The sequence below is a fragment of the Netta rufina genome, assembly GCF_964035555.1.
Source record: "Netta rufina genome assembly, chromosome: 21".
In the NCBI taxonomy this organism is placed as follows: Eukaryota; Metazoa; Chordata; class Aves; order Anseriformes; family Anatidae; genus Netta; species Netta rufina.
Genome location: NC_140145.1, coordinates 1704467 through 1848645, shown reverse-complemented (window position 1 = coordinate 1848645; position 144179 = coordinate 1704467). Strand labels below are relative to the sequence as shown.

General features: G+C 45.2%; 1 protein-coding gene across 1 annotated transcript; it reads right to left on the bottom strand.

Annotated features, from left to right (window-relative positions):
• Positions 1-23588: 23588 nt before the first annotated feature.
• On the bottom strand, positions 23589-133521 carry CALN1 (calneuron 1; the record flags this gene model as incomplete). Its single annotated transcript, XM_084299871.1, has 5 exons — positions 23589-23716; positions 29236-29407; positions 76764-76876; positions 94303-94446; positions 133404-133521. 5 exons carry the CDS (start codon positions 133519-133521, stop codon positions 23589-23591), a joined length of 675 nt encoding a protein of 224 aa, XP_084155997.1.
• Between the last annotated feature and the right edge of the window lie 10658 nt (positions 133522-144179).

Genomic DNA, 144179 nt, shown 5'->3' with positions numbered 1-144179 from the left:
ATTTTGCCCATGATATAAAAGATTTAATGCTTTTTGTTGGTGGTGGGTTTTTGTTGCTCGTTTTGGACTGGCTTTTGCTGTGTGATTGTCTTCTGCTGCTGCGAGGTGGCAGATGTGAGCACACAGGCACACACACGGAGTGTGTCCCTCACCTGCACTGCACACTGCCATTGGGTCTTTGCTTGTTCAACTCACTGGTGAAAAGAGCTTGTTCCCAAGCTCTTTGCAGATAAGTGGGGAAATTGTCTTTATCTTCGTGCACACCAGCATAGCCTTGGCCATCCTTACTGCATGGAGGAGCCATGGGAGGCTTGGTCACCCCCTGCCCGTCCATGGCAGGAGCACAGGCTCTCTCACCATTGTCCCCTATGCCAGAGAGATGCTGGTTGGTAGAGAAATATCCATCCTGACCTTTCTTTTTGATAAAAACCCTTTGGCGTTACTCAGAACCTCATCAAATGATATTAGGATGGATTTCTCTGGGGTCATGATTGGTTTCAGCTCATCAGCAGGCAAAAAGTGAAAGAATCTTTCCTTTTAAATGTTAATAGAGACCTTTCTCATTCTTATCTTGTGGGCAGACTTGGTGATGCGTGATTTATTCCTCTTGCTCTTTTCTGCAGTGCTGCCTGAATACTGCACATGTATGTGTATGAATACTCTGTATTTTATATTTTTCTACTTAGTCATACTCTCTGGTCCCTGTATATACTTTACATCTCTAATGAATACTCAAGACCCATAGGTACCTCTGAGGCATGCTTACAGAGCTGGCCAGTTAGCCCCGCAGTCTGGTTGTAGAGGGCCAAGTCCCAGGGCTCCCATGCTGAGATGATGAATCATGTCAGGCTGGGTCACTGTGGCACCAAGCACCTCTGTTATGGACAAAAGCAAGAACCCCCAGCCTAGGGCTCTCCAGGAATCGGTCATTGTGTTGGGTCCTCTGGCAGGTTGTGTTCTCTGCTTGGTGATGCACATGGAGATGATGGATGTGTGCACAATGACCATGTCTGTACCTGATAGAGCAGAGGAAAGTGTGTGTGTGTGTGTGTGTGTGTTCTTAACAAAGACTGTCAGAAGAATGCTTAAGAGGAGCTCTGACCATGATGGCTTCAGTCCATCTGTGATCAAATCAAAAGAGGTGCTGGGACTGGAGTTCAACTGGTGAACTGAGGAGTAATTATAGGGTTCCAGTTAATGAAGGGACAGAGTTTGTTTGGAGCCTTTTTCTAATGTGGTCAGGGACTGACAAGCTTGGTGTTGCCTGGGCAGATGTGGCTGGTGAGGAAGATGATCATGGGCATTAAGGACAGTGTAACCGAGGGAATTTCTGGGAAGGAAGTTAGAAAGGAATTTGGGGTCAGACACCAGTCCACAGGAAAACAGTTAGCAAACACAAAATCCTCTGGCCCTTAAGTAGGCACCCATATGTCTCCCTGGGAAAGGAACCAGGTCAATAAAAAATAATACTTTTCTGCTCCAGTCCACTCATTTCAAAACCCTTTGCATGATTTAGTTTGGTGGGGTTAGGTTATTGGTATAAGCCCTCAACCACAGCAAGATAACAGTGCAAATGAAGTTTCAGAAGGGAAACTGGGAACTCAGTTATTCCTTTCAAGGTGGCATTTCTCAAGCTCTTGAAGTGAAATTGCTCCTGACTAAATCACTGAGCTTAAAGTTGGAGCTTGCCTGCAAGAAAAAAAGGTAGTTTAAATGGAGAGAAGAGAGTTTATCTCAATAAGAGTTACCCAGGTAAATGAAAAAAGTCAAGTTTTTGCTGGGATTTGGCTGTGAAATGCTTTGCCAAAGGGTTCCAAATCATTGGTGAAGGAACTCCAATATTTACCAAAGGAATTCCATATTTACCAAAAATACTTCAATTTACCCTCCTAGTTACCAGCCCTCCTCCATTTTTGCCCCCTCATTTTAATTAGTCACCAAATATTCAAGAAGTATTCTGGTTCTCTTATTAGATGAGCAGCTCTTCCTTTCCACCTCATATGGAAAACAAGAAGAGCCTGTCTGGCTCCCACCCCAACCCTTTACCATTCTGCTTCTTTTCTTGGATATGGCCTCTGTGAATGGCAGAAGGCAGAAGAATGGTTTTCACTGTAGTGTCGTAATCTGTAGCTCATTAAACAGACCCTGTTCTCTACACTGACTCTGAGAAGGTGAAAAAGTCTCCAGTGCACCCAGTGGCTGTTCTTACAAGAGGTGCCTTGTACATTCCCCTAGGAAAATGCTTTCCCCCTGTTCTCTGTACTCCACACCCTGGAAAATGCACCATGCTTCGTGCAGAATGGGCTCAATTTCATCCATTAGCAACTGAATCAGCAAAATGCATGGACCCCATAAAGTTCTTGTGCACTTGCTTTGAAAGAAGATGTTGGATCACAAATAATATTTGTTCTTCACTGAAGAGAGGTGCTTCATGGACAGTCTTCTGTAAGACAGTGTACAATCTCTGAGCCCACTTAATTATCTGAGTTATCTGCTTCATTGCAAAACGTTGCAGGACCTGGTGCTGGAAACGTGCAAACTCTGCAGCAGCCCCTGCAAATAGGATTTGGCTGTTGAATTTGCTCAAATTCCTGTTAAAGGCAATGACAGTTGTGCTGGGAAAAAAAAATGGGTTCAAATAAATGTTGGCCTGGAGCTCACATTGACAAGCTGTGTGACTAATGCACTACCTAGAGGACTCCTAGCAGGAAGCGTGTGGGCATTAATGCCAGGCTGAAAGCAAGAATGGTTCCAGCATGGATGGAGGAAAGGGGGACGCGAGAGGTACCAGTGCCTGCGTCACCTCGTCTAACTATAGCTGCTTAGCGGGGTGTCTGAGTACCGGATCCAGTGAAGGGACTGTCTGATGAGACTTCCCTGGAGGCCTCCAGTAAGTTATGCAAAAATCCTCTTTGAAAGAGACCTCTCCAGTAAGCCCTGGAGCAAACACTAATACAAGAGGAAAAGCTTGTGAAGATTAATGTTATTGGGTGGTGGTGGGGAGTGTGGAGGGATGATTCCTTTTAAACAGTTACAAATAGATTTTCTCTTGGCATTTAAAACCTTACATTTCTTTTTCGTTGGATGTATTCTTTAACAGCAACTTTATACATGTATGAGTTCTGCAGGCAGCTCTGCGTGTCAAGCTGCTCTTATTGCTCTCCAGAAATGGAGCCTCACCAAGCCCATTCAGCACATCACCACCACAGCCTTCAGGGCTTTCCTCTCTTTTCATGAGATTTTATTCCAAAATCTATTTTTCTGCAGTTCCAGCCCATTGCTCTTGTCCTTGCCGCCATGCAGGAGGAGAGAAGTCTCCCCACATGCAGACACTTTTTTGCATCTTAAAAATAAGATGCAAAGCTGTAAGTATGTTTTTTCATTTCTACTTTCATAATCTCCAGTTCCCCCAGTCTTTTCTCACAGGGAATGTTTTCTAGACTTACATTTCTCTGTGGAGGCTCTTCCCAATAGGTTCTTGCTGTTTTATGGGAGCAACACCCTTCAGCAAATGTCCTTCTTGTTGATGTAGAGGGACAAGTTTGTGTGAGCATAGCTGACATGTGGTGAGCTCTCCTGAGCATCCTCAGCTGCCTCCTTTGCATCCTTCCTCTCTCTTTTTTTTTTTTTTTTTTCTTTTTTCTTACCCAGAACTGAGCACAGGTTATCCCCATCAGGGGAATTAGCAAACAGCAGCTTGTCTGGATCTGACAGCTGGCTGGGAGGCTGTGTTACTCCATCTGGAGTGATGGGACGTGGATGGCCATTTGTCACTTCTGTCCCCACTGCATGCACCAGCCAAGCTACGTTTCAGCATAAAACATGGTCAGGGGATCTCACTGGGTGATATCCACTGTGCCAGCTCCAACAAGCTTTCTGTGACTGTGCTTTGGGTTCATTTAAACTCACCCCTTGATTTCTTTCATTACTTCTTGGTGCAGAGAGGGGATGTAAGAAACCAATATTAACCAAAAGTCTTTTGTGACCATCAGGTGTTGAAGGATGTGCAATATAAATGAAAAGACTGTGCTACTGTGCTGGTGAAGTCATGCTGCCTTCTCTTACAGACTGTCCTATGATGGGAGGGCTTAGTCTCCTGCATCTTGGCAGAAATGGCAGAAGCACACTAGAACCTGCTTTTTATCTGATTTGGCTTAGTTTATTCATATTCAGCCTGGTCCCCCATGATAGCTTTAGATAGCACTGAGGTCCTAGGGAGCAGTGTCAGCGATGTACCCACTGCTGTGTCACCTGATAAAGTCCCTCTGCAGGCATCCCATCCTGCCCCTGGCATCTAGACAGATTCCTGGGCTTAACAAAACATTGAGCCTTAAGTCTAAAGCAGGAACTGTAGTGTTTTTTTTTTTTCTTTTTTTCTTTTTTTTTTTTTTTCTGCTATTACAGTATGATAGCTCTTTAGACAAAGGGTTTCTAGCAGTAAAAAAGCAGGCATTTCAAAGTTTTTTTATTAGGTACTTTTATAGTTTAAAGAATTGCTTTAAAGGCAGCCAGGGACACAGCTTATCCTATGTAAACATTAATATTCTTCTAAATTGATTCTGGTTAATTCACTGTGGACAAATCTTAATTCAGTGTTAGGTTATTTGTGCTGAGTTATTAGGTAGAACAGTGTGCACTTCAGCGGCACCATCAAGTTGTGCAGTAGCTAAGCATACATGGCAGTGTTTACCTTCCCCCACTAAAAAAGGCACATCCGCACTTTTCTTCATGGGTTTCCTTTGGGATCAAGGGGTCCTGATTCAAATGTGCTGGACATTATCACCAGCCCTCATTGTTTCTACTTGCTGATCTTCCAGGTGTATCACAGCAAGACCAAACTGAACCCATGTTCAAATTGGAAATTCAGCTCCCCTGGCCAAGAGGTGCTGGGCACCTCTGAGCATGTGGTTTCAGTGGTATGGATGCTGTTATTAGGAGGAAAACTCCACACTCAGGTTCTGAGACACATGACGCATGCAGAGCAAGGAGCTTTTGTTCCCACACCTTACAGACCGTGCCCTTCTCTGGCAAGTGCTCTTAACACCAGCCTGCTGAAGCAGAGAGCAGCAGGAGGAGTTGACTGCCCCAGCTTTGGTGGTGGCTGTCAAGCAAAGGTTCAGATTTGCATCAGACCCCTGGAGGGAAGCACACTGACACCCTGCTGCACTGCCAAATTAATTCTGTCAGGGGCTAAAGCAGTGCTGTAGCAGAGGCTTTGCTACTGAGAAGGTCGATTGAGGTCCGTGGGGTTTCTTCCAGCCGTGGACTCCTGCAGGGCTGGGGCAGCCCTTATGTGATGGAGGGAATCAACAAATGACCTAGAAAAACTGAATTTATCCCACATCCAAAAGCAGCACTGTGTTATGATCACGTACTTTATACTTCATACGTATACTTCATACATATGTCTAAAAGAATACCAATAATTGGTTATTTGGAGATCAGGTTGGATATAAAAAGAATGAAAGAGGTATTTTTGCACTAAGGTGCCATCTCTTGTTTCTGCAATAAGAAAAAAGGAGAGCAACACAATTTCATGTGCGTTGGGATGTGCTCTCTGCTCACATTGCTTGAGCAATGCTTGTACATGTTCACTTCAGAGATCCCGGGTGCAGTTTCAGTAGCTTTTCTCATTCTGGCATAGAGATTTTCCAAACCAGAAGAGTAAAGGATGCAGCCAGTCATCATTTCTCAGAAACCAGTGACAAGGTTTATAATAAAAGCTCACATATATCTGGGTTTGAGCTGAAGCTATCTTCTATTGTCAGTATGATATCTGCCTACGCAAAGGTCTGTTTTTCCATGTGCAGCATAGTTGGCGGTGGAACTGAAAGCACTCATCCGTTACATGTAGTGCATTGACTTTTGATAGACCTGCAAAGAAAGAGTTTGCACTTTGCACACAGATTATTGTCAAGAAGTGCAGACGTAAGTACAGTGAATTTGCTGCCGAAAATAGCCTGGCTGTCATGACTGGCATACGAGTGTGTCTTGTAGGGCTTCATGCAGTGATAGTGCCTGTGTGCACATCATCTTTTACCACTAGATGTCATAAACTGTTTTGTTGTGTTTTCTGTTTTTTTTTTTGTTTTGTTTTGTTTTGTTTTTGTTTTTGTTTTTGTTTTTGTTTGATTTTTCACTTTCTGAAAGTGCATTTAGTGCATGAGACATCACTTGATGGAGACAGTCACGTTGATAATCCATCAATAAGCATTCATTTTTGGTTTTGGGGTGCTTATTTATTTATTAATATTATTATTTTAAACTACCTAGTACAGGAATATGACATGCAATACCTTGTTTTAACAGCTGACACATGTTCCAGAGCAGTATTTCTGCCATGCTGCAAATCACACTATGGCATGCTTGCTGCAATCTCAACGCTCATTTGGCCTTTGATTTGCATTTTTAACATTAAACTGCTTCCATGTCCTTCCTGAAAGCAGTGATAACATTTATGTACCCTTGTTTGCTTGAAGCTCCTATCTCAGAGAAAAACTGGGACAGTTTTAGGTTGCCTTAGTCCAAGTCTGGCTCAGAGCTTGCTGTGTATCCACTCAGTAGCAAGGCTTAGAGGTTAAAAACAAAACAAAACAAAACAAAACAACAACTCCTTCTTTTGGATGCTGATTAATGTGGTGTTTTTGTTTTATTTTTTGTTTGTTTGTTTGTTTTTGTTTTTTGTTTCTTTGACAAGCTATGGCTCACAAAAGGGGAATTGGGAAGTGTCCCAGCATGTGAACCAACCTTCCTGCAGCCAAAGAAGCTGCAATTACCAAGTTGGACAAAACAGCAATTTTTCAAACTTCACCTAAACTTTATCTGAAGGCAAGGGTTGTAAAACCTCTGCTCTGAACTATGCAGCAACATTAGGCATTGAGAACCAACAAGACTACACTTCTGTGTTTTCAGATTCCTGTCTAGAGTCCCAATTTGTGTGTAAGGTAAGCTCTGTTCAGAAGGTGGAGGCATAGCCTGTGAGTATGCAGGGAGCCAACTGCACACTTGGGAGAGATCATATGTTCTTGCAGACCCAATTAAGGATCCAATGCAAATGCTGTGCAAAAACAGCACTAGAAAACCTACTCCTTCTCTCGCTTTCATCTATGCTTCTTTGGTGCTTACTTCCTAGCTGTTGTGTTTCCCAAAAAGAAATGGCATAGAAACGTTATATCATAGGGGAAAAAGAAAAGGCAAATGAGGCCATGCTGCTTCTTCAGAGCAAACAGCCTGCAAAAATCTGAAGCACAACCCTGTTTCTTCCAAAAACAACTATCTGTCTTGCAGCCAGCATTTAGAAATGTCTTGATAACCTCAAGGACGGGTTTGCTTTCTTCATTCTACACAATTTCTGGGTTGGGCATGAGGCCTCCTCCAGGCTTTCTGATGTTCCCAGGCATTACCTGAGGTTTGTGCTGGGGAGAGCCAAGATCCCACTGACTTGGCTTCAGTGCTTCCCAAGAAGAAGCATCTCCATGGTGCTTGGTATGGAGGGAATCTCACAGAAATCATCTGCAGCACTATGCTGGAGGAATTGCATCCTATAGCACCCTTGTTCGAACTTCATTTGGTGTCTCCCTGGTGCTCTGCACCAGCAAGGAGCAGCTCTGTGAGGACAGCCAGGCCCTGTGCAATGGGGTGCTGGTGCTCAGCCTGCTGCACGGGGGCCTCCTTGCATGATGGGGGAGGCGTGAGCCTTGGAGTGAATGTGCTCACGATTCACCTGTGGTCGTAACTAGACATCATGTGGCCTTCTGAATTTGGAGTGGCAACAAAGAAGAAATTTCATATGGGGGAAGAGAAGAGAGAAGCAGGTGAGCATGGCCACCTGAGGCTGAGGAGCACCAAAACTGGGTTTACTCTGATGAAGGGGGGATTGCTCATCTCTGAGAGAGGGAACATGGGGGTGGCTGGTCTGGCTGGACACCTCCAAGCCTCCTTCTGTATCCTTGCCTTCACTACACTTTCTCCCCAATTTTTCCTCCATTGAGGAAGGACCTCCCTGATGCTCTTGTGCAGGTAGCAGAGAAGTTTGACTTGCATCATTTAATGCTGAATATTGGTGTCTGGGTTGCTTTCCCCATCTGTCCTGTGTTTTCTGCCTCAGGCTAGACCCTTGAGGGTCAGTGCTTCCTAGAGGTTGCTTTGGATGTTGCAGTAATGTTTCTGTAGGTGGCTGGGAAAGAGGAAGGGCAAATGTCTTCACTAAACAGCAGAATGACCTTCAGTAAATTTGGGACGAAGTTACTGACTTGACCTAGCTAAGTTCATTAACAAACTCACAGTGGACACTATCTGAAGGAAAAATGACTTTTTATAGATGTAATAGATTTCTTAATTTCCAAATATAAACACAATTACCAGAATGCCTCATTACCCATAAATTATCTTCATGGAATATGGTTCCGTGGGATGGAAGATCTGCTCTGTCAGAAGTTTGGGAAATATCAAAACAAACAAACAAACAAACTCTGGCAAACAACAAAGAAAGCAAAAGTAATATAATTAAGTCCCAAGAGATGCTTATGCAGCTTGATGCAGAAATTAAGTCAATACAATTGAATGGTTAAATATTGACTGAATTGTAATATTTAATCAAGTAGTATTCATATTGTTCCCCTTTCAAAAGAGGTTTAGCTGGTTGTTTTATTGGCTTTTTAATCAATGCTTTAATTACATTGGTGCTCTAATTTCATAATAAGCTTGCATTAATTTAGGTAGCTCTTCTATATGCAGACACTAATAGGAAAACCAAACCAAATGAAAACAATATGCTTTTCTCACTCTCCACACGAGACATAAACTGTACTATTTATACTCATTTACTCTTGCAAAGGAAAAAGACACCAGGAGTTCTTTATTTGTTGCTTAGGTCAGCTCTGTTCCTGAGAAGGATTTGTGAAAATAAGTGCTTGGGTCAACAGTGTGTCATCAGGTTATTCCTCAGATTCTGAAAAACAAACTGTTTGGATATGTTGGAAGATAATTGGGGGTCAACATAGAGAAATACCTAAGCTTACTCTCGGGCAAGTCTTTATCCCATCTGGTGTCATTCACTTTTAATATCAGCTCTTACCAGAAGGGCCAGGGTGAGTGGTGAGAAGAAAAAATTGACCTGTTTGTTAAACAGGAGGATTTATCTTGGTGCTTAGGATGCTCACAGATTCATAAACCTTGAGGAGATCTGCCTCTCATTTTTTCCTAATGGCTTAATACATAGAGATTGGTGGTTAAAGATAGATGATTAGATTTTAGATGCTTGCACCTGAGCTACTCTTTCTGTATGAGCAGCTGTAACTCAGGAGGGTCTAGAGCACCATGTGGATGAACAGCTTATTAAACTTCTTATTAAGCCTGCCTATGCCTCTTATGTCTTGCTGTAACCTCTCCTAATAACCAGTGTAACCTGGGTGACAGCGGTTAAGATGAACCCCAGATAAAGATGTTTTGCACCACAGCTGGGAGTTGGACCAGATGATCTTGGAGGTCTTTTCCAACCTTAATGATTCTATGATTCTAAATCAGTGAGGCTGTCTTCCATGCTGGCTACCTTCATGCTTTGACCAACCCATCTCCATGGCTGTAGCTTGGTGGGACCAGGGACATCATGGGGCTTTTGGCAGCCTACAGGGTGCTCTGCTAGGCTTCTTCTGTTTGCTGTGCAGCAGACCCAACTCTCATGGGTGCGCATGGGTGCCTAATTCCTGCTGTGACTGCTAATGAAAAAGTAATTCCTAGCCCTCTTCTTCCCCTCCCCCCCTTTTTTTCAGAGACAAAGCAAGAAGGCAGATGACTATTTCTAAGCATATCTTTGCAGTTTCTCAGTAAATGCAGGCAGCTGCTCCTGGTTCTGATTAGCACAGAGGTGTGAATTGCAAGCTCTGCTCCTGAAACCCTACCTTAACATGCCAGAAAAGTGAACAATTTCCCTGGGATACAGAAGAAAGCATTGTTTTAGCAAATGTCAATAAAGCCTAGTGGTGAGGTCGTGTCTTGGACAGGTGCATGCTTGGAAGGCCATGAAGATGCTGTTATCCCAAGACTTCTTTGTCATGCAGTAAGACCTTTACAAAGCTAGACTGTTTCAATACAAAGGATTTTCATAATGAGGTCACTGTGACTGGGAGGGTTCTGATATCACCACGGTCACAATAACTTTAATAACATGTTGCTTCACACTTAGAAGTGATGCAGACATAAATGGATTTGTTTAGTCAATGAGATAAGGTGTCCCAAAAGTATTAAGAAATGTGTATGAATATATAAATCAGATGGTTTGGACTGTAAAAGGATGTGTTACACGATGGCTTTTTGGAGCTGCCCCCAGCTGATGCTTCTACATCTGTTGCTCGTCATCTGCCAGAGCAAGGAGGCTGTGAGCTGTAAAAGGATAACAGTTTGCCTTGTAAGAATGCTTCATTGATTTTTATTAACACAGGTTGTTAACTCTACCTGCTGGTATCTGCTTAGCTCAGCCTGGGGCATTCTCTTGCAATTTCAGAGCAAGTGTTCAGAGCTGAACTTAAAGAAAGGGATAAGTAAATAAACATTACTGAGCTCCTGCTGCATGCAGTGGAGAAGATGTCTTTATAGCTTATTGTGAAGGCACCAGCATGTCAATATTTCATAAAACAAATTGAGGAAGAATTAAATGTTAATCCTTCTTTGGGAGTGTGGAGTTGGCATGATTGCAGCAATAACAACCTTTGTGCTTCAGCAGGGCTTTCTGCTAGAGCAGGTTAGTAGTTCAGCAAGTCTTTTAAAGAAACACAGTGTTTACCTAGGCTGCTGGAGGTTGCTTTGGGTTTCAGGAAGGCCAGCAGTGGTTTTAACCTTTTTATTTGCTCAAGGTCACTTTCTGATTTGGTTAAAAAAAGTGAAGTAATTGCTATTGTGATCTGAACTCCAGCTTCCTGCCTGACAGATGTCAACAGTACGTACCCTGAATTCTCCGAAGCAATTTATCACGGCGGCACTGTAACTACCTTCCCAAGAAATCACAATGATTCACAGTACCCCTAATATGCTATCTCTCTCTTTCTTAGAGCCTTTTACTGAGACCAACATGAGCAAATCCACATGCTCCACATTTCTTCCATTTTGGCACAGTGTTGTCCCTTTTCAGTTGTTTCTTCACTTCTGTCCTCTGAACTGATGCTTGTTTTTCCTATTTATAGGAGACAAACATTTTAAATTAATTGCTAGTTTGATTTGTCCAAATACAATGAAAGTTCTGCTTGGTCTCTGAATAGGACAGTAGATAAATGATTTTTAAAATGCTCCCTGAAATTGTGTTTAAGTAATAAAAAATATTCAGAGTGGGTGGTGAAGGTCTTCAGGATTAAAGTGTGGGTTATACACTTGCAAATGTGTTTACTTTTGGCAGGACTGTGTTGGCAGGGCCTAACCTGGAGCCTGTTTCTGGTACCTGGAGCTTCCTTTCACCACAAGAAACAATTCCCACTTTCAGCATTTTTCAGGCTTTTAGATCCTTTCTGGTTTGAATTGAGAGCAGACACTAAAATTGGCACCAGCAGAGCAGGAGCTGGCACAACACAGTGAGAAGCAATATCCCGTCTACCTCAGCTCTGACAGTCATTAGCTTCTTCATGCATCTCCCTTGGTCAGGCTGTTCACAAAGTCTCCAGGCAACTTCTGGAACACAGAAAGTCTTCTTTGGAGATTGCAGGAGTTGGAATTATTTATTTTGGGGTGCACAATTGCTCTTTCTGACCATATAATTTGAGAAACTAATTATCCCTTGGCTTCTCCTAGCAAGTCTAACCTTTAGCTCAGGGTCAGAAAATCCATCTTGGTGGAGGCAGGAGAAAGCCATGGGTTTTTCAAACACTTCCCGCACTCAGGATGCTCACAGCTAGTCCCATCCATACTGTACCATGCTGCTGCCCAGACATGTTCTGAAAGCTGGAGATGACAACCATTTCCTGGATCTTTCTTTCAATGATCTTTCGGATTTAGCACTAAGGCTTGTACGATATGATGTGGAAGAACCTCTGATGAAGAACCTCTTCTTAATCCTATCCAGGATGCTTGCTGATGCAGAATTGGCCCCGTATCATGTATGGTTTGTCTGGTTACTTAATGGCAAGGGCACACAGAGTGCTTAAACCATTGCTGAGAACTGGAGCTGGGTTGGCAAGAGAAGCATTTAGAGAGATCAAATGAAATGAAGACAAGCGGCAGTAACTGGTAATGAGGCAGTGAAAAGACAGGGAGCTTCATCCTTACCTTTCAAACAATGTGAGGGTAATAAATTGCTTGTTCATACTCTATCTGAAATCACCTGCATGTGAGTGAATGTGATTCTTTTAATTTTGGTGACATGCAGACGCCAAGGTTGCTGGTGCTGGCCCAGAGCACAGGCAGCAGCTTGTGTACGCAGGCAGGGCGGGCCATGGGATGAGCTACCCAGACACACCACCGAGCCAGTGGGGAGGATACTCTTGCTATTCAATTCACATATCTTGCTGAACATGCAGATGAGTTTAATTTATATTTAATCAGTCTCTGCAAACAGCAATCACTTGAGAGGTTTTCCATACAACATGCAGTGATTACCCTTATTACAGTGGTACCATTCATACTGCCAGTGCTGGGGTCTCTCAGCCCCTCCCTTTGAAATCCTTCACTTCTGGAGCTTTAAATGCTTTCTGTAGAATGCTTTGCAGGCTGGAACTTGAAAGATCAGGAGATGGCTCAGTAGCAGCCACACTTACAGTCATGTTTTCCTTGGGACTGAGCATTGGAAATGCCTCTGAGAGCCCCACTTTGTCCCTGCAGCTGGCTGGGGAGTGCAGGTGCACTAGAGGGAGGTGACCCTGCCTGTAACAAGAGACCCCCCCTCATGCCAAGTATTTATAGTTGTGGCTTTGTCTCAGGTTTTCTGGGTGTGAAATTTCAGACCTCCAGTCTTGCAGAAGATGTGATGAACTTTGACTGTTGTCTTATGTGTCAAAATCAGCCAGTTGGGGCCTATCCTTATGCCTACAGAGGATGTTTTTGGCATCTCCACTGGAGCAGCACATTGCTGGCAGATCAGATTTGATAGCTTCAGGGCAGGGGCTGAGGCAGAAACAAGAATTTTTGCAAAACTAACTTATGATGTAAAAAAAGAAGAGCAGGCACATTTGAACAACTTCAGCTGGTTCTTTTCCATTAGAGCTTTCTCTATCTGTCCATGCTTGTATTTTAGCTGAAACCTAGGAGTACTCCACCATCAGCAAGCAATCAAGGGAGCACTTCTGGATGCTTGAAGAGGTTCTTGGTCCTGTCTCTGTGCCAGCCAGAGGACACTGAAAATGTGCTTGCCCGCACCATCAGCATCATGCTACAGGCTGCTGACCTGTGGTTATGCTGTTGCACTGAATTTGTCTCTGTAGTGACATGTTTGGTTGGCCTGTGATTATCTTGGCTTTCTGTCATTATAAGGAGAACTATTTTTGACAGCTTATTCTAAAGCCAGCTCATTATGGACAAGTAGCAATCTAGACAGAAATTGGGGTTAAAAGACATTTATTACGGCATGACATCTTCACTCTGATACTTCCATGGTGTTATAATAGTGTAGGTGCTGGTGGCGGTTCCAGGGGATTTATTGTCTTGCCTTTCGGGCAAGCAGTGATGGGGCAGCACCTTTATTAATTATAAATGGTGTTGTAGATACAATGAAGTGGTCATTCCTTTTCAGCCAGTGACAAGAGGGACAGATGGCAATGGAATCACCAGCTTTCAGCCATTCATTGCTGATCCTTGACCAAACCTTGCATCTATAAAAGTTCCTTAATTGTATCTCCTCCCTTTCCCTCCCCATCCCCTTCTTCCCTTCCGAATCTCCCCTATCCTTAGCAGTTGTCATGAAAGCATACCAGCTCCTGAACAGACAGCCTCCTTTCTGAGCAAAGACTAAGAATGGAAACTTTTAGTACAGAATGTGCTGTTTCAGAAAGTTGCAAAAAAAGTACAAGTTGGGAGACTGATGTGTTGCATTCAGCAGCCTCAATGCTAGCAGCAGCGATCAACATCTGCTGTAATTACTTTCTTTAGAACTTTACAAATGTGCTGATAATTTTGGTGGAAAGAAGAATAAATGGGAAAAGATCTGGAAGATATTCTTTTTTACTCTGGAAGATACTCAATTTTTTAATTAAAATGTTTTTGATTTAAAAAAAAAACTCTTAAAGAAGCAATTAAAACAAGATGGTATTACTCAATACTTACATGGAAAAGCCTTGCCAGGATTAACTAGCTTTCACCAAATAAATTACTGCCCTTGGATTTGCATTAGCAAATACTTTCTATAGATGTTAATCAGGAGGAAGTTTGTATTGAGTAGGTGAGATCGAAGCAGGAAAAGCAGCCTGCAGGGTCATGTGCAGAGTACCTAACTGGGGGAAAGCATTGTGTCTAACTGAAACCACTTCCTGCTGTGAGTTTTGATCTCCAGGAGACCAATGTTGGAAAGAGGTTTTAGGTGGAGCCATGTCTGAATTTTATTCCGACTACAGAAAGCTTTATTTTTTCACTATTTGTATTTCAGTAATTAAATTTGAGGCCTTGGCCAGACTCCATTTAAACAAAGCAAAGAGCCAGGGTGCAAAATGCTGTGCTGTATGATGACCTAATCCAAATCCCACCAAGTCTGGGAATGTTTCCACCAACTCCCCAGGAGCTGGATTGGACCCACACAGTCGTTTCTGCCCCTTGCCAGTGCCTGATCTCCCAGCAGCTGGCACCTGAAACCTGCTGGTGGGCACAGCTGAAGGATGGACGTCTGGGCACTGTTGTTCTCTGCTGAATGGACAGCACTAAAATAACATGTGAGCTAAATAGGCTTCGGCAGACCTGGAGCAGTGGTCATGTTTGTGGGCTCGTCTTATGGTGGGGAAAATGCAGTTTGGTCTGAGTCTGAATGTGGCACGTTTTTCCTCTTTTAAAGTTTGTTTTCTTCCTTCAGTCAGTGAAGATTTCTCAATGGTTTCATAGTCACTGCTTTGGCACTGTGCTTCTCCTCACCAAAGGCTGCTGGACAGAGAAGATGTGTGTTAGTGATGATGCCAGTGAATTTTAACTCCTGAATAGTTTTGGTGGCTGAAACACAAAACATGTGGTTTCATTGGGGACAGGGACTGCAGTGGTCTGAATATGAACACTGTTGGCAAAGACCTGAGTGGTATAGAGCTGGTATCTCCTCCCAGCAGTGCATTTCTTTGATTACTCACTCGTTCCTATGATAAATACATAGGAATTTCTATAATACATTTGATTCATTCCTATAATGACTTCAAGCTTCTTCCTAAGCCATTCATTAAAATGCTCTTCACTTACATAATATAAAAGGTCAACTAGAGTGTACAAGTGTACAGTGTCTTTTTTTTTTTTTTTTACTATTGGATCACAAATTTTGTAAACGTTTCATGCATCAGTTGTTTTTCAGTGGTAATCCATGCATAGATAATTGCTCATACCAAAAGTTGTGATGGTTCCAGGAGTAAGGAACAGTATCTGAGCCACCAGGCTGTTGTCCAAATGCTTACAATTAATAAATAATGTGAATCCATGAAACGGAGTGTGATACATAGTGTTGTCTGGGGAAAAATACTAATTTTTTAGAATTTAAATGAGGGAACCAGAACTGCTATTTTTGCAAAACAGGTCTAGGGAAAGCATTACAGGCCTGTTCCAAGCACAAGGTAGAGGAGATACTCATAGGGGCACAGTGGGAGCTTTGAGGCTTGCACTGTTTCTCCCAGCAGGCTACCCACTGTGATCTGGGTCCACATGGATGAAAACTACTTACCTGCATCAATTGTTTCCTTTAAAGCTTTAATTTAGTTACCTCTACAAGCAACTTTGGGGACAATCATTATCTTCATACTTATCTCCTCCAGCCAGATGGTTTGCAGCACATGGTGGACACTGAGCACCAGCAGCTGTGTGGAATGGTCTACAGTGAAAGGGAGAGCTGTGGATTAGCCAAGGGAGCATCTGCTCTTCAGGACATGCGAATGTGGCTTAGCTGAACAGCGCAGCTCTCGTGGTATGAAGCCTTGGTGTCAGCAGAGACAGGATTAAAATCTGTGGTCAACATGCTCTTTCCAGAAGGACCCAGGCCCATCTGAGCTCAGGGAAACAGGCCCTGAATCTCTGGTAGGTCTAATAGAAGTGGTTCTGAGTCTTTAAGCAAGTGCCATGGAAAAACACATGGCATGTTCTGTCCCTTCGCTTTGAGATCTGCATGTGGTGCCCACCAACCTCACCAGTCCTGATTTGACTTCCACCACTTCCAGAGGAGAAGTGAAATTCATCTCTTTGTCATACTAATGAGTCCTGTGCATCTGTTTCACTCCTGAAGCGTTGATCCTGGCTCTGAACAGCCACAGCATCTATTCAGCCAGGAGCTCTTTCTGTAATAACAGGCTTTAAAATATGTAAATCTATTTTCAAAGCAAAATATAAACCTCGAATGTTCATGTATCCCTCAGAAGGAAGAAGGGGTCTCTGTCCTAATATTTTATGCAAATCTAGCTTTTGCTGTTGTACTTGGGCATGAATAAATATCAATGACTGCTTTAAAATGAGGAAAAAAAGAAACTTCATCCTTCATCAAAAGAAAAAACAACTTTATTTCTATTGCATAAATAATGGTAAAATTAAAATCTTTTTATACAGAGTATATATTTACAGTAGTGTTTGGTTAGAGGAAACAGCCGATACATATGGCATTCGGTTTTCCTTTTATACACATCTTTATACACTTGGGTAACTTGCAATAACATAGGATTTATTTAAGTTGCATGCCAAGTTAATTTATATTAATATTTACAGTGTTTTGTACAAAGTATTTTTTTTTTTTACTATTATGTTGCTGACTTTGTGAGTTGTTGTCTTTAATTAAAATGCCATGTCTTCTGTTAACAAGCAAAAATGGTCAATTTTTAACAATGAATAGTAAATGGCTTGAAAACAGTTGGAGATGAAATGATGACAAAAATGAGATGGGTGCATTAGTGAAGAACTTAATTCCTACAGATGAATCAGGACGCATTGGTTACTTAGATCCTAGCACGGATTAAATGGTAACAGGCTGGATTCTGTTTTTTTTTTTTTCCAGCTTAAGCCAATTAACTCCAATGAGTTACTTCTTATTTACTCCGGAGTCCGAGAGGAACTTCAGCTTTCTTCCTCCCGCCACCCCAATTAAAATCTGAGAGAACACGAGCTGCTGCATGAAGCTGAAATAACTTTGGCTCCTCTGACAGAGATGGTGAGAAATGTCATGCCACTCTTGAATAGCTGCAATATGAAAATATGTGCACTTTTTTGAAGATTGCTGTCAAATGGCAACCCCAGGGGCCTGATGCTGCAAACACATCGGCAGCATGGTTTGAGTGTGGTGGGACTGCTCACAGGAGAGACAACATGCCTGAGTGTTGGCAAGACTGGAAGAGTAGCTACTAGAGCAAGCTCGACAGCTTTATATGGGATGGTCAGATGTCTACTTGTTGGCCAATGCAAGCTGATAAAGGAAAGTTGCGTTATGGAACTCACCTAAAGTGATGAGTGGGTTTGAAGATGCTTATTCATGATGCTGGCAAATATTGGCCATGAACAGCTGTAGAAAAATAATTGTATGGAAAATGGAAATTTCATTTAGTAATAGTCTTCAAGGCTACAAAGTATTTTGTTCTGTCTTGACAGAAAATAATAAAAAATTAAAAAAATATTTTCATGGTCGAATTGCCAAGAACTGATCACTAGATTCAGAGGAATTCCTTTTTCTCCCTTTTCCCCTCTTCTCATCCATTTTGGGGCTGAAATTCTTTTCTAGTGAAGATGCCAAACTGAGGAATTTTTCAGACTTTTGCCACTGGAACAAAAGTCTGAAAAACTTCAGACTCCACTTCATAGAGCTGCCTAAAACATGCTACTTGAACTGGAGAAAAACAAGATTCGTTTCTGATAATAACCAACAACACAGAGAGATTAAAATGTTTTGAGCCTTTTGTTTTTCTGTATTAAATTCCTTAGTTCCTGGGAAAGTAATAGGTTTTAAGTGATGCCAGGGAAATATAATTGCACTGTCAGAACTCAGTACAGTAAAATAATAGATTGAAAACCAGCAAGTTCTGTACATCTCCATCTGTGGAATGTAAGCATGATTCAGAGCCAAGAAAAAAAAAAAAAAAAGATACTTTATCAGATTCTCATTTTAGAAGAGTTGGTTTTTCTTCTTTCAAATAGTCATCCATAAAGCAGAAACTAAATAATTTATTACACGGGTGGATAAAATAGGGAACTTCATTCTTAGTGATCTTAATGTATTCCTCCTACTGCTTCTCTCTTTGCAGATCTAAGTCTGACTCGGGACTGTGAAACTTTTGCTTTTGTGCAATGACAGCCCTTGGCAGTGCGACTTGCTCTGGGCACGTGCACGCTACGTGCAGGGAAAGAGAGTCTTTCATGGATAAAAGCTGAAAAGTACCGGGCACCTCACAAAGCAATGTGTCATCTCGAGCAGAGCCAGCACTGGACCTTGGATAGCCTTGCATTGTCCTCTGGGTGTCCCAGGAGATGCTTTGGTCTTTTGGAGCAGGCAGAAAGATGCAGTACGTTCTTTCCATGGAATAAACTGTTTGCCAGTAGGTACTTTGCTCATGCAAGTCTGTCAAAAAGACTTCATCCATCTCAAGTAGCATCTTTAGGAATGCTTCCTACCTGTTCTTGATTTACTTCCTCACTATTCTATTACTTATGGGAGAAAGACTGGCCTCAGCTTAAAACAGTGCATATATCTTATATATCTTCTTTTCTTTTTTTTTTCCCCCGAGTTCATGGAAATCTTTAACGTAAAGCAAGTAACATCCAGCTCTAACAGTTCATCATATCCAAAGTGAGTGCCCAGTAACCACCAAATAGCATGTATGAAGTCTCTCAGCAGGTGATAACCCCAATATCCAGCTCTAGTTCACCTGGGAGCGGGGGCATGTAGCCAGGACTCCTATACCTGCTCACAGGTGACCCCTGTCCTGGGGAGGTCCATGAGTACCTCCACCAGAATGGGGTGTCCTCTAACAGTTACCAGCACATTTATAGGTACCCATCAAACTGAAAAATTAATTACTTCTTTCTTTTCAAGACTTTTCGTCCTTTGTCATCTCTATATGACCTCTACCAGCATGAGGACCAAATGCCCCCTAAAAGAGTGTTTCCAGTTGCCCACACTGCTTGTGGTTTTTAGTTCTCTATACTACTGCCAATACTGCACCTGATTATTAAAGCCTTCTCAGCGGTGGAGCCAGGCCCCAGTGAGGCCCTGAGGTGGTGCAGCCTGTTGTGGGCAAGTGCCTGCCCCTGAGGTCCAGCACCACGCTGCTCTTGGCCTGCACAGTAACGCCTCAGCTGAGGCCTTTGTGGCTGACCTGATGGTATGGCTTCAGATCTGACAGGCAATCCATGCTCCCAAAGCAGCTTTTTGCTGGAATTCATTTCTCTGTGGCCTCTGAAGTGTCACATGCTTGCTGCTCCCTCGTTGGCTTCTCCAGGTGCAAATGCCTTGTGGTGCTTGAAAATCAGGCTGTGCCTTCAAAGTTAAAGCCACAAATGGTTCTCAGCAAAGCAGCCCTGCGCTGTGCCGGAGCAATAAGCCAAATCCTTCCCATCAGGACTGGTCCCTCCTTGATGGATGTGCCCAACAAGCCCAAAACAGCCTGTGTTGAGCAGCACGTACACTGCCTTAATTTTATTTGCTCCCAAGCCAAACCAAACTAAAGCCTCTCTCAAGCTAAAATAATCACGGCCACCTTAAATCTTTCCCTCTGTGCCAATCTGTTTAATTGCACACCTTATTTTTATATTTTGTGACTAAGCCAACAGAGTCGTCTTCAGGGTGCTCAGAATTTGCTGATAATTTGCTAATCCATGAGCTGAACGGCTGTCCTGGGCTGCTGGGAGTCATTTGTCCAGCCTTGGTGTGGCTGGGAGCATGTTTGCAATTGCTGTGTGTCGCTCCAACTTGTGGCACACATGTCACGAACAGCGAGGGTTGCCATAGCAATATCCTTTTCATACAGAATTGCAGTGCTGAAAAGACACTTAAATTCTCATGTAACTGGCAAGAGCATAAGTTTAGTGCTTTTTCTGACAGCTCTACCTAGCCCTGCTGCAGTCTGGGTATTTTTTAAAGTATGTTAATTAGCACTTAAATAGTGTTGTTTTTTTTTTTTTTTTTTTTTTTTTTAAGTATGGGATGTGTTTTTATTTTTATTTTTATTTCTTTGATTCTTCTACTTTCTTCCCCCTAAACCTTTGCCATCAGGTTCCAATTGAAATTTTACTGCTCTATTTTTACCTACTCTCTGTAAAAGCAATAAAAAGCCCCTTTTTCCATCTCTTATGTAGAAGAATTAAAAAAAAAAAAAAAAAAAGGAAGATAAATGGCTGTTACATAAATGGAGCCAGGGAGGGAGGGAGGTAGGAGACAGAGGTCCAGTGCTGCTGGCCAGGAAGGATGGGAAGGTGTAACTAGAAAGGTGGCTGGAGGTTGCTGGGAGTGAAACAGCTTGGCCTGATCCATCCTGCATTGCCACTCACTACCAGAAGAGCCTGACAGATTAAAGAAGGGATATCTTCAAGATGCCTTTAGATGAAGAAAGGCTGCTCTAGGAAGGAAGAGGAGACCTCTGGCAAGACATGGCACTGATTCATAATGGATAAATTGGGTTCCCCACAGAAAAAGCAAAACCAAAAAATCCCCAAATCCCGTACCCAGTAAAATCAGTGGGGAGTTTTGCAATGAACTCTACTGACCCCAGGCTATGGCTTTTACCAATATATTCATTATAGGTTTGGTTTTACAAATGGACCTTCAAGACGAAGAATTGTGCTGAACAATGACTGTATTTACAAAGTTTTTTTTTTTTTTTTATGGAACATGCATGTAGAAATTATGGCGCCTCTAGAAAGCTTGGAGGAATGGAAAAGATTATCTTGTCTGTAAGGTAGCTGTTATAATTGGAGTCTGCCTGGTGTTAGCTGTTGGATGAGTGAGAAGAACGTGGAGAAAAGCCTGGTGTATGTTTTACTTGTCTTTCTGTGCTAAGTGAAGAGGCAATGCTCTGCCCCATGGAGCTGCTGTGCTGAGTGGGGCTGGTGGGTCAGTGCCCACCAATGCTCCATCTCCGTCTACTCTGCTTCCCACATCCACTCCAGCACCATCCCAGGAAAAAAAAAATCTTAATAAGTACCACTCGGTGGCAAGTAACATTTACACTTTTTTCTGCTGCCCCCACCAATTCATGTGCCCCTGAGACCTAAAAATGTGGATAACAGTTCCCTCAAAAAGATCTCCAAGCTCATTATCTGCAATATCCAGCACAGTGAGTGTTGGGAGCACCCCTGATTTTCCCCAGCAGAGTGAAACCTTTGCTTGAGCTTGTCTATGATTTTCTGCTGTTGGTTTGAAGTCTGCACCTGCCCTATAGGAAACACAAATCCCTCTATCTTCTAGGAGATGTAAAAATTTTAGCAGAATGTTTTGTGGTTGACCTCTATTAGTCACAGCAGAACAGAAATACAGAAGTGTGTGTTTGTGGAAGGCAGAAAAACAACTCAGCTGCTTTGGAAATGACAGCTGTCATCTTCAGATATGGAGGGGGGCACCAGGAAAATGGCAACATGGAAGTGGGCAACTACAACACACACCTAAAGACAAAATCCTAAGCAGTTTAAAAGGCTAGTGGGAGACAGAAAAATGAGAAACACATTTTCAAATTAGGCTACAAAAAAGAAACACAGGTTAAATATTATCAATTGAATTTGTAACCAAAAAAAAAAAAAAAAAAAGACAAAAAAAAGACCTGAAACAAGTCTTTGAGATGGATCCAGGCTGAAGCCAATAACTGCTGTGTAGGACAAGGGAAGCTCATGGTTCACAATCCCTCTGGGAGCCATCCTGCCCCCCTCTCATGACACAGGAAACAGTCATCTACGTTCCAGGAGCAGGATCTCACTGTTCCTTGGTGTTTCTGGAGCTTGCCAAGCTGGCAGCATGAAGCCACCGCGAATGCTTCCCGCACTGGCTCCGCATGTGCTGGCCACAAATATCTCCCACGAGGTCAAGGAAACCAGATCTCTCCCAGGGGTGACACACAGATGCACAGTTCATCTGAAGCTAAGTGCAAGGATTTGTATCATGTTTAAAAGGAGAAACACTTTCCGATGTAATCCTGGCTCCAGGAGTGTGCAGTCCCTGCACTTTCCGCGGGATGTGTTGTGTCTCTTGTTTGCATCACTCCATCTTCTCTTTGCTGCACGTTAAAATCTCTTCCAGGAAAAATAACTAACACTTGCGGGATCTGAAAGTCTGACACACCACATAACATATGGCGGTATGCTCAAGTTTGATTCCTTCTTCTCTTGCTGCAGCCTGCTTTCCAGCTCATCCTCTCTTGAGCCCATCCATGGGATGGGTGGAGCGGTGGCAGCGGTGGTGGGATGGCTCCAGTGAGGGTCTGGAGCAGCTGGTTGGTCAAACCCCACATCACCACACAGGTGAGTATGTAATGTCTCTCATGAGAAGGTGTCTGACATGGAGGATTCACTGCAGATTACAACGACGGCAAATGAAATTAAATAAAAATTGGGCAGATGAGTAGCAGGAAGAAAAGCTGAGAAAGAGCTTTCCTTATGGTTTTGGTCTCAGATAAGGTTGTTGAATACCAATATAGTGAGAGGGCGAGACTTCTGGAAAGAAAATGTTGTTGAATACGCAGGTGGGACCAAAGAGAAGGCTGGTGCTGGTGGTTGCAGGGTTGGCTGGAAGACTGCACAAATCTCAGGAATGCCCATGTGTGAAAGCGGGTGGTGGTTCTTAAACCCTGATTTGCGGTGGGAAAAAATGTCAGACAGACTCATGCTACCCCACAGTCTGGTGTCAAAGGCGGTATTGTGAAGCAAAAATAGACATTTTGTATGACGCTGGCAATTTCTCCTCTTTTTACTTTGAAAATACTGTACAAGGATGCTCTAGCTCCCCTCTAATGCCGTAAACTCAAAGGCATGGTCATAAGGGAAAAACAAAGTGAAGCTGAAGTACATGAAATAAAATGAACAAGACTTGCTTGTGGCAATGCTACGATCAACTTCCTGGGAATGTGGGCCCGGCGGAGAGCTATGCAAAATAGTCAGTTGGCCCCTAGGTTAAAAGACAGCCCTGCTGCAATGAGTCACGAGGCTGTGCCTCCTTGAAACTGCAAAACAGACCGCTGGATGAAAGTGTCTTCCAAGTTACCATTGCTGTTTTGAAGCAATAATTCAGGACTCCTGTATATTTTTTTTATTGCATTAGGAAACAAAACCTTTAAAGCATTAAGACAGCCCTTTTATGTCCCTGCCAAAAGGATGTAGTTGATTCACAAGACACGTTACGCTGCTGGCCCCAGGCTCCTTGTCGAATGGTGCGTTATCTGCCTGCCTCTGTCTCTTTGCCGTGTGAGAGTCGGTTCAGGGGAAGCTCACCCGGTGGCATGCGCATGCATGGTCAGTTTGGTTCACAGTGTCATGGCGAGAGGCTACTCCATGCCGCTCCGCAGGATCTGGTTGGCCGCAATCAACATCACACTTATAATAAAGGCCATGGCAAATGCGCAGATAAGGCTCTTCCGTACACAGGTCTGTCTGTTCTGCTTCTGGGCGTGCACTGCAGGAAAGACAAGAGAAAGATCATAGCATCATAGAATCACAGGATGGCTTGGGTTGGAAGGGGACTTAAAGACCATCTAGTTCCTACCTCCTGCCATCCCGGGGGTTACTCGATGAGTTCCTCGGCCAAAGAAACATTTTTACTTTCCACTGGGATCGACTGAGCTCGGAAATCCTCCTTCTCCTCAATGTACACCCAACTTTGGCTGAACCCTCTAGCTCATACTTCAAAGATTCCCTGTGCTGGTCAAGCACTACCTCTCCTTGGAGACCATTGGGGTGAATATAGCTGGGACATTTCCAAATAATCATCCTTACCTTTCATTACTTCCATACCAATTTTCCTATTAGACTGCCCTCTTGTACTGCGGGAATCCCTTTCTCACTCACATTGGCTTTGAAAACCTTCAAATGCCTGAAGATTTAAGTGTTTCAGTTGATCTGGGTAGGGTAGGGTTGTGCTTTTTTTTTTAAGTTCTTTATGAAGTTCTCTATGCATTTCTTTTATTAGAAATATTGGTCTTCTGTGAATCCCCTTAGTCACGTCCAGGTTTTTCCAATTATAAGTCAAATGGGAGCAAGCAGAGATTCAAGATGTGCTCCCAGACAATGCTTAAAAAACACTGTGATCATTCCCATGAGCATGCATAGTACCTTAGGATTTTTTTTGAACTGTCTTTAGGTTTTTCTGTGCCTAAGCAAAATCAGACTTACTAAGAACCTTTTTAAATGAATGCTTGCAGAACAATTGTCAAAAGAGGTGAGAGCAAACTGCAACAGTTAATATGCAGACAAATGGGATTTTTAGCATTTGACATATTTTATGTAACTATATTTTTAAGTTCAGCAACAAGTATACATGTTGTGGTCTGCTAAAGCCAGTTCTTGTCTCTGCCTCAGTCTCCTAAGAATACCAGAACAACACACGGTACAGGGGTTCCACAAAGATTAACATTTGAAAAGGCTCTGAAGGTTCTGCAAGATGGATACAGAAAGTCATAAGATCCTCACACACATATATGGGTAGTACACACATATAAGGTCTTTTTTAGGTACGAGAAGGGATTTACCCACCTTCCTTTTCCCATAGATGCTTGTACTGGTGATGATGGGAGACTTTCAGATGGTTTGACAACAAGCTCAGAATTACAATAAAACCAAAATGTGACCAGAAAAAGGCTCTGAGTGCCCAAGCTGTGAAAAGGCCAGGAGAATGTTTCGAGCACAAAGAAATAAAACCTTATTTTGATCCAGGCTTGAACCTCATCACACGGAGACAGGGGAGCACTGGATGCTGCATTTTGAACACTTGTTTCATCCCTCCTTGCCTCCTCTGGCCAGGATTTAGCAGTGTCTGTGTCCTAATCCCAGCTCCCATGCGGTCCCTGAGCACCAGCTCAGTGCCGGAGGCACAAGAAGCCCTCGTTAGGCAGCACTTTGAGTCAAAATGCCGAGGGCAGGGAAATGTTGCACAACCATTGCTCCAAGGGACTCACTATATTCTGCTCAGATAATGAAATCCCCCTTACGGCAGCCTCCTAAATTACTTGCTTTCTGCTTGTATGGCTCTACTCCTTGATTCTTTCGTTTGCTTTTATAATGCACACAGAATCAATACTGTAGTTCCCTGGTTTTGTGCATGATGGCCCAGCACTTTGAAAAGCTTGTTAAATAACAGCTTTGGTTATTCTGTCTTTATTTTTCTGTTATTTATGCACTTTGAAAACTCCCCCAGCCAGCAAACAAAACAGTGGCATAAGCCCTCATGGTCAGTGTTGCTGTTCAACATAGGGCTCTGATGCCAGTTATTATGACTGGGAGAACAGTTGAAGACTGGCCATGACTTTCTGCAATGGCATTTTCCTACTCAATGGAAAAGAGTAAAGCATGTTCAGTATTTCTTGCAGAATTGCTCCTGAAGCAATTTCAGTCTTCTGCTATACTATCAAGTCAAAATAGAGCTTAAAGATAGTAGGATCCAGGTAAGCCATCAATATTGTTCTTTACCTACTGAGAAGCTGAAGTTGTCTTTTTTTTTTTTTTTAAATTGTTAACACAATTTTGTGCTGCCCTAGAATTGTCTATGAATTGTTCTCCTAAATATGAAAACCTTCTTGCCCTCCCTATAGATGATGAGGATTTGCTCTCAATTTCTTCAGATTCATACATCCTTTGATCATGGCATCTATTCTTTTTCCTGCTGGTTTCCATAGTGGGCATTGTCACAGGTCTGGATTATTGATGTGTTTTGCATTTTGTTGCCAATAGGAGTTTTTAATACCCAAGGGACATGCAGGCGTTTGGAGATGAGTTGTTTCCTTGAATGTGGTCAGAGCCAGAAGCTTCTTCTGAGGTGCCCCATTCAATGTAAAGGAAATCTCAAGAATCAAAGGCACATCAAGGCTCATCCTTCATCTTCTCAACATGCAGAGGGTATGCTGGTGGTGAAGACTTGGCCAAGGGGTGGCAAAGACAGCTTACCATCTGTAACTTCTCCACCTGGAAATAGGCTCAATGGGCACACTAGCTGTGACTGCCAGGCTGGTTATGATGCCCACAGTGGGGCTGAGATGCTCAGGGTGAGCATTGAGAACCCTCTCCTCTGCAGATTTAAGCTTGATAATGTGATCAGCTACAGTGTATTTATAGTGACTTTTGTCATTACTCTGCCAAAGTTGAGTTAGCTGAGGAGTGGATGCTCCTAATGCTTATCCGGGGAGAGCGGGGAGGGGATCTGTGGCAGCTCTTGCACATCCTGTTAATTTGAATGTCGGGGCTGAGGATAAAATACCCACGGCTGGCAGCACAGGTCACTGTAACTATCCAGCACTCTTGTTTGCCAAGAGCTTAATGTCATGAGCATTTGGATAAAGGGACCTGCCAGATGAATGATTTTTGTACTACAGATTTTTGTTAGTGTGATGTCATTGTAAAAGGTTGTCCTTTCCTTGTGTCTTTTCCCATAAAAACATGCACTCTTCTTGGCTCTGAGCTTTGTTGTCCTGCCCTAAGCATTAATAAAAATAGTGAGAAGGGCTGAAGATATAACTCTGCCTCCCTTCTGGTTGTGTTCTTTATTGTCAAGGCTGGTGTGGGCTGCTTGTACTGAGGAGCTGGGCATTTTCATTGCTTTGCTCTTCATCAAGTAGAAGGCTAACAAAACTCCCTTGAAATGTGTAGGAGGGAAAGTTGTAATGTGAGCCTAGATCTGACGTCTTGCAAATGACTCTCATGTTCAGAGTGAGCTGAACAAAATCCTAGACTTGTCTCTGACTATAATACAAATTTTGTACTTGGTTTAAAATGTGCGTGTGGTTGTCTGTGTGTATGCGTATGAGAGAGAGAAATAACTTACATCATCGGTGTTGATATACAATAAATATTATGAAGTTTAGTTGCGAAGGCCTTTCTATGACAAGAAGCCAATATGGCAAAATTTTGACACTTACAGAAATTTGCATTTGTACTTTTCTTGATAGTAATGTTTCCTGTCCGTGGAGGAAGGTCTTAGTGATCCTTTTTGATGGCAAGAACATGCCTTGTATGACAGTGGGTGGAGATTCCCCATTGCAGCAACATACTGAAAATATCTGCTGTCTCTCCTCCCATAGGATTCATTCCCAAATCTCAGTGAAAACCACCAGGGCTCAACTTGGCTTCATTCCTACCCATAATTAAAGGCACTTCAGAGGGGTGGATGAAATGTACATTAAAAATAGATGTGAACCTCTAAGCTATTCCCTTTAGGCTACCTTTACAGTTGAAAGAAATAGGTGTTTTTTACAGTGCAGTTCACCTCATCCCTGTGTAGTGCTTCAAATAAATTAGAGGAATTGTATCCATAAAGTATCTTTTTCTCTCCACTAATTAAGTGAGTGAAGGGTGATGAACTTACATAGAGACCCTTCTTAATACAAGGCTGAGATGCTGCCCAGCCTTCATGACAGCTCTCCCTTGGTGCCATCAGTCTATGCCATGAGGCCCTTTCATTCCTGCTTCTGAGTCCTGTGGGGAATTTTGTGTTTGGGAAATGGGAATGCTTACAGCAGCTGTGTCGCCTCTGGCACAAGTAGGTACTTCAAGTAATGGCATGTCCAGCCTTGAGAGCTGCGGGGACATAACCTACTCTCAGTCTGCCGTTCCTGGGAGAAATGCTCATGTCAGAGCTGCTGTGGACCAGAACCATTCCCTTCTCCTGGGACCTGGAGCAAAACTTAGCATCTTGGTTGACAGTGTTTCGTTGATCTTTATTCTCTGGTGGATTTGTATGTGTGTGTGTATTCCTAACAACATCTAAAAAAGGGTCTGTTTTGCTTCTAGGTTCTGCCTAGCACCAGCAATGCCAACATCCCACGAGGAAAGCTGTTCTTGCTGTACTTTTGGAAGCTGGGACTTCCAAAATGAGAAGCTGAGCATTTCGGTTTTCGGACCCATTTTTTGTTGCGACTTGGATAGTTCACCCAAGTACCGATGCTGAAAGAAGCCTGCATGCCTCTTGCAGCAGTGACAGCTGGCGCATGTCTCCACTGAATCAGCAGGTCAGTGGGGACTAACAACTCCATTCATGTAAGTAAGCATCCCTTCCTCCCTGCCGCTCTTTGTGAGGAAAAAAAAAATGTTGCTTGGCTTGGTTTGAAGAGTGTCGCTGCTTACCTCCCTCCTGCAGACTTTTTAAAATTCAGCCGTGCTCTTCTACATCTTTTCTGCAGTATTTAGCACAGGATGACTGTGCTGGATACAGTGTCTGAATCCCATTAATTAGCCAGGCTAAGAATTGCACTAATATGCCTATCATTTGCTTTATTTTGATGCTTCATTATCTCCACCTAGTGCCCTTTCAGAGGCTACTTGACCCCTCGGAATATCAGGATTTCCCACAAATGGACGATGTAATGTGGCATTTCAGTGGATGGGAAAGCACCAGGGTGATGTGCAGAACCCTTAAGTTTCTCTGTATGTATCTCACTGGACTTTTTGCACTTGAGATGATTTTTAGGTTTGGTTGTTACAACCAGCAACAATTTGGAGCACCATGAGTTCCTCTGGCCTAGAAGCTGATTTATTTGCCAGGAGTCTGTGGATATCTGTACTGTGAATGAATGCATGGTTTGGGCTTTGTAATATTGTCTGCTGTGCTGCTACACTGAGGGGAAAAATAGACCAGGTTGGTTATGTTCGACACAAATATTCTTTTTCATTTCCTAAGAGGCACTGAAGCTGGCCTGTGAATTTCAATTTATTGCTGGCTCCAAAGTGAAACAGCCCAAGTACCACCCTGTGGCTCTGCAAACCATCAGATATAAAAGTTGCTTTGGGCATACTCCAAGTTTAGGGGACAAATGAGAAAGAAAGGGTTTTGGTATTGGCTCAAAAGCTGTGTGAACTAGTAGACTGAGCATTGATCTCAAAGCTGAGAAGTCCTGAAGTAACTCCGCACTAACTCTGTGCAACTTTGCCCATTGCATATTGTGGACCAGGCTGAGTTTTACAAAGGAAGAAGAAAGAAAATAATAGTACAGAAACTTTCTCCCTCACCTTCAAACTCTGTTTGACAGTTGCCAGAGTTTTCATTTAAACTCTCCTCTTCATTGATAATGATGTTCTCAATGTCCTTCATCGTTAAGTGGTCCCGGAAGGCGTGGTAGAGGATGTGTTTCAGCTCTTCTAGTGTTATCCTCTGCATGTCGAACTGTGGGAAGAGAACCGAGTTAGACACGGCCAGCAGGAACAAGCGTGGTACTGGGAGGAAGAGAGGCATGTGGGCACATTGCAGTTCCCTACTTGTGGTTTTTTCAACCTCATTTCAACACCTCAATATAACTTTGCAAATTTTGCTCTTTTGGGTTCATTTAACACTAACAGTGTGAATACTTCAACTGGATGTAGCTAGAGCTCTTGCAGCTTACTTATTGCTGGTAGAGCTGTAGGGAAGCAAGGGGTTGTTTTCCAGGCTGGAAATATAGCAATCCAGCATCAGCCCTGGCAATCCTGGAAGAGGTAAAGCCCTCAGAAATTCCCCTGGCACCTCCAGCACCTTGCCGTGAGCCACAACCTTCTCTCTGCCCTGTTTTTCCTCCTGACTGCAGTGTGGAGAGCACAAGCAGAGAACATTTTCCTTGCAGAAATGTAGATCCAGTAGGTAAATGCTGTTTCCGCATATACCAGATGAATGCTTTAAAACCAGACCATTCCTGCAGAATATGTAGAAATGAATTTTGCAGCAGAGGAACTTTGCACAGGTGTAAGTTTCATGGTATTAACATCTGCTAATGGTACACAAGAGAGGGGGTTCCCAATGTCTGACTGGCAGCCCAAGGGAGGAGACCAGCCTCTCCGAGCCATCAGTGCAGGCACTGAAGAAGGATTGAAGTGCTCTGAGCCCTCCCACATCTCCTCCTGTGCTGCTGCTGATAGGCAGGTGGTGTGCCTGCATCTCAGCATGTGAGCAGCACCTTGACATCTCAGCATTTACAACCCCAGACACAGGTTTGCCAGCACCAAACAGTGAGCACCGGGGCTTGTACACCCTTATCCAAGCTGCCTACCTTCAAGAAACCTCAGAAAAAACAAACAACCCTGGCTTAACACTGTGGTGTTAACACTGAGGAAAGGCGATGCAAACTTGTGCCCACTTCTGCAATTGAGAGTATGGTGATAATGAATGATCAGATCATATAGCTGGCATTTCAGAAACAGTACAGCGTAAATCCCCAATCCTTTTCCCCAAGGTTGATAAGGACAGGACAAACCTTATCAGCTCTGAGCCGCCTGGTGTGTTATCTAAGGTTGTCTTCCCTGACCACTGCTCCACACCTCATTGCACAGATACAAAATTATTAATTCTCAAAGTGATTAACTGGGGGAAATAAGTGCACTGTGATTAAACCTGGACCTCAAAGTATTTATGTGTTTCTGTGTGCATATAAGCAGATCTGCATGCATCCATATGCATTAATCTATCTAAGAAACACTGATTTTTACAGTTCTATTTATTTATTTCATGCAATGATTTAAAACTTGGTGCAGTAAATCTACAGAAAAGTGAATAGCAGGGGTACAGTAGACAGACAGTTCCTGTTTTTTGCCCCAGATGAGTTCTCTGAAACCCTGATTTGGTTGGTATGCTTGTTTTGTTGCTTTCCTTGTTCCTCAGGGATTCGATATTCATGCTGCCCAGCTAAAAATAGCGAGCATGCAATTGTCACCAGTGGTCCCCTGCCGCACAGTTCAAAGTTGGATTGCAACCCCCCCCCCAGTATTTAGTCACATATTTCCAGCTCTCTTTATTGTGCATGAGGAAATTTCACCACCCGTAATCTGTCTTCTTATATGTTAAAAGAGCAAGTAAAATCAAGCAACTGTGTACTTCACAACTATGATTATGAAAAGCATTTCTCCTGACAAATAAAGGTGTGGAAACTTGGCTAATGTGTATGCTTGTCTTACAGCAGTGTCAGGAGCTGTCATTAGCGGAGGTTTGTGGAGTGTCTTGAGGCTGCCCAGGGTGTGCATCCCTCCCAGCTGGCTTCCTGCAGTGCCACAGAGGCGTACTCGTGGGCAGCAGTAATGCTTTATCACCTGCCACCCAGTCCTGCTCTCCTTTGAAGTTTTTCTCTTGGCAGAGCTCAAACCTGAACTTTGGCCCTGGTGTCTTCCTAAATCCACCCTATGCTGAAACCCATAATTTCACTTAGTGGTCAATTTGTATCAGCAGGAGCCGCTAGATGGCATGGGGTTAACCTATCACCAGGGTGTAATATTCAACCTGTGCTGGAGTTTTCTTACTGTTCTCGGCTCAGGAAAAGTTCTCCGAGGCCAATACAAACATTTTTTCCCCGTTTTTTTTTTAATGGGCTTATTTCCCCCGCACCTCCCCACCTGCCCCTCCCCCTTAAAGTAATGATTTTTTAGAAGTTGTTCAAAACTTGTGTTCTCCAACGTGGACTGACGCTCAACCCCTACAAGTGCTTCAAAGCCCAGAGCACTGTCTCTGTGATCTGATCTTTACTTGTGGACTCCGAGGATTATTGCAGTGTTGTGTTATCCTCCTTTAGACTTAATGGAAATTCTCAAAGACTTCATCTGGGTAGGGTAGTTGAGGACAAAGAACCTCCTGTGTATGGTGCATGCATGCTGGCCTTGGGGAGGGTAAAAGACACACAGTCCCCTGTGCTGGCATATGTTGCTCCTTTCCTTTTGCTCTTAGGAATCATTGCAGGTCTCTCTTTATAACAGCACTGCCACTAACAAGCTTTTGCAGAGTCTACCTATTGTCTTGCTTCAGGCTACCTGGATTACAAACACAGACACAGGCATCTGCTGGTCTTAACAATGTGGAAACAGTAATGACTTGTGGGTTTGGGGGTATTCCTATACCAGTTAGTGTGTCTAACGGGACAAAATTCTCTTGTCAAATATCCATCTGTTGCTGTGTCTCTGGCTCCTACTTTTAAGCTTGATGCTAATATAGGGAAAAATATTTTATATTGTTCCGTTACCATTTTTGTCTTCTAGGAGGAACCATCTCAGATGGGTGTCAAAATCACCATTGCTGGCTCATGCCCTGTGTGTTTGGCCTGTTTGCATGCATATGTTCATTGCTCCTGCTTTGCTCTCTGCTCCAGTACTTGCATCCAGCAGGCATTTCCTCCATCATCAGCACAGAAGTTTGTCCACACTGGGCTTGAGCTCAGTGCAGCCAGAGACGATAATTTGCATCGGGTTTGGGCTTCCAGGTAATTTCTTCTATTATCATTGCTCTCCAATCTGGCAGCTTCCCTGATTCACTTTTCAATTACTCTGGCTTTTTATTGTTGTAATGACAGTAACCAGGGAGCAACTCTTAACTTTTATTGGCTCTGCTGAGAGGAAAACTGTGACTGTTGCAAGCTGAAAACTTTCTATAGGATTTATAATTAGGAGAAATCAATGATGTCGTTTCTGATTTGGTGCTTTTGGAATACGCTGTAAGCAGTGCTATAGAAACAAACTATGCGCAGTGCTGATGCTCAAATGCCCCATGTGATGCATGAGAACCCTGAATGAAAACCTGCACTAGTTACAGGTGTGTTTGGCTTCTTATGGAGAGCACCAGGAATTGCCCACTGCAGTTTAGTGGACTTGAGTAATTGTAAGCAGCAGACACATCTCATGTTGTCCCAAAAGACACTCTGGGACATTTTGTAAAATGGACCTGATCCAACACAGTCCCTTGCTTTGAATTCCCTGCTGGGAATGAAAGCACAGTCCTGACCAGTTCCTTCAGTCTTCCTACATGCAGTTTCTGAAGTTTGCAGCTAACCGATAGCTGTCATGGCTGCAGAACACTGGTTTCACAGCTGGTACCTTTTGCAGATACTGCTGTATCATATCTGGCACGTTCTCCTTCTGCTCTATGCAGGGAAGAGACCCTATGGGAAGCACTTGGTTCTTCAAAGAGTTAAATGCTGAAATAATACTTATGACACTTTCCTTTAATATCACCTCAGCTTTCAAAAAAAGAGTGGTAGAGCTCCTTTCTTGAATCCCAAGTTGGCCTTGCTGCTGTGCAGAGTGGGCGATGTCAGGATAGGACCCTGCATGGCACAGTGAGTGGGGCTGTTCGGGTGACTCGCAACTTCTCTCAAAGCTGCATTAATAAAAATCCTCACCAAGGGGCAGGACTGGCTCCTCTGGCAGCTATGGCTTTAGCTAGGACAGTGCTTGGATACCAACTTGTCCTGAACCTACTGGGCCCAAGTCTGGCCCATGTAAGCCATCTGAGAAGGTCTTCTACTGTTGAGGACTCCATATGAGCCTTGTGCCTCTTGATGGTGGGAGAATGAATCTGGGGTGGGAGAAAGAACACTGGGGTGGGGAATGAATCAGCAGAGGGGAGAGCAGGCTCTTTCCTCATGCTTTTGAAAAACAGGTCTGCAGTTCCAAAAGCTTCAGGTTTCATAGATTTCTCATTTGTGGTAGCCAAACAAAAAATAATTTGTTAATAACTTCTGAACAACAAGCATAATTTAGTCTTCGTCTTTGCTCTCAGATCTAGTGCATTTCAGACTATGTCTGTCTTGAATACCTGCAAGGAAAATGCAAACTGGCTCTGCCCATGCTCAGCTCACAGCTGACTGCGACACCTGGGGATGTGACCCCCCAAATACTCCGACTATTTGCACAGCAAGCAGGGCTTTGTGCTGCATTGGCCACTGCCTCTTTGTTTCTGAACACAAGCAGCATATTGGTGCTCACTCTAGATCGTGCAGCTGTTCCTTTAGCTAGACAGGCTTTGAGCTCATAAACTACTGGTCTGTGTCTTTTCCATAGGACCAATGTTTCATGTTGGCCATGTATTAAAGTGCACAGCCCCAGAGTGCTCAACACAAGAACACAATGTATTCCCAGCTCTGCTTGGGGACTGGATAAATGGCCATTTTGTACTGACTGTACTTCCCAGATAAACTCAGCCACTGATATTTTATAATGCAAGGGACACAGACTCCTGGAGAAATCAGGAGTCTGGAGGGGCAGGGGGACCACACAAGAAGGGAGCAAGCATGTGAAGCGGTGTAGTGGTTTTTGCTTGGGATGTGTTGAGCTGTACAGGCTGGAGGTCTTGCTGCTCACACCTAAGAGGCAGCAAGTGCTGTTTCAATCCACAGCCTGTGGCAGCCCGGTGCTGTAAAAGCTTCTGGATGAAGACAATACATTTTCATATATCTATATATAGATATATCTATACGTATATATATATAAATAAAACATATGTGGGAACCTATGAAATATTTTCTAAATGTCCAGACATACACCCCCTCCAAATCTGGAAGTTTCTCATTATATATTTTATTTATTCTTCTATCAAAGAAGATGTGCTACAGGGGTGAACATTTTGACACCCTGAAGCTTGGAGTGACTCTTGTGCTCCCCCAGGACAGAGGACAGAGCCACTCCTAAGCCTGCAACATGCAACTGGAGTTAAAGGAGCAATGCCATTTTCTGTGTTCCCCCAAATCACTGCTACCTTTAAAGCAAGTCTAATTTCCTCTACCCACCCCCTTTCTGGCCCACACATCCACAGAAGGAGGGCTGGAAGTCCTGCAGCTCCAGCAGTGAAAACACAGAAGATGCATTTTGTTCTGCTCCACACACACCCCCGTGGAGGGTGGCTGACTCCATGATGTGAGCTGAAGATTGAGGGGTCTATTTGTCTTTTCCCCATTGCTACTACTCTTTGTCCTTCCATTGCCTGCTCCATGACAGTGCTCTTGCCACCTACAAAGGCGTGACCCAGAGCATTTATGGACTGGGACAAAGCATGCAAAGGTCCTGCAGGAATGCTCTGTGGGCTGTGGTAGGAACTGAGGCTGCCCTCACATGTGCACAAGCCCTTTCTCTTTCTGGGGCCCATGCCTGACCATCTGTGGAAGTCTCACATTGCCCTGCTGAGAGCAGCCTTATCCCAGCTTGCTGCCCTTCTGTAGAGGGAGGAGGGAGAAATGGATCAGAGCAAAAGGGACCATGCTTCTCATTGCACCCATTGTAGTACTCACCTCCACCTCCACCCACTTTACCTGTGTGCATTTGCAGGACAGCAGACACAAATTCATCCTTGCCAGCACCCTGCTGCCTCCACCAAATTCCCTGCAAGAGGGAGCAGAGCTCCATCCAGCTACAGGATCATCCTCCTCCCAGGAGATGATGCTGCACAGCTCTGCTTTAGTGGAAAGATGTGGTCCCACCCTGCTGGGGCTGGAGCCCAGGACTGAGCACCTCGCTTGCACCCTCAGGGTGTTTCTCCATCCCTGCTTGCCCATCACTCACAGCATGAGGCTGCACAAACACGCTCCCAGTGCCAGGAGCACCCTGGCTCAAGAAGCCCAGCAGCAACCAGCATCCCTGTAGAAATAACCTTACATACAAGGCAGCTGGGGCTGTGGGACCCCACGAGTACCCATCTGCCAGCTTGAGTTGGCTCTGTGGTGCACAATGTGCCCCGGGCCACCTTGCCCTGCATCCATGCCAGCACCCAGGTGCTAGTAACAGCTTCTCCAGCCCTGCCTTGGGGTTGGGGTTGTTGTCAGCTGGGGTACCGCTTGCCGTTGGGAACAGCCAGCTTCCCTGATGCTGCACCTGAGCATCCCGCTTGCCAGGAGCAGGAGAGGGTAACAAGCTCATTTCCATAGTAACAGGCTCGTTACTGCACTGGCTGCTGCTAACGGGAGATAGCTCCATTCTTCCCAGCAGCTTTGTCAGCAGGGAATTGCTCATACATTGATAAATTATAATCAGATTTAAGTGTGTATTCTTAGCACCCTTAATCCCAAGCACCTGGCTTAAATTTGCACTGTGAAATGATGAAGTGTGCAAAACTAACCTGGCCTGTGGGTAACTCCTGCGTGTTCCTCCAGCCACCCCCAGAGCTCACGCAGGGCCTCTGAAGGGTACTGCTGGGATGTCCACAGCCCTGCGAGAGGTACCAAGTCTTGTGGGTTACAAAATGTTTGGTGTGTGGGTCCGCACATGCTTCTCTATCAGCTTGGCCCTTGCTCTGTCTGGGTGGACCAAGACCATGATGAAGAGTGGGCTTTCTGCATACCAGAGGCAAGAAGCCACCCACCTTGAGGAGGCCGCCAAGGCTTGCTGCAGGTGATGTGCCTGGTGAGTATGAGAAACACTGGGGTACCTTCCCAGGCCCCTGTTGGTGAACCCACAAGGTTGCCCCTATCCCCATCCTCATCCCTATCCCCATCTCCACCATCTCCATCCACACCACTGCACCTGGAACCAATGCACAACCAGGGACCAGTTCATGTGTTGACAACTTGGCATTTTCCCATGCGGAAAATTACATTTCATCTTAAAAACAACAATCAGTTCAATGCTGAATATATGAAAAAAAGGCACCTTTGGCCTTCATGGTGGTGATGGAAATGGGCTTCTCACTTCATCTTGCTGCTTGCTGACTGCACTGATAGCTCTGGGCTGCTGGCTCAGTACCAGCTGGTGCACCGGCTCTTTTTCTGTGCACTTCCACGCGAACCACTGGAACAAGGCAACAATGCTGAAAATGATTTGCAAGAAGTCCTGCAGGCACAGGGTGCCTATATGCAGCCAGGGCCTCCTGCACTCTCCCCTGTTCTCCCAGGGGAGGTCCCACTTCTCCTTTTGTCCCAATTGTCAAGATGCTTCAAGTACCATTTTCTAAGTACTAGTGCTGCTACTTCTTCTTTTCTACTACCTCGCCTTTAGTGCTCTGTGTTTATTCAGAGAGCATTAAGCAAAGCTGCTTTACTTGCTGCTTTCCCCCTGTGCTGTCCTGCTCCCTGCACAGCCCCAGCTCTGACTGTAGCTGTTGCCAACAGCTTGGATATCCACCCAGATGCCACTTCGGGTCTCAGAGTTATTCAGTCACCTGGCACATCTGACAAGCTAATTTGACTCAATGTGCCCAAAATATAGGGTTGTCCCAGCTCATATCCAAGTGTTTACTAGGGCATGCTACAGAGCAGGGGCAGGGGACAGTGTATCCCTGAAGAGCCCTGCGTGATCGGTGCTCACCATGTTTCCTCCTCGGTCCCCCTCCAGTGCCCGGCAGAGGTGGCGTTAGCTTTGCTTGCCATGCCCCTGCAGAACCTGGTGGGGGTCTGGAGCATCCCTTAAACCTTCTGGTTACACAAGACACGATTCCTGGGACAAGGCTTAGTGCACTGATGGTGTAGCTAAAGTGACCCCATGAAGATACTGTCGTTTGGGTTGGGTGATGGAAGATGCTGCTGACAGTCTTCAAAGAAATCCTCTTGTATTGTCCTGGGTGTTTACGAATGAGCCATTGTTGCCTCTGCTATGTCCCACCGCCTGGCTAGCTTGGTGCTCTCCATCACTAGACACAGATTTTAACTCTCTGGGGTTAAGTTTTAAGCAGAGGAGTGGGTCAGTGACTTTGCTTCTGCACCGGTCTCCTCACTTCACAGCTGGGATATAATGGTTATTAAACTGGGCTAAGAGAAATTGGCTCCCTGAGAGGTTAAATTGCAGCAACACCTCCACAGAAAACACAGTAGGAATATTAATCCTGGGCCCATTCAATTAACTTAAAATAGTTTAACTAAAACATGGAGAAGTGGTTGGTTTTTTTTGTTTGTTTGTTTTGTTTTGGTTTTAAATTAGAAAGTGCTATCAGGCTGAAGTACAAATTAATGGGTTCTAATTATTTCTTTCGCCCAGTTTTACAGCTCCCTGGCCTCAATAACCAGTGCCCAGTCTGATCCTAATAAAAGTGCATATGTAAATGGGTCTTCAGCATCTTGACCTTAGATGTGAGGCCTGTGGGAGCCTCTTGGAAAAACAAACTCACAGGTTTTAATTAGGGCTAATGCTGGGAATCCCCATTTGGGAGCGAGTGGCTTCAGCCTACCTCACAAATATGGAGTTTCTACTGGATTGATGCCTCCAGTGTAAACCCATCCTCTGGATGGGGCTGGAGCTTGTTCTGGGTGTGTGCCTATGTGTCCTGCTGTGGGCAGTCCTGTGTCCCCTCCGTTCAATCAGCAACAAAATGAGAGCAGGACAGGGGGTTTTGTGGCAGGTCACCATGTGGGGTGTGCTGAAGAATCACTTCTTGCAAAAAAATCTTTGTCCTACAAGATGCTCCTTCACCAGTGGAAGGGCAGAGGCTCTGTCCCCTGGGGGGATGCAGTGAGTCCCTGGAGTGACAGAAACCTGTCTGGCTGTGCCAGGTGCATCATATTTACATCTTCATCCCGACACAAACTGAACAAGGACATGAGGTGACCTTGATCCATGTTACCTCCTCCAGCGCCGCTGCTGGTGCCATGCCTTGTGCCAGCATCACAGTGGTGAAGCATAGGCTATAACTTTTTGGCAATAATGACAAACATGACACCCAACAAGAGTAGGATTATGGAATAAGGGAAAGGCACCATCTAGCAAAAGTAACCTGTTCTGTCTGCTTCACCAGATTGATTGAATTTGACCCACTGCTCTTCTCCCCACTTCTCACACACTGCTGCTGACAGCATCACTGCCTGGAGGAGCGATCTGTAAGCTGCTTCTGAATTAGAGAAGAAAGCAGAATCCCCAGCAAAGCAAATGAGCCAGCCAAACAGCCCTGCTGCTGAAAGTGTCCTTTAGCCAAAGGGAACCAATTTTTCACTTAACGGTTACAAATGTTTCAAGAATGCCAGGAGAAGTGGATTAGAAGGTGAGACATGTTCCTGAAATGTGTGAAGGACACTGATAATTAATAAGAGCTTTGCCAAGGAGACTGAGAGCTACTATGGGGAAACTCAAGACATCCTTAACACTGCAGATGATGAGTATCAAACAGTAGCAATAACAAGGCAGCAAACAGGTCTTCCAGTATTGCTATCTAGCACCAGACAAAACTAACATAGGCTGCAGGCAACTTCTCAGGCTGCTCTATTAAATCAAAGTACATTTGTTTTTTATGTTGGTCCCCTTGTTCCATAGCCATCTGGGATGTCTGGTCCAAAATGAAAGTCCAGGTCTATAAAAAAAAATGCTGAATTTCCAGAAATGACCAGACAATGCTGTATATGTGCAAATGCTTGATACTATTATTACTGAAGCTGTGCCATGTAGGGAAAGAAGAGAGTAAGAGCAGATCTTCGACTGGCTACACTGTGCAGGCTTGTGTACAGCGGGATGCTGTGGGAGGGCTGCGATGCTCAGTGCTATGGCAGGCACAGAATAAATGGTGCTCAGCAGGTTGGGTTTGCTCTGAGGTGACAGTTGCTGCATACAAAGAGGAGACAACTGGAAAAAAAATGGCTGTGAGATACACCAGCAGCACTTCCAACAACGAGTTCCCCTACAGAAAAATGAAGAGCTTGCACTGTGCAGAAGAGAGAAAAAACAGCTTTGTCCAACACTGAACCAACAGTAACTGCTGGGATTAAGCAGTGTGTGTTGTGTGGCAGCACACAACAAAACAGCTTAGAAAAGGAGAAATTTATGCTAAGCAATCAGAGAACAAATGCACAATTAGGAGGGTGGACAGGGCAGAAGCTGCACTGTGTTCATGCATGGATCATGCCCCTGGGCTGGGCTCTGCCCCACAGTGCTCAGCTCACCACAGGTGTTTTGGAAGTGCTGACTTCTGCACCACTGTCAAAACTTACATGATGCTCAGAGGCATAAAGTGTTTTTGTCATCACTTGGCTGGTTTTAATTGCTTCAGTACAATTTGGGAAGTCCCACCTTTATGCCTCTCTTACCTTTATCCTGGAGTTACATTAAGATTTACATTAAGCAGAGTTGTTGTAGAGTATAAACAGCAGAATATGGGGCTCTGTTTAGGAGCAAAATGGTGGTTTTGGGGACTGCACTTCCCTTTGTGCTAAATGAAGCCAGAAGAGCAGAGCAAGCAGGATCTTTCCCATCCTGCAGTGTGCTTGTCTGTGAGATTTGAACCAAAATGACAATGCCTGCAAAAGCTATGTGATCAGAGAACACAAAAGAAAGAAAAAGCCAAATGAAGTCAGAAAAAACATTTCATTTTGGTAATCATGGAATAATCTTTGGGTTTTCATTCTGACCTCTGTTAAATCAGGTTAAGTTTGTTGCTGTCTTTTAGCTCATATTTAGAAACTGGAAGTTGCTGTGACCTCAGGACCAGGACATTCTTATTTGGAAGACAATTAACATTAACCAAGCAATTTTTTTTCCCCAGTGAGAAATTCACATAAGGCAGGATAAATTCATATGTGCAGGTAAAAGTTTGATTTGTCAAACTGACAGTTTCTAAGGAGAAGTAAAAATTACAAATTAAGCTGCCAGAAATCATTGTGTTCTGTTCATTGCCAGAAATCAACAGGGTACTGGGGCTGACACACAGGCTGGCCACATCCAAAGATGCAGCCATCGACACCAGTCTGCCCGGCGGCACTGCCCAGTGACTTGCAGGCCCCCAAGCAGCTGCACACCCAAAGAATCTGGTTTTCAGGATTTTACAACCTCCCCACAGCTTGTAGGAACTGGAGTCCTTCTGAAGTCCATCCCCTCTGCCCTCCAAAGCCCATGGCTCACATTATCTCACATTAGCTGAGAGCATTGGTGACTGTGAGACTTCTTTTGGTTGTCATGGATCTTTACTGACAATTCTAAAGCCCTGAAGAAAGTTGGTGAATATTTAATTCAACCAGAGACAGAAACACATTAGCAAGCTCCCCTCCACTGTTGCAGTTCAGTTCAGTAAGTCAAGAGCAGAGCACATGAAAAATCAACATTTGTGAATCCAAGACTGAAAAGATGTGAAGAAATAACGTAAGTGATTTTAATATTTTCTGATTTGTTTCTCTCTGTCATACCGTGCTAGGATGTGAATTTGTCTTTTATTTTATTTGCATTTTAAAATAATTTTATATAACAGTTCACTTTCCACAGAACGTCCGCTGTTTGAAAACAAGATTAATTCAGCTAAGAACTGTGAGGTAGAAAGTTCAATTAAAGCCTGGAGTAACTGTTGAGTTACTCTGTTGCGAGGAGTACATGATTTTTTCCTTGCCCTGGTAAAAACAAGGTGATCAATTCTGAAGTCCCCTCCAGTGATTCGCTTGGCATTTTCTAGCTCTTGCCAGCTACCAATATGCTAGAGCAGAGAAGTAAGAAAATACAAATCAGCTGTCACCACAAAAAAATAAAATTCAGGAAAGTAATTTTAATGCATGACTCAGAACAGCAGGTCTACAGCAAGGAGGGAGGCATGGAGTGCTCACACCTCAAAACTGGGAAAAATGAGGATCTTTGGTGGTGCTTGCTCCCAGGCTGCAGAAAAGCTCGGGAGGCCATGGGGTCTCTGGGCCTTAATGCCCATGAAACATAGTCCAGCACAAGAGGAGGTATACCTGTGTCCAGGTAAAATGGAGGAAGAGCATTGGTGATAAACTCAGGTTTGCGATGAGAAGGGACAATGCATTTTGGTGGCAGCTCTATGAGCTCCACATCAGATGCCCAGTGTGCTTGAGCCCACTGGCAATGTGCTGGAAACCCTTCCAGGAACCATCTCTTCATCTGACAAGTGCCCCACCAGGGCTCTGGGGCAGGTCTTTCCTTGGGTGGTGTAGAGGATGTGACTCAAAGCAGAGGGCATTCGGCATGTAACTAATATGGCGCACATTCTTTCATTAGCTTGTCTGAACTGCTTAACTGTCGGATTTATCCATGACATATCACAACACAGAGATGCCTTTGGATGTTTCAGGGTGTCTTTCATTGCAGCTCTCATCATGAGTCTCTTGGCAGGTGGTGAAGAGTTGGGCAAGTGTGCTGGAGGGTTAATGCAGATTCTGCAAACCCTAGGCTTGCTCTAGTCTCCATGACCCATATTTGCATGAAGTGGAACTGTGGTGTATGGTAATGTAAATTGAAAACAGTTCTCAGTGATGTCTCCCCTGCCCCAGCAGTGGGTGCTGATGGGGTTTTGTGTAGTGCTGTTAATGGTCCTGGAGATTCAACCAAATCCCAGCCCTGAGCTCCTGATCTCATAAGGTGCAGTCCCAGCACAGTAACGTCACATCTGACCTAGGTCTCTGAGATCGGGCTGCTAATTGTACTTAAGTTATGCATGAATTAGAGAAATATTTAGCTCAGTGATGCTTGAGGACTCTTCTCATGCTAAAATAAACTGTCACATGGTAGCTCATCTCCTAGATCCAGCAAACAGTGCTTTCTGGTGTGGCTGCTGGAGCTGTGCTCAATGCACTCCAGGACGTAGCAAACCCTGGGACAGGGCCTAGGCAGCAAACCATGTCCACATCTCAGATTGAAAACCAACTTTCTGAAGAAGGCTCCAGGGAGTCTTTCAATGCAGTTTTTTAATTATTATTATTTTTTTTAATGTACTCTTTCAATGCACTAATGAGGCTTGTAAGGAAGACAGAAAGACTTTTTACCAGGGTCTATAGTGACAGAGGGTTGGACTAAATGATCTTTAAGTGTCCCTTCCAACCCAAACCATTCTATGGTTCTTTGATTAATGGGTTTGTCAGTTACCAGAATCCAAGTCCTGTCCCCAGAAATCCTTGCCAGCTGCTGGAAAGCCAGTGCCATGATAAGCTACGCTTCCAACACTTCCCTGGGCATGGCGGAACAGTTCTGCTTAAGAAGACTGTGCTTTGCTGATGGATTTAAGTTCATCTCTATGGCTAACCCAGGAATATGGCATACAACCAAACTGTACATGTGTCAGTCTGGAAGGTGAAATGACACCACACACTCCCGACGATGTGTCTCTCTAGTTTTACCTCTCATGCTAAACCTTTTGGCCCCATTCACTGAAACCAGGCAGTTTTCCAAAATGCTCACTCTCTTCCTCAAACCACAATGTGAAGCCTTTTGTCAGTGTTGAGAAATGCACTGAAATCAAAAGGCAGCTGATCATTCTAGTGATACAGAGCAAGGAAAACACAATTGTGTTCCACCATGGTGACAGTTACGCAGAAATATTTGGATAATTTGTTTCGGTTCAAAGCTATCTCTGACAGGATTAGGTGATTCACTAAGAAAGGGCCATTTCCTATTTAAAAAAGGTGACATCAAATTTTTTTAGGTGTACCATAAACCACCTAAAACATGGCAATCCACAAAGAAGACTCAGGGAAAAACACAGCCCGAAAAGCAGCAGCCCTGTGTACCATGCACAAAGCTGTGACGCACAGTCCTGTCCCATGACACTTTCTGTAGGGACAATGCACATCTCATCCATGAATAGATCATCCATCTGCACACCGTAAGGACTTTCCTCTTGGGAAAACAACTGTGGCTTTGAACAAGCCAAATACGAAGATATGCAAACTTACTGTGTACAAAAAAATAATGCCAAGTCTGCTGCCTGCGTATCCCTGATTGTCACACATTATCTTACGTGAGAAACTACAGGGAAAATCACTGAACAACCAGCACTGGTTTCCTAACTTGGAAAAAAAGATATATTCCCTGGGCTTTTTTGCCATCCATCTTTCAACGACTCCTCAATCTTACCAAGCCTTTGACCAAAACAAAGTTCCCTCTGGCCAATGCACCTCATCCAAAGGCAGACCAGGAACCACAAAACAATGAAAACTCACCCTAGTCCCCATCCACCACTACCAATTCCCTGGGGGCAGAGCCACAACTGCTCTCCATGCACCCCCCCATCCATGCGATACTTCATTTCCAAGGCTCAGGAACTAAAATTCATAAAATTCTGGATATGGAAAACAATGGACCCAGTAGAAGCATTCATTTTATGACACCATACAATTTTCCTCACTCACTGCTTTCTGCTGACACCAGACCATTCAGCTGTCAGTATCTCCCCATCTTTCCCTGTCCAATAGGACCAAGGACGTTTTCTCTGGCCTCAGTGAAGCCTTCTTTGCAGTACAGGTACCAAACTCCATTTTCTCATCAAATTATGAAATGGATTAATATAATGAAACTGTTTCCAACCTCTGTTTCAGAGCTCCTGTATCATCTCTGAAGAAGGGCATGTATCTTCAAAACCTTGATCATTTTTTCCCCAGCATTTGGTCTAATAGAAAATGTTACTGATCCATGAAAACTCTGTCTCCTTTCTAAACCCTGATTTCATTAAAACTTCATCAATTGGAGACCTAGCAGTGAGAGGGAGAGATGCAGCTGGGCTTTGCTTCCAACATAGACCTGGCAGGCTGACTCATGAACTGACTGCAGTCACCCCAGGAAGAGAGTGTGAAAAATAGCATCTATTTATTTGACTGATTTAGACCCTGGAAAAAAGGTCTGCTGTGATGGATACCAGCAACACCACAAGCTTTGGGCTCATCGTTTGCTCAGAAGGGACCTTGGTTTCATTAGTCCTCGAATCTAGTTTCTTCACAAATGTTAATGTTTAATTATTTGTCCAAGAGCCTTGGCTCAATATCAGCAGAATTGTCCCATCCCATCTGCTACAGAAGTGCCTTCTTTTAACAGATAACAGACTTTAAAGAGAGACTAAAATCAGTGCTGCAGCTCTTGGTCATAGGTGTGACCAGGCTGGGACTTGTAAAGCAAAGATACCCATTTGTCTTTCATTCAGTCCTGAATGTTTTTGCAGCTCCATCTGCTTAGGACAACATGGCACTCAAATTCATAAGTCAAATGGGACTGCTGATGTCTCCTGGGGTATTCAGGATCCTAACATATGCTCCAAATGTGCATCTGTTTGCATGGAGGTGTAGTTGCACTTGTCCTGGGATTTAGCTTGAACTTTGCCCGTTTGTCTTAATGAATGCTGCAAACATTGCTGCATTATGTGCTCCAGCACAATACCTTTTCAGGATTATTTGGTCAGCCTTAATGAAAACCTCAGCTTTTAGGGATGAGCCACCTCTCTGCTTGGCTGCAGAAGCACCTTTTTGACCTTCCCGCTCCCTTCCTTGCCTGGTTTCATGCTTCACCATAGGCTCCAGAAGGTCCTTTCCTCCTCTTCCCTGCTGCCATGAGTTCCATCACTGTGCTGCAGCAGTTTCCCCAGCACAGTCCATGAACAGGAGCTGTCCAAAGACTGGCAACCATAAGAAATGATGTCTGGCGGACAGCCCTGACTGTAGAAAGGGGCTTTTGGGTGGGCAGGGAGCTGCTGCCTGCTCAGGGAGATGCATAGAGCCCCTCTGCAGGAGCGCTTCCTGCACTGAGGGGGTGAAATGCAGATTTGGTGAGAGATGAAAAAAGGAGAGAATGTTTTCGCTTAGTAATGTGCCATGCTCCCCTGCAATGTAGGAGATGCAGCTACATGAGTACTTTCATTCAGGCACTGGCTGAGTTAGGGATGAGTTTATTTTCACCAAACACATTTCCAGGTTAAAAGCTGTTTGAAAGGGATGTAATTAACAGAGTGCAAACACTATGCCTAGAGAGGAAGATCTTTAACCCAACAAAGTCCAAATAATCATTTTAAAGACACCTCTCTGAAATGCAGTTACATTGCTCTGGAAGTGCAGCATCACCTATTGCCAAAATTAGCTACATGGAAGTCAGGTTTGTTATACCACTGTAGTAGAGCTGCTCAGTGGCTTGCATCCAGCTGACTACTTCAGGCTCTTAACAGCTAGAGACCAATCGATACCAAAAATATTTGCTGGTAGTTTCCAGGCATGTGTACTTCTGCACATTCAGGCTGCAGAATTACCTTTGCTGATCTATTCGTTATTTGGCTACCATGAACACCAACTAACACCACACAATGTCCAGCAAAGAACTCCCACTGATTAACCTTCAGGAGAAAGCATTTATTTCACCACTGCCACAGGACCACAAACACATGGTTTTCTGTTGACTTGTGCCCTGCCCACCAAAGCCAAATGCTGTCCAGGTGGCCAAGCTCACCTCAGGAAGCAGGATGGTGCCATCAGTCTGGTAACAGACGTGCAGCCCTGCAAGGCCTGAGCTAAGGAGCTAAAAAAGGGCCAGGGCAACTCATTTCACAGCAACGCCTGAATGACACTTTAGGCCTGAATGAAACCCGAGCAACAGGGGCTTCTTTTCTATAGCTGAAACCAAATTTATTTTTTTCCTTACTCGAGACAAGGCCAAGCACAGGCAGCTAAGGTGGGAGGATTTCACGCACATCCCTCACCTGGTTGCCTCCCAGCAGTTTTCTTTAAGCTTTCAGACTCATTGAGGCTGATATTCCTGGTCTTTTTCCTGATCAATCATTCCTTCCTCCCCTGTGATATCTCCCCAGTTTCCAAGAGTAAGGGCAGGAAGGGGCATTTATAATACCAGTGCGTGAGGACCTGCTGGCTAGCTGCCGTGAGTTCATCTTGCTGCAAATCAATGCCAGGCATGTCCCTGTCATTGCTGGTGTTTATTTGCACTGCAGTAGCCCCCAGAGACAGCAATCAGGAACAGCAGCACACAGGAGAGAAGCCTCCCCCAACACAGCAATTCACAGACTTTGCAGAGCTCCAAAACAGTCTCTGCATGCTGCTGGTTAATGGCAAGTCACAGGGACAAGGACACTAATGACCCAAGCAGGTCAAGACAGCAATGCGTGTACAACCATCAGCACACATGGGCACTGCCACCCCTGCCAGTAAAGTTCAAGCTCTCTGCACCCTTTGCTGCAGATGTTTTGATGAATCTGAAGCTTCTTCCTGCACCGTGGGCTCTTTTGCAGAGGTTGAACCCTGCTCACAATGCCCAAGTGCATTGCAAAATTTTTTTGTAAAAACAGAAAATCTCCTTCATTCCAAATGCCCCATGTTTTCCTGGTGGGAAAGTGATGCACAAGATTCTGCATCCAAGTAACTGCTGGAGAGAGTGAATAAATACCGTGGAGCTGGATCCACATGGCAGCTGTCACCAGGGGTCATGCTGCAGGGCACCACCACCAACATCACCTGCAGGCTGCATCACAGCAGCGTGGGCAGGACACAACTGGTGGCAGTGCCAGTGCAGACTGCCCAGGCCTGGTCAGAGTTTGAAGAAAAACCTCTCTGTGTCACATTTCAAGTTTTTTTGTTTTCCCTTCTCATGCAGACACTTCAAAAAAATGGATTTTCCTGCAGGAATGCTGTCGTCCCTGGCCAGCTGTTCCACCTGATTGACTCCTGTCAGCCTGTCAACTCTGATGCCTTTTGGAGTGCTTCATCCATGTGGTATTACTTTGAAATACCTCAGCAGAGAAAAAGCCTTTTATAGCCAGATTTTGACTAGCTAATTTTTCTGACTTACTCCTTCCTGTTTGGCAGAGCCAAAGCAAGGGGCAGGAGAAGCCATGGGTTGCTGCCTGTGGGGCATCCCCACACTACATGCTTTGTGGTTCTGCAGCAATTTCTTGGGATGACCCACTCTATGCTGCCCTGAAACATTCATTTCCCAACAGCTGATTTCACAAAGTGTGTATAATGAAAAACAAAAGGAAATGAACAATTGAAAACATACTGAATGCAGCTGCCCTTTGGTAACTTGGGCCATGACAGCTGTACGGACCACTGCTGGTGGTTGTGACCATCAACTGGTCTCGCTGTCACTTGAGTTATGAGGCTGAAACATTTGTTCCCTAATTGAGTATGTCAAATGCACCTGGATGTTATCAGATAGGTGAAATGAAAAGACTCTGCCATGTGTCTGTAGCTTAAGCATTAAAATTGCTCAGTTTCCACTGATGTATTTTTTTCCAGTAAAGGAAATGTGACTTCTACAGAAAAAAATGCTCAGATTTTGCATCCCATTAATGCCACTCTGTATTTCTCCCAGGTTTTATGAACAAGCTCCTCATGCATTAGACTAAGGCCAAAAAGGCCAGCCCTTCCTGGACCAAGGACCATGATTTGGGTACAGACACACTTTTTGGTAGAGATAATTTTTTTGTAATGCTCTTATGCAAAGGGGGACAACAGCAGAGAGGCTGGGACCCCCCTCAACCCACTTGCATCATCCAGGACAAACAGAATCAACTTTCTATTTGCAACAAAAGAATTGAGCTTTGTCTTCCTGACTACACAGCTGTTTCCAAAGGCCATGCTGGAGATGAAGTCATTGGAGATGATTTCAACAGTAAGGTTACATTTGGGGCTGAATATTTGTCAACACCATTCATCCTCATTGTGTGTGTGTGTGTGTTGTTGTTTACTTTTTGTTTGTTTGTTTTCTTTTGTTCTTTTCCTATGTGGCTGATAAAATAAAATTTACATATAAGTAATAGAAGTTCATAGCAGACTCTGCCACCTTCCTTATTAAATATTTTCTTTCCCCCTGCATGCTGTGTTTGGAGAAGTTTGATGTTCTTGTTAATTCTCCAGGGGAAAAGCTGGTAAAAGCTGCAGGGAAGTGAGCTTGGCTGAAGCTGTCTCCCCATGAGCTTGCTGGTGCAGAGGCACACAGCTTAGTGACAAGCTGAGCCTATTGGCAACTGCACGGCCTATTGCTCTCTGTGTGCATACGGATGTACACATATACATCATAACTGAATATAATTAAAATAATTTTAAGTAGTTTGCAGTATTCATGCATAATTCTCAAATTAAGTTGGGAGGAGAAAAACTATTAGTGTTGACACATCAACATAATACGCATTGAGCAGGAATAAAATCCAATTTCGAATTTATACATTATGTCAGTTAGTGAAATAATGGGTATAACTGAGATGCACAGGATCTGGGAGAGCAAAGAGCCAAGAAAAAGTGCAAAGTGCCCTGGAAAAAGACAGGACAGAGCAACTCAGGAAGAGGCATTGCCATTAGCTGGCCTTTGTTATTGCTAACACAGGCTTCCTAAAATTAACGGGGGCATGGAGAGTCCTGGTGAGTTTATGAAAATTCAGGGACTGGATCCTGTCAAGCTATATAAGCTATATGAGCCAGCAGTGTGCTCAGGTGGCCAAGAAGGCCAACGGCATCCTGGCTTGTATCAGGAACAGTGTGGCCAGCAGGGCTAGGGAGGTGATCGTCCCCCTGTACTCAGCTCTGGTGAGGCCGCACCTCGAGTACTGTGTTCAGTTTTGGGCCCCTCACTACAAGAAGGACATGGAGGTGCTTGAGCGGGTGCAGAGAAGGGCGACGAAGCTGGTGAGGGGCCTGGAGAACAAGTCCTACGAGGAGCAGCTGAGGGAGCTGGGCTTGTTCAGCCTGGAGAAGAGGAGGCTCAGGGGCGACCTTATCGCTCTCTATAGGTACCTCAAGGGAGGCTGTAGCGAGGTGGGGGTTGGCCTGTTCTCCCACGTGCCTGGTGACAGGACGAGGGGGAATGGGCTTAAGTTGAGCCAGGGGAGTTTTAGGTTAGATGTTAGGAAGAACTTCTTCACTGAAAGGGTTGTGAGGCATTGGAACAGGCTGCCCAGGGAAGTGGTGGAGTCACCATCCCTGGAAGTCTTCAAAAGACATTTAGATGTAGAGCTTAGCGATATGGTTTAGTGGGGACTGCTAGCGTTAGGTCAGAGGTTGGACTCGATGATCTTGAGGTCTCTTCCAACCTAGAAATTCTGTGTGATAAATTTGACAGGCCTCCATCAAGAAAATGTTATCGTTCCTTAGACTGGCCCTGCAAACAGCTTAGATAAATTTCCTTGAGCTAATTGCTTTTTAATAGCTTGTTGTGTGAGTGCTAGCTCATTAGAAGTCATACCGCTTTGTGAAAACACATCTGAGATAATTCTACAGGTGATAAATGGTTTTAGGAACAAAGGAGTTTTTAGCAGACTGTGGCTTTCCAAATCTTCTGGTAATCTAAAATGCCATGACAAGCAACATCATGGAGGCAGACCATTATGTTGCCTTGAGACGCACAGAAATAATACATTATGTGTCAACTGTCAAGGTAGCTTTGGGCATTTTGTTGGTGGCCATGCTCTGATTTGAAAGTAATACAACTGTTTATGTTGTTGGATGCTTTCCTTTTTTTTTTCTTATTTCTTGCAAATTTCTCTCAAACACCATTGTTTTGGCCCAATAATGGAGTTGGTGGCAGTGGTCACAATCCCAGACTGGATTACTCCCACAGAGATGGACAGCAAGACACACTGCAAAATGGGACCTAAGTGGTGTAGCAGAGATGCATAAAGCTGCTTTCCAAGAACACAGTGGTGGGTCCAGCTTCAGGTCATGTGTGTCTCCAGGACAGGGACATACAAGCAGAAAATGCAAGTGAATGGAAGTTTTGTTCAAACTTTCCATGCAGCCTATCAGTCTGTGTGGGTCATGCCAAAACCATGTTAAGTGGACATTTTCTTTGCTTGCCTTTCCATACTGAGTTTCAGCCCACCAGAAGCTCTGCAGAAGCTGAAGCCTTTGCTGCCAGAAGAGCCCAGGTACCTTTTGGCATGAAGGCATGCTTGCCCCTGGGTCTGGCTCCGTTTTGTGCTCCCCCATGCTCTTCCCAAATCTCAGCATTTGCTGCATTGAGCATGAACTGCTTTCTCCCTGGACCCAACATGAGTCAAACAGGTGACATCTGCTGAATGTTTTCACTAGAACTTCAAGCAACTCCCACTTTTATGTTTTTTAAATCATATTCATGCTGCTAAGCTGCTGGTGACTCAGATCATAGTAAGGCCATTGAAAGCTTTTCATAGGAACCAGGTAATGGTCTTTCTTGTTCCACGCTACACACGTACATGCTTATGTGGTGTAAAATGTACCACAGCTTCACTCCTGAAGAGCTGCTGGAAGGAGGGCAACCTTCCCATGGGCACACGACCAGTCTGTAATACATTTTTCATTCCCTCTTTTGAGTTGCCAGAGAAGAGAGAAAGAGAGAGAAAAAAGGAAGATGTCTTGACAATACAAAATTCAAGCTTGTTGAGTTTAATTATAAGTATTTTGGGCTCTGCAAATACCTCCACCTTTAGTAACAAAGCAGCCAATATTCAGGAGCTTCTGCCAAGTTTCAACTGGTTGAGCAGTGCTGCATAGCCTGCTCTTGCATTAGGAGCCACATCTACTGTCACCTGGAACTTATCAGCTGAAGGCTCTCATTGTGACTGCTAAACCCTATTTCCAGTCAATAAAATACAGAGGGAAGCATTTAGGAGCTAGCTAGGCTCCTCTGAAAGCCTTTTTACTTGGAAAGAACAGAGCTCTCCAAGGAAGCCTTCACAGTCTCTATGTCCAAGGGAGCAAGAAGATGACATGAGGTCTTCGCGGTTGTCTCCAAGTAAGACTCGTGTTTGCTTACTTATAACTCCTCTGACACCTTGAAAGCTTCAGTTTAAGCAAACGTAGACCTCAATACAGCCTCAATACAATCCAAACTAGATGTCGGACTCAAGTACTTCAGGATCACCTACAGGTCTGGGCACTGAGCTGTAGCCCTGTTCTATCAACATTTCTTAGCACAAGCTTTTCCTGTTATCTTTACTGCCAGTAGTAGGAGCCATATCCAATCTGTTTAGCATTAAGAATGGCTGTTGGCTGTGAAATGTGTGATTTGCAGTCTGCAGATGAAATTCAGCCCTGCAGCCTTTTCTTTCATTTTCTTTCATTTACTGGGCAGAGCTGCATCTTACTGGGGAAAGCATCACAGGAAGAATCAGGACTGTGCCTGGCTGTGGCTGTGTTGCTAGAGGTATGAGATCCCAGTCACAGTGCTGACGGTGATGCCAATGGGGAAGCACGGGATGGCTAACAAAGCTTCCTGGGCTCCTGAGCACTGCGGGCTCACCATCCACTGGAAAATACCAACAAAACGTGTGAGAGTATCCAGTGGTTAATGCAGAGCCATCTCCTGGGGCTGGCTCAGCACATCCATGTTGTTCACAGGTTGCAGCACTGGGGCTGGTGCTGTGGTTCCATCACCAGCAACAATCACAGCAACCACAGCACGTAGCAAATCCCTCCCTTAATGCTATCCCATTTCTTTTTGCTTCAGCCTTGGCTAAGACTTGTTCCCAGGTGGTGGTTTGTGGCAACTTAATAGGACACAGAATTTGCTGAACCACAGAACAACAGGAAAGGTATAAGGAATCCCAAGAAATCACTAGTCTCAATAAATTTGAAATTTATTGTATAAAAAAATAAAAAGTGACTGCTTAAATTAGAGTTTTCTGTTGACTCTAGGAAGATTAATTATTTTTTTCCCACACATTTAGATGCTAATGTTGAAATCTGTCATGCTGATGCCATCCTGGGTCAGTGGTGGGGTTCAAAGGTCTACAAGATATAAATTCTTTAGGGAATATTGAATACTGACATAAGAAATCATGAATACTGAAAGATGAAGTACTTGCTTTCAAGGAATGTAAGTGCTCGTGATCTCCGCTGATGGCAGTGGGAGCTATGGAGCCTGAACTGCCAAAACTCACGCTAGCACAGCTGTAATTTGCTTTTTTCTCATAGTGCTTTACAAAAAAGAGATACAGCTATTAAAGGATTTGCTTAAAGGGAGACAAAGTAGAAATGCCAGGCTGGACTCCTCACATCAATCCACGAGCTCTGCTTTTTGTTTTTTTAGTTAAAAATTGCTATCTAGTGCTGCCCTCCAATGCCAGAAGTACGGATGGTATTGCCCCAAGAGCAAATTGCTTGCTTTTATTGCTCCCTAAACTGCCATATTAGCTTTGGGAAGAAGCTCTCCTACACATGGAATCTATGGATGGATGTGTTTCTATGTGTGAACAGGTCAAAAGTAGATGTCAGGCAAATACCTTACCTTTACCAGATGGAAGAGAGACACTGATTGAATAATGTGCCAAGTTGTTTTCTGAACTCTTGTCAACTTGTAGCACACAGAACACTTGCTATCAAGAATTTCCACAGCTTAATACCACGTTTCAGGAGAAATCCTCTTTTTCTTTTTTCTTGATCCTTTTTCTGAAACCACCTTTTATCATTTCATTTGTGTCCTTCTCAGATCGTTATCATTCTTCAGACTTCAAACATACCCTCCCAGTTATCTGTTTTCCTGCCTGACATCCAGTTGAGGAGCCACCACCCCTGAAATTTGTGGCCTTTCTCCTTGCCATTCTCTGATTCCACCATCTCCCTTCTCAGATGTGTTGGAGCAGAACCCAAAGGCATCCAAGATGTGATTGCACCACTAATTCACACCAGCGTAATGACGAGCTCTGTTTCTTTCACTGTTTCTTTCTGAAAATTTCCTATCTTTCCACTTGCTGTTTTGACTGCTGCTGAGGGTTGAGCTGACATTCTCAGAGATCTATCTGTTATAAATAACTTGAAGAGCTCATTCCTGAGTGGTAACAGCCAGCTTGGAGCTCCAAAGACACCCGATATGGAAAAGGTTGGGTGAAACTCAGAGTTTTCTTATTTTTGTCACAGAAGGTGGATTATAGATTATCAGCAACAAGGAGATAAACTTTCTTCTACTGGCCTTGTAGAAGCCACTGCAGATCCAGCCTCTGCATGGGACTTGTACTAGTGAAGGCTCCAACTGGCACAGTGCTGATTTTCAGCCTACCACTATGTGCTTTACTTAACATTGTTCTCAGGGATCTAAGACAGTGAAGCCATCAGGATGGCAAATCTGGGACAGGAGGCACCACATGTGAAACAGGACTGCCCCCCCCCCCCCCTTCTTTTGGATGAATTAGCACCTTTAAGAGAAAGAAACGAGCCAAGCACCTTCCTTAATGTCTCCATACTGTCCCACATCAGCAAACTCTCAGGCTTGTATCCAAACAACATCATGACCAGCTTGATGATGGCGATGAGGTTGTTCGAGCTCTGCTCAGGTAGAATGAGGCAGCTCATCACCCACTGCCTTGAGTGGCCTTCACTGCCAACAATTCAACTTCTAGCTGGTTTTACCATGAAAGACCACACAGAATACATGAAAAGAAAGACCTAGGGTTGAGAACCACCCTTGTCAAACTGCAGGTAAATGCTGAAAAGTATGAAGTGTGTTTGCTTGATTTGCAGAGCTCAAACTTATTTCTGGTTTGACACCAGAATGGCAACAGTTGATGAAATAAAGCAGAACCAAAGGACAAGAGTTTAGACAGCTGCCAAATGCCGGGGGGAATATTAGTCTGTGTCCCCCCTCTAGGAGGCCTTTGTCACCTTGGCCAATCTGCCAACTCCATGGTGGCATCTAATGCTTCCAGGCTGGTTCCCTAAATTTCTCCAAGTTGTCTGCAAGCTCCTGAGCAATTGCATCAAAACGTTTGTGCTGGACTTGGGGTGTTGGGAGCATCCAAGCAGCCCTGAAGAAGAAATTTCTGTCAAGGCTGCAAAAAGGGCAGTAAATTGGTAAATACCCTCATACTCTTACTCTCATCAGTCTCCCTGGTTCATTGCTGCTACTTTCAGAATGCTATAGAAAGGTCCATGCAAACTAGAGAAGAACAGACTCTTTTTACTGTTCTACAGATCCTGGACCTGCATTAACCACAATCCTAAACCAGGTATCGGTGCAGGCATCCACATTGCCTGCTGTTTTACTCCCAAACTGAACTCCTGTATGCTACAACCACAGAGTAACGATGTTGAAAACCAAGGAAAACACAGTCCCTCCCTCACTCCAGAAAACAGCTTGGCCAGTGGCAAGTGTCTTCAGGTAGGCAAATCAGCCACCATCACCCAAGACACACTGTTCTCACTAGCTTGAGGCTTCTATTGTGGCGCAAACCTGGAGGAAAACATTCTGAGCTGCCATGAAAAGAACTGCAATCCAAGTATAGGTCCAGCCTATGTTCATCAGAAACATAAATGCTGCTGTGGCAAGCCTAGGAACCCCCTTGCTCTACTACCCAAAAAAACATGCTCCACCAATGCTCTGCTCCCTTTCTCAGAATTACAGAATCACAATCTGGTTGAGGTTGACAGTGATGTCTAGAGGTCATCTGGTCCAGCCCCCTGCTAAAGCAGGGCCACCTACTGCAGGTTGCCCAGGACCATGGCCAGGAAGATTTAAGATTTCCAAGGAGTGATGCGGTGTCTAGACATTCAGGTATTTCCCTTCCTCCAACACTTGCTTTATGATTTGAATTCTGATTCTCCAGGCTTTTAAAACAGTACAAACATTGGTGTCCTCTACCATCTTCTGCCTCACACAGGCGAGTGTTTATTAATACTCAACACAGCATCGATGGGATTCACCACTTAAGGAGAAGCTGATGTATCTAAAGCAAATGTGTCTAAAGAATCTGTAGAGCAGCTAAATGGAAGTAGGCATGGCACAAGGAAGCAATTTTAACTATGAATTAACATATGCAATGGATTAGGAGTCAGGATTCCCATCTTCCCTGGTGCATCATCATAGAGGAATAGAGGCCTCCCCTCACTGCACAGGTGCATGGTGCACAGTAAGATCTGCTCTGAGATCACTGCTGATTTTGAGAGGACTGGGAGTGGTTCCAACTGCAGCTTCTTGCAAAACTGACTGATCCCTGTTTGCATACTTTAATACCTACTGTACCTGATTTTGCCAAGTGCTTTTATCACAGCATTTGGATATCAACAACTCTCCTGTTGGGACTTCAAAAAGAATCCTCAAGAAGCCACGCACCATTCATGCAGAAGGTAAGTCTGCTCCTGAAAAGCAGGTCTAAGTTTGTAGCTGTTGCATGCAGGCACACCACAACCCTTCTCACTCTGGCTGGGTGCCTGCTGTTGGAACACTGCAGAGTCGTGGGGCTGCAGAGAAATTTGGGGGTCAAATCAGCACAGCAATAGCCAGGTTGCTGCAGTAATCTCAACCAACAGAGTGTATCAGCAGTCACGCAAAGCTGTGCATCATTTTGGGCAGCAGTTTTCATGTGGGGAAGACTTTGATCACAGCAGATGCCAGCTGAGAGTAGCTTTTCATGTAAATGTGCTATTTAAGAAATGTGCTACCTTGACAGGCCAAGAATCCAAGCCTTGACTTTGAAAGCACATCTGGATTTCATTGAGATCTTTTCAGTACACTAAGCTACATTTTACATTTTATTTGAATCCAGGAACTGTTGAGCCAAGGAAACGTTTTGGAGAACTGTGCCCTTTTCCTGCTGAGAGGAGGGAAGAGCATCTTAATAGTTAGTGGAAATTATTTCTCTTGTTGACAACTAACAGGAAAACCCGACACCACCTGCTCCTTTTTGTCTAATTATCCTTAGAAATTTGGATCATTTACCTCCTTCATGAATGGATAATAATGATCATTGATGTGAACCCTTCAGCTTGTCATGTTGCGTTATTCTGTATGAGAAACCAACCTGAACCATCGCTTCAGTCAAAAGGTCTCAAAGTTTATGGGGTTCCAAAACAATTCCATTTTGAAAATGTGCTATTTCATACTTTTGACTAAAAGTCAAATTTCCTACTGAAAATGCAAGGAAGGAACCAGATTGTTTGTCAATTTTCATTTTGGTGGAGTATTTCTTTGTTCAGCCAGGGGAAACATCTCACCACAAGCTTTAGTTACTGCCTCAAATTTGGTATGGTAGGTCTGAAATTCCCTAAATGTCCCACATTAGGCTGTGATCACTCTTGCATCTGAACTGACAGCTGTTTCATTGCTGAGTTTGACTGGACTGGAAATAGGCAAGGACAAAATAGGAGTGAATTGTGAAATGATTTTTTTGTTGGTGCTATGAAAGTGGAAAATAGATATTATATATATAAAAGCCAAACATAAAATCATGAAATCAAGACTGAATGCTTAGCTAATAAGTTGATTTTGCATTTTCAGTATGTCTTCAAGAAAATAATAGCTAGGGATTGGGGGGCGGGGGGGGGTGCTTTTACAACTTCTATGATTATATGAGACTGCTTCCCTGCTTGGCACTCCTTCTGAGAACTTACTTCATACGCAATTCCACATGCACACAAAAATAAACCAAAGATAGAGGAAATCTCAGCCAAAGTAGTAGCAAAAAGCACCCAAGCAGCAAAGCAAAGCAGCTAAATGCTTTGCAATAAGGACTGGAAGAGGACAGATCAAGCCTCCTCATGTGGGCCAAGGTTAAAGAAGGCGCTGCAGCAGGAAGAAAACCATGTGCCTGCATTGTTTTGTTTATCTGAAATTGCTTTCCACACATTACAACAAGGCGTTGATCTCTGTAGGGCTGGATTTAAGGAAAATCACAAAGGCAACACTTACCCTCAAGAGTAAGCAAGAGAAAGGAACAAAATCAAATCTGCAAATGTGGAACATTTTTTTTTTTTTCCCCAGCAACCGATGTTTCTTGGTTAAAAGACAGATTGGAAAAAGGAATAAATCCTCTCTGGGTGTTTCACTGGGAACAAGGCAAGGTGGCAAAACCCTCCTCTGCCTCCTTGACTATGGGTGAATTGTGTTTCAAATTCTGGCCAGGGCAAAGGCTTGGCCCAGAAATCACCAGAGTATGAAAGCAGCAGAAGCTGCTTGTTTTGGTGCTTACAATGGCAGTGCTGTCTAGCAGTTGCTCTTTTTCATGTTATCACTTCTGATGACTTTAAAACGATGGCTTTTAACACCCTTTGCTGCTCACAGTGCTGTTGAGATGTACAGCCAAAAGGTTTAGATGGAGGACAACTTGCTTTTCAACAGCCAAGGCCACAACATTTAACACTGCTAGAAGTCATTAATCATTTAAAATATATATACATACACACTTGCAAGAATTTCCAATTATTTACACCATGGGCAACTTGGAATAATACCTGGGGAGTGGGTGTCTGAATTCCTCTGTGTTCCTAGGGAATAGCATCTCTGATTTTATTAGGATAAGATTTTTGCTCTGAAGTATTTCTGATGCAATTATAAAAACAGATGGAGAAGGAAGATGCACATGGACAGCATTAAAACACCACTGTCTGTGCTAAAAGCTCTTGAGGCAAGGAAAACTGATAAGCACATGGACACTTTGGGACATCAGCGGCTCAGTAGGAATGAGCACAGACAGGCTAGCAAAGGCAGGCAGGGGTGAGGGACTGAGAAAAAAACAGGGATCCTGGGCTTGGCTGGCCCAGTGCTCTGGGAAATGGTCCTCTCTGCAGGAGGAAGTGTACTTGTGATGCTGCCAAAGTGGTGACAGCTTGGGTTGTGTGCCAGAGGCACATGAGCTATATGGCTGAGATCTGCCTCGGGGTTAAACCTGTCTGACCTCGACACATTTTAGAGGTTATGAAGAAGTTTAAGTAGTCACCCGTGTGAATCCTCCCTCTGATGCACCCCTTCTCCCCAAAGCACTCGGTTGTTTCTGTGCTCCAAAGGCTGACAGGCATGAGGTTTTTGTATCTTCGAGGAGTGACATTTCAGAGAAGTGGCTACAGGAGTTTTTGAGCGCATGCCACCAGATCACGGAGCAGATGACCTCATTCATTAGCCACCACAGGACCATCGCTTACATTTCCACTGCCTGCTGAGGCTGCAGCCTGTCCCTCCTGTGCCATCCCAGCTGCCCAAGGAGGCTGGGGACAAGAATCCCGGCATCCTGAAGCATCACAAACCCGCTCAGATCTGATGCGGTTTGTTTTCAGAACTGTGAAATCTGAAGCATGTATCAAAAACACGGATCACCCTAATTTAATTAAAAATTTATCTTGCCGATCCGATCATATCCTAAAAACAACTGCAAGTTCTGCCTGTGAGATAAGATTAGTTATTGGGATTTCAGAAGTCATGCTCCCTTGATACCTTATTACACACTGAGACAGCTCTCCAGGAGCTGTTAAATTCCTGCTTGCTGCAGAGACTTACAGAAATAAAATGTGTGGCACTTGGGATGATTCCCCACATAGCCAGAGAAGAAATGGGGTGAGGGAAATAGGAGAAGCAGTGGAGCTACTAGAAACACATACGGATATGTGCTCTGCTGCAGAGAACCCATGGGCCAGACAGAAGATCCCTAAGTCCATGTTGACCAGAAAAAAGCGTGTTTTGGTCCAATGCACAGTGCTTACAAGTGAGAGGGCGGTGGTTTGTACCCCACTGCCACGGCTGGCTGCAAAGCCCAGCACAGTCAAGTGCTGCACACCTTTGCAATCTGTGCAAAGAAGAGCACTGTCTCTGCAGAGCTCCTCATGGACAATGAGGGGAAGACATGAAAAGATTGCTAATTAAAACCATTAACTGATTTACTTTTCCCCTGAGCTGCACAGAAATAACTTTCCAAAGCAATAGCCCAAGCTTCAGCTTTTGCATTGCTATATTTTAGCAATTACAGTGAAGAAGCAGGCAATCTTAGCACAATTCAGCACGGGCCTTTCATCTAGCAGCAGAGCTAATTACTTAGACAGCATCTGCTCGTGGGATTATGTTACATGACGGGTGTCTTGCAGACTCACTTCTGACTGAGGGGTGCTCACCGGAATGCTTTGGCTTTCCAAATGTGGTCCCATCACCCTTAAAACTCTGCCTATTCTTGAGCAAGAGGCATTATGCACGGCTATATATAGAAAAACAGATTTTCTAGGTCAGAACACAAGAAATACTTTAGGCTTAGGTACCCTACCCCATTCCAAACAGAAGAGAGACATGAAACATGGAGTTTATCATAATTCAAAGAATATCACCTTTTTATTGCCGGTGATATTTTAAGTCAAATCTGAAAGTCTGTAGCTGTCTTGTTCATACTAAAAGCGACTGACACTTCATCATCCAGCCAGCCCCACTGACCTGTAGATTGAGATATAATACTACTGCCCTTTGAAATTCAATTCAATTGTCATTATGGCCAAAAGATCCTCCAATTTTGTAAATATAATGCAGTTGTCTTAAAACACCTCGACAGCAAATGCCCTATTTCATTGCAGCTGTAGAGTGTTTTCAATCAACATCTAAATTAATGTCTTTCTTATCATGATGATCCAGCAGTTCAAGAGATCCTGAAATCCAATATCAGATGTTAGGGCCTGATACCATCTCCAATATTAGGGCCTTCCACTTCCAGCTTCCATTTTAGTAATAGTATGTTTCAAATTTATGCATCTGTTTGTGTTTGGTCCTACTTTCTATTAGCTGTATCTTCTTCCTGCTCTTTATGTTGGCACTGTTAACAAGAAATGCTTCCAGCCCCAGAGCAGTGGAGGCTTTGAACCTATAGCTCTAGGTTTTCAGATTACAACCCCTCTGAAACATTAAGAACTAAAGGTCTCACAGTCAGATATTGTCTTTATCCCCAGTGACACAAAAGTCTTGTCAACTGCCTTTCATACCACAAATTTGTTGATACTGTTTATTTCAGATGTGATTATTACACTTGCTTTGGTTTTCTATTTCACCGGAGCATCACGTTCTTTTAAACGAGCTCTCTGCACACCCAGTGTGACCGCAGCAGGACCTGCTGACACACAGGGACTCTCCGGAGCTGTGTCCCGCTCCCTCTGGTTGTGGTGTTGGAGAGCACCATTTAACACCCTCTACCTCTGCGGTTATAAATCACATCGCTCCAAATGCATCTCCTGCCTGTGACTAACCAAGGATGAATATGGCCAAAGTGCTGGCCTGGGATAGAGCTAAGAGACAGCACAGAGGCTCTTGTGCATCTATGTGTCCTGCAAAACTCGAGGAAATGTTTGCACACAGCATCCAGCAAGTCAAAATCACCACATGAGTTTTGCAGTTTAATGTCAGTAATTTACATCTTAATTTCAAGAGGAAAATATAACCCTCAGGGCTATTTGGTCAGCACCTTTAGCAGTGCTCCTAGCATGGGCTGCAGTCATGTACCTCCTTCCCTGCCTGCCCTACTGCTCTCAGCCAGCTGGGCTCATGTAGCATCTGCAGACAGAAAATAATCACTGTGTCCCAGCTTGGGGGGGACCAGCCAAGTGCCAAATGAGAACAAAAGAACGAGCAAGGTGACCAAATCCCATCCCCACCATTGAGTCCACTGCTGGTGCTTTGGTGGGGCAGGCATGTTCAGCTCCCACTGATGACTGCTGACTGCTAAGTACCAGTGGTACTTACCAATGTAAATATGAGTCCAGACAAGACTCGTGGTCAGATTTGCCACAATTGACAACTTTAGTATTGTTCTAACCAAAAAGAGACACAAAAGCTCTAATTTACTTCTGGACAAGCATCAGGAAGTGTCAAGCATCATCGGAATATCAGTGTGGGCAGATGACAGCATTGCAAGCAGCAGCTACTCCAGGCTGCCCCACTGTCAATGTGGTGCTAGAAAAAGAAAGGTTTGCAGAACCTTGTGCCCTGGAAACCTCTGCTCACACATGGCCTCGGATACTACCTCCTACCCTTGGCTTTCCCATGGGACTCCATCCAGTGCATGTCCTGTGCCCTGCTCAAAGCAGGGACTGCTTGAATAGGAACAGGTTGCCCAGAACTGTGTCCACTCAGGCTTCGAATTATCACCAAGGACAGAGACTCCAACAATGCAATAATTTCTAAAAATCATCCTACAAAGCAATAAGCAGGAGAGGTGCTTACCAAGGCAGATCTTGCTGAGGTCAGCAGGAATACTGTACAAATTAGCCATGTTTTGCAGGACAGACCCACAGACACTAACTAACCTTAATCATCTACAGATCAGTAACAGGAGAAATAAAAGCAGTCATGCATTTGGGGGCTGATCAGAGAAGCAAGAGTCATTGTCCAGACACTGCAAAAGTGTCCTGCAATCACATGCTTGAAGAGTAAATTATATTGTTAGCACACAAGGATGCTGAAATATTGTCTCTGTGAGGCTGAGCCGCACTAATTCCATTTCCTGCTACCTTTCAGGTGATCACCTTTTCAGCAGTAACATAGCCTTGTAACATCTAGTTCCTCTACACATATATATATTGTCATACACATAGCTACCTGTGGCAGCGTGTGTGGAGGTATTTGTGCCCCCTTTTTGTTGAAGGAATTAAGATCCAAGCATCCGAGTCATGACCTGATGAAAACCATGTCTCCAATGCATTAAAACCAGTGCAGCACTTCTCCCTGCCTGCAGCCAGCTTGGAGCCTCTGGTGTGGTGGCATCCATGAGAAATCAGAGCCTGAGTGTCTACCCAAAGGCAGCACCCAACAGTTGCGACCTACTTTTATCAAAGACTCTAAGACCAGGATTTAATTTTGCAGGTGCTAAATTAACTGGATGGAGATTTAATTTCAGGAGCAATTTAGATGTCTATCAAATACTACATGCGAGACAGGCCTGGAGGTTCTGAAAACAGCCCGAGCCCATGACAGTAACACAAACAACCCTACAGAGGTTTTGTTGCAGGCACCATCTCCCTGTGAGGTTCACCATGACCCTGCGTGAATCATGGCTGGGATGTTTCAGCACGCTGTGGAACAGACACATTCAGAGAAGGATTAGAAGAGCTGTCCTCAGTGGAGACTATGCTTGTTTCATGTTCAGAAAAGGAGTATATGTATAAGCAATACATTTGCTGCATTTGCCAGCAACTTCCAAGCTGCAATAAACCACACACCACAGATTTCTGTAATCATCAATTCTCATTATAATTTGAATTTTAAGATTATATGTATTTCCTCTATACCCTAGGATGCATGAGGGTGATAGATCACTTTCAGAGTGTTTCAGATTCGATGGTCCGTCTTCTATAAACCAAGTTATTCCTACCTTCACTTCCCATCTGCTTCTACGGCTGCGTGTGCTCCAGGAATGAGCGTGGGTACAGCAGCGTGCTCAGGATCGGTGATGCCAGCAGCAACGTATCCGATGCTGGGGCACTTTGTCAGGGATGATAAGCGAAGTCAGCAGCGATTATGAAACGGGCGGAAAAGAGCCGGGGTTGAAGCGGAGAGAGGATTAGATTTTTTTTTTTTCTAGTGCATTTTAATGGACTTTAATCAGCCACTCTATGTTGATTACCATAAACCTTTCGTGTCTATGTTTCATATGCAAGTATGCATGACGGTGATTGATACGGGTTTTTAACTCACCTAATTTAATTCCTGTACAGCAATCAGCAGTAGCTCTCTCCGCAGCAATCAGACCGGCCCGTACGGGAGATGAGAAGAGTTCGGCAGGGCTAGGGTCTGTCCCCACCGCTCCCTGTCCCTGCTCCTTGCCTGGATCCTGCCATCTCACAGCCCTCCTCGTCCTTGGCCGTGGACAGAAATAACATTGGCAACACTTGTCACGGAGAGAGGGGCTGTCAGAAAAGAAAGATGCAGGCTGCCAGAGGAGAGATTATTCTTCAATATATGGATCATGATCATCTTTTCCCCATAGGAAACCAGAGGGATCTGCAGGAAGGTTGTAGAGAGAACAATTCACTGCTACAACAGAGAAAACTGCACTCAAAAAACAGTAGTGCAGCAAGATCTGCAAATATCTGCCTCCACTCATAGAGATACCTGCCCTAAATGAGGTGCATTTCTACTGCCTTGGAAGCAAGCCAGGCTGTGTGTAACGACCAAAAAGCTATGCCCAACAGTTACACTTGACAAATTACTACAAGTTTAAAAAATGGAAAAGCACACATCAAATATGTTAAAGTAATTTTCTTTTTGCCAGTTTCTAAATGGAACCATTTTCTGTTACATACGATATAAAAGAAAATCCATTTGGTTTGCTTGCTGAAAAACATACTGCAGACAAATAAGAAGGCTGTGTTACTTGCAAATAAGCAAACCTTCAGAAATCATTTAAAAACATGTTGATAAAAATAGGCACATATTTTTCAGTAAAAACAATGCAGAAATTGTAGGAAGAACGACAATTTCAAAGAATTTTTGATGAAAGTTTTACATGAGAAATAATAAAGGGTAATTTTTCGATAAAATTGGATTCACAAAAACATTTTGGTTATCTCAAACTATCAGTATTATTTATTATCTATGGTATTATCTGGCTTCCCTAAAAACACCAATCTAAATGGGAAAGGAAGGAACACAGTACCAATAGGCAAGACCCAGCTCTTGCCTTAGCTCCTAAGATCTCAGTCTTGAAAGTTTTATATTAGTGTTTCTCTGCATGTGCCTTTATGTCCACCACGTAGCAAGAAGATTCACATCCAAGCACACAATTTAAATAATCTCTGCAAACTGAGAGCAAGCTCCAGAAGCTTGGCTCTGGATAGCCCACACACATCCCCTTCCAGCCCGTAAGGCTGCTCTGAGTTGGTATTTTGGACTAACCCACTCTCCTGCCCTGTCCCACACAAGTTTGCTTGCTTCTTGTACACCTGTTATAAAGTCTCTATTCTGAGGTATGAGGTATGTGCAGCACAAAAATGGTGCTTTTTTCCAAAGTTGTGTGATTAAATGGGACTAAAGTGGGCCCCATCCTACACAGGAGGAAATATGAAGCTGAGAACACCTACAGATGATGCAGAGGAAGGCAAAGCCTCAGGACCAGAGCTGAGGTCTCACTTCAGCTGCCTGGACATACACTTGTAGTGGTTTCTTCTTGTTCTCTTAAATGTTTTACAAAGTTAACAAAGCAACAAATATCCTGGGGGAAAAGTTTTTTTTTTTTTTTTTTTTTTTTTTTTTTTCTTCTGCAGAACTCCAGTGCCTGCCTTTCTGAACAAAACCAGCAATTCCTGGAGGATTTCATCATCATTTCATTCTACAAATAAAATTCTTCATTCCACTTTTGCTCTGAAACTGCCCTTGGGATTCAAGCACTTTTGAACGTCAGTAGGAAAAGAGATACAGTCTAATGAAGGCTATTTGAATAACTACAGGAGTATTTCTGACTTCAGTGCAGTTTGCCATGTAGTCTGTATTAAAGATGGCATTAGAAAAATGCAAGGATGTGGCTGAGAGGTAGCAGAAATCAGAATTGGGGAAAGGATGTATTTTAACCTAGCACATGGGCCAATTTTGTGACAGCATATGCCCATGTATCAGCTAGCCATAAAATATATACTAAGCATAACTTACTTGTCTCTTGGTACAATGGTACAAGCACAACCCAGCACAACTGAGGTTGTGCTGAGGTGCATGGGTTTATCTCCGTGGAGGATCACAGTTCCTGAAAGCCCTGAAATCTGGCACCTACATGCAGCCTGTCTGCCTTCATGACAGCTCTTTTCAGATTCTGCTCCCCTAAAAAGCATCAATTTATTTCATTTGTCTTTTCATTGCTCTGTCACTTCCAAAAGTTGGAAGGAATTGAAGCCCGGTGCACGCGGGGGGAGCTGATGGATTGACAGTGACGTCTTGTACTAATCATCCCCTGGGAAAGCAGCCTCCAGGGGAAAAACATCTAAACTAACACACTCAGCAAGAGTAGAAAGAGATTAAAAACATGCAAATCATTGTTATATGATTGCTTTTTTTTTCCCCATCTCTCTTCTATGCTATTATCCAAAAATGGGGGCATTTCCATGAGCTCCATGAACCTGTGTATCTTGATCGGTCATTGCTCAAGGCTTGTCTCTCTCTGCTCAGCATAGGAAAGTTGGAGACCTGAAGACATCTCTAGAGGGAAAACAAACATCACCCCGGCTCATTTTGAATAGAGATCTTTTCCATATACACTAGACCTGTTTATTTCCATGTAAAGGGGGTAAAAATCAGTTCTGAACACTTCCCACCATGTTCTCACATACATTAAATATTTTCATTGACTTTCTTGGGTTGCTTTGGACTTCTTCCACAAGCTTGGCCAGCATCTGTACCCTGATACATCTTCTTAACTGTGACCAACTGTACTGGTTACTTAATTACTTATTTTAATTACCACTTTGTAGTGGTGTGTTACCAAACAGTAACAGTAAAAACAAATTTCCCTGTGGAACAAAAGACTACATCTAGACCACCAGCCCTACAGACCCCATGCATCTCAGACAGTAATATTTCTTTCTTTGCCAGCACAGAAATCAAACCTCCACAGATGGTAAAAACGAAGGGGAACAAAAGTGCACAAAGAAACAATTTCTCAGCAAAGCAACCAATTTGCTTTAAAAAAGACCTTAAGGAATTTCTCCTGAAGATCAGCATCTTTACACCCACTTGGAAAAACTATGCTATGCCTTTGCTGGAAAACCGTATTAATAAAGTCAGACTTCAGGGAAGAGGATGGGGCTACCAGAGCCTGCCTGGCTCAAACAGGGTTTGAAGCAGGAGGAGCGTGCTCTCATTCCCTGTGCACCACCCAGCAATCCACAAAATTCGTGCCAAACAGTAAAAAAAAAGAACAAACAAATGTGCAGCAGGCTTGTTTGCAGCACTCATGTCACAAGGGTTTGGAGAAACCAAGAAAGGAGCTTGTGCAGACTGTAGAGGTAAGGGAAGGAAGGTTTGTGGCCAGGCCCTGTCCCACCTCTCACCATGCAGAGGGGCTGGCAAAATAGCAGGGAAGGAAAAGGGGGCCTCAAGGCCATGAGTGTTAGACAGCCACGTTCCCACCTTCCCCTGTCCTCAGTACTGGTGGAGGACAGGAGGCAGGGGAGTATGGAGCTGGCTGCATCTGCAGCATGGCTGGAGCACCTCCACCCTGGTGGCCAGGGAAACATCTCTATCCTGATGGCCTGCAACTGAGAAACTCAACATTTAGCCACTTGGGGCTCAATGGTACCAGGTACCTTTCTGTTGGCTTCAGCTATCAGGCTCCAGCAAACTGTGCTGAAAATCGTGGGACAATCAGTGTGCTGTAGAAATTGTCTGGCAGCCAGAACCTAGGGGTCTTTCCTCAATGCCACAGCATCCACTGCTCATCCAGATCACACTAACGAACCTCAGGTGTTGCCTGAGCAATCTATCACCCCCATGGCCCTGCAGCAGTGTGGAAAGTGGGGGTGACCAGCTGGGTCACTCTGGGATCACCCTGTCGCAGCTGATGGGACAACTGGGAACTCCCACAGTGGTTCTTTGAAGCTCTCTCTGAATTTTTTCAGAGATTTTTTTTCCTCTCTCATTCTTTCCCTCTTTTCCTCCCCCCTCTCCCCTTCCATCTCCCTCTCTCATTTCCACTCTTCCACTCTTTCTTTCAATTTTATTTTTAGAAGGCTTTTTTAGCTTTTCTTTTTCATAAAGGATCATTTTTCTTTCTGAACACATTTGTTTGTTGTTAACGGTTGCCAACACTTTTGCTTTTTTGTTGTTATTGTTGTTTGTTTGTGAGTGATGGAACATCTTTTTTCCTGTTCTTCCCTCTCATTCTTCTCTTGAAAACCTCAGTGAAATATTCACAATATTTTTAATCCACTGAAAGCCACAACTTGGAGGCAGGTCACTATAAGGATTTCCATCCCAAAGAGGGGACTCTTTACAAAAGAGAAATAGAAATAGACGACCACCACCATGAGGTCTCTTTTAAACAATTCCCAAGTTCTGATCTCCATGAAAATCAGACTTCGCTTTCCTTATCCTCAGTTAAAACTCCCCTCCACAACACAACAGCAATAAAACAGATTGTTTTTCTCACAAGAACACAGAGTAACCAGGAGGGATGGATCCTGAGATCTGCTGATGGTTTAGGATTTATGGAAACTGAAACTCCCCTGCATGAAACACACCTCCTTTGCTCCAACACCCATTGGTGCCTTTCAAAGGCACCAAAGTGCATTTAAAGAAAAAAGACACCCACTCCAACAAATCCAGAACCATGATTTTAAGGGGCCGAGCAGTGGGCACAGAGATGCTGGGGCCTAACACAACTGAGAAAACAAAAAAAAACAAAACATACAAAAAGCCAGGAACTCTCTCCCCATCCCATAGTTTGGATACCCACGTACTCATCAGCCAATAATCATATGCACTTACCTTTCCTACACATCACTGCCCACATTTCTAAGCAAATCACTGAGAAAATCACAGTGCAGTTCCTATTTCATGCATCAGTCAGGAACAAAAACATCCCAGTGACACACAGAAACGCAGACTGGGTTTATATATAAGATGACAGGAAAAAAAAAATAACCTCTGTACTGTGAGAGCTGGCTGGCGTACATGTACGTGAATACTTCAGGGTGCACAAAAAACCTGAGCCACCACCTGCCAGGACAGTTGTATTTTGTCATCCAGCAGGCAGGAGGCCTCTTGTTGTAAACTGCCTACTTTAAATATATTTTGAATGAAAGCTGTAGTGTCTTTCAGAAGGCAAAATGTACAAGTAAGCTGTTTGAAGCTACAAAACATAGTCTGACAACAAAGTCTTGCTTTTCTCCTGCTATTGGTACCGATCCTGCTTTGGTTCATAAATGCCTTCAAAACGTTGCAATTTCCAATGCCTCCAGTTTTGAGCTTTATATTTGACTTGAGAGAACCTGATTTTGTTGCAGGGAAAAAATATGTATTAGTGAAAACAAGGTCCCCTAGCAGCAATAGATTTAAAATGAGGCTCCCCAAACATTATTGCTCATTCATGCCCTCTGGCAACCTCATACACTGCAAAGTGGGTAGAAGGATGTGACACTCACACCACAGCACCACCACCATGACCCAGACTGTGAGCATCTCCAATATTCATGTCTATACCTGCAGCTGTCATGGCACTTCTGTGCTTGATCTTCAGACTAAGAACAAAGAGAAGTCTCTTGCTGATGAATTCATCACCTGCAAGTGTTCAGCTTTCACTGTATTGTGACAACAACCACTGAGTGCAATGTACTCAGTGGGAATGTCTTTGTCAACAAAAGGAGAGTTAATAAGGCAGCCAGAACCGGTCTCCTTCTACTGATAACAGCCTCATCACTGACAGAGCTGGCTTCATGCACATTAATCAAAAAAGGCACTTGAAACCCTTGGCAGGGCTCATTTAGCTGTCCCCAGTACACACATCTCCATCTGAGCCACTTTTTTAGACTTGATACCAAATGGAGAAAAATTGGCACTTCTGAAGTGTGATGTATCTCTTCCTGAGGTAGGTCTGAAGCAGATCCCTGAATTGCACCCTAGAAGTGTCTATTTCTCTCTATTAACTTTAAAGGGAGTCTAAAAAATGCAGATATCCCAGGTTAGCTGAGATGAACTGAGCACAATCCGTACTGGTTAGTCACCCTGCTCATTGCTGTGATGCAGTCATCTGCATCCTCACAAAGGGAATTTTCACAACATTTTAAGACTGGATATAAGAAAACAAAATACCAAATCTAAAATGCAGGATCAGACATTACAAGGCACATTTGATTTTGGAAACTGTAAGCACAGCCAGGATGCTGAAGCTAACAGTGCAGCAGGTCAGCTTAATAACTCCAGGTGAGTAGGACCCAGTATTACCTGTCACAGGAAAGGTGGCAGCCTAATGCTTGGGGATGCTTGGGTACTAAGAAAAATTTCAGTGGTTCCTGTGGAAGAGGCAACGCCAAGGTTTTCAACCAGTCCTTCAGTTTGATGGTATCCAGCATGGGAAACTGAAAATTGGGCAGATCTTTAAGAAGTTCAGCACTTCTTTTCTGTGGAAATGACTCTTCTTTAAGATATTGAAGGTTCAACAACCAAAACGCAGGCACCCACATTGCTGTTGACATTAAAAATATTGGTGGGGAGTGGAGGCTTTTGCTTCCTGGAAGAGGACTCTATTGAGGTGTGCTCTTTGGGGTGAAGGTACATGTGTGGTGCAATGGTACGGCCCCAGTTAACCTTCACTGACCTCCAAGCATCATGTTTTGGCACCCAAACTTGCAGCTGCAGAGTTTTCTGATTCAAATCTCAAAGTAGTTAATAAGAGGGAGGCCACTTGCACGTGCAGTAGGTCTGCATATACCATCAAAACATCTTTCCTCCCCAAATCTCATCTTTTTTTTTCTGAGTCTAAACTACATGCAACTTAGCCCAGCTGTGACGTTTGCCCTCCCAGAGCCACCACAGACCCTGAGCATCTGCTGGTACCCTGAACTGCAAAAACTAACTCTGTAGTTTTAAACAACTCAGAGGCAGAGCAAAGTCTGGTTGGACTCCAAAGAAGTCAATTTGAGATGATTCTTTGAAAGGCTGAAATAGCAGCAACCAAAATCCTGAAATCTGGGGGTATTTGCAGCAAGGCAGCTCATGACCAGCAAAAGCTAACAGTGCAAGATGTAAATTGCCCCTGGTTTAGCAGCATCCCAGAATTGTGCAGAATTGTGCTGCACTGGACGAGGAAGAGGAGGAAGGTGAGAAGGGGAGGCCACACACTCCCTGTGCCCAAGGGGTGTTATTTTGGCAGTTCTGTGGTCTGTGCTGATGGAGGGTGGTTGGATCTGTTACCATGTGAGATTGCACACAGAGACACAAACACTTCCTCTGCAACTTTGGCAAGGCTGATCTGCCATCAGCAAATTGACTCCTTTGTGGAGAGAAGTGGAGAAACTTCGTGTATAGGGAGAAATTGTGTTAGATTTATCTACTGTACTTCATATGAAAAAATCTTTCTCTGAGCAAAACCATCTTTGTACTGAGCCAAGCAAGAGCCAGAGGCACACTCCGCTCACCCCGACAGCCTTATCCCCTGCCTTGCCTCCCACGCCATCACCCGCCAAGTATCTCCATACCCTGCCCTGTGCCTCCGAGGTTCCCACACATTTTCTCCTTCATTTCACTCTATTAAAGCACTAATTGATTGACCAGATCACGAGAGCCCAGATCTCTCCCCCGGGATGCTGTTGCATTTGCAGTGACAACTGAAAACAGATTATGGATGGGCAGTTTTGCACAGCAACTCATTAAAGCATCAGCAGCCGTGCTGTGAGGATGAGATCTCCGTGTCCTGTCCCAGCATGTCCCTCTGCTCTACCATGTTCGCAGCGGCTCTGAGCCCCCCTCACCTCCCTGCACACCCTTCCCAGTGCACTGCAGGACGTGCTCCTTACTCTACTTTTGCTGCATTCAGGAAATAAAATGCCGTCTGGAGCAAGTGCTCTGCTTCCTCTGGGATGTTCCTGTCTACCTGTCCTTCCTTGCAGGGAGGGATCTAGCTTTGGCTGACCCCGCTCATCCACCAAAGCTCATAAAAAACAATGTATTCCTCCCCCTGAGGAAAGGTATAGGGAGGCCTGGGCAAATGAAAAGGTTTTCCCAAGCCCAGAACACACAAGGAGCTGCAGAGATGCTCTGCCTGCAGGACAGCCTGCTCCTCCAGCTGTCCCCCCCCAAAGCTGCAGAGGCATTGCTCTGGTGGAAAAATGAGCAGATCCCCAAGCGGCATCTCCCAGCCACAAACACCATGTTGGTATTCTGGTCTTCCTGCTTCCGAAAAGCAGCCTTATTTATCCAAAAACAACCAGCCTCCTCCTGAAAGCCAGTAAATTATACTGGGTGATATCAAATGCGACAAGTGGGCACCATGTCTGAGTGGATGATACAGTGCTGTCCCCTCTTGCAAAACAAAGCTTCTGGACATCCTTGCTCGGGCTGAAATGTTTAGTGCTGGCTGAAATGATGTTCCCTGTAGCTTCCATGTGCACAGAGTGAAGAGAGAAAAAAAACTGCAGGCAGCAGTTTGCCTCACAAATGATCCCCATGCAAAGTATTGACTTTATAAAATAATCTCATCAGTGCTGCTGGGTACAGAGTTTATTCTGCATCCAATGCAGATACAAACCCGTTGTTTAACAATTCCAACTTGTTCTTACTTCAAAAAGCATTTAAGCCAAGACAGAGAGGTTTGTTTTAATTAAAAGCCTATAATTCAAGATTATTATTGCTCCTGTTCCTGTTGCTTACCCCCAGACACTGGAGATTCCCTATGCTATGTTCTGTGCAAAGTATTTAACACTTACTCCCGGAGGTCTTTGCACTTAAAAAAAATCTGAGAAAAAAGTGTTAATGAATACAAATCCCCAGTTCCTCCCCTCTCTCTCTCTCTCTCTCTCTCTCTCTCTCTCTCTTTTTTTTTTTTTTTTTTTAATCCCTCTCCCTCTCTGGGAATGGCAGGGCACAGTGGATAGATTTGGATTTTATTTGGCAAAACAAGGAGCTAATATTTACCAGTAGCAATGTTTGCCTTTTCTGTAATGCTCTTGATCTAAAGAGCTTTGCAGACCTGAATGGCCATGCACTGGAAAGGCCTCTAAACCTGTTTGTACGAAACACAGCCCTCTGAGCGCTCCACTGGAACTGCACTTGTCTTCCCTGAGCTCTGGAAAAACAAATTCTCATGCCTGAAAATTAATCAAATAGCATCTCTCTGATCATGCAATGGCAACCAAATCACTGCAAATCACTGCCTGAAGCATTAAAGACAACCAGCTTCAAGGCACTAAGTGTGAACTCCAGCAGGAGCAGCTCAGAAATGGTGGCAAGGCAAGGGATGGCCGACCACTCTTTAAAAATACAGAGGGAAAAAGATGGAGAAGGAAGAGGGCAGGCACTCTGCAAAGGGCTAACACACCTGCATGGGGCCAGGCCCACCTCCTCCTATCAGCTTCTGAAACAGGGCTCATTAGGTACTCCAAAAATCTCATCTATGGTCATTTTTCACAGAACCACAGACTGCTTTAAGTTTGCAGGGACCTCTGGGTCCATCTGGTCTAACCCTCCTCCAGCAGGGCCACCCAGAGCAGGGTGCCCAGGACCACCTCCAGGTGGCCTTTGAAGATCCCCAAGGAGGAGACTCCAGCACCTCTCTGGGCAGCCTGTGCCAGTGCTCGGTCACTGCACAGCACACAAGTGCTGCCTGGTGCTCAGAGGGATCCTCCTGTGCCCCTGTTTGGGCCCACTGCCTCTGGTCCTGGCACTGGGCACCACCGAAAGGAGCCTGGCTCCGTCCTCTTTGCACCTTCCTGTCAGGTATTTATGGACCTTGATGAGGTCCCCCTGAGCGTGCTCTTCTCCAGGCTGAGCAGTCCCATCTCTCTCAGCCTCTCCTCACAGCAGAGGGCTCCAGGCCCTCCAGCACCTCCGTGTCCCTTTGTTGGACTCCCTCCAGTAGCTCCAGGTCTCTCTCCTACTGGGGAGCCCAGCACTGGACACAGGTCTCCAGGTGTGGCCTCGCCAACGCTGAGTGGAGAGGAAGGATCACCTCCCTCCACCTGCTGGCAGCACTTTGGCTAATGCAGCCCAGGATACCATCAGCCTTCTTTGCCCAAGGGCACGCTGCTGGCTCATGGCCAGCTTGGTGCCCACCAGGACCCCCAGGGCTTTCTCTGCCAGGCTGCTTGCCAGCTGGGTGCCCCAGCCTGTCTTGGGGCCTGGGCTTGCTCCTCCCCAGGACTGGACTTTGTGCTTCTCCTTGCTGAACTGCAGGAGGTTCCTGTCACCCATTTCTCCAGCCAGGTCCCTCTGGATGGCAGCATGGCCCACTGGTGTAAGCACCACTCCTCCCTGTTTGGTGTCACCTGCAGACTTGCTGAGGGTACACTGCCCCGCCATCCAGATCATTGGTGTTAAACAGGACTGGGCCCAGTATTGACCCCTGGGGTACACCACTAGTTTTTTCTTTACTTTTTTTTTTTTTTTTTCTGCCCCAAACCAGAAAGAGCAGGGCTTTGCTGGCTGCTTCCGGCCTTCAGACTCCTCCTGCCTGTGGTCCTGCGTCCCAAGGAGTGGCTACCAGTTACAGGGCAGCTCTGCATTTTGGAAAAAATATTTTCAGTGACAGTTAAAGATATTTGTGCATGGGTAGATCTTACTTCCATTTACAAACAGTCAGCACAAGGATAAGAAAATAATTTTGAAGCAGAGCAGGAGGCACCTGAGGATGGTTTCTGCAAAACAGACCTTTGTATGTGCTTCATCTTGCTCAGGAAAGACAGACATTCAGAGATAGGGGAAAGTCAATGTTTCCTCAGCAATCCTGATATCATAGGTCTATATTGACTTGGCCTGAAATAGTATTTGCAGGGATGATTTTTCCCTCCCTCCTCCTAACTAGCTCCTGACCAGGCTGAGGGACCTGGGAGAGCCATTCTAACTGGAGCAGAACTGATCGCCGCTACCTGAGAAAGCAGGAGTCAGCTGCCTTTAACACACCCCAATACAACTCAATTTAGAGCCCACATGGGAAATCAAGGAGGGAAAATACATCTGAGAGACCCTTCGTGTCTCTAACACCTGCCAACACACAGGTCTCAGCCAAATCCCGCTTATCCTGAACTGACCATCACACTGTGGGCAATGTGCAATAGGACGGATGAACTGTTCCCCTATTATTATTGCAAGCCAGTCTTTTCCATGCATGATCTCTCTTTCTCCTTCTTAGTCTTCCACCATTTCTACCCCCTCCTTGTCTCCTGCAGCCCCACTGCTGTTGTTGTGAGATCCTTCCCCTCCGCAGCTTCTGCCATCTGGAGCCGCCTTCCTGTGTCCCACCAACTCGCTCCCAGCTTCGTGTGGAGACACACCACCAGGCCCTCGCCTGTTCCTCTGAATCCCTCTCTCCTTCTGCTGCTGTTTATTATTTAACTCTGTCGTTACATTATTTAAAGCATTATTAAAGTGTGCTTGGAATACAGTCCTCACAGAAGTGGCACCTTTGGAGCCAAAATCACCCCAGTTGGAGGGGAGCTCTTTGGATGAAGAAGAGGAAAACACTTTCTGGATGACAACATGGATTTTCTCCCCTGGAACTGATGTAATGAGCCTCAAGATGCCTTTTGCTGCCCGCAGCTTTGATGTGAGATTTCTCAGTAGCACTGCCTGGCCAGCTGGCACCATGGTGGAGTTGTCCCTCCTCATGCCACCCTGCTGCCCTTGTCACCCAGGGCCACTCACAGCCACAGGCCTGTGGGCACCATTCCCTCCTCAAAGTCACTCTTTGGGATCACTGCAGGGGTGAAGTGCTCTAGCATCAGCCTGAACTCATTCTCTCTCCAAGCTGTTCCTTTCCCAGCAAATGTGAAAAATGCACGTGGAGGGGATATGAGGAACCAGCCAGGCCCTGGATCTAAAAAGGGCTTTGTTTCAAATCAGATGTATCCCACAGGAAATGATGCAGGTATGTCACTGCTTTGCTTAAAGACAATGTAAAACCCCATAGATGGCTTGGGTAAAGCCAGGTAGGAAGGGGCAAAGGGAATTTGTTCCTTGAACAGTTCTTCCCTACATATTTCTGGGGAGGGTATTGGGAAAAAATACTGTATTTGCTGTGAGTTTTCCTACCCCAGGAGCAGCAAAATGTGAGAAGAAGGCTTCTCTTCAAGTGCTTTGAAATCCAGGAGTGTGCTAGGTAAAGAGATGTATTTTTACCTGTACAAGTAAAAGACCATGAACAACTTTTTGGAGGCCTTGGAGCACTCGTGCAAGTCAGTCAAAGCTTTGTTGCCTGCAGACAACCCCAGGGCTGTCCCCCTACCATGGGACCAGTTACCTGGGGTCTCCACACTGTTCACTCATCCCACCACAGCCTGGAGTGCACAAGGGCCAAGCTTGCTGCTGCAAGAAAGAGCAAGGCAAATCTGAGCCCAGGAGTCCTGCTGCTCAAAATCCAGAGCACACATCCTCTATTCCTCGCTGACCTTTAAGCAAAGACACCGCAAGCATTTCCAAAGGGCTGAAGGATTACTAAATGGCATGGTTAACCTGGGAAATGAATCTTAGGGTGGGCTCCCAACCTCTCATCTTACCCATGAAAGAGCTCAGCCCATGAATGTGATTTTCCCAAGGGGTATCTGTGCTTCATGAACGGCTGCAGGAAGCCAGTCTCACCACTGGCCTGCACTGCACCATTGGCTTGGTGGGACTGGTCAGTGCTTCCTCCTCTCCTTGTTGTTCACAACAAGGAGATGGGGCAACAGAACATCCATGATTACCCCAATCCTGCCCTTCGTAAAATGAGTTTTGCCCTTGCGTCCCCCTAGATATATTACAAACCACTGTAGATTCACCAATGCCAAACTCTTGTTTTGAAAATGGAATACTGGAATCCAGACCCAGATTTCCAGGGTTATTTATATCACATGCTGGGAGACCAGGAACAAGTTTTAAAGGACTTTAAAAGACATTTACAAAACTCCACCCAATTCAGCCTGAACAGTGCTGGAGGGCAGTAACAGAAGACAGAAATGTTCATATTCAGGTTTGACTCTTTTGACTCACATAAACTTGGTAACAGCCCAAGTTTATTAGCAAGCAAAGGCTGTTGGGTGATCAATGAAATGAGCAGTAATCTCACAGGAAACCACACATTCAATCCATTGGCAAGAAATGTGCAGCATTGTGGTTTGGGAGATTTTTAATACTTGCCATAACAGCCTGGACTGTCCTTGCTTTTCCAGAAAGGTCTAATCCTGTTTAAAAATCACAATGCACGGCAGATCCCACTGCCAAACCTGCCTCCCCCTCTGATGCTCAAAACCATCAGGACCAAATCACCCCAGAGCAGCAGCAAGGGCAAACTTTGCATTGGCACAAAATAGACCCATCATCAAACTCAGACCTGAATCCTCAGTCTTTGTCCTGAATTCACTGCAGAAGCATCAATCTAACATGACCTGCACAGAAAACCTCACTCTGCTTGGAGCCTCCTTTCACCCCAGCCAAGGGATGGTGAACAGCAGCACACTTCTGTAAGCAGAGCACAGGTTTGAGGTTCCTAACTCAAAAGAGTCATGGAGAAAAATGTTTTTATCTTCCAAAAATTAATTCCAAAATGCCCCAAGATGTGTTGCACAATTAACTTGGTGTTTTGTTGTGTTCAACTACAGCTCGTTTACAGTATGTGCTCACCCTTCCTCCATCATAGGGCTCAGATGAGAGCAGGTCGCTCCAGCAACATGGGCTGATGATACTCAGCAGACAGCAAGAGGAACCTGAATACCCTTAACACAAGCATTCACCCTAACAAAACATTTTGTGCTCCCCAACAAATCACTTCTGGAAGCTACTGATAGTTGGCTAAAGTTGCATTTAAAGGAATTACCACTTACCTGCCAGAATATGCTGTCTATTGTATTTCCCAGAAAGCCATCTCTGCCTTCTGATGATACCAGTTTAGGTCCCAGAATGGTCATAAATTCATCAAAATCAACCTGGCCATCCCCTGGAATGAAAGAAAATATCAATATTTTTACTGAAGTACCACTTAGTGCCAATATCTGACAGGCCACCCTGGACCGGCAGCACATCACGAAGCCATACACACACGATGGCACCTGCTACATCAACTTCATGGTATGTACAGACCCTAATTTGCTGTAATCCCAATGGATGGCCCATGTTGTAGCATATCCACACTTGAAGACAAGATCAGGTGATGCACAAATAGAGATGAACTGACTGTTCCCCAGCCCCAGAGAGTTTATAGGCAAGTCACTTCTCCAAAAAAAAAAACAATTTGGCAGGAGGACAGCTGCCATTAGCACTGCCAGCGCTCTTCCTCTATTAAGAGACGCTAAAGAGCCAGGTCTCTGCAAAGCTTTTACAAGGCCAACCCCATCCTCCAGAGGAAGGGAGTACACGCGGAGGGAAGAGCCAGACTATTACGAATCCACCAGGCATTTCATTTCAGCTTTCCATCAGCATCCGTCTCTTAAAAGCCCTGTGTGCTCAGCATGCAGAGCAGGCAGTGTAGACACAGCTTCAGTGCCATTAGCAGGAAGGGGAGACTGCTCCTACCATTAATGAACTGAGCCTACGCAGTCCCAAGCCCCTGCAGTATATTGTATGTTTTGTAAATGAGGCATGTGGCTGTTTGAAGTATATCTAAGTATTATATCAAATATAACTCTTCCCTTGGAGAACTTCTGTGATGCTTAATGAAAATGGCAAAAAAAAAAAAAAAGAAAAAAAAAAAAGAAGGAAATTCATGCCTGTTGAAGGATCTTAAAAATACCTGCTTCTCTGAACAGGATAGTTTAATGTTTGCATACCTCTCCTTTCTTTATCTTTCTCTAGACATATCCTCCCACTTGCTACCAGACCAGTTAATACAGGCAGATATATTAGCCCTCCTTCAAGTCCGGAAATAAAATCACAAACTGTATGACTTTTCACTGTGTTTTTTTATTATTATTTAAATTCAGCTGGAACTGACTGGATGCACCCCTCCACGTAGTTGCTGTTCTAAATTATCAGGTGTGAAAAGTGTCTAAAACCATCAGACCAAAGCAGATCAATGCAATGGCTACTATTAAAATGTCACTATTGACTGCAGTACCTGCAACAACCCCCTGTAACAGCTTTGTGCTGCTGCTATCTGTCCTTCTTATTATATTTCATATGCTTGATCTGAGCATATGCACCACTGATTGAAATCTCTCTGTGTCTTTATCTTCGCAGAAACACAATATGAAAATAAGCAGAGTCAAAGTGCTCCTTTGCCAGAACAGTGATATCTACTCACTGAAGGGCTCTGCCCGTAATTTTGTGAAGACAAGAGTGAATATTCTGGGGATGAGCCAGCAACGGGAGCTCTGAAAAGAAAACCCAGCAGGGATTCATAACAGCTTTCATCCTTTAACATGCAAGAAGACCCCATCTGACTGCTAAAGTTGCTCAGACCTTCAGGTTTCAGCATGTGCTGAAGGGTTTTGCAGGCCTGGAGTGGGCTGAGCACTTGCAGGATGGAGCTTATTTCTGGGACAGGTTATTAAGCAGAAAAGGAAAGGAGTGGGGACCCCATCACTTGGAAAGCCGTTCTTTAAAATATTTATGGGCTATGAGAAAATGTGTTCCTTTTGCTTCCCCATGGGAGACATCATTTTATGACATCAAGTCGGATTGTATCAGTCACAGCATGTTGGATCACGTTGGGGAAGGTAATGCAAGGTGACAGTGGGTTCGGGGCAATTTGCATTGCAGTACATCACTTCAAGGCAAAGGCAGTAAGAAAAACATACACTATGGTGCAAATTGGGTTAAAGAAATTAGCAAGATTAGCAAGAAAACAATTTGCATTTTAAAGAGGTTCTAGTACCTGCCCGTGCATATATTTGCTCTATCCATATCTGACCCCAAAACACTGAGTTATTCAATTTGAGTTTTCTACAATGTCATTCCATCCATGGAGGAAAGAAAGGACTTAGTCCTACGCATGACTCATGAGAAAGCAGGTGCCAGGGCTCCTGGGCTCTGCATCTGACTCAGAACAAGACTCTGGGCAAACCCTTGCTCATGACTTCCCTGTGCCTTCGCCAGGGATCATAACTAACTTCATGGGGTTTAATTATCAGCTTAATTATAGCACTTTCCATAACCTCAGAGAAGAAAGATGCCATTACAAATGCATTATCCCCTTACAGACTGCTTTTTCAATTTACACTGTTAACTAGCAAGGAAACCAAATCCCAAACACTTTGCTTGGTAGAAATATCCCTTTAACATTCATTTTAAGCTGCAGAAAGCACATGTTCCTGCCATCAGGATCTCAGGAGACTACAGCATCAGAATATCAAGGAAGAGAACTCACAGTTTTGGCTGAAAATTCCTTTTACAATATTCAACAGCCAGGAGAAAAATATTGTAAAAACCATCAGATAGGCTCCAGCTCTGCAGCACTGCAAGGTTGTTCTCCACAACCACGGCACAACCAGGCAATACCTGATACCCATAACTCTGGTAGGATCTACAAGCATTCAGGACACCCACCAGCTCCCGGGTACATGCAGCTTGAAATTTGTTATGGTGTACAGTCAATTGATGTTTTCCTCCTCCTCCATGCCATAATCTTGTACACATCATGGTACATGCTGATGTGCAATGCACAAAGTGAGCATCTGTTCCGGAATCTGCATTGGAGGCAAATCATACACTGCACACATCCCCACGTTTGGCTTTGCTGCGCCTACAGATGTCATTTATATTCAGAGCAGGTGATGTGCAGTTTGTTCAGAAATGAACTTTTTGTCAGGTTTGAGGGATGAGAAGAAGGGAGAAGGATACCAGGCTGGAGTGTGTGTGCTCCTGCGCTGCTGTCACCTTTCCTTGCTCCCTTCCATGACCTATGTGGCAAGCTCCAAGTAACACCGCCATCAGAGGCGATCCCACAGTCCCAAACCCTCTGTGCAGGTGCCACCTGATCCCCAAACTACTACCCATTGGCTAACTAACAGTCATTGCAAGACTGATTTTAGCAAAACACCTGAGCTTAGCTTCACCTTCCTTTTTAAACCACCTAAACCATTTCTTTATTTACTTACAGTTATGACCTAACATTTTTCTTCTGCATAATGCTTCCTCCTAATCCTGGCATTAATGTCACAGGGCAAGAAGGGGGTTAGCAATCATGTGGCTGAACCTTGCATGACTAAAAATATGACTCAGAACATCGCTGGCCACATCGTCAGAGATGAATTAGATCTGCTTATTATTACAAGTCTGTTAACGTCGGCTGGGCACTAAGTGTTTCCAGATACCCACAAAGGTTTACTCCCTGCGAGGCACTGTCTCAGTTCCAACAAAAAAACAGACAAATGTGATAATAGAAAGGAATAGCAACCAGCTGCACTGCCGACAACCCTGGGAACAAACATGTGAGGATGGCTAATTGCTCCAAGGGATGCCTGACAGTACACAGCAACATCCTTGGGTCCTTTAGGACCCCTTTCACCATAACCATGCACGGACAGCACAGGGCCTTGGACCTGCTGCCTGCTCAGCACTTGGACCAAAGCTGCAACGCATAATTCTGGCTCACTGGGTGCAGAAAAACCTTCGGAATAATTTCATTCAGAAGTGCTCTCACATCATCCTGATGTCCAACATCCACCCTCCACCAAGTGCAGCCACGGAGTGGCAGCAAAGAGCAGCATGAAGCTGGGAAACCCAGCTCTTTCCCAGCTATCCCAGACACTGCAGCTTTTGACCTGAGTGCCCCAAGTCCGCACCTTTGAGAAATGGGCATTAGCTCTTCTAAATTCCTTGCCTTCCACCCCAATTCATTCATATTGGTGTGGTGCTTTCAGATCCCCAGGCCAAGGAGAGTTTAAGATGCTAGTATTTGCTCTTACTGGAGATGCTGAGCTTCTCTGGTGTATCAGAGCTGAGCATAGAAAATCACAACCCTCTCACTCTAAGCTGATGGGTTTTCAGCTCCAGCCCAAGGATTTCATAGAACCACAGAATGGCTGAGGTTGGAAGGGACCTCTGAAGATCATCTAGTCCAACCCCCCCTGCCAAGCAGGATCACCTAGAGCACATTGTGCAGGATAGCATCCAGGTGGGTTTTGAGTATTGCCAGAGAAGGAGACTCCACAACCTCTCTGGGCAACCTGTCCCAGTGCTCTGTCACCCTCCCAGTAAAGATGTGCCCCCTCATATTGAGCCAGAACCTCCTGTGCTTCAGTTTGTGCCTGTTGCCTCTTGTCTTGTCACTGGGCACAACTGAAAAGAGACCGGCTCCATCCTCTTGATACCCTCCCCTCAGATATTTATACACATTGATTAGGTCTCCTCACAGTCTCCTCTTCTCCATGCTAAACAGGCCCAGTTCTCTCAGCCTGTCCTTGTGTGACAGGTGCTCCAGTCCTCTAATCGTCTTCACAGTCCTCCTCTGGACTCGCTCCGGTACTCCTACGTCCCTCCGGTACTGGGGAGCCCAGAACTGGACTCAATATTCCACATGTGGCCTCACCAGGGCTGAATAGAGGGGGAGGATCACCTCCCATGACACTCTTCCAAATGCAGCCCAGCATCCCCTCAGCCTTCTTCTCAGCCACAAGGGTTCACTGCTGGCTCACAGTGAACTTGTTGTTCACCATGACCTCCAGGTCCCTCTCTGCAGAGCTGCTCTCCAGCAGGTCAGCCCCCAGCCTGTGCTGGTGCTTGGGGTTATTCCTCCCTAGGTGCAGGGCCCTGCACTTGCCTTTGTTGAACTTCATGAGGTTCCTCTCGACCCAACCCTCCAGCCTATCGAGGTCCCTCCAAATGGCAGCACAGCCCTCTGGGGTATCAGCCCTTCCTCCCAGCTTTGTGTCACCTGCAAACCCACTGAGGGTGCACTCTGTTCCTTCATCCAGGTTGCTGATGAGCAAGTTGAACAGCACTGAACCAAGTACTGGCCCCTGGGTGACACCGCTAGCCGCAAACCTCCAACTAGACCACACCACAACCCTCTGAGCTCTGTTGTCCAGCCAAACGCAAACCCACCTCACCATCCATTCATCTAGACCACACCTGAGCTTGTCTATGAGGATGTTGTCTATGAGGAGACAGTATCAAAAGCCTTGCTGAAATCAAGGTAGACTACATCCAATGCTCTTCCCTCATCTACCCAGCTAGTCATCTCATCATGGAAGGATATCATATTGGTCAAACATGACTTTCTCTTGGCGAATCCATGCTGACTATTCCTGATCACCTTATCCTCCACATGCTTGGAGATGACCCGCAGGATGAGCTGTTCCATCACCTTTCCAGGGATGGAGGTGAGGATCACTGGGCTGTAGTTGCCTGGGTCCTCCTTCTTTCCCTTTTTGAAGACCGGCATGATATTGGCTCTCTTCCAGTCCCCAGGCACCTCTCCTGTTCTCCATATCCTTTCGAAGATGATGGAGAGTGGTCTAGCAATAACATCAGCTAGCGCTCAGCACCTGTGGGTGCATTCCATCGGGGCCCATGGATTTGTGGATGTCAAGTTTGCTTAGATGATCTCTGACCCAATCCTCTTTGACCAAGGGAAAGTCCTCCTTTCTCTGTACTTCCTCTCTTGTCTCCAGAGTCTGAGATTCCTGAGGGCTGATCTTAGCAGTAAAGACTGAAGCAAAAAAGGCATTCAACAACTCTGCCTTCTCTGTATCCTTTGTCACCAGGGCACCCACCCCATTTAGCAACGGGCCAACATTTTCCCCAGTCTTCCTTTTCCTACTGATGTATTTGAAGAAGCCCTTCTTTTTGTCCTTGACATCCCTTGACAGATTCAATTCCAAATGGGCCTTGGCCTTCCTTGTTGCATCCCTGCATACTCTAGCAATGTCCCTATATTCCTCCCAAGCGGCCTGTACCTTTTTCCAAATGCTGTAAACTTCCTTCTTCTTTCTGAGCTTCACCAGGAGCTCCCTGCTCACCCATGCAGGTCTTCTGCCCCCTTTGCTTGCCTTCTTGCTCATAGGGATGCACCAATCTTGAGCTTGGAGGAAGTGATACTTAAATACTGACCAGCTGTCTTGGACTCCCCTTCCTTCCAGGGCTCTACCCTGTGGGATTCTTCCAGGTAGATCCCTGAAGAGGCCAAAGTTTGCTCTCCTTAGGTCCAGGGTTGCAATCCTACATTTTGATCTGCTTCCTCCTCACAAGACCCCGAACTCCACCATATCATGGTCACTGCAGCCAAGGCTGCCCCTGACCCTCACATCTCCAACTAGTCCTTCTTCATTTGTTAGTATGAGGTCCAACAGCACACCTCTCCTTCTTGGCTTCTCCACCACCTGTGTCAAAAAGTTGTCACCGATGCACAGCAGGAACCTCCTGGACTGTTTGTGCCTCGCTGTGTGGTGTTCACAGCAGATATCAGGGTGGTTGAAGTCCCCCATGAGAACCAGGGCTGGTGACTGAGAAGGCTACTTGGAGCTGTCTGAAGAAGACTTCATGTACCTCCTCTTCCTGATTGGGTGGCCTGCAGCAAACACCCACAACAGTGTCAGCCATGGTAGCCTACCCTTTAATCCTTACTCCTAAATTCTCAACTCACTCTTTGTTCACCCCTGGGCAGAGCTCCACGCATTCCAGTTGCTCTCACATAAAGAGCAACTCCGCCACCTCACCTTCCTGGCTGGTCATTTCTAAAAAGCACGTAGCCTTCCATGACAGATTCCAGTCATGCAAGCTATCCTACAATGCCTCTGTAACTGCAATGAGATCGCAGCCTTGCGACCACACACAGATCTCCAGTTCTTCCTGTTTGTTTCCCACACTATGTGCTTTAGTGTACAAGCATTTCAGGGAGCTGAAATGCTTCTCTCTCATGCTGCATGTGTATGTATAGTAACACTTCAGATGTCTGTCATTCAACTCAGTCCCTCATGGGGCAGACTGAAGGGCCTCCCCTGTGTGCAGTTCCTCAAAAATTGGAGTGCAGTCCGGTCACTGGTCCAGTGGGCCAGTTTTTGTCCCTCTTTGCCTTCAAATCTAGTTTAAAGCCCTGTCAATCAGCCCTGCTAACTCCTGGGCAAAAATCCTTTTCCCCCTAATAGAAAGGTGCTCCCCATCAGGAATCAGTAGGCTCAGTGTCATGTAGACTTTCCCATGATCAAGAAACCTAAAACTGTGTCAGTGGCACCAGCTTCGAAGCCACGTATTGATCTTCTGGGTTTTCCTGTTCCTTTCAATATTGATCCCCACAACTGGAAGGATGGAAGAAAACACTACCTGTGCACCTGATCCTTCAACCAATTCCATCTTCCCTAAGCTCCCTTCAGTTGAACAAAGGGGAGGAAGGATGGTTACCTTTGTTGAAGGAGGTTTAGCAGAAAATGTGCAGGTGTTTGCCAGCAGGCAGAGCCTTGCAGCCAGTCAACCAAGGAGGGCAACCACAGCACAAAACACCCCCAGCTGCAACCTTGCACCAATACAAACTACCCCCACGTAGCCTAATCCCTGTCCTTTGTTTGTCCTGATGCATTTGTCCTGGATCTTACAGGATCTACCATAAGCAACGATCCTGGCCTGGATCTAGAAGAGGAGAGGGGAATCAGGCTGAGCAAATCCCCATGTCCCTGATAGCAGCAGGCTGCATGTGGGCTCTTGCAAACTGCCCTGCCAGAGCTCTCTAGCTTTGAAGATATAATTAAATGCTGAGTGGAGCAGTAGCATGAACCCATGCACCCTCCATCCTGTGGGAGAGCCTGACCCTCAGCCTTCAGTCGACTGCTGTCTGTCCAAAAGCCTCCAGTTGGAGCAGCTCCCTTGCAGAATGTAATTAAATATTCATCAGGCTGGGAGAATGACAGAGTGGGAGAAGGGACAAAAAGAGAGAGGAAAAATGTGCATGGATTGCATTGCCCGTACCTAAGGGCAGAACAGAAACTTGTACCAGCTTTTAGTGCCTTCTGCATTAAACTGGGACCCTGCACAATCCCACCTGACTTCTTCCTGAGTAAGTCTTTTCCCTCACCAATCTCAGGATAATCTTGTTCTTCCTCCTCCTGAAAAGTTTTCTGCCATGGCACTGAAGTGATGCACACATTTAAATGGAGATGAGGATCTGCTGTGTGTAGACTGATAAGTATTCCCACATTTTTTTCTTGAGTTTGACCTCCAGAGTGCAGCTAGGTGATATATTTAAAGTTAATGAGCTAGTTGCTTGCAGCTTGGGTCCCAGGCGCACACAACACTCCTGTTTATTTTTATTCTCATAATAGCTAGCTGCAGTGACTCTCTGTCCCACTCTGTGTCATTGTGTGCGTCCATAAAGTAACCTGGGCAATGATAACACAGTCTGGCAGAGGATGTTGCTGCTGTGTCTTGGACTGATGCAGAGATGTGCACAGACTAGCTCCATCCACGGGATATTTCTCAGGTGAGCATTTCAGTTTCAGAGATGTTAAGGTCAAAGGACAACAGCCCGACCACCGGCATGACCCAGAGAATTCCTCCCTAATTACAGCCCCAATCCACAACTTCTTCCAAAGCTGGGGAAAGTCCTTCATAAAACTGTTGACTTCAAAAACAGTTTTAATAAAAGAAATCCATGAACTTGGCTGAGAAGAACCGATAAAGCTCCTCTCCAGTAACCATACAGTTGTTTAGCAGTGGGGAAACTGAGTCACAGAACATCATCTGGCCAAATGTTCCCAGAGAGGAGACACTGGCAGAGCTAGGTGCTTGACCTCCCTCACCTGCCAACACAGTGATCCACGGGCATGGACCGTGCCACCATGTGCCCTGAATGGAGAAGGATGACAATGAACATCCCCTATCTCCAAAGAGGTCTGTTTGCATTCCCTGGGAGGTCTGTCCCCCAAAGCTGCCTGCACAGTGTCTCTGATATCCCCAAACAAGGCACACATAGAAGCTACCATTTCTAGTTTCTCTTGCTCCTGGGGGACAGTGAGGGCATATTGATTGGCCACTCTTTTACTGTTTACCAGCTCTGTTCCTCATCCTCATGGCTTTATTGGGTCGTTTTTGTAGCCAGAGCTGAAGGAAGGGATGAAACGTCTCCACTGGGGCTCCCTCTCTCCCTTAAGGGCACCTCCAAGTCCCACAGTATTAGGAGCAACTGAGCAGGGCTGGCTGTGTAGTTCAATTCCAACTACATATAGAAGAATAGCAAACTGTACAGACATAGTTTCCCAGAGAAGAAAATTTGCATGGTGTCTCAAAGGCCTGAAGAGAGCCCAGGAAGATGGAGCTGGGGGTGCATCCCTAACTGCACTGAGAAAAGGACCTTGAGAGTCGTTCAGCCTGACAGCCCCTTGGCTTCTCTGGCAGGGAAGGGGAAACAGCTGCAGAGAGCTTGTTTGCTTCCTCACTAAAACCAAAAAATCTATTAAGTGCCCATATTTGCCCAAGGAGAGTTTGTCCAGGAAAGACAGTGATGGAGGAGGATGAAGGTGTGCCCTGTTCCTGCTCCACTGCAAGCACCAGAACAAAGAGGATGCTAGGAGAAAAGTCCAACAAAACCAATGACTTTGACTGCAGTAAAAAAAAATAAAATCCATCAGGCACCATGTGAGCAGTGTGTCAGCTTCATGTGACCCCAGAAAGCCACAGGCTGACCCAGTTACTGGCCCTGTGCTAGCTGTCCTGCAGGGGAAGGCAGTGCACGGCTGCTGCCTAGGGCTTGCCCTGCTGAGCCCCCCGCCCTGCTCTCTCCCCTCCAGGACCTTCTCCCCATGCAAAGGCACACCGAAGTAGGGCCACAAGGGCTCCCTTCTCAGGTCTTTGCAGAACTGGCTTCTGCATCCTGCAAGCTGTAACCAGTCGATCCCTTTGCCAAGTGGATCAAGAGGAGCAAAATCACATCCTGTCTACACCAGACTTTAATTAGTTTTGCTCACCAGGCGATCCCTGCGTGCATCATGGCAGCTATCAGACAGCTCTGCACAACTTCAAGACGGCCGGTAACGAATCACAGGCTTGTTAAAACAGAGGAATGTGTGTGCTCCCTGTAGCATATGCATGCACTGCGTCGAAGACAGATTTTGATACTACTTATGAACCTCTTCCCAGTACTGAGCTGCAAATCTGACTAGCTCCACCAGCAACAATAATTTCTCTTCATTCTTTGCAGTGAGAACACATAATGTGATAATCTCCATTTTACAAATCAGAGCAGACATGGAGAAAGTGGCCTCTATAAATAAAGACAAGTCACATCAAATACATCTCACCCACCAAGTCTCTCAGCTCAGCAGCACACATTAAAGGACAAGCACACTGAAATGCTGCTAGATCATTTCTCATACACAAAAATCACAGGCTTCTGAGTACAGAGGGCAAGCCCAAAGTCTGCAACAACCTGTCCATTCTTTCTCTATTAATTTTGCACTTTAACATGGAAATTGTTTCTGGTTTACCACAACCAGCCTGGCTAGAAGGGGAGGAGGAGACGAAGACATAAAAGAAAGAGAGAGAAGAATGTTTTTAGCCTTTGCAGCTTGTGCATGCCATCATTGTCCCACACAGGGCATTGCTAGCTGATCTTCCAGACAAGAAAACATTTGTCCATGTATCATCAAAAAGCAAATCATCACCCCTCCTGCAGGCTGCAGTGGAAAGCTCAGCATTCATTTAAAAATGAAGAGAGATTTGTTTTCTCTCCAGTTCTCCCTGTTCATGCCCTTCAGTTGTCCCCATCCCTGCGGCACCATCCAGCATGCGGAGCTGGGGGAGTACCCAGTTGAGTTGGGAGTATCCTGTTGTCCCTTCCCTGGCACAGGGAAGCGAGGGCAGCCAAACCAGAGCAACAGTGACACAACAGCTCAGAGAACTTTTAGGGAGATTGCTAGTATTCTGACACCATCCCTTGATGCCTCCCAGTTAGGTTGGTGTAGTTTATTCCCTTCCCAAAGGGGATGACAGCAAGTGTCAGCATGCACCAGAGTAGCAGGCAAAGCACAGGAGAGCAACAAAACTGCAACCCCACTGCAGCCACGGGGCTGCCTGAAGCTGGCTGTAGCTCAGACCTGACATCCACGAGAGCTGCCTTCCTTCGGAAACTGCTTTGCCAGGGTCACTATGTATAGTTTTTTGTCTTCTTCCCCCCTCTAAAATTTATTGGTCCACAAAAAGACTTCAAAAAGCAGCTTGGGAATACTCAGAATTTGAATTTGGGATTTCTTTTAAGTTTAATTGCTTGGTAGAATGCCACAAGAAGTGCTGTATTGTCACTGTTACTGCTGATGTGTCACATAATGTGATGAAGAGGTAACAGGTAGCTTGCTTGTACACTGATGGAGCCAGCTTGTCTTTTGCTTGATCAAAGTATTTCCTGTTTGTACAATAACAAACAATTTGACACACTGGATTTTTTTTTTCCAGTCGTGTGTTAGCCTGAAGTTATTTTTTCAGGGTACTGAAAACCAGCTGCTCCTCTAATTAGTACATTGAGTGCTTATTTTATTCCTCAGATAAAAGTGTCTGATGTTGTAACGAAACAGTTTGACACTTAAGTCACACATTAATCTATTTTATTGCTAATGTCTGCTTAAAGAGTAGGCATCCCGGATAAGGCAACACATTTAATGTGCCATTTCTCTGCATTTTTATTAGCATTACTGCCAATTGGAAGAATTTACCAAAAAAAAAATCCCTTGCCAGCAAATAAATATATAAAATATTTTACTTTCCACAAACTGACAGATCATTTCAGGTCATTCTCCAGATTGCAGAAAGAAATATATGCACCTCTCATAGTTTGCAATGTTTACATCATGTAATCCCTAATTATGTCTAAGGATGAAGCAAATCAAGGGTATAAACTAAGGTAAAATCTGGCCTCTATTTCCAGACAAGAAAAGCAAACAATATGTCCCCATAAGGCACAACACGCTGGAGAGGTGCCCACCTATACTGAACAACCTTCTGCTGGCAAACAGTCATGCACCACCTCTACTAAGATGTAAGCAAAGCTTTGGTCTAACATGAATCATGCTCAGAGCAATGGAAACACTATTCCTCCCCTTCCTTCCCAAACAGAGGCATTTTTGCATTAAAAAACCCTTTGCCTTCTTTTCTGTTTTGGTACTTAATCTCCCCCATCACAGCAATGCCACAGCCTCTCCCAGTAGTTCACGGAAGGGTATTTCTGATGATTTATAAGCTTTCTCTAGAGACCTTGAAATATTCCAAGTATATTCTCATTTTTCTCCCTAATTCAGTTTTTATGCCAGCTATACTATTTTCCCCAGTGGCAGCTGCCGTCCTCTCCAGCTGCCTGAAGCACACCTTGCAGAACACCATGGCGAGTTGGAAAATAGGGTGGAGAAAGTGTTTTTAGGAAATGCATTGGATACTCTGGCCTCTGATGCCTGCCTTCCTCCGGTGAGACCAGTCAAGAATTAGATATTCAGTAGCAATGTGGAAGCCGTGCTGGGATGCCAGATGCAGCTGGGAGGCTGAGCCTTTGCAGGCCAAGGGCTTGCCCCATGCTGCCGCAGGCTCCTACTGCTCATCTCCTGTTGCAGCGCGGGGATGAAACATCTCCTGCCCCAGCAGGCCAAATTTACCCCGGCTATTGGGGTAAAAAAAGCCAAGTTGGTGTGCATCCACATGGTTAGCCTCTTGGGAATATTCAACGACCATCCCTGTTGTTTCTTATCATAGGATTTGCTGTGAGTTTGTAATTGCACACACACGGGAAAATGCATATTGTTCTTTTTGCCAGCCCCAACCCACACTGACACCCATCTTATGGTTTCTTGGCTGAACTTCTGTCCCTCTCCCCCAGCCCTGTGGCAGCCTTGCTGTGCCATGGCATTGAACCCAAGTTTCTCCATGTGCCATAGGCTTTGTGGCATAGACCAATCCTCATCGCCATAATCCCGATGGACAGGAGTATCCTCTGGGCCCTGGAGGACATTTGAGAGCTCTTGAGCATCATTAGCATCACCCCACTGACATTCCCCGTGGGCAAATCCACTCATTACTATCATTTCCACTATGTCACTGCCAGGGCTGAGACACAGCCCAGCATGTCTGCAACATCACCACATCCATGTTTAATGGAACCTGCAATATTTGAAATTAAATTATCCCTTGGGATTTGACGTGGCTCTTAAAATTTTCGTGGGGAAAGAGAGGATGCTTCCACCTGTCCCCCACTCAGAGCCGAGAAGAAAAGGGAGGAGCAGAAGAAGAAGGAAACGAAAGGCTTATTTTCCATCAGAAGAATGCAGTCAGTATAATAGGGATGTAGCCAATCATAATAAAACAAAACACAATTTAGAAAATTTTTAAGTGGTGGCCAAAGCGAGCAATTCATGACACAAAGACAAAGGTCAGGTAATCAGATGCCTGACAAATTTCCCTTTTGGTTTCAGCTGCTGTCAGGAAGCTTCTCGGGGAACATGGTCTGTGCTTTGCTGCACGTATCACTGCACCAAGAGCAGGATTTGCTCCCATGAGTAAAGACAGATCTGGCTTGGTCAGGACGTAAAACAAGAAACCTCTAGGGAGAATAACAGACTGAAGGGGAACACTGCAAGCAGCGCCTTGGCATCAAGGCAACCCGTGAAGGCGATCCCTCCATGCCAGTAACACAGTGGTACCCTGGTGAGAGGCAAAGTGAGAGGCTGCTGGGGTGACATCTGTGATGGGAGGGTGATGGCAGCACTCATCACCTTCATGGAGGCATTAAAACCCTGAGACATCTCTGAAGGCATTCTTAGCAAGATCCAAGCTGAGCAGTTGCCATTTTCACTCAGGTTCATGCAGTGTTTCCTAACCAACTAAATTTTGCCTTCAAATGCAATGAATTATGAAATGCACCTCCATTTCTGCTCTGATCTGGAGCTTCTCTGTGCATTACTGAAAAGCTGCAAGCTTCAGCCCCAAAAGCTCTGTCGCTGGGCAGCTCTGGAGCTCAGCCCTGCATTGTTTACCAAGCTCAGTGAGATCCTTTCTGGCTGGTTACATACAGGTGCCAAATGTTCATGTCATATTAGCTCATGCACAACCACAAAAGCACTCCAGCATACAGTGCAACATGTTTGGTCCAGCACAGCGAGGCCATGCAGCTCCCACACCTCAATGGTCTCTCCACCCTGCAGCCTGACCCAGATGCCTGAGCCTCCCTCCTTATCCCCACAGAAAACAGTGAGCAACGAAAACCAAACAGGCCAGCTCCAATTGCTCATTATTAGAAGCCCATCAGTTAAATAAGCCACGGCAGATACTCTGCCATCCTGCAACACGAATGCAATCCCAAGGTAATTTCTGACGAAAACCATATGTTTGTACTAGGTCTGTTCGGGCTGGTTCAGATTAAATACAAACCACTGCCAATCGTATTACCTCATTATTAGCAGACACTGGCAGCAGCCTTGTGTGGAGAAGCGTCTGTCTGGCCACACTACCTGCTGTAACATCAGGTACCTGGGGAAGTGCAGGAGGATTACTGCCTCCCCCCTGGCTTTCCTGGCCCTGGGGACTCATCCTTAAGTGGGGCCTTTCATCCAGCTGAGCTCCCCACCCCCTCAGTATTGTGCCAAAGCCTTGGAAAAATTCAGCAGCCCCCAAGAAGAGTATACAGGAGGCAGGGTAATGCTGTCCCTGGGAGCGCAGGGCATGCACAACACCCCCCAGAGCTCACTGGGTTCAAGCCCTGCTACTGAATAATGTTCTCACACAGTGGGAGAGGAAGGAGGAAGCTATTGCTGGTTCTCACTGTGTATTTCAAGCTAAAACATGGAAAAAAAGTCTGGATATGACAAGACAACATTCCGAGACAATCCATTGGAGAAGTAGCCATAAGCTACGTAATATTAATTCAATCTGTATAGCATTAATTCAATTTGCAGGCAAGGTAAATCTTGCACATAATATTCCCCTATTCACTCAGTGCCTAAGGAATTTCCCATTACCCAGTCTTGTTTTAGTGTCTGGCCCATTTGACCTTCACATTTCACAGATTTGGTCCCATCCCCAAATGTCCTGCCCAAATCACTGCAACAGCAGGCAGCTGAGACACAGGACCCAGAACAGGACCCAGCACCCCTGGACTGAATCTTTGGACCTGTAGTAACTGTTGAGCTGGAAGATGGAAGATCACTCCCCATCTTGGCAGAAAACACACCGAGCTTTCTGAAAGACCTCCAACAGGAATTTAACACCTTCCATCTGCAGCCCATTACTCTACATTTTAACTCCACCTCTCGGCTTACAGGTCCCTGCACACTAGGAGTGTACAAGGAGGAGTGCCAAAGTCTCCAGTCTGTGAGACTGAGAGTCAGGGAATAACTGGAGATGAATCAGAACTGGCAGCCAAGTCCACAGCACTCTTTTTCCAAAAAAACACAGAGTTTTAGTAAAAGACCCCATGAATTGGCACCACACTGAGTCTGGCGTTTGCAAAGTCTAAAGAGAAATCACCTGGTCTGCTAGGAAAGGCCAGAACATAACAAGGTGCAAACAATCATTTCTGGAGAAAATGCTTTTAAAAGTGATGTTTTTTTAAATATTTTTTTTTGGGGGATCTTTTCTTTCAGGAATGAGATCACTTCAACAACTGATCATCTCCATCCGCCAGATTTTGCATTATTTGCTCTCCTTGCCTAGGAGAGCCTCTAAACACCCTCAAGGAGGTTGTCACCCTTCCTCTGCCTGATGAATACAGTTGTACCCTGCATCTCACAGGGATATTCAATTCTGATGTCTCCAGGGAGGTTGGAGCTGACACCACCTCCCATGGACTCTGCTCTTCAGTGGTCTCTCAAGGATGCCAGTGTCACATCAGCATGCTGCGCATCCCCCCTCAGACCAGGTCTGCATCCAGTGTGCTTTGCTTTGGCATTATTTCATTTACCTTTCCTCAGTTTTTCCACCCTGCTACATCTGCCTGTAGAAGGGAGGGAGGAGGCTGGATTTGTAGCCCAGCCTCCTTGCACCAGGAAGGTTTCCCTTTCTGCTCTGACCAAGGACATTTTAAAGACAGCCCGCTTGTTGCGATCAGCTCTGATTGTAGCTTTGCGGCAGTTAAAAAGTCCCCCCTGGCTCCATCGTCCTGATGCTGCATTTCTCAGCTCCTGTAAATGGTGGGTTCTGTTTCTTTTATTACCTCTTTGTAATCGTTCAAGGAGCTCTCACAGCAGGACTTTGTTCAGAATTATTCCACCCTTCTAAACTTCTCTTTCAAAACCCAGCAACACTTCATTACGACACAGCACAGCTCCCATCCACAGCATCTTTTACTTGCAAGAAGCAGTGAGGCCGTAGGACCATGCTGCTTTGTTGGGTGCCCAGGTCATGTCCCAGTAAGCATCACTGGGCCAGGTGCTGCCCAGGAACAAGCACAGAAAGGTTACAATGGTCTTGCAAAAGAACATTTTCAGCTTTGCAGAGAAAGGTTGACAAAGCTGCTTTATCTTCTTCTAACTAAGAGCCAGGTCCTGCACTTTGGCCACAACAACCCCATACAATGCTACAGGCTTGGGGCAGAATGGCTGGAAAGATGTGCAGAGAATCTGGGGGTGCTGGTTGATGTTCACCTGAACATGACCTGCAGTGTGCCCAGGTGGCCAAGAAGGTCAATGGCATCCTGGCTCGTGTCAGGAATAGTGCAGCCAGCAGGACCAGGGAGGTGATCGTCACACTGTACTCCGCGCTGGTGAGGCTGTACCTTTACTGCTGTGTTCACCTTTGGGCCCTCACTACAAGAAGGACATCAAAGCCCTGGAGCATGTCCAGAGAAAGGCTACGAAGCTGGTGAAGGGTCTGGAACACAAGTGCTGTGAGGAACGGCTGAGGGAACTGGGGGTGTTTAGTAAGGGGAAAAGAAGGCTCAGGGGAGGCCTCATTACACTCTGCCACTACCTGAAAGGAAGGTGTGGGGAGCTGGGGGTCAGCCTCTTCTCGCAGATACTTAGTGATAGGACTAGAGGGAATGGCCTCAATTTGTGCCAGGGTAGGTTCACGTTGGAAAATGGGAGACATTTTTTCTCAGTAAGAGCAGTCAGGCATTGAACGGGTTGCCCAGAAAGGTGATGGAGTCACCGTCCCTGGAGGTGTTCAAGGAAAGGTTGGACATGGTGTGTAGGGACGTGTTTTTTTAGTGGGTGACATTGGTGGTAGGGTGATGGTTGGATGAGATGATCTCAGAGGTCTTTTCCAACCCCAATGATTCTATGGCTCAATGGTTCAAGGTTTGGTCAAGGTGGGTCAAGGGTTGCCTGAGAGGCAGGTGTATGTACGGGAGGTGGATGGCTTGTGCTCATCTTTACTTGTTGTAGTGGATGGCAACACCTCACCCAAGCGTCCACCCAAGACGTTCCTCGGTGACCATGAGCTCTCTGAGCCCCACACATGGGCTGCAACGCACTGGGAAAGCCACCCTGTGCTGGTAACAGAGAAGAACAAAGAGTGGGTACTCACCGTCCATGTCGAGGCGTTGCATGATAATCGCCAGCTCCACCTCACTGGGCATATATCCCAACGAGCGCATCGCCATGCCCAGCTCCTGCTTGGATATAAAGCCATTCCCATCCCTGTCCAGCACCCGGAAAGCTTCACGGATTTCTGCAATGGAGAGGGAAGAAGAGTTATTATGGTGCACGACTTTCTGGTCAATGTACCTGTGCATAGGGGACAAAGCAGCAGCATATATTGCCTTTTTTAATGTTGATGTGACATATTTGATAATTTTGAGTCAAGGTAATCATATGTTCATGGGTGCATACACTCACATTGTATGCAGATAGATTTATACAACAGCATCAGTGCTCACACTACCTATTTTCTGTGCAAAATTATGTATTCATTCCATGTTGATCTCCTTTCCTTTCTGAAGCATCTGCCCCCAGAGCCATCCTGCTCTGCTGGAATGCCCCCCTGCACACCCCAGCCCCAGGGGCTTCTCCAGCAGCCCTTCTCCAAGCCGCTCAGCATGCCTGCAAGACAAAATTACTGCACATCATATCAGGCCCTGACATTTCCTACACAACTACGTGCACAGCAGCAGTTGGGTGCCAACTGCCTCCCCTGAGAGGTGCAGGGCTCTGCAACTGAGTCCTCCTTTGCCCAAAAAATGCAGGTGTACATCTTTTAAAGTGTACCAGGGCATTCTCCATCTCTCCCTCCTCTTCCTAGCTCCTCTCTAATTTACAACTGTTTCAGCAATAAACAGCCTCAGATCAATAAAATGCTGACAGTGTCAAAGGAATCACTTCCATCATTCTTCCTCAGCCTGGCTCAGATTCTGACATCTGACTTTGTTTTGATTCCTAATTCTGGTGTGTTCCCCTCCTTCCCCCCCTCCTCAGCATTTAATACCTGTTATCCCCTTGCATACCCCTGTGAACGACCACACGAGTCTGCCACCTCAACAGCTCCGCGCCTTTCCCACTTCTCACAGGTCTCGTAACTTGAAGACCACCACTGAGCTCCCCATATAAAGTGGCTTTGACTTGCAAATGCCAAGCAGAGCACTTTGAACATTTTGGCCAGCTGGGAGCATGTTTACTTGAGAATATTTGGTTGGAGGTGGGGAGAGAAAAAGGCACTGAATTGTTCGTTTTGGTTAAATGGTCTCTGCATCATGCTGTTGAGAGGAAAACACAAGATGCCTTATTATTACATCCTTTGAGAAGAAAGTCAACAATTAATTGGTTTGGCAACCACATGTCAGTCAGCCCTTCATGACCTTTGCTGCGATATGTTTATTATTAGTTATTTAAGGTATTGTCTGCCTACCTATCGCAGGTGCTGCCTGCAAAAAAGAGCAGCTCATCAGTGCAGAGGTGCCTCCACCTCAGCCCCTCCCAGCAATAAAACCTGCACAGCCCTGGGGCAAACTTGAGTGAAGTCTCATGGATGTTGGGACAAATTATCACCTGGAGATGTCCTCACCCCCTCCACAGACTGTGCCTCCCAGGTGAGATACACAGCCCCTGTCCCATGCTAAGACAGAGGCTGTGGAAATCCCACTGCTGGAGGGTGTATTGGGAGAGATGAAGGGTGGTCAAGAGGCAGCAGAGAATGAAGATGTGTGGGAAACCACCATGCGGGGCTCTCTGCAGCTTTGCTCAGAGGAGTTTAGCATTCACGTGAAAGCATCTCATTGGAGAAGTAGGAGGGAAAGCTTAGCAGGTTTTGCAGGAGAATAAAACTAAAAAATAATGTATTCTTTACCAGAAAACAGACTGGATGAAAAACGCCCGACCAGCTCTGGGTAGGTCAGCCATTAAGCCTCAAAGGCAAGAAAACATTCTTGGTCCTGCCATGGAGTCCATCACACCACCTCCCTCTGTTCCCCAGTGATAACGGAGGGATGCTCTTTGGTCTTCATGGGAAAAAGCTGGAAGCTTCCTAGAGCACCAGGAAATTACTTCAGTGATGTGTTTGCTAACACCTTATTTAAAACTTTACAATCTAAAGGCTGCTTCTCAATCACCTCCCATCAAAGTTCACCACCTCCCTTGAAGACTCCAGTGCCTTAGCAAAGTCTATGCCAGTTCACGTAAGCTGCTCTCTGTTATGTGCAACACCCTGGTGATGTGCCATGGCCAGGGCACCTCTGTGACGTCCTGCTAAATCTTCATCATAGCTGTGGCTATCAGGATGAGCTATGATCAATTTTTAATCCAGCAAAAGAGCCCACTGATGCACAAAGGGTAAATCCTATTACTTTCAGTGCATATTGTGCCAGATCTGCAATATCTACACTTTGGGTGCAGGTATGCATCAGCTGTGACTCCCTTAAACTTAAACATTTGCCTGGATCCACTTTGTCTCCCTGCCAGCCCAAGCAGTGTAAGCTCAGCGATATGAAAAGGTGGTGAGGCTGCTCAAAGCAGGCTCGTCTGGAAGTATCGGTACATAATGCAGAGAGCCTTTGGAGTAGGAACAAATCCCATTAGACACTGCCAGCTGTAGTGAAATCTATTTTCATATGATGTGCTGAAAGCTAAAGTGCAGTAAATATTACATTGAAATCAATTAATTTTAAAATAAACTTCTGACAGCTGAAGATGAAAACTAAAAATACTGCAGGGAGCTGAGAAAGTGTTTTAGAAAATAAAATAAGAGTCTACCTTCAGAAAAGTTTACACACAATTTAGACTGATCCAAATTATATGAATAAATTACATCTGTACAGGAGCTTCTCAGTAGGATATCTGAGTTTCAGTTTAGCAAGCATTCTCTCCAGATACACCAATTTCAGAAGTTGCATTTAACAGCACAACAAAATTTGAAGCTTGTTTGGAGGAAAAAAACAAAAAACAAACAAACCAAACACATTAGAGTTCTAGCTCTGCTCCATGCCTTCCAGAAACGTGAACTCTTGACAAAACCTGAAATAGCCTTCACACACCAACTCCTGACCCCAAATGGAGCTTTTTTTTTTTTTTTTTTTCTCAAAGTCTATAAATACCACTTGTGCAGAGGTATATTTGAAGAGCTATTTATAGGTTGAACACACTGTACACGAAGCAGCTACGACCTCACAGTGCCTCCTCTTTATCTTTACATGTACCACCACCTCCTTATCAGCTTTTCTTTATAGTGATTCCTGCTCCTCCGACATACTTGCAGGCACTGCCCTGAACGGCATCCAGCACATGAGCGACCAGGCTGAGCATCCTCCTCAAACACAGTCCTGCCAGCGCTGCTGTAAAGCCGTCCCAAACCACAGTCCATGAACCTGCAGCACCCTGTCTGGTCCTCACCTTTATTTCCAGCTGTTAAATTTCATTACCCAAAGCTAAAAATACATCGGCACTTTCCCCATATGACTTTTCCAAATAAGTCACCATAGCAACTGATGCTCCTGTCTCAGAACTGGGCGCGGATGTGGTCCATGGAGTAAATCTCTCAACAAAGATGCTGCCTGGCTTGGGAGAAAGTTTGAGACCTCTGCCATTTCTGCTGCCAGCTGCTCTGCATGGGGATGCTTTACTCTGATCAGGAAAAACAAAGCTCTGTTTTGTCTTTTAAAGGAAGAGTAAAGACAAGAGGGGAGGGGGGATTGGGTGCCATAGTGATGCTGCTCCAGCAGCCCAGCCTGGATGGCAGCAGCCCTGAGCATGTACACCTGGATTACTCCTCCCTTGGGGCATTAGTAAATACCTATTCCCCACTTCACTTTAGAGTATCTCCTTCTACTCTTGTATATAGGAAGTTGACACAGAACTATCTTAATGGGTAAAGAGAAAAAAAAAAAAAAAAAAAAAAAAAGAAAGAGAGAGAGAAAATATAGAAAGAATTAGAAAACAGGAAGCCCAGTTTCCTGCCTGAGCCCCAGGTATCATTACTTCTCAAGGAGCTCAGCCTAGCCCCTGAGTGCTCTTCTCCATGCCTCAATTTCTCCAGCCCCTGGGAACAGCAATACTTCTCTTCAGTACAAGGTGATTTCAATATAAAAATGCTTGGACAACAGGAAGCAACCATTAGGAGCACAAAACCATCTCCCTCCCAGAATTAAATCAAATACCACCAGCGAATGACACTACTGCTGAGACACAGACTGTCCGATGGACCATGTGTGATGTATAACGCTGAGCAGTGTTCAGGTGAACAAGGGAGAGCAGGGATCAGCATCGGCTTCGTCCTGATTAACTCCTTCAATGATGATCTCATAGAGGGGGTGGACACAACATTAATTCAATTTCCAGGTGTCAAGAGTTTCCAGGTGTCAAGAGTGAAAGAGTTGCCAGGACAATAAGCCAAGCAAGGACACAGAGCTGAGAGCAGAAGGGCAATCACCTGGGAGTCAACGGGGCAAAGACGGGGATGGGGTACCACCACTGCAGGGAGCACTGGTGGGACCTGTGCTGCTTGTCCACTGATGGAGATCAGTCCCTTATAAGGCTCCTTTCAAGCTTCCTTAGGAACTAAAGAAGGAAACGTTTCCATTTCCTGTCTGCTCCAAGGAAAATGAGCAAATCCAGCCAAAATATCCTGCAAAGAAAGCCTGGTTCCATAACCTCCCATAGCTTTTGGAGGACTTGGGTGCCTGGCTCACCTCCTGTGAGTTGGGTTTGCAGGCATTGTTCTCAGAGAACTTCAGCCCAGTGTTTCTCTTCAGGCAGCTGGACATGCAGCACTCATTTCCCAGTTATTTGAGCATTCAAAAGCTGTGCGTCAAGGGATTGCTTTTGACTAATACCCCTTCTTTCATTCCATTTAGCAGCTGCACCTTCAAGCACCCCTATTATGGGGAAATCAGTTACCCTCACACTCGTCTAGGATAAAAGAAGGGAAGAATCAGGGAAAGGAAGATTTTTTTTTTCTAATTACCTCTCTGAAGGGCATGAAGGAAGACCACCGTTGGAGTCGGACCTGACATCCAGTCTAGCAAGTCGTTAACTCTCTGCATCCAGCAAGACCCAAAGACAACATCCTCATCCACCCACTCTTTCCAACACACTGCCCTTCAAAACAGCTTTCCACAATCACAGCAGCTTTGGGTGTGCAGGAGGTGACCTTGCGCTCTCCTTCCAACCTCCCCGGCTCATCCCTTCTTGAAGTTCAGTAGCAGCTTTATTTACTGATGATTTCCCTGCGACTGGTAACTAGAGGCAACCATCATTATTTCTTGTTTTGCTTCCTGAATGAGAATGAATCACGATGCTCCAGGAGATAAATTCAGCCTGAGCCATCGGTGTCCACCAGCCACCCTCGGGCACTGCAGATGGTTTCAGTTTACTTCACTGGGTATAAATACCACCCTAATAAATTTTGTAATTACACTGTAACTACCACACCCTAAGTGCACGGTAATTACAATCAGAGTCCTATATGGTTATTTTCATTAGTATGATAGGAGAAGAAATACCACCACCCTAAATCTTGCGAGTCATCTCATTCTCTTAATTGCAGGTTTGGGCACCAAAGTACAAACTGAATGATCTAAAAGCTGCAAATAGCACATCCTTGAGTGAAGTGTTAAGTAAGCCTCGTAACTACTATGCCTGTTTAAAAAATTGGAAATTTCCATCCCTCCATCTGCTATTCTTACACTTCTGTTTCACCACAAAATGCAATGAAGTGCCAAAATAACTAAATTTTTCATCTAATGGTAATGCTCCCTGCTCCTTCCCCCCCCCAAAAAAAAATAAAAATAAAAAAAAAAAAATCTAATTTAAAGCGTCAAAATATTTCATTTGGTTATCTCCAATCTCAGTAAAACAGTTCAGCATCCCAAAAAAATTTCGCTGCAATCTGGGGCCACATCAACCTGAATTATCTGAAACACTGCAGCATTGCACTGAAGCTCAGGATTTAAGTGCTGTCAGTGCGGGTCCACTCAGCATCACCAAAAACATGCACAGACCAAGGCTGCAGCTGGAAATGGGGTATAAATGCCTGGTCTTAAAAGTAGCCCCAGAGCTATGGCAGCTTGGATAGAGGTAGTTATGTCAAACAGACAAAGCAAACTGGTGCTAATCAACTTGATGAAGTATCTCAGCTCACAAAAGTCGGCCTCAAAACTAAGTGCCTTGTTTTATTTTTCCTTAGAGGGACAGGGCTGTTTCATACATAACTTCGCTGGATTATTTTTTTTCCTTTCATGGTAAAATATGATTTGTGGAAATGACATTTCCTGTGGTTATGTTCCCAAACATATTTAACACTTTCCAAATAACCTGCAGAAACACCCCATTACCTTACAAATGCACAACATAAAGGCTATCTGCTCATACTAGATATTGGAAGCTTTTAGTACAAGCAACAGGAGCTGGATTGGGAATATCTGAGGATATTTACTCTGAGGACAAGCCTGTGTGGACAGCAGCAGTCACACTCCTTTGCATGAGGATGCTCCGCAAATGTGGCTTCATCCCTTCTGTGGACAGCGCGTGCTGAGCTGTTTGTAATTGCTTGAGTCCTGCAGTGTTGCACGGAGCCAGCGGGGAAGTGCTGTGCTGAAAGCCAGCTGTCAGAAGAACTTGGCAAAACAGCAGCTTCCATTCTCCCTTATAAATTTCCCTAATGTGGTCAGAGACAAGCAGGGCTTCTGCTCAGCTCCATCCCAGAAGGATGCATAAGGTCAGAGACACCATGCTTTGGCCCTTGACCATTAAATGATGCAAAATAATTCAATTTCCAGTGCCTAGGAAAGGCAAAGGCTGGTCCTAAGGAGGAAGGGTTGAATTTAGGGTGAAAGAAATGCAAAGGGGGTTGGAGGTGATGGAAATGGCAAGAGAAGAGCAGGGCTCAGCTTGCCGAGGCATTTTGATTTCCATCTGCAATGCACTGAGGAGAGGAAGGAGACATCCTGGGGACAGAGAAAAGCTATTTGAGGTGAAGAGCAATATTGGTCCAAGAACAAATGGATATGTGCAAATTTAGCCTGGCAATTAGAAAAAAAAAAAAGTTTCAGAATGCAGGGAGCAGATGCACACAGGAGAAATGACTGCAGCATTTCAAAATGTGGCTTCATCCATTCTGGACATCTTTGGTTTCTCTCACCGAGTCACCTCCAGCAGGAGAAACCGGCTTCACCTCTTCCAGCCCATGCCCCTCCTCCTCAGCATGCTAAGAAAAATATTTTAGACTACAAATGTTTGCTCCAAATATATCAGCACACACTTTAGTGGTCACAAAAACAAAACAAAAAGCAATTTTGTGTTAATTCTTCATATGTTAACATGCTGAAATGTATCATCTGTCTATCACTGTTAAATAACTTTGCCCAGATCTCTGGTCCTCTTTATGTATTGCTGCATTCTTGGCTTTGTGGTTCCACTCTCTCAACCAAACGTCTCACAATGTAGCCCTTTTTGAGCATCCACAATCCATTATAAATAGCAGCATTAGGATGGATGTTGGCTGCATAAGCAAATGTCTCATTTCTATTCATTGGATAGAGAGCATCTTTTTAAAGGTCTCAGCATTTTATGCAAGACTACCACGTATCACTGTCACTCTGCAGGAGATGGATTTGCAGCCAGTACTGCCCATAATGCCATTTCCAGAGGGGCATTTTGGTCTCCTGGCACAGCCCATGGGACCCTGTATGCCTACACGTACACTGGCTGCGGTGTTTGGTGCAACCATCAGATGTCCTTCTGTGCACAGCTGATGGGAGGAGAGGGCTGTATACCTTCAGACACATAGACACACAGGGCAAAATATGTAAATCCAGAGAGTTCTACAAGACCCTCACATTCTCCTCTTGTTCTTTGTTCTTCTCCTTTCATAGAAAACGTCCTGGAAAACGCCATGCATTCAGCTCCAGAGGCCCACATCTGTCTGTCTCCAGGCCCACACAGCTCAGCCAGCGTGTGCTGCCCATGCTGGTTGGGCTTCAGCTCCCTTCCAGCTCAGGTCTCTGCGATGGGACTGTTAACGAGGTTGGCAGTCAGCCTCAGAGTTTTTGTGAGGCTCTTTGCAAGTGTTGTAACCCAGGATGTTCTAAGTAGAGTAATAATGCATTACTCATCCTTCATTTAGAAACAACAAACCCAAACCAACTCCTAAAAATGAAAGATCACCAGTATGAAAACAGATAAATTTAGTATGCGTTATACAGCTTCTGTTTGCAATTACTGAACCTACTACTAAATAGGTGAATAAGGAGAGACCTGATTTCCACTGTTTTTCAAAAAAAAGTCAATCTTCTCTTTCACTACCTCTTCATAACAAGAAACAACCTCTATCCTCCCCTCATCTATCTATCTATCTATCTATCTATCTATCTATCTATCTATCTATCTATCTATATCTCAAAACAACACACTTTCCCTCCCATGACACTGCCCCACTTCAGGGAACCTCATGCACAGTACATATTTTCCTGGGAATAGCTGAGCCATGTAGAGAATTGTTCAACTTCAAAACGTTTTTTTTTTTTTTAAGCTGGCAAGAAGTAAACCTGTAATATCAGTGAGCTGCTGATTTAGTTCATTGACATCAATATTCAATTTATCATCAGAAATGAAACATTTGCTGGACATAAATAGGTAATGAGCTTAAGACCCTACTCTGCAGCATCTCAGAGAATGAGAGTGATTTGATTCAATATTGCTTATGAATGGCTCAAATTAATGTTGAAGAGATAATAGCTGCCCATATATATATATTTAATATATATAATTTGCATCCCATACTGATGCACTGTTAGAACAGTCTTCATACATTTCTAACCAAAATGAGAGTTTTAGTCTGCAGTCTTGGCTGGCAATAACTGCTTAGGAAATACAACCTCTGCCATCACTTGCAGCTCTTTCTGTAGACTTTGCAAAGGAGGCTTAATTAGAGCTTGAGCACTCTCTGTTGGAAATTTACTGCCCAATATTCAAATGTAGGTACCTGCCATTTAGAATAATGTCCTCAGAACAGCTACGCAGAGACCCATTTGTTACGAGCAGCTCAAACACCCAGAGCATTGGCTCTGACAATGATGATAAGTTGGCATCCTTCTGTCTTTCCTAAAACGACCTCACGTCAGGACAGGCAATACCTCGGGCAAGTTTTACTGGAGTTCAATTGCTTTCTCAGTCACTCTGCCTTTAATTAACTTCCACATGGCTACCCAGTGGCGCATTAAACCCAACTTAATATGGACTTTATACGGTTATACTAAGGACTGGGGAAGCATCTCAGTCCCTGGCAGTGGCTGCTCTGGACTTTTGAGATAGACCCACACACCTGTGATATTCACTGCAGTGAAATATTACTCATTGCTCTTCCACCAACTCTTCCAGGTGGAACTGGAGGCACAGCTGCAGACATTCCCCTATTCCCTTTCCCATCATCACATTTTTCCCCAGGTCTTGGGATTTATTTCCACTACTTGTTTCTCCAGTATTGCCACCTAAGGTGAGAGACTGTCTCTTGGAAGGACCACGCTACACCTATGATTTAATATTTTTCAGTTCAGAGTTGCCCGTCCCTGTGAATTTTCTGCTCTCCAAGTCCCACAATCTACTCCATCCTGTAACAAGACAGTTTTTCTCCTCAAAAGCCAAAGTGATTATAACACATAAATTAAATTACTGGGAGCGCTTCTTGTGCATAGGAGCTTGGCAAACCAGATCTGACTTTAATGCACCCTCTCCAGCTCTCCCTCTTTACTGTTTCGAGACTCAGGAATATGAGCTTCTGCCTACGAACAAACAAGCCCAGCCCAATTGGAGGAAGAATGCAGAGCAAGCTGCATTTTGCAAGGAAATTTTCTGTGAAGTATTCAATAACACCAGAAATGTTGTCTCGGTCAGAGTGCCAGAGACAAATTGGAATTTCTGCTATTTATTCACATAAAATCAGGTTCTAATGAAGGGAATTTAATTCTTATTTTTTCTCTGTCTTAACAGTCCCTTCCAACACAAACTATTCTATGATTCTCTTGCTTTGGGCCAACTTTTTTTTTTTTGTTGTTTGTTTCCTCCTTATTTTCACTTCTAATTGCACAGTCAAAATTGGGCACCTCTGGATCTTTTCTAGCTGACAGTCACTACAGCCTCCAAACTCCGTGAGCACTTTTGCACCAAGATGATCTTCAGACGTGCACAAATCTCTGAGAAACTTTAAACAAACTGCCAGCAGAGCTGGGCTGCACACCTCTCTCCTCATCACCCACATGACCAGTGCTCCATCACCTCCATTGACACCTATTAATTACACTAGAAATTCCTTTAATTACCCAAACAGCTTCAGAACTGCCAATAACACCCAGATAAAGAAGGATCCTCTACAAAGACCAGATAAAACCAAAGGCTGCAAGCTGAGTAATGCAGACAGTTGTAAGAACTCATTGCAGAAGCAGGGAAAAGGAGGATGGAGATGGAGCAGCTTCGAACACAGCAGAGGCACTGCCCGAAACAGTAGCTCTGCCGGCTGGGAAATTGCAATCCTGTGCTTGGCTGAGTTTTGGGCAGCTCAGCTCTGCACTGCCTCTTCCCCAGCCTTGCAATGGCCATGATCAAGCCACGATGGATGAAAAGGGTTAATTTCAAATATTCCGGCTGAAATATTGCACTGATCTACCCGTCTGTTTGCTTTTCTTCGTGTGTCTTTACAGTGTAACAAAACCAAAGCTCATCTGTCACTCCTGTTCGGGAGCTGTTTCCAGAAAAGGCTTCACTGCAGCGAAGTCCCAATGTTTCATGGCCACATTTTTTAATATTTAAAAAAATGAAATTAAATTCAAAATGAAATATTGTAGCATTACTGAAATGAAGCTCTTTTATTATTTTCAGTTGAAAAGGCCATTGTCAACAGGGAATGCAATCACATTGCATTTTTCTGATGGAAAATGGTTCCACTGGAAGAATTACAATCAGCTGGAGCTCCCTAGCTCCCTCCATACTGTTTGGTCCAAGTTTACTGCTTTACAAAGTATAAAGCAATTTTAGAAAGCTTTTCCCATCCCAACTGCAAAGCATTGCTACCACACACGCATTTAGGAACAGGAAGCACTGAAATGCACCACAACAACACTTCCAGACCCTATGCAAAACTGATAAAGCTTTAGCATTTTTTAGCAATTCCATAGCATCCCTTTATGCGGATAGCAGCAAACTCATTGCAAATCACTACAAAATAGAATTTTGCTCTGGGCTCTGTTACCTGAGATTTTCATTCTGTCTGTCTGAAGTTCCGTCGATAACAGCAAAAGTTGTTTCTATACTGTATTAAGAGATATTGGAGGGGAATGGTAATTGCTGTGGTCTTTATCTCTGGGCAGCATCCAGCCACATGTCCTGGCATACGGGATATGTTCTATCATTCTGCATCTGCTAACTCCAACCTGTTGTCTTGCTGATATGGTATTGTGCTAGACCAGGGCTCCCAGGCTGCTATACACAAACCATGAGGGGAGATCTGCCTAGTCAGTCTCCCCAAAGATGCTGCTCAAACAGCAGAAAAATTGTGGCTGAGCAGGTTTGCAATGCAAAGTCAGAGGAGTTGTTGCAGGGGTCAGGGTGGGACTCAATAAATCCTTTCCTAAATCCCAGAGGTGTCCTTCAGGTTGCACTCTGCTGGGGTAGGTTATGGACTGAGAAAATGCAGCCGGGAGGAAAATGGAAGGGATTTTCAGAATATTTATTGCTAAGTTAACTTTGAAATGCCTGGTTTGCATCCACACAAACCTATTCCTGGGCTTTCTGGCTAAGGAAATGGCCACCCCAAGTCCCAGGGTTTTCCTGAACCAAGCATTGCCCAGATAGATTACTAGCCAAAGAAACCAGACAGGGATGCTATGAAATTTGTTTAAAACATCCATAGCTGAAAATATAAATGGATAATTGAAAGGTGTTCCCTGATAAAATTTATTCCAGTGATCAGGATATTTGTATTTTGAAGGAGTTTAAGTGAAGCATAACAGGTCGCTGAGATACAGACCCTCACAATGTGAAAGGCTGCACCTGCGTGTCCAGAGACCACTTTTCCTTAAAGTGCTTAATAGTAGGTGTTAGAGAAACTTTTCAGGTTTCAGATAAACCGTGTTTATCTTTTGCAGAAAATGGGAAAAATACTGTATTGAAAACTTGCATCTTCCAAACATTTTCAGCAGAGTGACTGAAATATTTGTTCCTGTTCTGGTTCTTTGAACAAAAATACAGTTTCTGCGTATCAAAGGCACATAACAATAAAGCATTCTTAAGAACAAATCTCTGTACTTTTTCTATGTTGTATACCTGAAAGCATGCTTTGAGAATTCAATTTTAAAATATGTGTTGGAGGTGGGCATGGTCAATCCAGCTGAAGAGCTGGAGAGGGATTTCTTTACCCATGAGCTTTAAAGACAACTTAAATAATGTTGAAATATTTGTTTCCCTTTCATTTTCTACTTTTCAGTAACACTTTTTTCCCTTCCTTTCCTGTCCCAAAACCAGGAATGAGTTTGGCAACTTTTCCTCTGCTGAAAAATGAAGAGAAATACTGCTGGCACAATGTAAGAGACATGAGATTCAGGCTCTTTGCTAGTAGTGACTGTTTGCAGTGGGACATAGAAGACAGCTAACAACCTTGCTCTCCACAGATCATCAGGTCTGTTCAAATGAGGACACTGGCTAGCAGAGTAACCTTGCTTGGGCTCTCCAAGTTTTAACACCCTCCAAAGCCATTTCCATGGGAGTAGATGAATGTTAAACACTTGCCAGGACATGATTCTTTACTAACCAAATCCTGGGAGCAGCCCAACCAGACCCTCAGCGGTACATAAAAGGTAAGACAAGGGGAACTCCACCTCTGGTCAAGAGGAAGCTGGTTCTCTCTTTGCAGGGGTGATCTTTGGGGAAAATGCACTAAAGATCACACATCAGACCTGAGAGCGATGCTCCCAGGACACAGCCAGGACTATGCACCTCCCCACCTTGCCTCTGACAGTGGTACCCATATGAGGGTGAAGTTAGCAGTATGCTCCCTCCGTAGCACCTGCTCTAAGCCTAGGAGTATTTAAGCTTTGAAGAAGTCAGTGACAACAGGCAATAAAGCCCCAGTAACTGCTTGACTCCTGCAGGCCACAGGACTGAAACGTATTAAAAACATGCATTTTTTTAGGGCTAAAACATCTGTTTTACACTGCAGAGCAGGCTCAGTGCCTGGTGCAGGAGGATGGATTTTCTGCAAGGGATCCAGATTTTCCCAGCCACTTCAATCATCCAGCTCAGGCAGCCTCTCCTCACTACAGGAAAGGCTACAAGGACTCTCAGCAGATACCTCCTCCCTCCTTGTGTTCATGAAAATATACCATACTTTTTCCAGCCAGTGTTCACTGGCTATATTGTGGCATGTTTGTATTGTGGTCAAGCCTTCTCCTCTTGGCTGGCACTTTGGTACCCAGGTGCAAAAACCCAGCTCTCCAACAGCTATTAGGCTGTACCCACCACACACATCACAGGCGCATCCCACATTTGGGTAAGGACACCCAAAAAGGCTGACTTAGATGAGGAACAGCCTTTATTTTCCAACTTCAGGAGTAAACTCAGTACTTCACACCACCGTGTTTCAGCCTTGCCCCCCTTTTCTTTAGGGCAATCAGTCTGTGCACTGAATGCTAAAACCACGTTAGGGAAAGAAAGGCCTGGAGACTTAGAGATGTCTTCATCTCCTCTGGGCCACAGTTCTTCCCCCCGTGGCCTTCATCCACCCACAGCCTACTGGGCACCATCAGTGACCTAGACCACAATGAACTGGTAAAAGAGAGAGAGGAGATCTTCCTTCCCTCATCCAGTCTCTCACCTGGCTGGGTGAGCTCACTGCCCAAGACAGAGCTCCTTCAACCCGTGACAACTTAGTGATGAACCCCTCATCACTAAGTAACTGATTGCACTGTGTCTCCACCTTCACCAGCCTATGAATTGTGTCCCATGGCATATGTGGAAGGAAAACAGCGATGACACACTGAAGGCAAATGCCTTCAGGAGGAACAAAACCTACAGTGGGATTCATGTTCAACAAAAATTTGGATGGAGAGAAGCCACCCATACGACTGATGGCAGAAGCATGCAGTATATGGGATGGCATATGGCCCTCCTCTTCCTTCCACCACCTTTGGTGGAAATGAACCTGGCTTACACCAGTCAAACAAGACAAGGATTTGGCCGTAGCTCCTGTTTCCTATATGCTGGTTCCCATCCAAATTAATGCCAACGTGAGAGCTAAACACAAGAGCTGCCTTCCTGAGAATGAAAAAGCAAAGCTGAAAGTACAGTAAGTCTCTTCAGAGAGGATGGTTTAATTAGCTGGCATGATATCAAACCTGAATGACTTCTGACATACAATTATGGTGCATTGTTTAAGCTTGAAAAAAAAGGTGTAACTTGCCTTTGTCATCATTTCAATCTATGTTCACTTGATACTTCAGAAATCACGTTCACATCTCAGTGGCCATTTCAACATCTCCTGGTCCTTGGAGCAAATGAACATTTCTAAAAATAACATAAAGTCTCCTAACCTGAACACATAATCAAGTGCATAGGCTGCAATTGCATTTCAGAGATGATATTAAAATTCAAATGTGTTCCTTCCAACCACGCATAAGTCCAGCTTAAGCTCTACTTGGGCGGAAATAATTTACACCTGGCCATCCATCTCTGTCTGGGATACAGAACAACACCTGAAGTGGGGGAGCAGCCTTCCCCAGCACTGCAAGCCAGAGTGCAAACACAGCTATACCTTATCTATGTGACTTAAGGTGCTGGTGCCCTGCTGAATCCCTAGGAAAGACACCATCAGAACACATTATGGCTAGAAAATCCTCAGGCAGATTCTGAGCTTCCTCTCACCCATCCTCCCTAAATCACTGTCCTTACATGCATCCCAGCTGCGCTCCTGGCATGCTCTTCCTTCGCTGGGCTGCTTCGCTCCCCTCCTCTCCTTCCCCTTGCACTCACTATGCAAGCGTAATCCTTCTTCCCCAGTGACCTGGTGCCATCTCCTCCCACCCTCCGTCTTTGAATAATTTCTAATTTATTCTCCTTCTCTCACATCAGCTTCGCGCTGCCCATTTCAGCTTTCTTCAGTTCCCTCTTTTCTTCTTAACTGCCTCTTATGCACGGCAGGAGAGAGTGCCTAGCTGATTTCTGGCTGCCATTCAAAGCCATCCCTTACCATTCAGGAGCTCTGACACTTCTCAAGACCAAAACACATTAGGGAAGATAAGGGATGATTGCGAGCAGACACACCTCCCCCCTTTCTCTGCACCCACCAGTTTGGGGTGGGAATTAGGATGAGAGACACAGCCCATTAGAGAGGTGGTAATACAGCATGCAGCCATACTGCTCTGAGTGTGCAATGCCAGGGTTAGTATGTGGATGGGGGAGCAAATCAGCCAGAAAGATAAACAGGTGGCTGTCCTGCCTGAGCCACTGCGGAGCCTGGTGTTTCTGGGCACTATGAGGTCCTGCTCTGTAAAGAGGCATAATGATACTCCAAGACGCACAGGGCAGACAGGTACTATCTGCTGTAAACATAAAGCCCGTATAACTAAAGTACACCTGGCTTAATAGCTTAAGCATAAAGGAAATTTATTAATACATCAGACTTGAATGTAGGCATAAGTAAAGCCTCACACTGGGTGCAGAGCAATTTATACACATAAGCAAAATAGATCAGTCTCACATTTCTAGAAAAGGACACCAGATGTCTTTGACGTCATCCAAATTATCTCTATTTTTAAAAGTTACTCTTTTCCATTTGCTGCCAACTCAAAAAGTCCAATTTGCCAAGATAATATATCTAGTGTGGATGAAGATTTCCAAACTTGAAGTATCAGTCTCTTAGCAACCGTAGTACTCTTTGTATTAAAACTGAGCACAGTGAAACTGTCATCTTCTGCAGCCTTTTATGCGCCTAATCAGTGAATTCCTATTAAACACACAATATTGGAAAAATGGCATTTAGGATTCTAGAAGCATACAGAACGTATGTATATACATATATCCCATATTTTCTCTCCACAGAAGGACAGAGTATTTATAGTAGGTAGACATGTCAGGGAAATATGTGCCATATCTTATTCATGCAACGAACTAGATAGAAAATGAGAAGCTGAATGTAACAAAAGGTGCAGCAAGAGCTGATTAAAAAAAAAAAAAAAAAGAAAAGAAAAACAAAGAAATCCTGAAAAGAACTTTCTCTTCCAACTGGGTCTGATTCAAGGGGTGGCCTTTAGAAAGTGGGCAGGGATGAGATAAAAGAAAGCCTCCCTCTTCTCGTCTGCTACACTTCCAGCCCAGTGCTGGAAGAGCCATTTGATGCCTCCCTTTCTCCAAGCCTACAAGAGTTCTGGAAAGGGCTTCCACTCCCACGTTCACATCTGCTTCTTCCAGCCCTGCACAGAAGCTCAGGCTCCTGGTAAGCTTTCCTTGGGAAAGTAACACTTCAAGGTCCTCTGCAGGTGTTACAAAATTCTGTGGAACCCTTTTGACTGCAGAAGGGGTCACACACACACACACCTGTCTCTGGGTCCCCTGTCCTTGAGCTTGTGTGCCACCTTTCCGGGGATTCTGGGCATTTTCCTTCACAAATACGAAGAAAACTTCAGGAAACAAAATGGAAATGTCTCCTGAGAGTAGTTCAGTCTAAAGTTGGTTTCTTACCTCCCTGCAGCCCTGCGGGGCTCCAGTCTCACTTGAAGACCAAGCTGTGCCTTCATGCTCTCCCCTTCAGGGCCAAGCTTGAAGGTGGCTTTACATCAGTGAAATCCCCATCCTTCCAACTGCAACGTGAGCAGAACCAGAGGCCCAGGGTTTGCACATATGAGGACCAGGAGACAGGACCAGCTTGGGAGATTAGGCATTGGGTATATCCCTCTGCTGCAGGCTTTTAAGATGAGGAAACCACGTTTAGGATAGGGTAGGATAGGGTAGGATAGGGTAGGATAGGATAGGATAGGATAGGATAGGATTCTGTTTGAAAGGACGCTCAGAGATCATCCAGTTGAACTCCCCTACCACCTCAGGGCTAACCAAAAATCAAAGCATGTTAACGAGGGCATTGCCCAAATGCCTCTTGAACGCCGGTAGGCACGGGGCATCAGCCACCTCCCTAGGAAGCCTGTTCCAGCTTTGGCACCCTCCTGGGACAGGGACTTTGTCTTGTGCCCATGCCGTCCCTCCCCAGCGCAGCTCCATGCTGTCCCCGCACCTCCTGCCCTCGGTCCCTGGGGAGCAGAGGCTGGTGCCTGCCTCTGTGCTTCCCCTCCCCAGGGAGCTGCAGGGAGCAGCGTGGCCACCCCTCGGCCTCCTCTCCTCCAGGCTGGGCAGCCCAGGTGTCCTCAGCTTCTCCCCTCAGAACATATCCTCCAGCCCCTTCACCAGCTTCCCTGCCCTCCTCTGGACATGCTCAAGCACCTCAGGGACTTCTTTATACTGGGGAGCCCAGAACCACACGCGATGCTTGAGGCGAGGCCACAGCAGCACAAAATGCAGCAGGAGCAGCCCCTCTGGGGCCAGCCATGCTGTGCTTCGTGTGCCCCAATGTGCGGTTTGCCCCCCTGGCTTGCAGGGTTCCTGCTGGGCTGCTGCCATTGGTCCCCCCAGCCCCTTCCCACTGAGCTGCCCCCCAGCCATGCCTGTACCTGGCCCTGCTCTATCCCAGGGGAAGCACCTGGCATTCCTGTGCTCAGCTTCATGCCGCTGTGATTGTTCGGTGCTCTGACCTATTCGTATCCCTCTGCAAGGCTTCTCATCCCTCCAGGAAGTTAATGTCACTTCCCAGTTTAATGTCGTCAAACTCATTGAGGATGCGCTCCAGTCCTGCATCCAGATCATTGATAGAAATGTTGAACAGGACTGGCCCTAGATTCGAGCCCCTGGGAGCACTGCCAGAGGCTGTCCACCAGCCAGATGTAGGCCTGTTTGCTACCCCCTGGAAGGGCCCCTTTGAGCTCTGCCACTGAGCCACTTTATCACCAGCGCAGCATGAAGCTGTTTGTCTCACAGCTGGACAATCTGTCCAGAAGGATGCTGTCAGGGATGGTATCAAAGGCCTTACAAAAATCTAGAAAGATTACATCTGCTGCCTTCCCTTCATCCACCAAGTGGGTGACCTTATCATAGAACTAGATCAAATTATTAAGGCAGGACTTTCCCTTGATGAACCCACGTTGATTATGCCTGATAATTGCTTTGTTCTTCAACTGACTTTCGGTAACCCCCAGGATAATCTTCTCCATAACTTTTCCAAGGACTTAGTTTAGATGGAAACTTTGGATTGAAAGGAGAGGATGGAAGCAAAAGCCTCAGAAGCAGCCAGCACGCATGTGCCTGCCACTCCACCACCTTGCAAACAGGCACAGAAAACTCCTTGAAGATTTTACATACATAGTGGGACTTGTTTTCTTTTCCTTCTCTCCTGACAGATAAAAGGAAAAGGAAATCAATTCAACCCCTACTCTATTTCAGCGCTGATCTCGGCTCCTCCAAGTATTGCTGGCCTTATTTTTACAGCACTCACAATAGCAGCGCTCATATAATTCTATTATATCGCTGCACTTGTTATTTATGTCATGATGATTACATTGCACTCAAGGGCAAAGGGAAGAGATGGTGAGGTCGGCTCGGATTTACAAGACTGAGTAGCTTTGCCGTTTTCAACCAGCTGTATTATTCACCATGGTTTTGCTTACTGGCACATGAAAAATGATTGTGAAATGATCTAGAGCTGACTGTACAGCACTTGATTTCAAATGCACTTTAAGCAATCAATCTGACAGCAGGCTTCGAGGAGTGCCACACAGGTCCTCACTCTGCATACTTCATTTGCTGTCTCAGGCTGCTGGGGAGGGGAAATCTCGCTTCTGAAATAAACACCACGGCTAAAGTTTTAATACAGCAGGCACTGACGTATCTGCAGTGCTCACATTGGTTGTCCTTACTGGCTGCTGTCATTACACTGCTCACCTGCAAGTACCGCATGTTTTGTTTTTAACTGTGTAACACAGTGAAGAGAGGATTTTATTCATTATCACTATTAACTAAATAACTGCAAATAAGAGACATCTACATAGACACTTAGGGGTAATATGTGCAGTTGCAGCAGCAGGCTCAACATAGCATTAAAATATACATATACAACATACATTATACATGTACAACCAACATACATTATACATGTACAATATATATTATACATGAACAATATATGCCACAGACATGGTACCCACACAGCATCTATCTCTAAAATTTGTAGTCTAGCTAGACTGCAAAGCGGAACTAGTCCCAGATTAAAATTGCATTGAATTTCCCATGGCAGTAATGAAGTTTTTTGATAAAATTACTCTGGAAGTATTTCTTGCAAATATTAATCTATTTAGATTCATAAGAAATATAATGAAGAAAAGAAAAGAAAAGAAAAAAAAAACTCCTGACAGTTCTCGGCAGCTTTGCCATTAAATACATAATTAAATTCAAAGTAAAGCTAGTCCCTTGTCTAAATCCCAGCACGAAGAAACAAATTACAGGAAGAAAAAGACTCCAGTACCACCCCCTTTCTTAAGGCAACCATAGCACAAGTTCCTAAATCAAGCAAGGGGACAGGCTCAGCAATATGCCCTGCAGGTTGCCTGTTCTGGCCTCTTCCAGAGCTGTGCATTTCTCCCCCATGGGAGGGGACAGCTTAAGGTCCCACTGCAGCATCTGCACAGCACAGTTCAGAAGCTTGCTTTGAAACCACCTTAGAAGAAAAATGGTCAGAAGAACATCTTGCTAAGAAACCAGTAAAAATAAGAAGGGGCAATTTTTCTAAGTCAACTTGATGAAAATGAAGTTTTTAGAAGTTATGGGAAAAAAAAAAAAAAAAAAAAAAGAAGCTGTAGAAGTGTTTGAGTTTTGCAGTCCAGTTTGCTCAGCCACATAAAGAGAACAAAAAAATGCCAGAGAGAGAAGGAAAATGACTTGCCTTTGCCCTCGGTGCTCCTTTCACCCCACCAGCGTGCACAGCAAGTGTTCCCCTCTGTCCTGCTGTCCCCTCCTCTCCCGGCACCTCCCCGGCCACTTCTCAACATCAGCAGGGCACCAGGTGGGATGGCTGCTACATCTCCACCCCTCTCCCATGAAAGCAGCTTCTCTCTCAGAATGAGAACCACACTGCTGGTTTGTGTCCCAAGCCACAATGCAACTTCTGCTTGCAGAGTCTCTTTACTTCCCTCTCCAGCTGAGCTCACTGTGCTGGACAAAATCTGCTGGTTATCTTGGAGACGTTACTGCACTAAAACACCATCATCGGAGCTATTAGGAAAGCTGCTACAAGTTATGCAGGTTGCCAGTAACTCCAGGGGATTTCACAGTGGCCAAGGAAAACAAGGAGGAGGGAAATCCCAGCTGTGCTCCTTTCATTGCCTGTATCCTGCCTGCCAGCTGCCTGCAGAGGGGACTGTGCCCCAGCAGGAGCGCACAGCAGGATCCCGGGCACAGGGTCTCTGCTCTCTTGCCACAGAGCAGCCTTGCGTCTACACAGTGTAGCCTGGGACATAGAGGAAGGATAAAGTCTAATACTAGTTTTTCACCCCATCTGAGATTCCCTTCTAGCATATTTGATTAACAGTACAAAACAGCAAGCAAAGGAAAATGCCATGCAGGTCAGCTAGTTGATTGCCATAGCACACCAACTGCTTTCCCTCTTCTGCTCCTTACCGTTTGGTCCAACACATCTGCAGCATTACACAAATCCCAGTGAGGGACTGGAAGGGCTCTCAAGAGAACTCGTATCCCTTAAGATCACCCAAAGCCTGGACAAAGCTCGCCCTGGGCAGCGTTGGTCAAACTGAGTTCACATCCTCCCAAGGAACGGCACTGAGTTGGACTGGAAGTGCTCAGACCAGCCGCGGGACAACCAAGTATTTCCAGCTGCCAGCAGCAGTTGCCTGCCCATGCCTAGAAGTGGTGATACCAGTGCAGACCATCTCAGCTTCAAACAGTCCCAAGACTTTTCTTCCAGGAATGTTCCCAGTTCCTCTTATGACTGCATTTTGTTAGCCTTGTGGCAAGGGGTTCCATGGTTTAACCATGCAATATGTGACAATCCACCTTAGCTTCTTGAGAAACACCTCCTCCAACTTCCATCTTACATTTTCCAGCTCCTGTTCTGGAACAGACAATAAACAACTGTTCCCTATTCTTGTTCCCCACATTGTTACCACATCTTCAGCCATGTCCAGGCTGAGAAGTCTTTGTCTAGCAATCACAAAACCTACTTCATCTAATCTGTCCTTCTAACTTGGTCTATTCAACCACTGCTAAACGCTCAGCTGACATCAGAAGTGCTGGGCTTCCATCAAGCCTTTCAGAAGATCACTCTTCTATGCAGCATTGGTTTGTTGCTAACTTATTTCAGTAGAAGAAAATAAAGAAACCTCCAGGTCCTCAGAACCAACCCCTCAATATTCAAGGCAGAAATCCCATGCCACCCCACTGCAGCCACAGGGAGTACTGGAGCAGCTTCCATGAGGACAGGAGCATCCCCCAGGTTGCTGTGAGCAACAGCAGCCATCAGATGGACAGGTCAATGAGGTCCACTGGGAGAGACTGGGAACTCCTACTCTGCTTTTCTTATGGAAGTCCAAACCTCCCTGTCAAGGTACTTCTGCAGCCCTATTAACATAGCATCTCAATACCACTATTACATGAATTTATGCACCCAAAATGTGATAGGAATGGCCAACATCCCAACTCCATCGCCAGCCCAGGCCAAGAGAGTGACAGAGAGCAACACTTGGCCACACAATGGGCTGCCAGCAGTCACCCACCTTGGCCACCTCCAGTGAGAACCCACTGAGGCTGTTCCCACCAGCTCCATGGAGGCAGAAGCAGCAGTTTGGTCTGCAGTGCCTCTGATGCCGCTCAAGTCAGCCGGTAATGGGGATGTTTGCAGAATGGCCCCATTACAGGGATGAGCATGCGAGGAGAGGATGGAGAGTGGACAGTAATTGGCAAGGTCTGCCTTGCTCTCTCTGTTTTAATGCAAAAGCTGCAGAAACATTCACAGTTCATTATACAAAATGCTGTACATGGGTCCAGCTGTAGGGCCAAGCCAATGTGTATTGCTTTGAAAAGACATCATTGCATAATTTCTGTCAAGTAATTAGTGTGCTCTGCAGCACACCAAACCTAGAGTTTTACTAGCACTAAACAAGGTTAGCAGATTTGTAAACAGCTTGCTATGGAGTAATATTTTTCTGCTCATATCGTCTAAAAATATCTTGGGAGAATTTGCTCCAGTACAAATGGCTCTGCTTGAAAGGGTTTAAAACAACAAAAAAGCTTATGATAATTCAGAGCAGGTTTCCACTTTGTTTGCCTGCCTGTCGCTTGCTGTTCGGTTTCTAGTTTCAAACAGTTTCACAGCCCAGAGCCTGGCTTTACTAAAACACCCTGTTTCACCAGAAATGAAATAAAAACTCTGCTAACACCTAGCTCCATCCCTTCCACACTTTCTGCAAAAGCATATGCACGGACAAATTATAGCTGCATCTTTATTTTGCTACTGGTCCAAGAGAATCAGGGGATGTCCACCCAGTAAGTGCCATTCCACCAGGTGGGAAGGCAGAGCCTCTGCCCTGAGGAGCTGTGTGAGGAGAAGACACTTGGGAGCAGTCCAGAGAAAGCCCACAGAGATCTCTATGGCTGCCCAAGTCCTGCATGAAAGATTTAACTCTTCCTAAGACCTTGCATGTGGCATCCGCACCCAGATGAATGGCACCCTTCTGCTGAAGGCAGGAGGATGCCAAGGCACCCTTCAGGAACTGAGGTTTGCTGCTTCCCAGCAGCTTGCAGATTGCCTGCCCTCAGCTGAGAAGCAAAAAGAGTTTTTACTTCATCTGTTAATGGTCCTGGCTCCCCAAGGGATTCCCCAGGTCCTTTCATCTCACCCTCTGGTGTTGGAAAGAAGCTTGTTTCATGCACTTGTCATTCCAGGTGAGCTCGCCACCATCACAGGGAGGACTGGAGGTGGCAGAAGGAGCTCGTGCTATGTCACCAGGAGGGGATCTTGATGCCTTGGTGGGGCTGGATCCTCAGCTCCTGATGAAGGTTATAAGGGACACACAGCAGCTATAATGCCAAATACGCCAAGGAAGCAAAGATGCTGAAAAGAAGGTGCAGGGAAATGAACTGTCATGTCTCTACCTGTCTCAATAAAATCAGGGTAATACAGAAATCCAAAAAGGCTTTAAATAAATTCACATTTGTGACAAGTGACCGTGTCCCAGCCTACGGCCTCCCAGAGCTCCTCGGCGCAGCCATGGTCTGGTGGGGCAGCACTTCTCGTGGTGGGACCAAAGACCTCATAGGGCCACAGTCAAATGAACAAAACTCTGTAACTTCAGCACCTGTATGAGTGTCAGTTTTCCACTACACTTGTGCCAGGTTTGGCCACTTTAGCAGTTAACTCTCTTGGCTTATTTGGGAAAAAGCAGACCATCGGCAGGCTTGTTATTCCATCCACGCTTATCGTTAGGAGGCTGCTAATGAATCCACGGAGACCTCCTGATGCCCGGGAATGGCAGAAAGAGGAGTACAAAGTGGCACACTTTTTACACTTCATTGGGAAGCTTTATAAATTAATTGGAGTACAAAGTCAGGTCTAATTGATGTTTGTATTGATTGAACTGCTCCAAGTCTTAATTTTGGTGGTAAAACTCACTTTAAAATAAAGCCATTTATAATTAAGACAGGATCTGTAATTAATGGAGTTTTATACTCATAAAACTGCCTCTCTCATCAGTCTAAATTAAACTCCACATGAAAGTTTTTGCAAATTAAATACAGTAGGTGCCAAAACTACTTTCTCCACACTCCACTATTTTTATTGATGCCAAAACTTAAGCAATTTGGAGACGTGAAAAAGTGATGAAAACTCCTATTAGAAGACATGATTGTATTCTCATCTTATGAGAACAGGGAAGCCATGAGCCACTTCCTGCACCCCAGTCAGAAAATTAATATATGATGCTTACTGTGGTAAACTGTGTCACGTTGTAACACAAACTTGCTTTTAAAAATATTTTGCTCCAAAAGGGTCACACCAGGCCACCAAGCACAACAAGGGAGAGGGCCCTCTTGCCTTCACGTGCCAGTGGTTTCTTAAAACCAAGGCAGTGAGTGTGAGGCTGTGTCTCCAAAGCCTCCTCAGCTGCTTGAACCATTCTCCAATTCTAGTAACTGTGGTTGACCATACAACTCCTTCCAACTTGATCTCATCGGAAATCTTTACAGCCATCAACCACAATATTTACAAAGCACAGAGAATTTTGGGTTTGTGGCAAGAAAATAAATCATCTTGGACATATGTACATAGATAGAAGTTCCCCAATAAATCTGTTTTCTACATGCAAGAGTCTGCCTCATCTTTATCTAGGTAATTAGCTACTCACTTCTTTAAGGGCTCCCATTTAATTGGGGTTGCTGTTCTTAGTGGAATATGATTTCCTCTTCCCAAAAGGGCTACTACTATTTTTGTAACTTTTTTTTTTTTTTTTCCGGCTGCCACATTCTGGTTTTCCTACTAAAATTAAAAAGTCACTACAGCTCTCACCAAGTATTTATGGCTTGATGATTCCTACACATATCCCTGAGCCGGCACCCATAAAAGCTTGTTACAGCTGTCCAGCATTTCCCCACATAACTTCAAACTTGGTTTGAGGCTCAGTGTCTCTCAATAGCCACTGGAAGGAGCTACAGAAGCTGACTCACTCCCTGGTAGCTCCCACGTATCATCCACTGGAAATGCCTTTCCCCATGGACAGCAGAAGATCAGAGGTTGGAGATGACTCACTGAGCTCTGCAAGCATGGGGATGAATTGTGGCCCATGTCCACAGGTGTAAATGACACCAGGGTTTCTCCCTCCCTTTAGGATAAGCTGTGTTAGTCCCCTGGCTGCCCAGAGCTGGTCCTGCTCCCACCGAGGTCGTGGGGTGGCCGCAATCAGCCTCAGATGCAGCAGAACAGAGGCCAAGGCAAACGCACAGACAGTGCCTCTCATCATGGGCAGAGTGAAAATGTCAAAGCTGGCACTGAAGCACATTGTTTAATCCCTTTTGGAGCAAAACCAGACAGATCCATAGCCCTCTTACCCCAGCTTTTTTTTAGCCCATTCTTTTAATTTGCTTTGCTCCCAACCCATCAAAGCCTCATGAACTAGAGGCAAGTGGAACTGGAGAAGGTTACTAATGAACAACATACATTATCATAATGGTAGTTACCCAAAGGGCTAAGGTTCAATCAAAAGAGACTGTTTCCTCTCCATCATCAATTCTCAGTCTAAATACCGCCACCAGCCTTGGGCCGGCCTGCTGACACAGGCAGGCTTGTTCAGGTGCATCACAACCAGGAATGGGACTGGTTTCCTCCCATCCCACCCGGCTTATCCTAACCAGACGGTAAAGAGAGCGCACACGGACACAGGCAGCTGAGCCCCAGAAAGCGCCCCACACCAGGTGTGATGTTCAGACCTTTACCACTAAGTTAGGGTTGTGGAAACTCAGGCTGTGGGGATGAAACTTCCTCTAGGAGCCAGTACCAAAAAGCTTTCAATTACAAAGAGAAAGAGACACTAAGGAGATTAACAAGTTATCTGATTTCTTCAGCTACAGACAGTGAAAGCCCAGCTCTGTCAATGGAAATTTTGCTCCTCATATCAACGGGATCAGAGTTTCACATTTACAAAATAAGCACGTTTCACTTTGAAGACAAGTCCCTTCCCAAGCTGAAAGCAGCTTTTCTGTTGGTGAGGCAAGGAGGAGGACATCAAGCCTTCTGTCTCTTGAGAAGCACCTCATGGGAGGCATCTCCCACATGGCCAGACAGGTTAGGAAATGCAGGGATGTGCAACATTTGGAGTTAAACATTGTTCTGGTGGAGACGCACAGAGTGCAACGTCAATGAATTATCAGAAGAGCTTTTTATTTGCTGGACTTAACACTGTGATTCCAAACCTGAATTTGTTGGGTGCTGCAAAGTGGCCTGGAAAGTATTAGAAAGCACAGTAACTGCACAAATTACCAGCAAACAGCAGCTTCAGGCTTCTGTTATTGCAAATAAACACCCCCGGAGACATCCCCCTGTGCATTACCAAGTCAGCACTTTTCCACAGCAGAACTCCTTTTGTGCCATAGCAACACGCACAAGGTGTCCATTGGGCACACATAATCCAGCCAAAAGCCTTGACTCTCTGAACTGTTGCACAGAAGACAAACTTAACCTGCCAAAAAATTCCTCCAATCACTTGCTCAAAAAACAAACCCTCCAAAACCCCAGAAGAGCTGGTGATAAATAGCTTAAGTGAGAAGCTGCTTGTTTAATCCAATATACTTCTGCATTTTTATTATGTGATATTCCCCCTAAATGGGACAAATAAGCCTTGCCCTTATCGATACTGCTTGCAGAAACCAAAGCACACCTCCTCTTTGCTATCACCACTGCAAAACAAGGGCAGGCAGAAAATGCTGGACCCCAGTGGAGGAGAGCAGAAAGCCTCCAGCCAGCCAAAACCTCCCTCCAGAGCCCTGCATTTAACTGGGCTCTTTATTTGCTTTGCTTCCATTTCCTCTGTTAATATATTCTGGCCTTTATTATGAAAAATGAGAGAGAAAAAAAAAAAGGAAAAAAAAAAAAAAAGGAGTATAGCAAAATAAGCTATTGAGAAACAAGCCTGGAAGGCAACTGGAATGAACTCTGAAGAAGTCATCAGCTACCTAGTCCTTTAAAAAAGCCCCAAAATGGGGAGGAGGGGATGGTGGTGGTGAAAAGAGTGTTTTCTTTTTGCAACTCAATCCAACCCAAAGCTTGTATAGTTTTAGAGATCAGAAGCACTGCTGGGCAATGCCAGCAGAGCAGGCTGGGCTCACAGGAGCTCTTCAACAAAGCAATTTAAGCCCCCGAGGGGCCACTTGCTGGACGGCCGCAGCAGTGGAGTGAGACCCCGTGGACACAGTCCCAGCTGCATTGATGGGCAGAAGGCTTTCGACAGAGGCAGGGGATAAACACACGTGTTTGGTGTGACAGCGCGTGGCATATGCAGGTTGCACATCTCAAGGGGATCTCAAACGGGAGCCATGATGCCACCAGCCTGGGGGGTGCCCAGCACCTCAGGTGGATGGGAGGAATCACTGCAGGTCCCTGCCCAAGCCTCCCTTCTCATCCCACCATGGCACCTTACCTTGGCTGGGGGAGACCACAACACCACAAGGCAATTGGTCTCCTGAAGTGCTTACACCAAAAATACAGATTCAGCCTCCCTGAAACACTTCATCAGCTCATAGCAGCTGAGTTAACTGTATGTCTAGGCTCCCACCAACATAAAATTCTCTGTTTTGGTTCTCTGCTAGAAGCACATGACTTGGTGAGCCAAAATTTATGAGTTCGTCACACCTTCAGAACAGAAGTAAGTTAAAAAGCTCAAACTCTAAATGAAACACTTTGTTTTGGAATGGAGCAGATTTTTCCCAGCTTCCAATTCATGGCAAATAAAAATGCAGAAATAAAAATGTGCTGATTTGGCTCAAACTGAAATGGACCCTCCTACATTTATTATTATTATTATTGTTGTAACTGCTGGTGAACAAAAAAAAATAGTCAAAAAAACATATTTGCACAGGTGAGTCTGGGAGGCACTGCATATCCTAACACCTAGAGGTACTGATTCGATGCCCGCAGCCCGCACAGCCCAGGGCAGTGGTACCCCTGGTGCTTTACAGGGGAAAGCTGAGCCCATCGCGCATCCACCTTCCCAAGCAGAAAGGCAAGGAGAGAACATTGTTCCAGCAATATCCTACAACTCTGTATTTTCTCACTTTCCCTTCTGCAACACTGAAATCAAATTTACAAAGCAGTGACAAGCAACATTTAAGTGTTTGTCATGGACATTTCATCCAGCAGACACTGGGAAACATGGTTTCACATTCCAGAGGCAGAAATGACTGTGTCCCTGCAAAGGCCAATTTACTCCTTATGTGCAAACATGAAAAACTGCTGAGAAAAAAATGCTTCAAATCTTTTTTACCTTCAGGAAGTAATAGCAATTACCATCGGTTACACAGCCATATTTCTTTCCCCTCCCCACCCAAACCTATTCACAAAATCTCATGCCCTGGATTAGATTTAGTTGAAAGAAAAGTAATGAGGTTTGTGTTTCCTAGTGAATTAAATAGGAATTGCTCAACAGAATAATCCTAAAATACCAAATACCGCCTCATCCCACATGCTACTAATAGGTTTGTGTTCTAATGGCTTATTTAGAAAGAGGGACTTTTCTTAAATGACATCCTAATGATGTGCATTCAAGAACATGAGAGTATCTTTTCACTACTAAGGCTTTGTTGTTTTTTTTGCATTTTTGTTACAGAATTCTTAAAAAAAATAAAGAAAACATTTGACAAAGGTTTTGTGCTGCTCTGCAGTTAACTGAAAATTGAAAATACTAAATGCCAACATCTCCGAAAGTTGTATTTCTTGCTCTTGCTTATCTCGTGGTTGCTCCTGCAGAGGGTTGCAGTGCTGCTGCGGTGCCTGAGATCCAGGAAGGGTGAGGTGTGGGACTGAGCAACTCCCTACCTGTCAAAGCTATCCAAATTCCAGACATCTTTGATCTTATCTACTTTTCCCTCTGTTCAATGGTGCCAGAACTTTGCATACCACGTCCCATGGACATCATGGACTGCAATTTTGTGCCAGGACTAATTTTGGGCATAGCCTACTTCATGCAACACTCACATAGATTATGCTGGTCCTGGCAGCACTATACAACCTTTCTCTTTCAGTCCTCTTGCCCAGACCCAGTGCTTGTCAGTCAGACCATGGCAGCCACCATCCTCTACAAACACACATGGTGCAAGGACCACGGTGCCCCCAGCTCAGCCCCCGCTGCTGCTCTGGTAGTGCAGGACCCACATGTAGCAATATCACCCAGGGATGAGGTTTGTACAGGACCTTCAGCTGACCTCAGTCTGCAACTCCCCCCCCTGTTTTAATTCATTTCCTTCAGAGAGTGAATAATCTGAGCCAGATCGGCATCAGCCTTAGAACTGCAGTGATTTCAGTCCATGCATCCACCACTGCAGTGGCTGCTCTGGCACTGAGGGCTCACAAAGCATTTTATGAACTACTCCTCTCTGCTTGGCTCTGGAGGGCTTTGCTGCACACACATTGCTCCTGGAAACATCCCCAGTATCTAGTGCCAGAGCAGAGAAGTGAAGGTGGCCGAGATCTCGCTACACCTGCATGGCCTTTGCTGCTGAAGCTCACCGGGGTCCTACATCCACATCCTCCAGGCACCACGGTCACCCTGCAAGATTGACACTCTTCATTTTCCCAGGCAGGCAGGAACTAAGACTGACTTCAAAGGGCTTGAGCTGATCCTCTTTGATGTCACCAAAGCTGGTCAAGCCTAAGAAAGCCATGCTCTCCCGCAGGGCTCCTGCTCCTTCCCCCAGAACCCAGCTGGCTGGTGACCGCAGTGCTGGGTCCTACAGAAGCTGTCAGTGGCTGCATGGGGTGCTGGCCACCTGCTCATTTTGCTCAGGGAAGTGCAGATCCAGCTCTGGATACACACACATATCACCTGCCCCTCCTGCCTTCCCCTGCTTTGAATTTTCAGGCAACTGCCCAGTGCAAACATGGGGAGAGAGGGAGAAGCAACAAACAGCCCTTGCTTCCTTTCCCTGACATTTGCACCTTTCTCTCTTCTCAAACTGAGCTGAGATGATCTCAGGACCCACTGTCAGGCAAGAGAAACCTAGAAAAACAAACAAACAAACAAAAAAAAACATCAAAAAAAAACACAAAACTTCCAGCAGCAGCAGCTTCCCCCCATGGCAGCCAGAGAGCCAGAGGAATAGGGCTGGGGAACTGCTAGGGCTATGTAACTCCTGGTGTCAGTTCAGTCTGCCACCCATCTGGACTTGCACCTCACCAAGTGACTTCTCACTCTGCCAAGCCACTGGCCTGCTCCTCAGGAAGATAAATGCAGCTTCCCGTTAGCAGGGGAAGAGGATGGGGGCCGCAGCAGGTGAGGGCAGGGATGCTGCCTGGTACCACCGAGCAGGTGCTCCAACAGCAGAACCAAGGGTGGAGCTGCTCACCTTGACATGGTATTGCTTTGTGCTGCATTTGAAATAAATACTTCTCTATCTGTTTGTTTCAAGCCAGCATGTGCAAAAGAGCCAGCTGAAATACTCTCTGGATCATTGAGTTTTTCTCTGTGATATTCTTAGTGTTATGGCAAGTCAGCGTTCCCCCATGCCAGTCCCCCCCAATTATCAACACACCTGGCTGTGACCACAGGCACTGGAACATAGGGAATGGGGCTCAAAGCAAAAGCCAATGCTCACAGAGAGCGGGATCCATAGATGGTGTTTGATCAGAGGTATTGCAGCACCCAAAATAGCAGCAGATACATCACTCTCCTCTCCCTACATGAGTACCACTGCTGCTAGGTAAACTGAGGCACAAAACATCAGCGGTGGCCAAAGTATCCCAGTGAAGAACTAGAAATAGATGTCTGTCAGTCCAGGTATCTAACTCCTAAAACTCATTATTTAGTAGGCAAAACTATTTTTGAACATTCCTCTCCAGAAAGCACTTGCACGCAGTACAGAACAGACGCTTTTTGCAGACATTCGTGGTTTGGTGAGGTGGCCGCCTCCACTGAGGCAAGGGAATTGATTCAAGGTTTGCTTGCAGTTTGCTACAACTTGATGAAATGTAACATGCTCAAAGACACAGTGAACCAACACAGCCAGGCTGAAATATCAACCTCTGCAAATTAAAGGGGCACCTGATACTCTACAGCCTCATGCCACAAAAATGGCACATGGACCACGTGCAGATCATCACATTAACCTCCAAATCCTTAAGTATCATGGTAATTGAAGGAGGCACACATGAGGCCTCACTATAAGACATGGTCTGTGTCAGCAGAGACCCAACAGTGCTCACAAGATCCTCAGGTCCAGCATTTCCCGTGGCTCCATCCTGTTCCTGCACTTGGCACCATCAGGACCAGTGCTCAGGTCCTCTTGCTCAGGTTGGTGCTGCGGAGATCCACTGCCATGCTGAGCTGTTCATCTTCCAAATCACCCTCTTGGCACCTTCTCCGGTCCCTTGGAGAGCCATGCATCACCCCCTGAGTCCAGTGCTGATAAGGAAGGCCCAGGAAATGAAATAAACACTGAGCCGTGGTCAGGATGTTTAACGCAGCATAAAGCCAGGACAGAGGCTGGGTTCATGCCTCTGTGCAGTTACTTTTATGAGCCATTTCTTCCTGTTTAATTTGCAGATGGGGACCAATTGCTCTGACTCTCCAGAGCTTCTGTAGTTTCTGCAGATCTGAGGTTTCCCTGTGCTCAGGAAGAAGCTAGACAGTCAAGATACTCAGACACTCAGGTCAATAAAACATCATCATCACTCCCATTTCCATGATGGAAAAGCCATTCCCAGAGAGCTTCAACCTGAAAGTTCTGCTCATGTAGCACTGCCTGCCCTATTCAGTCCCAAAAGCCACCAAGATGGACCAGAAAGAATTGGTGAGTGTCTGATGGGGTGTGCAGACAGGGCACAGCTGGCAACCATGGTATTTGTTTTCCTTTTCTTCCTGGTCCCATCTACCCACAGGGGTCTGGGATGCCATGACCCTACCCTGGTCCCCGTCCTCCCTTTGACAGCTAGAAGCCACTGCCTAGGGAGTACGTTTCTGAAGCAATAAGCTAACAGGTAAGGATAAGATCTCTGAGTCCACAGAACAACACTTAATGATACAAAAGTGACTTGCCAAAGCCAGGAGTTTAACGCAAAGGAGTGAAGGAACCTGAAAAATTAATGATCTGGCTGAGAAGCCTGCATGAAAAATTAAAAAATCCATATTAAAATTTGTATAAACGTGTCAGAGCAAGATTTAAATGCATTTTAAAGTATGCTTAGCTCTGGATCTGAATCTGCTCTGTTTCCGTGGCCCGGGGCAACGCAGGCAGTAAACGTTTTCTTACTGCACTGAGGGGCCCGCGCGCATGTGAGCACAAACGTCTGAGGCAGCCTGAGCAGCACCAGCCCAGAACAAGCCGTAGGAGCCAAACCAGCAGATTTGGAAGGGGATGGATGAAGACGCAGCCTGCAGCCCCCTTCCCAAAACCATCTTCATCCAGCTTAAAGATCCTCTGCTACAATAAACCAGAAACCCCCGAGTCCAAACCAAGGGTATCTGAGTCTCCACCACTAATAACTTGCTCGCCAGCCTGTTCCTGTAACTATGTCAGCATAGTTGGAGTTCAAACAATCTCTTTAATTGTTGTCCAGATGGCATCCCTGTAATTGTAATTTGTTGGCAGCCAACCTCATTTTATTTATACTCCCTTGCTTTAAGGACTCTTCCCTTGGAGATAATGCTGATGCCTGGTCCTGCATTTTGGGGGCAGGGGAATCAGGTGGAACATCTCCCCTTTTGGCCACATGGTCCTGGTGCCCCAGGAAGAGGCGACATGGGATGGGGACAACAGAGCCTTTGCAAGCCCTTCCCAAAAGGTACACCCAAAACACTTTTGTCCCACCAGGTAATCCACCTGCTACTCTGGGTAGGGCTTGGGCTGCAATGTGTTGGAGAAATACTTTCTGTTCTGAAGTTTTGCCCCAATCCATAGCTTTCTGCCACCTCTCTCCTGAGGATTTCAGTCTTGCTGAGGTGCTGGAGAAAACTCAGTGCTGGCCTGCAAGCCCTGATGGTCCCTAAGGCAATGCAGCAGGTAAAACCCACAAGAGAGGTTCTTCTGCGAAACACAGAGCCAGACCTTCCTGGGCTCAGCCACTCTGGTTGTCCAAGCACCTTGCTGGCTGTTTGGGGTGGGAACTGCCACTCATTTTAGCTGAAGAAACTTTCCTTGAGTTCAGATAGGAGAGGTTGGTGACTTGGGGGCTGGCTGGATAGACAACTATCTGTCTGGGACATGCACGACATGCTGCCACGTTGTGCAGAGTGGGGGAAAAACTTCACAAGGGCAGCACAGGAGATCTCTTATGCACCACCCATCCATTATGAGTATAAATCACTCCTTCTGTGAACTCCTTCGAAGCTCACCAAGGGTAAGCCAGCACAGAGCCTGGGGCATTTGCTCCATCAGCAGCTCTGCTCCTCCTCTGGACACACACAGTCTGGAGCAAATTTGCACCTTGCAGTAAAACAATACTATGCAGAATATTAATACTGCACCGATTTTTATGATTTTTTAAATGCAGGCTGCTTCATACCTGAAAATACCAAGTCCCAAAGAAACACCACACTGTAATTAAAATACATAACTGGAAAACCAGCAGAAGGAGATCAGCAGAAGTCAGAGATAAAGCTGCTTCTGTCCACAGAAGAATCTGCATAGTGATGCTGCAGTTTTATATTCAGAGACACGAAACACTATTAAAGCCCAATATAAACCATAAATTATTCCATTTCCAGCCATGATCACTCACAACGGAGACACTGTGGATAAGCCTCTTTTTTTAAAACAGAACTCTGCGAAAGAGAAAATAAGCTTTATACAGTTTCATCCACTTAATTAACAGGCTGCTCGCAGAGCTTACACTCAAGCGGGGTCTCAGAGAACCTGTACCCATGTGCAAATCCATGGCTTATAGTGCATCCCAGCATGGCTCCCCCTTGCTATTTCCCCTATGCCAGCACAGTCCTTGCATCTCCAGCCTCACTACCAGTATGCTCATCCTCCCCCCCCTCCCCCCTTATTTCTCTCTTTCCACTCTCCCAAGTGTTTTTTTTTTTCCATGGGCAAAAAGCCGAGCAGAGCAGACGCAGCCTTGTTGCTGCTACATGAGTCAGTCAAGTGACTAATGCCTCTCCCTTTGGGTTTCCCTCCTCGAGCACACTGCTGCTCCCAACCGCTGTTGACCTCACCTGGGACATCAAAGCTGATCAGTGCCCTCTGCCATACAGCAGCCAGCTGGCTGCCAGGCTGGAGGGGCCCTGGCTGCCCCTCTACCTCCTGTGCCCAGCAGCGGGATTGAAATCCCTGCTCGCAAACAGGTTGGAGAAAATCGACAGCTGGAGAGAGATATGAGGAGTTGCAGGGCAACCCAGACTCTCCAGCATGCATGAGACTGTTTGCTGAGCTGTCCTGATAACATGGGAGTGAAAGAGGATCTGGATCAGCCACAGTCACTGTGGCTAATGGGGTTTCTACTAAACAACCCCCAACTGAGACCAGAAGGTAACAGCACTCCGCAGCATCAGGGTCCCTCTCTTTCCAGGACTTGTATCATCCAAGGACCATCATATCAGACATCACAAGAGGGTAAACACCCCTGGTTTTGGCCTTATTTTCAGAGACAGGGCTAGAACAGCATGGCTGCAGTGGCAACGTGTGACTGTTTTGCCCGGTGTGCCACCAGCCCCTTGACCGACCACCTCACTGTGCTGCTGGGACTCCAGAAACAGCTGCAGCCCCAGCACACCTTCAGCCACTTGTCATTGCCTGCTTTATTGGCATGCGGGAGCCAACTACTAATTTAAAATCCATATGGCCATCATTTAGCCGTGGCCTTTAATTATTTCAAGAGCTGTTTTCCAATGTACTCTGCAGCCACTCTCTGTTGACTTCTACACAGAAGCCCAGGAAACAGCAACCCAGTTGAGACCTTCTGCAGGTGGCAGAACGGGGGTGCAGGAAAGAGGCAGAAACCAGGTAAAGCACATCCTGCAATGTGGTGTATAAACTATAATGATATCAAAGTCCCTAGATTCTTGCCTTGAAGCTTACTGCACCCCAGACTCATGAAGTTTTGTCCCCACCTCATGGGATGCTCTGCCGACATCTCCAGTTTAGACAGGCAAAGCCATACACTGGCATTTGCACTCAGGGTGTCAACCATAAGGACTGCATCAGGCTGGTCAGCCTGATGTCTACAACCAAAAAAAAAAAAACATCTCTCAACCTAGAAAAAGCCTTGAAGGTACCACAGACCCCACCTGGGGCAGTTCCTATATGGTCTAAGTCACTAGATGCCAATAACTTCCCTGCTGCCACACAGCAAGGATCGTTTCCGCATGGGCACTGCTGATTTCAGAAAAATCTGGGTCATGCAAGGATTTGTCATGATGTCTTTCTGGACAAATAGCTGCTGCTGTGGTCCACATTTGGGTTTCCTCTGCAAAGCGCTCTGACTATAATTCATTTCACAGACACTTTCTGCAAAGACTACTTATAATGCATGTGCCTTCCTTCAGGTGATATTTGTCAGATTCCTACTATGGAAATGTTTTTACCTCCTGACAATACCCTTTAGATAGTGCCTATGGAGGTGGATGACTCAAGCTTGACATGATGATTTCCATCCACCATTTTTTATTAAAAATACTCCTAGCAGTTTGCAACGTGAAGACAGAAGCTGGACTTAAAAGGAATGTGGAAACCACAGAGTATGCACAAACTGTGCCACAATTTTATGTCAACCAACAACAGCCCAAAAAGCTACATGCAAAATAGTTCCTCCCAGCCCTAATTTGTAATCTCCTGCTCAGAAATCGCTAAGCATATGGCAATAATATTCATCTGAGATCCCACCACACTCCATGGTCCCTGGGAGACAGGTTATGGATGGCCTGCCACTTTCAACTTCATCATTTACTTGGTGTTACAAAGTTAAGTATCGCCTAATATAGCTTTCTGTGAGTTAATTCCCTTTGTGACGGTGACAGCTTCTAAAAACCCTCACGCTACTACAGCACTGCAAATAGCAAACACCGCTGCTAGGAATAGACAAGCCATCAGCAGAGTGACCTGCTATCTCTCCAGCTTCTTTCCTTGCTGCCAGCATAGTATTTAAAGCAGGATGGAAAAAAACAGAGCAGAGTTGAAGCTGACAGATGGCTGATTCAAGTTGGGAAAGTTTTCATAGGAGGAAAATAACCAGTGGGAGAAGCAGCAGAGCAGCACCCAAGGCACACTGCTCTGAACTGCGAGTGTTCAACCAAAAAACCTGGGCTCCTTCCCCGTTACGTTGCATGAGGTCAGAAATATTTTTCATTTCATGATCTCCATATTATCCTTCATACCTCGCATGCAGGCTGCAAACACATGGCATTTGTCGGTATGTGTTGCAGGGACACGTAGTGGCAGCAATGCTGTGTCCCAGCCGGGCTGTGCAGCACCTTCTCCCTGCAGCAGCCCAGAGCTCACGTTTGCAGAAATCCTTCATAAAGCAAACAGCACTGAGATGTGCAACGCTAGACACAAAACAAACAAACAAACAAACAAAAACAGCTGGGAAAAAAAAAAAAAAAGGGAAAGAAAAAAGAAAAAAAGAAAAAAAACCTGACACTTGTAGGATCCTCAAGTGCACAGGAGCATAATAGAAAATTCCTATTGACTTCCCCAGGAAGAGCGTCAAACCTTTAATGCTTTAATGCGTGTGACTGGAATTTGTCAATAGACTGGGACTCCCTTGGGATCAAAATCTCATTGAATAAGAAACCACAGGGAATTTGGCACCTCTTTCCCAGCCTATGTGATTAAATGCAAATATGTTATTGGCATAGAGCTATCACAGCTTAATATATCCACAAAGCTCCCATACAGTGACATTAACTTCTCAAGGAAGAACATTTTGTTACTCACCCTGAGATAATTCATGCTCAAAGACAGGAAGGCTATTTCTGTTTTGAGTCTGGACAGTGAGCAGTGCTACCTTCAGCACAGCTGGGCACTAATCTAGTACTAGTGACAAATCCCAGTAAGATAGCGACTGCCAACTTAATATTGCATATGATTTCCAATGGGTAGGCTGTGCTCTGCTAGCTAGCACACAGAAAAACATCTCCAGTATCTTATGCTGCTCTGGCTTTAGCGGATGTGAATGAATTCAGTGCCACTTCTGCATTCACAGGTGGAAAAAAAATGGCCTGAGGTTGAGCTCTTCTCTGCTAAGCTAAGAACTGGGGCATATCTTCGTGGCAAAGATATAAAGCCCTTGAAAATAGGTGTTTGTAAAGCAAAAGGCTGTCAGAAAAAAATATAACTAAATTCTAACAAGGAGCCTGTGCTTAACAGCCAGAGAATAAATGGATGATAAGTTAAAGAGCTCTAACCATTCTCCTGAAGAACGAGGGGGATACTCTTTGTGAGCAGACATGAATGAAATCTGCTGCTCTCCAATTCAATAGCACAGTTATAATAGGGCACAGACCAAATTAAATGGATGCAGCACTCGCATTAGCAGCGACTTGGTCACTGCCTTCTCAAAAGACAGCTCCTCTACGTGTAATTCACTTCATTTGCTGTTAATTAACGGCGATGACCCACAGTGTCTCGAGCGCTGGTTACTCCTCGGGGAAGGCAGGTTCCCACACTGCTGCTCCCAACCCAGAGATTCCACTGGGACGGTGATGCTGAGTGGGCTGCAGAGGCTTGCAAACCACCCAACGTGGCCTGGGGAGACAGCAGGGAGACACGGGAAGGATGGGAATGGGGCTGAGCTTCTGCATGTGACCTTTCTTCCCACATCCAGACACAGACCTTTTCCGTGCAAACAGAAAAAAATCAAAGAGGAGTTTCCCTCTCACGACAGGATCACCACAAGTGTGGGCTACAGCCCTGATGCCACTTGAATCAGCTCTTGACATCTGTATACAAATCTCAAAGGCAGTTATAGCAGAAGTGCTCTAATCAGGTAGGCATAGCAGAGAAACCTTTGTTCTCTGAATTTAAAATAAACAAGACCTCGACCAATGTTGTCCTGTCTGTGTGCAGCCAACCCCTCTCATCCTGAACAGAGACAACAGCTAAAGGATACACAGAAGCAGAGCCAGTTCACTTCTGTTAGAAAACACAAAATCTTCAAGCAATGCTCCAGTAACCTGGGAGAAGTGCCCAGAAGATGCCTCTGCAACCCTTGTTTGCCTCGGGTCCCAGCTTGGCTGCACTGAAAGTGGTTTCTCACACGACTCATCTCACCTGAAATGCTTTCTGCACATACATATTGGGGAAGAAGAGAGGCAGTGACAAATACTCTGAGAGCATTCTGTTTCTACATTAGGTAAGTTATTACAAAGTTTGCAAAACCAAAGCTGAAGGTTCACGGTTGAAAATGCTTGAAAACTGAAGTCTGATTCACTAAGTGCAGGTGAAATGAGGGACGGAGGGCAGAAATGTTGGCTTTCTGTTTTGCCAAAATGCTCCCAACCTGTCCTGGAAGGGCTGTTTCCACCTTGCACCATTCCCTTGCTCATTTACTCATCAAGTTCTCCACCGAGAACGCTGGCTATGATCGTAGCTTGTACCAAATGTCCACTGGGAAGCAAACCAAAAGCTTCGAATTGTTCCACAGCCCTCAAAGACCAGCTGTCAACAACATTAACTTTTGCTTAGAAATGACCCTAGTGAGCCACAAATTGTCTAGAAAAGGAGACTTTCCCGCCACGAACCAGACTGGGAGTCTACCTGGCCTCACATCCCGTCTGCAGGGCAGAAGGGAGAAGCAACCACCAGCTTCCAGAGGGGAAAAATGGTGGAGATCCTACAGGCAGCAGATGTGGATGACTTTCCTGATAACCTTTGCCAGTCTGAGACCGGTCTGTGCTCCAAATCATTGACCTGGAAAGGGGAATTTTAAAGCTCTTTCCAGCTTCCTAAGCCACAAGCCACCTCTGAGCACCTTGTTACACTGTGAAATAGAGAGAAGCCTCCCTTTTGAAAGGGCACAAAGCAAATGAGAAGACTTTCTCCGGAAGAGAGATTCAGCTCTGCAGGTTCCTGGGGAAGGGCTGAAGACATCTTAATACAAACATATTAGTTCCACTTTTTCTCTTACCAATTTTGCCAATAAAAAGCAGCCTTACTCTTTCAAAAACTGCTTTATTTCTAGGCAGAAGGACAATATCAGAGTTTAAAATCAGCCCTCAGCTCCAAACATAACTGTGGTTGGGGACTGTTTTTTGTCCCAGATCTGCTGAGCCATCTCACTTCCCACTTGCCTTTCACTCCTTGCTTCAAGGGGAGAGCACTTTTCAGGTTATTGCACGGCAATGCTACCAAGAAGGTGAAAACAAGCCTTTCCAGTTCTGAGCCCCCTTGGAAAAAAGCAATGACATTGCTCACCATCCAATTCCTCCACAGAGATATTTGCTAGCTGTTCACTGTCGCTGCCGGCGGAGAGCGATCGGTTCAGGTAGTTGCCTTTGTACAACAAGCCAGCTGTTACATGGTGGAATGGCATCTTCTCCCTGGGCACAAGAGAAAAGGGAAGAGAAAGGCTTATTTTAATTATTTCTCATTGCTTTCTCTGAACGGTGCAATAGCCTGCCTTGAAAGAGCAGCCGGACCAGTCTTCTGAATCCTACACCAGGGAACGTGCACCGAAGTTGGGTGCATGACTGATGGATTGCAGATTTTATTTAGGTCTGAAACAGGAGCTAAACAATCAGGAGGGAAAAATCAGCAGCTTCTTTATGCAGGGCAAGAGTTAGCAGAGACTGAGCAGTGGTGCCTTAGGAAAATATGAGTCTCTAACAGTCATATTGCAGCTTTCAGCATAGAGATATAGTATTTGATAATAATTATATAGTGCATAGGGGTCTACACTGACATGCAATTAAAAAGCCACAGGCTCCAGCAGCATGATTTCCAGAGTCATGAAGGGTCTGGACGCCAGCATCTGACCCCGCTCTGGAGCGCCGGGACCCCTTGGATGGATCAGCCCTTGAGCAAGACACAAGTTGCAGCAGTGCCTCCAATCCAGACTTCAGTGGCCCTTGCCGAAAGAAGAAAATTCACATTCGAGTAGGGCCCAACAAAGAACATTTTCATCTCACAAATATGACAGCTAAGAAAAAATACTGCTCGTTGGGAGACTGTAGCAGGAAACTGTTTGCAAACTTAGCAGGTATAAACACCGCAGCCTAGTGAAGGGCAGCCATCTGCACAGACAAAAGTGGAAATTACTGTCAGCAGCACTTACACATTGATTTAGGATACACAAGAAAGAGGCAAGTTTGCCAAAGTCAATTGAAATATTAAGAGGAAGATTTGTCATACCCTTGGCTGGTTTCAATCAGCGAAGCCCCATCATGGGCCTATTGCATTTTATACTGTAGGGTTCCCGCAGCTCTAAATCAGAGAAGCCAACAGAGCCACCCAGGCACCACTAGGGATCTGGCTGTGGGTCTCCACCATGGCTGGAGCGTGGCCAGGCTGCATGGTTCAGTGCAGACCACAAATATATGCTTACACGGCAGCTTTGGCAGAGCACACTCCTTCACACCTGCAGGGGACGTGGCCCCTTCAGAAACAAGCTCCAAGGACATCCGCACTCTAGCCATGCCAGGACACCAAGGTTTCTTGGCTATAAAGAGGTAAGTACCACCTACTGCAGCACTCCCCAGCCAACACTACAATTACAAAGATGATCTGGCTCTTCCACAGCCTTATGTTCCCACAACAGTCAATAAAACAGATATATATATACACATACACATCTAATATACACACACATCCAAGTACCACTTCGGCAACAAATGACTTGTTGCTTCACTGAGTTAGTAAAAGCTTTAATAGACTCACCAAGAGCAAACTAACCTCGAGACAGCGGAGAGGGAAGAAAAGCCATGAGGTTTCTTTCACATTGCTTAGCACGTCCCTAGAATCTCTCTCACAGTAATTATGTAAATAAATCCTAATCGTAATTTTAAGTATTTTTATTTGGGAGCCAGTTTCTTCAGCAGCACATTAGAAACCGTAAACAAGGTTTTCTTTTTCATTAAGCATATCTGTAATTTCCCAGCACTTGCCAATTAATGTATTTCATTCTGATAGTTGCTCACTCTGACATATTGCTCTGCACAAAGACAGCGATTTTTCCTTCCCACAGAACGACATGCGGCCGATGTCAGCTTTGGTGCTGTCTTGGATCCCAACAAGCAGGGCTGGAGAGACACTTCCAGCACTTTGCGCCACCCTCATTACCTTCCAGCCCCACCATAAAGCATTCAGACAGAAATCGATCCAGGCTTTCTCTCCATAATCACAAGCCCGATGTAAAAGCAATTACATTGCTTTTCAAAACCCTACCAAATTAAAGAGAGATTTAAATCTATCGCCCGCAGCAGACCAGGCGGAGCTGCGTGCAATAAGCCCATGAGCTGCGGCCGGCTGTGATGCAGTGGCAGCACCGGCACCCACGCGGGACTCACCCATGGCCAGAGGAAGGGTATGGAATGTATTTCAGGGCACTAAAGCATTCCTGAAATTGCGCTTGCTTCTATAAGCATTAAAACAAAATAAAACGAACAAACAAAACTAAAAAAAAAAAAAAAAAAAAAGCATCTCCCCTGAGGGATGAAGTACCTAAAAGCAGCCCCCACCTGGGATCTAGTAATGCATTTTAATACCGTGTGGGACCCATGATATCCCAGAGTGAGAAATTTTGGATTTAATTCAACCACCTAGGTATATTATTTTTTCAAAAGCGCCAACATTATTCAACAGAAACCCTGCAGAGCTGCTGGAATTCAGCAGCTCTCAGCCTGCCTCCAGCTTTAAGAAGAGATGCTCAAAGCCAGCCCAGCAGCAGCTCCGGAGCCAGACATCCACAGGAGGACATGCAGCCACCATTCAAGAGCACAAAGGGTCCTGCAGATGGGACCCATCTGTCAGCACAAAACTTGCACAGGGGGAGAAAATGGCCGAAATGGGCATCGTAAGGTGTGGGCCATGGGAGAGCTCAAAGCACAGCATCATGTTTTGCAAAGCACCATGTGTTGAAATACGTAAAAAGCTTAATGGAAATATGTAGGTGCCCGATGTCAGTGTGGGAACAAAAGGTCTGACCTAGCACAGACCTGCTTGGTCCAAATTATTTCTGGATTTAGCCAAAAGGCCTGTGTTAGAAATATAGGAACTTTAAGCTGGCCTGCAGCTGCCCCATCTATTGCCAACTGAGATCCCAGCAAACTCAAACCATAAATGAACTGGTGATGATGGGACTGCCATGCACCACGGTGATGCCCATCCCAGCTGCATGGCTGGCAGTGATGCTGATTTTCAGGATGCTGAGCACTTCCTCCTACTTCAATGTGTTAAATTTGCAACAACGTACACCGTCATCCTCTGGATGGGTGCAGGGAAGATGCCCCAGCTCTTGCCCATTTTACGGAGCTGTACATGACCTTGAGGACACTGGTAAGCAGCATTGTTTGCTCCCTGTCTCCAACAGACACATTTCCCACAAAGTACATTGCAAACTGAAAGAGGTTTCAAAGGCATAGTGGGATTTCAAAGCAACAAAATCTCCTTGAATAATATGAAAACATTGACATTTAACCAAAAAAAAACCTCAAAGAACCCATAAACGTGTGTATGGAAATGTTACCATGGTACCTTGCCAAGGTTTCAGTCTCTGCGCCAAGCTCACCAGCAGGTTACATCCCCCGTAACGCCCGGCAGCAGCACTGCCAGCCTTTCCTTTCAGCACAACCACATTTGTGAAATTTATAAGATGTTCGTAAGCAATTTTCCATCAGAAAAAAAAAGGCAGTTACACGATGCTCACATGTCTACACTCACTCCAGTTTGCATTCTTCCCCAGCTCTTGTGATATGTTTTTTAAAAAGGCTTTCACACCCAATTGAAAATCTACACAGCTATTAAACTGGAAGGTTTAGCTTAAGCATCAGTGAACGAGATGGAATTGGGATCAATTTGTATCGATCCTGGATGTCCCCTGGTAGTTACCAATTTGGAAAAGATTTCTTGCTAACCTCTTTCCCACCTCTTCCTACATACAGCACAAAATGATGCCCAGAGGTTGATCCTGGTTTTACAGCCTCAGGCTCATGACATACATCACTTGCACTGTCTGGCCTGGACCGTATTTGCCTTCTGTATTCAGCTGTAATTTGGTGGGTCTGGGCTGCTGCCCAGGGAGTTGTATGGCACCTGGGCTAACGTCCCATCTTGGATGCTGACCAGCCCCACAACCACTGACCAGACAGAAACAATGCTGGTGAGGACTGGTGGGAATGTGGTAAGACTGAGGTGTCCATCTCTCCCATAAATCTGGCTGAAGCTGAGCAGAGGATTCAAGCTGATGGTATGTGAAAACACACACATGGGTGGGCAAGCACACACGTGCAGTACAATAGTGTAAACTTCATTTTCACAGGGATAAAATATACAGGAATCCATAGAAAACCCATGAAGCAACTGGATGGTAGGGAAACCAAAACAGTAGGTGTAAAGTCTTACAACTCTGCCCAAAAATCCTTATAAAAGTCATCAATTGAAGTAATGGCAATAATGATGCTTCTTCCTGGACAGAGCAACATTATAACATCTAAGGCAAATAAGAGTGGTGACTTCCAAAAATGTCCCTCCTTTTCCCCAGAGCTGAATGATTGCCATTATCTTTCCAGGCAGGCTGTGTAATAACTCACACTTTTTAGCTGGATCCAAAAGGAAAAGCAAATAGAGTCCTATGTACCACCTGGGAAATTCCTGGGCAATTTAATCCTCTGTGCTCCGGGCATAACACATCAGACAGGGGACAACAGCATCTTTCCAAAGAGTCTTCATTACTATTCTGATCTGTTTTTCTTTCCCTGCTGCCCATGCCTCTCACCCAGGCAGGCAGCAACAGCTGAGGGATGCAGCCAGCCCCTGCTCTCTGGCATGGGAGCAACAGCACTGGACTAAATCCATACGTCTCTGCTTGTAGCCAATATATTTAAAGGAAAGCAAGTCAAGCGTTTTGTTGCAGACACGTGGCTTTGGCAAAATCCTTCTGCTAGGAAGAGCACTAAGTCACTCTGTACCTTATCACCTGTGTTTGCTATTGCTAACAATAGGTTCAGAGAGAGGGTTTTTTAATTATTTTGTGCAAAAACTTGGCACCTCCAGTAAAATATGAGCCCGAGCTACCAAAGGAAAGCCTGAAGGGCTCGAAGAATCTCATTTTGGTGCGGGGAGAAGCTCTGAGGATGTGGGGAAGGGGAGCACATCAAGAGCTCTGTAATGAGGTGTGGGGATTTAAGCTCCCACAATAAAATGCAGAAGTCTTATTTAATCAGTCTCAACTCAGGTGTGTAAAGAGACGAAGGAATGAAAAGCGTGCTCAGGCAGATGGCTTTTTCTGTAGCTATAAAATCAATATGAGTGGGTCTTGGAAGGGCGCCTTGGGATTGAGAAAAATAAGGTCTGGTGCAAGGGAGCCTCAAAAGGAAAGCCCTAAAATAGATCCTTCCAGGGAGGAAAGTCTTTGAGGAAGTTCTGGCTATTGATACCAAATAAAGTCAAATCCCCCCATAACACATGGAAAAGAACATTTGTGCCATATACAAGCAGATCTATTGCAGGAAGAGAAAGACAAGAACTTCCCCGCTCCTGGTCTGCTGCTGCAGCCTGCATAGAGCAATAAACACACCGGGCCATTTTGGAAAGCCAAATTTCCTCAGACTGTAATGCAAAATCAGTGGGCTGTGAGTGCAAATGAGCCCTAAAGCTTCCTCTGAAAGGGTTTTGTTTCTAGTTCTGGCAAACAGGACTAATCCCACTTTCCGAGAGCAGGGTTGCTAATCAGAAGCTAGACATTGTATTTACACTCTGTGCTATGTAATATTTTCATAGAGCAAATCCATCCAGTTTCATTCCACACCTTTTACCAGGATATAAAGACTGCAAACATGAGACCCTAACCCACAGCATGCATGCACATGAGCTGCACCATGCATTTGCTGGTGGTGATGCTGGTACAGGCTGAAGCTGGCTCCCAGGGACCACTTCCAGCTCTGGCCATATGTGTCCCCATCCTAACCACACAATACATGGCATTTGTGCTGGATGAGATTATTTATTTGCATTAGCTTAAGAAAATATTCCCATTTCAGAAAATGACCAAAGAAAATCCCTTTGGCTGATATTGGGTTGGGACACTAGCAATAAAGTTCCCCATGGTGATAGTGGGTAAAAGGACTTTATAAACCTTGGGCCACTTTCAGAATTTAAGGATGTAACCATGGAAGAAGTCCTCTGAAATGAAGAAAAAAAGCTCTGAGTGACAAGCCTAATGGATGTAGTGCCACAGAGGCACTTCACAAGCCACAAACTTCCAGGTTTGAAAACTACAAAGCAGTAGGCACTTCAGATGGTTTTGCACTCTCCACCTTCTCCAGAATATCTGACAATTAAGAAGAAGAGGAAGGTCACTTTTAAAAACATCACAATGCTAAACAACTGAAGCTGCACAGCTGCCTTTGAATCCTGCATGGCAGAAAGGAAGAGCTGAGGATGCCAGGTCAAGTATAAAATAATGCACGTTTCTTTCTGAATGCTGAACATGTGAGAACACAGTGGGATAGCTATAAATCACAGTTGTTGTTTGTTATTTTTTAACTATGGCCCAGGCTGATCCTCAGCTTAAACCGCCAGGAGGAGAGGGCTGCAGTGACCTGATAGCTCCGTACCCACAGGGCAAGCACATCACAGAAAAGGGTATAAAGATGCTCTTCCATTCCCAAACAGGCTTAAACTTGCCGTCACAACCAACTCACCAGCATTTCATCCATTCACACAACCTTCTCAGTCTCCAAACCCATTCACAGACAGCAATCCCAAGCTTTTTGTCTTCCTTCTCCCACTTTCTGCCATTTCTGCAGCCCCCTACCTCTGGCTGCAGGGGTGGAGTTCAGCCATGGTTAGTCCAAAATTTCCAATTTCACATAAACCACAGCTGTCTTTGAAAGCTGACATTAAAAAGCAAAAGAAAAGTCAACAATGCAACAAAAACCCAAACCTTCCTCTCTCCCCCTTCCTCTTAAAATTCACCTGAAAAATGGAAAAAAAAGGCAGTCTTGGAAATGGAGCTTTTAGCCCTCGGCAGGCTGTGGTGTGTGAGCACCAGCCTCCCATCCCCTTCTGTAGGCACGGCTCCTCTACAAGGAGGCTGGACCTGTAGTGTGCATCAGGCAGGCACTGCCAAACAAACAAATAAACAAACAAAAACAGAGAAACAAACAAACAAAAACATAAAAAACTGTTTGAGGACACAGTAAGGCTTTATGAGAGGAAAAAATGCAGGCTACTAAAAAGCTTTAAAATCTAAAGGTGAAAGGCTTCCATGATGGGAAGATGAGGCTATAAACATGCAAACTAGAAATTAAGCAAGAGTTTTTAATGGCGCAGGTGATTAACCGTTGGAACAAACTACCAGGACAAGTGACACATTGCTATCTCCCAGACAAGACCAGATGTCTTGCTGGAAGACATGCTTTAGCCAAGCGCAAGCTACTGCACTCAGTGCTGGAGGTAACCGGGTGAAATCTAACGGCTTGTGACGCATCATTTTCCAGATGAGATGATCATAAAATTATGATCATAGAATCAGATCATAGAATCACAGAATGGCTTGGGTTGGAAGGGATCTTAAAGGTCATCCAGTTCCAACTGGGATGCCAAGCAGGCAGGGATGCCACCCACCAGATCAGGTTGCCCAGGGCTTCATCCAACCTGGCCTTGAAAACCTCTAGGGATGGGGCATCCACAGCTTCTTTTGGGCCTTAAAATCCAGAAGTCTGTGCAGACACCCAAAGGGACTGAGCAGCCTCGAGGCCAAGATGAGAACACACTGAATAGAACCATCAGCCATGCTCTCCTCCCAGCCTCCTTCTACCTCACCTTTGCTTTGCCTTTCCCTACCAAAGCTATGCAGCTAACACTGCCAAAGAGACCAAAGCCACTGCATGTCCTTCCCAGCAATCTGAAAGTTCTCCTCCCACCCTCACCCAGTCCTCAGCTTCCCTGGTACTCAGGAGACAGGGCCATGGGCAGAGTCAGCACATGGCACATTAGGCTGAGCACGCATCGCATGTCAATGGTGCAGGCAAGGCTTTGTGCCGTCATCCACATCTTTTCAGACCATGTCACGCAGCCCTTCAACGGTCCACACTGCTTAAATACAAAAATATCAGATTTCTTGCTTAGCTTATTTCTTTCAGAGTGGGAGACAGCGGCACAACAAGGTAACACAGAACTAATTACCCTGCGTGTGTCATCACACAGGGAAACGAGGTCCTTGCTGTCAGTGAGAGAAAAAGGACAGCAGAGCTTTTAGCTGAGATGAAGAGAACATCAGAACAGCCAGGAAATGTCACTTGTGCATCTCTAGTCCCTCCGTAATGCATTTCTACATGTTCCTCTGCTCTGTTCAATGGGCTTCTCCTTCACTAACAACTCTTGGGTGTTTGCTTATCGAGAGTGTCTTGGGGACAGTGTTCTGAGCATGCTCCTGTTCACTTACTCATGTCCAGTTGCCTTCATTTCACATGCATAAATCAGACATGAAGACATTATTAGAAGCAATTGCTGGCACCCCCAGCACACTGAGCAAGCATCCTATTTAAGAAAACAATATACAATGGATTATTCATAACAGACTGAGTGCGTCACAGATGAGTAATTATAAACATGAAATATATCAATAATGACAATTTTTACAGCAGATTTAACAAAGCAACACACTACAAATACCCTGTTGGTTGCTTATGTATTATTAATGAAATGCCAAAACATTTAGTTTTTTTAATAGGACAATTCATTACTCCCAATAAATGTGACTTATGCCAGGCCTCTTCTTTAAAGGAGCCTTTGGACATCTGGTGAGGGTTCATTTTTAACAGCACTAGCTGATGGTTCCTACAGAAACTTTCCTTGGAGCTATGAGGATGGGAGCCTTCAACATATATAAATGAGACAGAAAGTAATTAAAGTGGAGAGGGTAATCACAACACTGGAATAATTTTAGTATAACTTGAGGTGGATCATATTATAAGATTCAAACTGATATACACTCCAAGCACTTCTCCACCCCAGACATCCAGGGCTGTTAGTTTCTTTGGTAAAGTGTCTTCACACGCACAGTATGACCCAACTTTAAAACACAATCCAGACTGCAATGCCTTACAAACCCAGTCTGCTGGAGAGGATCAGCTGACCCCAGTGAACACCCACCCCAACAAGAAGTTTTCAGAATCACGTCATTAATAATAATGAGGCTAGTTATTACCAATTACTATTATGCCAGGAACTGGGTATGATAGGAAAGGGTTCAAAGGCTGTTGCAGTCATGGCACCACTTTATGCAGAAAACTGGAAATATCAGCTGCATTTGGAAGCACAGGATGCGTTGCATTACAAAGAAGGCAACCAGGGTAACTTTGCCCATCCACAGCAGCTGCTTAAAGCCAACCACAAGTCCATTTAGCTGCTTATGGGACAAGTATATAGGTAGAGCCCAAACCTGCCATGTCCTCCATCTGTGCACAGCAGTGGGGAGGGATGGCTGCTGTCAAAGCCCTGGAGCAAAGATGCTGCAAATCACTGAAGCACTCCCTGAACTCAGATCTGAGCACATGCTAGAGCACCTTGTCTCCCAAGACCTTGATTCACAAGTAAGCAGACCCTACCAGAGAGAGCTCAGCAGCCCTGAGAAACTCTGCGCTTCTTTCTTTTCCAGCTACCGGTCTTTGGAAGATTATAGCAAAGCTGTTCCAAGAAACCAAAATACTGCTGGAGCGCAGTATTTAGCTCTTGGGGTGGCACAAATTACAGCATCCTTATTTTTATGTCAGTATTTATTTGAAGGAAATGTACAACAGAAATCTGACACTAGCTGTATTTTAAACCCACGAGCACTCTGTAAACAAGCTAGACCCAGAGAGATTTGTATGTTTCTTCTTGAAACATAAGGAGAACCACTGAGACTGAATAATTGAAAACAGTTACAGAGACTTCATTTTCTTGTTTTTCCTGGGATTTGCTCTTGGGCTGGCTGCTCCCAACCTCAATACCTGGCAGGGATGATCAACTATTTGGAATCTCATTAGCATAACAGTTGACAGCTCTCTGTGGGGGATCACTGCCCTGGAGGAGGTCACCAATATGCAGAAAAAAAGAGTGCGGAGGGCATTTCTCTTCAAATGCAGTTTTTAAAAGGGGTCAGAACAGAGCAACTAAGATCAAGTATGAATACATAAATATATCTCAACTCATTATTATGACAATTTTGGTAGCATCTTTCATCTAGAGAGGTCCTCAGACCCTTGGAGAAGCTTGCAAATAGGCTGCACAGATATGTCTGGGTCTTCACATGCATGTCCACAGGGACACGCTTGACCTGGGGGCTGCAGCAATCATGGGAGGTGATGGTAAAACTCCAGTTACCTTCACTGGGACAGGTTGCAAGCATCAGCAGTGCTGGCTCAAGCCAATGGGCTATTTATGTAGCTGTTTGCCTATGGCTTTGCAGAATTGGGTAAACCTTCAAAACGATCCTGGTATCTATGCAAACTATGCAAACTATGCAGCTATGGTCCTGCAAATAGAGGAGAATGAAGAAAACCTCATTAAACTGGATCAATCTCAGAGCAGGGGCGGGCTCGCCCGCAATTCATTAACTTCAGTGAGTCTCTGCCCTACTGACCCCTTTGCAGAATCAGGCCCCTGGCTGGAAGCGAGTACAAACACAAAGAGAATTTAGGTTAGGAAGGAATTAAACCAAACTAGAATTTGTGCAGGATATCAGCAGCGTCTGTTCCCTCAGCTATTCCCTTCTTGTAAGGGATGCGACCAAGCGAGCTCTCAGTTTCTTGGGCTCCCTCACGTCCCTGTTTCTAGGTGTTGGCATCAGGGAATAAAGATCCTGAGGAAACTGCTTGCACACACACACTCTCTCTGCACACACATGCCCACCGCGCTGTCATCTACAGCATCCCACCCAAGCGTCCTCCTGACGCCTCAGGCAGGCTCTGTAGCTTGTCAAAGGCAAAAGAGATGGATTTTGACCCTTACTGCACTTACAAATATCCCAAACCGTTCTGCAGAATGAAC